General features: G+C 32.5%; 10 protein-coding genes and 1 pseudogene across 15 annotated transcripts; 5 read left to right on the top strand and 6 right to left on the bottom strand.

Annotated features, from left to right (window-relative positions):
• Positions 1–12,213: 12,213 nt before the first annotated feature.
• On the bottom strand, positions 12,214–15,109 carry LOC126654593 (protein terminal ear1 homolog). The gene is made up of 5 exons (XM_050348508.2): positions 14,326–15,109; positions 13,607–14,183; positions 13,400–13,531; positions 12,999–13,140; positions 12,214–12,914 (listed from the first exon to the last, which is right to left on the bottom strand). The coding sequence occupies exons 1-5, from the start codon at positions 14,987–14,989 to the stop codon at positions 12,621–12,623; spliced, it is 1,809 nt and encodes a 602-aa protein (XP_050204465.1). The 5' UTR covers positions 14,990–15,109; the 3' UTR covers positions 12,214–12,620.
• An 8,444-nt stretch (positions 15,110–23,553) lies between these two features.
• On the bottom strand, positions 23,554–28,063 carry LOC126655230 (D-cysteine desulfhydrase 2, mitochondrial-like; annotated as a pseudogene).
• Positions 28,064–28,822: 759 nt separating this feature from the next.
• LOC126655227 (uncharacterized) lies at positions 28,823–33,959 on the top strand. The gene is made up of 15 exons (XM_050349296.1): positions 28,823–29,298; positions 29,602–29,778; positions 29,863–29,987; positions 30,073–30,208; positions 30,486–30,635; positions 30,725–30,778; positions 31,047–31,142; positions 31,259–31,318; positions 31,456–31,530; positions 31,616–31,669; positions 31,874–31,975; positions 32,087–32,719; positions 32,927–33,025; positions 33,166–33,273; positions 33,572–33,959. The coding sequence occupies exons 1-15, from the start codon at positions 28,891–28,893 to the stop codon at positions 33,719–33,721; spliced, it is 2,427 nt and encodes an 808-aa protein (XP_050205253.1). The 5' UTR covers positions 28,823–28,890; the 3' UTR covers positions 33,722–33,959.
• Positions 33,960–44,309: 10,350 nt separating this feature from the next.
• On the bottom strand, positions 44,310–50,142 carry LOC126655229 (D-cysteine desulfhydrase 2, mitochondrial-like). 4 transcript variants are annotated; one of them, XM_050349299.2, is made up of 8 exons: positions 49,917–50,142; positions 47,877–47,965; positions 46,998–47,324; positions 46,548–46,590; positions 46,069–46,416; positions 45,459–45,588; positions 45,169–45,333; positions 44,310–44,640 (listed from the first exon to the last, which is right to left on the bottom strand). In XM_050349299.2, exons 2-8 carry the CDS (start codon positions 47,958–47,960, stop codon positions 44,412–44,414), a joined length of 1,326 nt encoding a protein of 441 aa, XP_050205256.1. In that variant the 5' UTR covers positions 47,961–47,965; positions 49,917–50,142; the 3' UTR covers positions 44,310–44,411. The 4 variants fall into 4 exon arrangements, with proteins under 4 accessions (XP_050205256.1, XP_055959584.1, XP_055959583.1 ...); XM_056103609.1 differs by having other exon boundaries at positions 47,877–47,953; XM_056103608.1 differs by having other exon boundaries at positions 47,877–47,950.
• An 8,229-nt stretch (positions 50,143–58,371) lies between these two features.
• On the top strand, positions 58,372–63,655 carry LOC126655228 (uncharacterized). The gene is made up of 15 exons (XM_050349298.2): positions 58,372–58,849; positions 59,410–59,586; positions 59,671–59,795; positions 59,881–60,016; positions 60,294–60,443; positions 60,533–60,586; positions 60,855–60,950; positions 61,067–61,126; positions 61,180–61,254; positions 61,340–61,393; positions 61,598–61,699; positions 61,811–62,443; positions 62,637–62,735; positions 62,875–62,982; positions 63,280–63,655. Exons 1-15 carry the CDS (start codon positions 58,442–58,444, stop codon positions 63,427–63,429), a joined length of 2,427 nt encoding a protein of 808 aa, XP_050205255.1. The 5' UTR covers positions 58,372–58,441; the 3' UTR covers positions 63,430–63,655.
• A 297-nt stretch (positions 63,656–63,952) lies between these two features.
• LOC126655226 (oxysterol-binding protein-related protein 1D) lies at positions 63,953–70,876 on the bottom strand. Its single transcript, XM_050349294.2, has 8 exons — positions 69,957–70,876; positions 68,462–68,818; positions 67,693–67,777; positions 66,681–67,153; positions 66,356–66,511; positions 65,899–66,207; positions 64,490–64,834; positions 63,953–64,259 (listed from the first exon to the last, which is right to left on the bottom strand). The coding sequence occupies exons 1-8, from the start codon at positions 70,530–70,532 to the stop codon at positions 64,092–64,094; spliced, it is 2,469 nt and encodes an 822-aa protein (XP_050205251.1). The 5' UTR covers positions 70,533–70,876; the 3' UTR covers positions 63,953–64,091.
• Positions 70,877–77,115: 6,239 nt separating this feature from the next.
• On the top strand, positions 77,116–82,575 carry LOC126655857 (actin-related protein 3). Its single transcript, XM_050350195.1, has 9 exons — positions 77,116–77,605; positions 77,739–78,198; positions 79,048–79,194; positions 79,586–79,678; positions 79,793–79,912; positions 80,558–80,668; positions 81,024–81,149; positions 81,253–81,351; positions 82,056–82,575. Exons 1-9 carry the CDS (start codon positions 77,559–77,561, stop codon positions 82,134–82,136), a joined length of 1,284 nt encoding a protein of 427 aa, XP_050206152.1. The 5' UTR covers positions 77,116–77,558; the 3' UTR covers positions 82,137–82,575.
• Positions 82,576–85,983: 3,408 nt separating this feature from the next.
• On the top strand, positions 85,984–90,978 carry LOC126655140 (uncharacterized). 3 transcript variants are annotated; one of them, XR_007632945.2, is made up of 3 exons: positions 85,984–86,165; positions 86,531–88,625; positions 90,416–90,978. XR_007632945.2 is itself a non-coding variant. In XM_050349147.1 (2 exons), the coding sequence occupies exon 2, from the start codon at positions 86,536–86,538 to the stop codon at positions 88,468–88,470; it is 1,935 nt and encodes a 644-aa protein (XP_050205104.1). In that variant the 5' UTR covers positions 85,986–86,165; positions 86,522–86,535; the 3' UTR covers positions 88,471–88,916. The 3 variants fall into 3 exon arrangements, 1 of the variants encoding a protein (XP_050205104.1); XR_007632944.1 differs by having other exon boundaries at positions 85,986–86,165; positions 86,522–88,625; XM_050349147.1 differs by lacking the exon at positions 90,416–90,978 and having other exon boundaries at positions 85,986–86,165; positions 86,522–88,916.
• A 10,546-nt stretch (positions 90,979–101,524) lies between these two features.
• On the bottom strand, positions 101,525–102,092 carry LOC126656174 (classical arabinogalactan protein 11-like). Its single transcript, XM_050350678.2, has one exon. The coding sequence runs from the start codon at positions 101,976–101,978 to the stop codon at positions 101,667–101,669; it is 312 nt and encodes a 103-aa protein (XP_050206635.1). The 5' UTR covers positions 101,979–102,092; the 3' UTR covers positions 101,525–101,666.
• Positions 102,093–103,371: 1,279 nt separating this feature from the next.
• On the top strand, positions 103,372–107,878 carry LOC126655851 (T-complex protein 1 subunit epsilon). The gene is made up of 9 exons (XM_050350186.1): positions 103,372–103,744; positions 104,135–104,453; positions 105,131–105,479; positions 105,718–105,850; positions 105,979–106,031; positions 106,358–106,460; positions 106,662–106,828; positions 106,902–107,015; positions 107,516–107,878. Exons 1-9 carry the CDS (start codon positions 103,546–103,548, stop codon positions 107,684–107,686), a joined length of 1,608 nt encoding a protein of 535 aa, XP_050206143.1. The 5' UTR covers positions 103,372–103,545; the 3' UTR covers positions 107,687–107,878.
• A 994-nt stretch (positions 107,879–108,872) lies between these two features.
• Positions 108,873–111,317, bottom strand: LOC126657558 (probable pectate lyase 5). The gene is made up of 4 exons (XM_050352263.2): positions 111,138–111,317; positions 110,157–110,897; positions 109,728–109,866; positions 108,873–109,406 (listed from the first exon to the last, which is right to left on the bottom strand). Exons 1-4 carry the CDS (start codon positions 111,248–111,250, stop codon positions 109,185–109,187), a joined length of 1,215 nt encoding a protein of 404 aa, XP_050208220.1. The 5' UTR covers positions 111,251–111,317; the 3' UTR covers positions 108,873–109,184.
• Positions 111,318–123,540: the final 12,223 nt, after the last annotated feature.

Here is a 123,540-nt window from a genome sequence, read left to right as displayed (position 1 = left end):
ATACTATTATCATAACATTATCATAACACTATCATTATAAACTTTATCATAAGAATATCATAAAATATTATCATAACATTATCATAACGTACTTTATCATAACTATATCATAATCTTATCATACTATTATCATAAACCTTATCATACTATTATCATAATCGTATAATATTATGATATTGATATGATAACGTTATGATACAAACATGCTAACGTTAATGATACCGATATGATAATCAAATACTTTTCTTGACAGAAAATCATTTTTCTCTACAGTGTTATGATAATGATATGATAACGTCATAGTGATAACTATATGATAATCCGGCGCTATTTTCTGCAAAAAAAATGTTTTTCCTGCAGAAAAACGTTTTTTTATCAGAAAATCGTTTTTAATGCAGATTTTCAGATCTCAAACTGAAAAAATTAAAGAACAATTTTTTTAGATCTGAGAGTTAAAATAAATCGTAATAATCACCACGAGTTAAGAAAAAAATCGCTAAAATATGGAAGAACAATGAATCAACGGCGGAGCAAAGATGAAGCGAAGGCGGAGCAACGGCGGAGTGATGACGGATCGTTGAAGGAACGACGACACCGTGATAAAGAAAGAAAAAAAATAAAAAAGAAGAAGAAAATGAAGAAGAAGAAAAAATGGAGAAGAAGAAGAAGAAACAGAGAGAGAGGGAGAGAGAGAGAAAAAAAAGTAAATCTGAGAAAAAAAAGAGATATATATGTTAGAGTAAAAATAAAATATTTAGAGTAAAAAATAATAAGAAATAAGTATTATTATAATAAAAAAAGACTATAGAGTAAAAAAATAAAAGTGCTATAAAGGTGAGGTATTTTTTCTATGTTTTCTTTATTAAGATATAATTTATTATTATTTTAAAAAATAGAGTGTTTTACCTAATTTTCTCAAAACTTAATTTACAAGTCTAACCTACAAGAAAAGTGAAAAAAATAAAAACAAGCGACATTCAAAAAAAGAGTTCATTGTAATCTGCACAAATAAATCTAGAATGTCCAAATTTATAATTTTAAACAAAAAAAAAAGTAAAAACTTGATGTTAAATTAGAATATAAATTGACTTAAAATTAATAAACTATAAAATTAAAAAAAAATATCTTTTGTATTAAGTCGGAGGGATGCAATAATCATCTACTATGTTATAATTGTGTCATAATTATAAGCTATGTTAGATGGTTCTCATATCAAATAAATATTTTTAAAAAATTTAAACAAAATCAAAATGTGTATTTTGAAGTGTAAATCCAACAAAATGAATTGTTGAAAATTAAAAATACATAATTTTAATCTATAAAGATATTTGATTCAGTTTAATTGATTTACAAAAGTAAATGCAATTTGGCTCAACTGACTCTAACTCTTTTGTATATAAATCGAAACTCAAATTAAACTACATTTTATTTAATTTTTACTAGTATTTAGCTTCGGTCAAAAATGAATTTATATGGACTTGAATTGAATTCAAATTTAACAGTAAAGTCCGACCAAAATAAAGGGATATAAACGAGTTGAACGGCAATACTAAAATCATTAAAAATATACACAAATGACATATCTCACCATTTAAACTATACAATATATTTATTATTTTATTCGTCATGATTTCAGAGGTCACTTTAATATTTTTGATGTTTTAAATTATAGGTCATCACCTTTATTTAATAAATAATTTAAAGATTAAAAATTCTATTTAATATATACTTATTCTTCTAATGAATCAATTGCTTCATATCTTAATATAAAATACATCAATAAAAAAACTAATCATTAATATTTTGTTATAATATTTATATACTTAAAAAATTAAAAATCTATAAATGAAATTAATTTTAATTTATTTATTTAATTACATTTTTGTAATTATGTGTTTGTACAATCGATTTATATTTTAAATGAAGAAATTAATTCACATGCATATCAAGAAGTGAAGATAACAAAATGGTAGCTAAAAAGTTATTTTTAAAAAGGCTTAATTACCAATAAAACCCACCTTTCAGTCCCTTTTCAGTTGCACCCTGACGTTACAATTTGTCAGCTGCACTCTAATTTACACTTTTGGATTTCAATTCCACCCTCAAAATAAAATCGGACTCTTTTTTACTGGAAAAAAATTCATAAAAACTCTTATAAAATACTTGTTGAACTCTTACATAAAAAAAGTTAAAAATAGATGACTTATTTTAAATTTTTTTAAATGAAGAAAAGATCAATTTACTACTTGAGGATGGAATGAAAATTAAAGGTCCGAATTAGGATGCGGCTGACAAAATTGATACGTCAGGGTGCATTTGAAAAGGAAAAATTATTGCATGCAACCGTTGCGCCATGTCATTCGTGCAATAAACCAATGGTGCGTTAGGCATGTGGAAAAATTCATAATAAAAAAATTAAGTAATAAATGAAAGATTTCCTATCGCAAATCCCCATTGGCTTGTTGTAATTATGACATGATACAACCAATGAATGGGATAAACACTTTTTAAAAAGAGGCTAAAAGGTGGATTTTTTTTTTGTGGTTAAGCATTTTTAAAAGAAGAAACAATCAGCCGTACAAGTGGTTATTTCAAAGTTTTAATTTATAAATCAAGTGATGAATCAATGAAGAAATAATAATTAGTGATTAATTTATTGAAATAAGAATACTCGAATTTTTAATCAAAAAAAAAAAAAGAATACTCGAATTGGCCAACCGTGTGATATTGATTATTTCAAAACGCAACACTTAACCACGCATGCCACCACACTCTTTCCCTCGCATAAAGCCTTTGACCGTTAACACCTACGTACACCTCCGCTTACAACAAATGATAAACCATTTGAATAAATATAAAAATAAAATTAATTTGGTTAAAATTAATATCTTTCTAATTTTGTTATTTTAATTTTTTTTAATATATAAGTAGTATATATTAATGACTAATTTTTCGTTGGTGTATGCTGTATTGGAACATGAAGCGATTAATTCATTTGAGGATAATTTTATATATTAGGGACAAATAAAACTTTTTAATCTTTAAATTTATCAAATTTAAAAAAAAAATTAAAACGTCAAAAATAATGAGGTGGTCTATTAATTCGGAATGAAAGATGCATATAATAAATTTTTTAGTTACTTCAAAATTCTTACTATTTCTAACATAAATAATCTATTTCTTGTTCTGTATGAGATTAAATTTGTAGTAATAAACTAATTTATGTCTGTTGTATTTGTATATATAATTTTGTGTCAGTATGGGTCTAGTCTAATTGGTTAAAACATTTTTAAATACATCTGGAAATTATGAGTTCTACTCCCATCTCCGTAATTAATTTCTAATATCTCCGTAATTAATTTCTAATAATTAAATGAGACTTCTGCAGTTGAATGCTCCTTGTGTTAAAAAAAAAGTATATACTATAACCATGATGAAACACAAATATAAGAAAAAATTGAAAAGAAAAACATGAATTTTTAACTTTTCTGTTTTTAGCCTATAGAGATGATAAATTTACCCTTTTCCTATGACATTGGTAAAAAAACAAGTCTCTGGTTAAAAAAAGATTGAGAGAAGAAATAAATATACAGTAACTGACAGCACAGCAAATTGACAGCAACTATACGAGGTTGAGAGATTGTGAGACATGATCACAAGAAGCTGTTAGAGACCTGGAATGGATGAGATGAGGTGGCAAGAATCAGATGGTTCCACGTGTCAAAACCCCAAAAAATCAAACAAAAATATAGAAAGATGATGACCAAGAAGATGCACAGAGTGAGTGCCAGATAGAAAGGAACTCATCAAAACTTGAACGGACAAAACTTGTATGGTAAAAAAAAAATTACCAACAATAATAAAATCACAAAGTTACTCGATTTAATCATTTTTAAATAACGTTAAAATAAAGTTAAAGTATAAACTAAACGTCTGGTCTAACATGAAGGTCAAAATTATACTTTGGTCTAATTATTTTAAATATAATAAATAATTAATTATTTTAAAAATTAGTTGCAGACAATATTTAAAATAGAATTTGAGTGACTAATTTGACCAACTTACTTGATAAACTGATGTTTAATTTTAAGTATAATTAGATAAATATTCTCCATGCTAAAAAGTAATTCAAATATTTTTAAAATTATAATTAGTATGACACAAACAAAGTAAATTTTAAAATTAAATTTAATTAGAGTTCAAGATATTGTAAATACCTTTTAAAAATATGTCCAAATCATAAGAATTAATAAAATAATGAGATGTGTAGTTGCATTAAGTAATAAAATCAACATATATTTAAAATAATTAATGACAAATAATATGTCAACAATACATAAATCTATTTTAATTTTTCATTAGATGTCTAAAAGATGTAAGCATACTCTTAAATAAACAATGCAAATACACTCTTAAACTTTCGTTGACAAATCTTATTTTAATTTTAATTGAGTGTAATCGATCATTAAAATAATATAATTAATGCAAATCAACCCTTAAAATTATTTTTAATAATTATTTTCATTTAAAAATTAATTTATTTATGCTAATTTTGTAAGTTTAAGATCCGAACTAAATAGAGTTGGAGATCAAAAAAAGTATAAATATTTTGTCTCTCAAAATTTATATGTCTATATTTATTTTTCTACAAAGAAGAGCAAAGCAAAAAAAAAAAAAGCATCCAATGACGTGGCACGAAGGGAGAGGTTGAAAAGGACAGGGGCTTTTTAGGGTATAGGCTATGTGTGGCAGCACCTGGAGCCATAGGGAAAAAGCATATTTCCGCAATAAACCAACACCATGTATGATCCACGGAGTTGTACATATTACTAATTACTTAAAGTACAATTTTTTTATTTTTGTAAAAAATATAAATTAATTAAATATGAATGAAATTAAATTCATAACTATATTAAAGGATGTATCATATAAATTTCCTAAAATATATCCAATAGTTATATATATTAGAATATACATAATAAAAAATACTAAAATTTTAAAAGAAATAAATTAAGTTATAGATATTCATCAAAAAAAATTTAAATTATCGGTCTCATAAATGTGTCATACACAATTATATTAAAATATAGTTCTATTGATAGAAAAACTAAAAAAATTGATTAATAATCTCCAACAAAACATCGGTTGATTTGAACGTTGTAGAATTTACATTTTATCTTTATATTTATATGAAATTCATCTTTAATAAATAAAAAAAGGTAAATAATTTAAGAACATCAATTTATATATTTAAAATGTATTTTTATCCTTCATTAAGATATAGAATTTTGATTAATTTAAGAATTTGCAATATGTAAGCTAAAAAGGCTTTACAAAAAATGATCAGATCGATAATCTTTCTCATACAGTCTCAAAGACTTTGATCAAATAAAAAGGAAAGTCTTCAACATGAAATTAATTAAAGAACTCTATCATTAAGAGTTTTTATTAATAAAAAAGATAGTTTGAAGAACTATATAAATATATTATATTATTTATTTAAAGGATAGAATAAGTGATTTTCTAAAAAAAAAATATTCCCTCTAACTATGTAAAAAATCTGTGTGATGGTTCTATTACTATAGAGAAGACAGATTTTTAGGAAAAGAGTTTTCTTTAAACAGAAAAGTATAATAAACAACTATTATTTTAGGTGAAAAAAATTACGTGACATTTTAATTTCAAAAGAAAATAAAATGGGATATAATTAAAAAAAATGTAATCTTTTTAAATTCTTTTATGTATGAAGAGTTAGAGAAATTTATAAAAGAGAAACTAAAACGATTATTTTTTTAGTTTTTCTTAACCTATAGCATATTCAGATATAATTTTATCTTTTTCTTGTATGAATTTTTTATGATTGTATGTTATTTTGTGTTTTGTTTTCTTAGATCATTCAAGAATTTCTAGTGTTGTTCGGACTTTAAAGTCAATTTTTTGTAAATCTAATATTTGAAGTGTTATCGATTCAACTTCTAAAAATTTCATTGACAAAAATGATTGGAATTACTAAAATTAAACGGATCAAACGGGTCGTGTGTGTGGCCGGTCTATCGAAAAAAGGGCAAATCCAAATACTTGCTCTAATAGAATTCTTGCTTCTCGTTTGGTCAAAATATGCGGAATTTAAGTTTAGATTCATCGTTCCTTCGATTTATTTATTGCTTTTATCTTGAATTGTTCCTTAGTATTTTTTATATCAAAAATAAAAAAATCGTATATTATTTTTGTTATATGATTGTTCATTTGTAATTTAATCTTCATCGATAGATTCTATTTTTGAAAAAAAAAACTTTAATTTTCTAGTTTTTCCTACCAATAGTATGTGCGCTTTTTCAGATCAAAAATTTAATTATTTTTATAAGCGTCGAAAGTTTCATCTCTTTTATAATTAAAACAAAAACTATTTTTTACTAATACCTTCACATATAAGAAGTATAAAATAAACCGAATTTTGTTCTAGTTGAAGCCTTGACACTGATGGCAATCCTTTTAGCTATCAGATTGCGGATTGTGAATCCTACTTTTGAAGGTGATGCGATAAGTGTTGATGATGCCATGTCGACTGGCTCAACCATATGTGGTTTTACAGGACTGTCATGTTTTATGCCGTAGTTTTGATTCGCATTGCTTTAATTTTGTCGGAAAACCGGTAATCGGGTGGCACATAAAGTTGTCAAAAAATGACGTTTTTGTTGTAATCTTCTTGCCCAAATGGTTTGGTTAGATTTGAGACTATTGTAGTCGTTTTTCCATCAACAAAGATACAACTTCTGATAAAAAAAAACATAACAAACTGATCAAAATGAGAGAATTCAAACGGAATGATAAGAGAATAAAATTTATCACAAGACATTTGAATATTTTTTCAGTTATCTTATCAAAGGGACAATTTTAGAAGGAACGAAGTGTTTGATATAGAAGGTGAAACAAAAAGAACAAGTACCCAATAAATTTTGGTAGAGACAAGAAGCATAAACTTTGGTTAAAGAAAAAATTTCATGTTCACTAGTTATGTATATTTTTTAACATTGAGATAATTAGGCTAAGGACACACATCCACTCTATCAAGGCCTCAACTAATTGATGCTTTGGCTTTTTTTTTTATCAAAAATATAAATCAATATTTTCGAACACAGAAAATATGAAACATAACTATTTATCGTCCTGTAAAAATTCTTTTATCTTTATAAAACAAAGAAAATATTTTTTATTCAACTAATTATTGAATCAATAGTTAAATCGATTGGACCGATGACTATGAGAGTTTAGATTTTGAACAAATCTTAAGATATAATTGGTAAACTAAATCAACTCTCATAAAAAAAATAAAAGACTCTCAACTTCATCTCATCGTCACTTTATTCTTATTGGTGGAGGACGGTGATCTTCGACTTTTAATAAAAAAATATTTTTTCTTACTATTTACATGTTTTCTGCAATAAATACTTTATTATAGTGTTTGTTTGTTTTAGTATATTATAAGAATATTTTAGTGTTTGTATAATGATAGTTTGATGCTTTTCAGAATTCGAGTAAAATCATATTGTTATGGACGATCATCTACCCCAATTCTTGATGAATTTAATTGCTTTGGAGTTTTATTAATTCAATCAAGTTTTGTATGATGGTTTTAAATTTATTCACAATGGACTCATGTTGGTCATTGCGATAATTTAAATTTTAAGTTGTAGATTTCTTTAAAAATCAAAGTTATCTTAATCGCGTAGCTATAATAATTTTTCATGAGCATAAATCGTTCGGTTTTAATAAATCTGTATTTTTTAACATATGCGCTTATTCTCTGTCTAATTAGGGAAAATATTATACTTTTTTATAGTTATTACTACTACAATATTAAAATAATAAAACATGAATGTCATATCAAAAAAATATCATCAATAACTAGATAATATAGCCAATAAGCTATACCTCAAATGATAGAAGCGTTAAAGTAGCAATTTGTTGAATTGTAGGTTCGATTCTTCTCACAAACGCTTTTTTTTTTAATTATAGAAAAAAGACTAGATATTATAATAATTGAAAGCATTGAAGCAATAAACATACTGGAATAAAGATAAATACATTCTAAAAAAAGAAGAAAAAAATCATTAGTTTATTACTTTAAAAGAAAACAGAGATGAAAAAACTAAAGAAATTGAAAAAACTAAAGAAAGAATTGAGAATGCTGAATAAGAGGAGCTTTTGTGATATCTCTGGGCAGGTAGTGAAAGCCAGAGACAGGTTAAAGGAGATTCAGGAGAATTTGCAGAGAGATCCTTTGAATAACATTCTTCTGGAGGAAGAACAAGCCCTAGTTATACATTTCAGGAGTCTGCTGAGGTTAGAGGAGAATTTCTATAGACAGAAATCCAGAGTCCAGTGGATAGAGTTGGGAGATCTTAATACAAAGTTCTTCCACAAATCATTAATGCAGAGGCAGGCTAGCAATAGAATCACTCATCTGAAAATTGATGGAGTGGTAATTGAAGACCAAGAGAAGCTAACTGAAAGCATTGTTGAATATTATAAGAATTTAATTGGGAGATATAAGCATAGAAGTAGTAGTGTAAACTATGCTATCATGGAGGATGGAAGTTCTGTTTCTGAAGCAGATAAGAGCATGCTATGTGCTGAGATTACTGACTCTGAGATCAAAGAAGCCATGTTTGGTATTGGTTCAGAGAAGGCACCAGGAGCAGATGGGTATAGTAGCTTGTTTTTTAAGAAAAGCTGGAATGTGGTGGGAAGAGATGTCTGTGATGCTGTCAAGGATTTTTTTCAATCTGGAAAGCTCCTTAAACAGGTCAATGTTACTATCATAACTATTATACCTAAAATAGTCAATGCTGAACTTTTAAATGACTATAGGCCAATTTCCTGTTGTAATGTAATCTATAAATGCATTACCAAAATCTTGGCTAAGAGACTTAGTGGTTGTCTAGGGTATATTGTTAGCAAATCACAATCTGCTTTTGTCCCTGGGAGGAAAATTAGTGATAATATACTCCTAGCTCATGAATTGGTTCATAATTACCATAAGATTAAGGGGAGAGGGGACTGTGCAATGAAAATAGATTTGAGGAAAGCCTATGACTCAATAAACTGGGATAGTATAGAAGAAGTACTCCTAGGACTGAAGTTTCCTGATAGATTTATAAAATGGGTGATGGTTTGTGTGAGAACTCCTAGCTTCTCAATAATGATTAATGGCAAACCTGAGGGATATTTTTCTGGTGCTTGTGGAGTGAGACAGGGAGACCCTATGTCCCCATTACTTTTTGTTTTAGTGATGGAATACTTATCCAGGGCATTAAAGAGTATGTGTGATGAGAATTTTGGGTACCATTATGGGTGTAAAGACTTGAGGATAAAGCACTTATGTTTTGCAGATGATTTGTTTATTTTCTGTAAATGTACCATGGGAAGTGTGGAGCAAATATCAAAAATTCTGGAGCATTTTCATGATGTTACAGGGTTAGAAATGAATGTTAATAAAAGCTGTATATACTTCAATGGAGTAGAAAAGGGGATCAAGTCCAATGTATTGCAGAAAATTGGCTTTCAGGAGGGTACTCTTCCTATAAAGTATTTGGGAGTCCCTTTGATTAGTAAAAGATTAACAAAAGAAGACTGTAGTGGGTTAGTGGAGAAAATAACAAGAAGAGTATCATCATGGACTGTCAAACATTTGACTTATGCTGGAAGAGTACAATTGGTGAATTCTGTGCTATTCAGTCTGCAGGTTTACTGGAGTTCTATTTTTCTGTTACCCATATCAGTAACTAGAGAAGTTGAGAAGATATGTAGAAACTTTTTATGGAAAGGGTCAACTGAATTTAAAAATGGAAACCTGGTAGCTTGGGAAGAAGTATGTAAAAAGAAATGTGAGGGAGGTCTGGGCATCAAGAGCATGATATTATGGAACAGAGTGGCTATAATGAGACATGTGTGGGAATTAATAGCTGAGAGGAAATCATTATGGGCTATGTGGGTTATCAGAAACAAATTGAAGCTTCTTAGCTTCTGGGGCATTACAAAGCCCCTAGTAGCTAGTTGGAGCTGGAGAAGTATGTTTAAGGTTAGAGATGGAATGAAAGAGTGCTTTGAGTATAATTTGGGGAGAGGAGAAATATCTTTTTGGTTTGACCCTTGGATTAAAGGTAAAGCTTTAAATGATTTGTATCCTAATATTTCAATTATGGACTCTGATATAGCAAAACAAACCCAAGTGAAGGATCTGTGGAGAAGGGGTATGTGGAGAATTCCTGATCCTATTGATGAGCAGTGTGATGAAGCTTGGAATATGATTAAAAGAGAGTATGTTGTGCAGGAAGGAAAAGAAGATTGTATCAGGTGGAGACTTAATAGCTCTGGTAAATTTTCAATTAAGTCAGCTTGGGAGCATTTTAATATGAAGCATGATGATGTTAGCTGGTGGAAAATTTTATGGAGTCCAGGAAATATCCCAAGGCACAGCTTCATTTCCTGGTTGGCAATCAGGCAGAAACTGAGAACAAGATATAAATTGAAGAGATGGGGATGTGTAGACTCTGATGTGTGTGTCCTGTGCAATTGTGAGGTGGAAAACATTGAACACTTATTTTTTGATTGTCATGTATCAAAAAGGGTGTTTGGGAAAGCAATCCAGAACTGTCTGATAAATAGAGAAGTTTACTCTTGGAGGAGGGAATGCTCCTGGTTCAGCAAGAAAACAAAGGGAAAGAGTATGTTGGCAAAGATCAGAAGAGTGGTATTCTGTTGTACTGTATACAACATCTGGAAAGCCAGAAATAGAGTAATTTTTCAGAATGAAAGAGTGAATGCTGAGATGATTTATTACTGGATTAGGCAGGAAGTCATGCTGAAATTGTTTTCCTTTAGATGCAACTCTATTAGTTTTTTGAGATTGTACCAGAAATGGCAAATTTGTAGCCTTTCTGATTGAGTGAGTCTGAGTCAGACTCTTGTTGTTGTTTTGCTGTTTTGAGCTTAATATTAATCTCGGTTTATACCAAAAAAAAAAAACAGAGATGAAAACTCAAAGTAAATGAGAATATGAGAAGAGCAGTAGCTAAACAAAGCAAGCAAGCTGGCTGCATCATAATAAAGTCTGCTGTGGCAGAGAGTAGCAGCAGAAACCAAAGAAGAGCCCTTGAGCTAACACTGAGTCAAACGCCAACACAAGAATAAAAACACAATAATACAACAGCTATGTGACGTATATAATTATATTTAATACTATTTAATATAAATTTAATATACTCTCTACTTATTAGATGGCAGCCATTTACCTGGAGGTGCAAGGTGGCTTCTTTTTTATCCATTGGTTAATATCCATTACCACCAATGTTCTCCAATTATTCGGACCGAATCGGATAGAACCCGTTCCGCTAGGGCGGTAATATCTTATTAAAAGGAATTATATATAACAGTTAATTCCGTCAATTTTATAATTTATAATAAATATATTCAATTCTTATTTTAAACTTATTAAGTCATTTTAATTGAATCAATAATAATTTAATACAGTTAGTTTTTTATTTTAGATAAGAAAGGATTATATGAATTTAAATTGGAAATTGAAAATATTTATCATAAAATTGAAAAAAATCAAATTGTCATAAATTATTTTTAAAAGTATAATTTATCATTTTGATCGATTAAAGATTTTGCCTATTTAAAACTCAAATTGGACTCACATGTCTATATAAAAGTTTAATATATTCGATTATCACAAGCTGTATAAAAATGTTTATAAATATTTAAAAAATCAAGCTTTGCCCATATAAATAATTAATTAAAATTTAAATAAGCTCTCAATTTTATTGGTCCGAGTAATTTTAAAATACGAACTCAACTCAATAATTCACTCAGGTGGCTCGAACTCGAGCTCAACGATCGATAATTAACTCGATAGCTCAAATTCAAACTCAATATTAATCAAGACAATTTCGAATCAATTTTGAATGGCTCGCGAGTTACCTCGATTCAATTACACACCTAGGTCCGAACCGGGGACATCCGATTAAGAGGTAAAAAGATTTAAAAACCACACTATTTCAGCCCCGCTGGACCCATCTCTCTTCAAAATAAGACAGAGACATACATGCAAGTATTTATATATCTGCAGAAACTCATAATTTAAAGACAAAGATTCTTGTTTTCTTTCAAAGAAAAGGAAAAAAAAAACAAACAAAAAAACAGAAAATATTACTAAACTTACATACATTCTGATCATGAAAAGATACCACATTAGGATTTCATGTTATAAACATTTCATGACCATCTAAAAAAGAAGAAAAAAAAACAGCAACTTACAAATTTCTTTGACTAACATAAAGGAAGAGGAGTTAATGGAAGTGATGGTGGTCAAGGTCAGGGTCAGGTCAGTTTCAGGTAGCTGTAGTGAGGTGGTGGGGCTAGGCTCGGAGCTCAACAACAGCCTCATTGGGTGGATATATGTTCATATCAGAGAGCCAGTGTGATTGATTTCTTGGTTTGCACTTAATATTTTTATATCTAAACCCTACTACTATTACTATATTCATTCATTTTCTTCCCCCAGTTCCAAGATAATCAGAAAAACTCAGACCACTTTCTCTAGCTCTTTTAGACCATTAGACCAAGCTGCCACTGCTACTGTCTTTTTCATCATCGCCGCCGTTTTGGCTGCTGCTGCTGTAATTACTGCTGCTGTGTTCTTGATCTTCTTGGTCTGTGTCACCACTGCTTACAGTTGCTGTGATGAAGGAGTGTTGTTTTTGTTGCTGCTTCTGGGCATGGCCGATGACGGGTTGCGGATCGGTGAGTTGCTTTCCGTCACGAGGAGGCGCGAATATTACGGGTAAATAATGATCCATCTCGCATGGGAACTTTGAGTTCTTGAAATGTTCTTTTAATGCTTCCAATCCCTTCATTTTCATGTACTTTAAACTCAGAATCAAATAATGAATACTAACATAAAATGTGTGTTGATAATGCTTAATTTTAAGTACCTGAACTCTAGCGTAAGTGACTTCACATATTTTCCTGGAATTGAAAACTTCCCAATGTTGATGATGAAACGCCTTGTAAAGCCTCAATGTTGCTTCCGGTGAAGTCATGTTCACGAACCCATATCCCACATTGCACTTGTTACTTCAAAAATAAATTGCAAACGAAAAACAAATCAATTTGAAGGCCACGATATAAGAGCAGCACGAACACTTCATCCAATCTAACGTTTCCCGTTTCAAAAACGTGCTAGACACTTGAGTTTCAGACACGAAACTTCACTTTTAACATAAAAAATCTTAAAATAACATTGTTTCGTCATGTGTCCCGTTTTCCTATGTCCGTGCTAACTATAGCATATAAACAAAGATAAGAAAAATGAAAAATAGATTGAGAGAATCACTTGAAGTCAATAGGAAGATAGACAAAATCATAGCAAGACAGCGGCTGATCCTCCTCCCCTCCGCCGCCCGCGATAATCTGCTCGTTGCAGTGAATGCAGTGGTTGTCCAACATGTTCAACAGCAACTTCTGACTGCAAATAACAAAACAAATCCAAATTTTTACAGAAGAAATCAACAGAGATTAACACTTAACTTAACCAAATTACCTATACTTATTGGGTATGTTCTTGATCATAACAGTAGTTCTAGAATCACTGCAATTTGAATCCACCATAGCTTCTTCATTAATAAGAAACCGAGTATCAAATTTTTTCACCGGTCTACTCTTCCACGGCCTACTCCTACTCTGCTGCTTTGATGCTACAGTATTCGAACCAGCGATCGAACCAGCTGTAGACTCAATATTTTGCGTTTTCTTTGAATTACAACTCCTCTTCGTAGAACCATGCACATCTCCGATCAACGCTTCAACTGAACACACCTCCTTATTGCTCTCATTATTAGGGTTTCCCTTAATAAGATTAGAAGGTGGCTGCGACGGAGACGGCGGTGGTGCATATTTTGAGAGCTTAAACGTATTATTAACAGTATTAATTGATGTATGCGCATTGAAAAACTTTCGACCGTAGCCACCCGGCCGACTAAACTCGATCACAATCTGCTTCCCGTTGATTTCTTTACCGTTCATTTCTTTAAGAGCTTTAGCTGCGTCTCTGATATCATAAAACTCCACAAATTTTTGCTGCTTCTTTAATGGAGTCTCTCTCAGTTCTTTAACTTCACCTGCAAAAAACAAAAAAAATCAAGAACTTGTTTTATTTTTACTTAAAAAGACATATAAAAGTTAAAGAAAAGGACCCATCAGAGTATATTAAGCATAAACTGACAAGATAAAAAAACATAAAAAAATTTAATGAAAATTTACCAAAAGCTTGGAAAATTTCTTTGAGGTAAGAAATGGAAACATTAGGGTCTAAATTGAAAATAACAATAGTTCCATGGTTGTAACCATCTGGTACAGCTTTATAAGAAGGAATAACAAACTGAGCCCAGATGGCACAGCCGGTTATGAGCCCACGCGCCGCTTGGTACGGTGGTTGCTGTGGAGGTGGTGGAGAATGAAGAGTTGTTAACCTAGTTTGATGTAAGATATGTTTGTCTCTTATTTCTTTCAATGCAATCTCTGCATGTCGAAGATCGTAAAAATGAACGGTCACGATTCCATCGTAAATTCTTTCCATTTGTACCCCTCTGACTGCTCCAAACACTTCTAACTCTCTTCTAATGATTGACTCGCTAACTTCCCTCGGTACTGAGGTTAGAATCAGCGTTCTCGTCGGCGCTGCTGATAGCGGTGGTTGTACTAGCGTTGCTGTCGGTATATTAACATAAGGCTGTGGTGGTGGTGGTGGCGCTGGTGTAAGAAAACCAAGCGTGTGAGGAGGAGTGTAGGGATAGTAAAGTTGTGGTGGCGGCGGTAGAGAGAAGATTTGTAGTTGTTGGTGGTGGAGGTGGTGAGATGTTGGTCGGAACTCTTGAGCTCTTGGGTCTAGACTGCCGGGAAACCGGGAATAACCGGCTTCTGCCATGGACGGTGGTCGGAAAAAGGACAGTATGTTTGGTTTTTTTCTTGAACTTTGTTATTTGTGTTCGCTCTGTGTGTTGTTGTTATTGCTGCTGAGAATGGAAAAAGTTGGAAACAGATTTTCTTTTTATTTTGTAAACTTTCTTATCAAGCCAAAGTTGCCAAAAATGTCCTTTATTTGCTTTTTTTTTTTTACTTTCCGAGGGAAAAGACTATAATGCCCTTCAAGTGAGTGTCTTGAAAAACTACAACTTCCAAGTTGTTTTGTTGTGGTGAAGAAGGGCTTTTGAACTTTTAATTTAAATCTTCCACGTTCAGACTAATCTCCACTCAAATCGGATATTTCTTTTATGAAAAATAAAACACTTATCTCAAGTTTTAAACAGCTGCATATATGAGTACGATTCGAACTCGCGATCTCACTTAAAGTAGGAAAGCGTCTTACCAACTCACATGCTCCTTAAAATTAAAATGGATGATAATATTTATTAAACGAATTTGACATATAAAATTCAAATTCGACATTTTTATGTTATAGATTATAAAACATGATATATCTAATTTATTATTGAAAAGATTAAATAGATTATTATTATATATTTTGCATTAAAAGGATTAAACATGTTTCATATAAACTATAACCGGTAAAAGGCTCACTTTAGTCTCTGAGGTCGGATCAAAAAAATAAATAAGCCTTAAGGTCGAGGTTGGCTCACTTCACACCCCGTAGTTGTCCGAAACGGCTCACATGGCACCAAAAATTTAACTCCATTAATTTTTTCTGTCAAATGATGACGTGGAATATAGGCAAAATGTTCAAAAAAGTCCTTAATGTTTAAAATACTTAACAATTTTATACTTACAAGTTTTTTTACCAATTTTCACCCTCTTTTTCATTTAAATATTAATAATTAAAAAATATTTAAAATTAAAATATTTATTAAAACAATCAAGACACAATTAAACATTTAAAAACAAAACTAAATGCTTCGAAATTCAATTAAACGCTTCAAAATCCAACTAATTAAATCTAATTCATCCACTAACTCCCAAACACCCGCCGTACACCGACAAAAAAATAATCCAACTAAAAATTAAAAAAATAAAAAATAAAATATTCACCAGAGAAGATCCTTCTCCGGGCTGTTCTTCCAAAAGGAAGAACAACCAGGTCGGCTGTTCTTCCCCGATCAGCTATGGCTATTCTTCAATGGGGAAAAACAGTCGGAGAAGACGAACGGGAATGAGACGTTTTTCCCGTTCGTCTTCTCCGGTGAATTTATTTTTAATTTTTTAATTTTTTTTAATTTTTTTGGTTTAATTAGTTATAAACTTTTAATTTTTAATTTAATTAGGTTTAAATTTTGATTTATTTAATTGGATTTTAAGCGTTTAATTAGGATTCGAAGAATTTAATTGTGTTTTAACAAATAGTTTAACTTTAAGTATTTTTTAATTATTGATATTTAAATGAAGAAGAGGTGAAAACGGTTAAAAAAAATTATAAATATAAAATTGGTTAGTATTTTAAATAATAAAGATGTTTTTGAAATTTTTCCTTACCTGCCACGTCATCATTTGACTGAAGAAATTAACGGCGGTGTAATGTGAGCCATTTTGGACAACTACGGGGTGTGAAGTGAGCCAACCTCGACCTTAAGGGTTAATTTATTCTTTTGATCTGATCTCAGGAGCTAAAGTGAGCCTTTTGCCAAATATAACCTATATGACATGTTTGATAGTATGGGTTAAACAATATGGGTGATGTTAAATTTTTGTGTTTGGATTTGAAATTTTAAGATAATTATTTAAATAGGTCGTATTCGGTTCTATAACAGATCGGGTCCAACTATCCCAAATCAACTTCAGGCTCCATCCAATGGCCAAAAATAATAAATTTAAATTAATTTGATAGCTATATTTATTATAAATCGCTCAAACCATTCTCGTATTTTAGATATGGGATTGTTACATTCACTCGGCTTATATTCGTGACGTCCTCGTCGCGATTGCCTTTAGTCTCGTTCTAGACTGTACTCGAATATTGTGGTTCATCAACACTCTTTTTTCCTTCGTATCCGGCACACCATAAAAGCACCTGAATAGGTTATGATACAACTTTAAATCCATCTGACCAAAATCAACTTTCAAGCTTAATCTACTGGGTCAAAATAGTTAATCCAAGTTAAGTTGGTAGTTGAATTTTAAACTTTATAAGCCACCCGAATCATCCTTGCATTTTTAATATGATATGATATTATAGTCATTAAGCATATGGTAAATTTAAATAGATATATGATCTATTTATGATATGTTTTTCAGTTCTGCTCGAAAATAATTTTTTAAAAGTTGATTAGCTTTTGAAATAAAATAAATTTTGAATTGAATTTCAAGGACATAATTTAGTTAGATTTGATTTTTTTATTTTGGCTTTGAATTTATCAATTATAAAATAATTTTTTTTTCAAATTTTATAAAATTAAAAAGGGTTAATATTATAAAAATTTGTCAATTTTACAAATTTTGTCATTTTAATCATGCCGTTTAAAAATTTTCATTTTCATATACTAGTTACCATTTTTTTTTCAAATCGATACACCGAGTGAAAATCGTTGACTTGGCATGTCAGAACAAATCAGATAGTGACACGTCAGCGATTTTCACCGGATTTTGAAACATCGATTTAAAAAAATTGGTAGTTGATGTATGAAAATTATAATTTTTAAACTGCGTGATTAAAATGACAAAACGTGTAAAATTGGTGATTTTTCATGACTTTACCCTAATTAAAAATATTAATTTTAAGTTAAGGTTAAAAATTTAAAACAAATAACAGTGTGTTATACATTTTTATATTTTAATAATAAAATTTAATTTTGTTTATAAAAAGATTCTCTTATATATTAGTAATAGATTAACCTTTTTTATTTTCTTAATTTGCACTGAATAGATTTTAAAAGAATTATATAAATGATTCAAACAAATTATTTTCAGTTCGCAATGGTTCAATTTTTAGTTAGATCGATTTCATATGCGCCTCTAATGAATACAATATCTGATATTATAAATTTTGTAAAGCGAAAAGTATTATAACCAGAAGGAATATATATTTTCAATATGAATTGTATTTTGAAATTAAAAATATATTTTTTAAATAATTATTAATTTTTATGTTGAAGAAAGGAGTATGAAATAATTTTAAAAGGAATGAATAACACATAAAGCCAAAATGTTAGCCAAAGACTGGAGGGTGTAATAATGAGTTAGTATTCATGTTAGCCAAATCCATTTTTTTGTTCTTTAAATCATTTTTAAGTAGGTTTAATTTATTTTACATATTATACTGAATATGACCAATTTTTCTTTATTTAGGTTTATTTAATGTAATAGTATATTTACTTTGAAGAATAACAAATTAAATTAAAATATTTTTATCAATTAAAGTAATTTTGTAAATATAACTTTTACTTATGTCAATATAAATTATAAAAAACATCAACACCATATGTTATACTATGATTTTTACAAAATATTTATATGAATATGAATATTTGTAGGTCTATTTTAATTTTGTGTTATCTAGCTAAAATTTGGTGGCAGTGGATAATATGAAAATCACATTTAAGAAAGAAACAGCTATAATTCAAATAAGGGTGGAGAGTATGAGGGAGAAAGAAAGAACATTGTAAAGTTCAAAATTCAATACAATAAGGTTGGGAATTACTAGAATAAGATTAGTACAGTGAATTTAAACTTATCTAATTTAGCATCACCTTAATATGAAATTTTTAGGGTTAATTGCAAAATAAATCACGAACTTTAACCTAATTTGTAATACAACACCAATTTTAAAATTTGACAATATCAGTAATCAACTTTTAAATTAAATCACGAACTTTAACCTGATTTGTAATTAAAACACGAATTTTAAAATTTGACAATATCAGTAAGCAACTTTAATTTTTTGGCAAATTGATAAACCGACCAATCATGCAACGACACGTGGCGGTACATTAAAATTGCCTTATCAGTATTTTTTAGACCGGTGTACCAATTTTTCATGGGTGAATAAACTATCAATAAAACCGAGTTAATGGATTAATGGATCTATCTGAGCTAAGTCCGATTAATTGTTTTGATCAATTTTATTAGCTTGATTTGTTCAATTTGATTTTTCGCTTACTCGAATTAACCAAATATTTATATATTTTTAATTGATTTAACTGAATAATTGATTACTTAAACTGATGTTCAATTTTATATTTTAAAATTTTAATTATTCCGTTAAATTAATATCAATTTAAACTATTAATTCTGCCGATTCGGTTGAGGAAATAAAATAGTCTAAGTATTTTATTTTCACAGATCTTATGGAAATTCAAATCAATTAAATTGATAAAATTAAGTTTCTTTTCTGAAAATAGGAAAATAATAGTTCTAGTAAATGAATATTGAACCAATCTAAGCAATTGGACCGAACTGGGGTCCTCTATGGTTAAGTCATGGGTTCACAATGTACAAAACAAAAGCATGTAGTCCAACATGAGATTTCCAAGGTCACTACAGAAGTTCACTAACCTTAATCCAAGTAAATAATTACTAACCCATGTTCTTGTTTGTCTCCCACTCCATGTCCTTTATTGTCCAAAACATGATCTCATGCTATGTTTTTTTTTGGTATTATCTTAAATTAGTAATACTAATTTCACCATTTTACCCTCCATATCCCATCTTGAATGTAAAATAATTTTTATCAAGAATAGAAATTAATTAAATAATTGATTACCCTTTTGTCTTTGATGGTATCCAATTATTGATTGCAAGTGTAACTCCAAATTCTCAATGCTATGAGGTTCCACCATTATGAGTCTAAAAAAGTTGAAGCTGGTGTTGCATTCAATTATTCAATAAAAAATCATTTTGCCCCTTCAATTTAAGCATAAAATATCAATTAAAAATAAATTTATTATTTGGATAAAATATTCACAAGTTAATTAACTTGACTCATTTATCCCTATAGCTGAAATGAAAAAAAAAAAGCAGCTGGAGCAATTGAGGTGGCAACAAACAATTAGACTATTTGAATATAAAGAGATAAAACGAGTCAAAAAGTATATTTTAATAATACTTTTATCTAAAACGCATATTTTGATGATATTTTTATTCAAAGTCACGACATAATATTATTTGATTTTTTGCTCAAGTTGAAGGGGCAAAATGTCCTTTCATCGTTCAATTACTTAATATTTTTAATTTCTTAATTTTTTTTTGAACAAACTATGAGCGTGCATGCGAGAGACCGAATTACATGTCCGTCTAAGTCGACACGTTGGAGGAATAGGCAACATCATTAAACTTGGAGCGGGGCCAAATTAATAAAAATATATAAATACATGGACCAGATGAATAATAAAATTTGAAGAAATAAAGAAAATTTAAAAGTATTGGACTTTTGTCATTTTTCGACATGGAAACTATAGACCACTTAATGGCGACTGAGTTACATGCTCACAATTTTCGCCCATTATTCTATAACATTAACGGAGTCTAGAAAGCAATAAAACGATGTTAAACTAAGGGCCTGACAGTTCGTTTTTTTAGATTTTGATGGCTCATTAGACGCAAATCTTAAGGGTATAAATGATCATTTTTCCTTCATCATGAAGGATCACAATGACGGAATCTTAAAAGCAATGAGACATTGTCAAACGAAGGGATTTGACTGTTTATTTTTTAAAACATTAGGGGCACAGGTGAACCTTTTCGGACTTTAAGGACTCACTTGATCCCGACTCCAACATTTAGGGGCATCAATGGCCCTTTTCTCTAAAATTTGTTTATACTTATCAAAAATAAGTTTAAGGGTTAAACTATAGTTTACCTTTTTAGCTAAGATTTTTGACTTAGTTGAATAACATTAAAAATAAACGGAAAGACTAAAACGTTAAAGACAATAAAAATGTAGAAGTGCATTGTTTAATTTTCAAATAAAAAGGATAAAAGTGTGAACTATAACATACAAAATTTGGGAGTAATTTTTTATTTTTATCATGGAAAATTATACGATGTAACCGTTACGTCATGTCATTCGTATAACAAACTAATAATGTGTTAGCTATGTAAATTTTTTAACGATTAAGAAAATTAATAATAGTTAAAAAATTTCCTACCATAAATGCTCATTAATTTATTTTAAACATGATACAGTACAATTAATATATGGGATAAACACTTTATTTTGATTTAACCGGTTGAGATGGTAGATATGCCCGTTTGGTTGCTAGCTTGTGCTGTTTTGTTCCCCATTTCCTCCACAAGAATTCATAAAAAGCAATTGAAAGGGATGTTTGTTTTTCTTTTCATTAAAGGATCTTACTAATTTAACTTATCTTCCCATAACACATTCCATTTGTTTGTTTCTCAATTATGCCCACTTGCTAATATTTGCCATAGCTTCATTTTAAATAACCCATAAAAAACAATTGAATTTGGTCATTTTACTAATTATCTTTTAAAGAATTGTTACATTTATTAAATTTTGAAAGGAATGAGAGTAAAAATGAGATATTTTCTTATCATTTATATTTAGTTGAAAAATTAGAGGAAAAAAATAACTCGAGTATGACGAATGGTTTATCTGCCTAATAATTAAATCTATCCAAAAAATTAACTAATTATCATATTATTTTTAACACACTTGTGAATATCTATTGAATTTAAAGTGTAAACAAATATAAATTTATTTTATCGTATGTATTTAATTATAGATAAGTCAAACTATTTAGTGAAGCTTCAAAAATATTATTATTTCTAGACAATGAAAATTGTTAATCTTTAAAGTGGAAATGATATATTCAAAAGAAATAGTTTGCATGTAGTATGAAGGCAAACATGATCACAAAATGATTGGATATATAAATATTGGGTAATATAATGCATAGTTTAATTGGATGTTAATACAAAGTTGACATATTAAAAAATAAACCTAGGCAATAGCATGCACAGACAAAAGATCCATAGAACCATACTCATTTGCTCCCCTTGTTACAAGGAACTTTGCTCCATGTTTTTTTATATTTAGACCAAAAAGTGGCTGAACCACTATTAATTTAGTCAAATTTTTTAAAATCGTTTTTCTGTTTTTCAGTTTCAAGTTTCAGTTGTAATAATTTATTTAAATTGAAATAAAAAAGTTCAAATTTACCCTCTATATTTGAAATTATTAATGCTAAAAAGGTAAATTGAAACAATATAAAAGGTATACTTGATTTTTTTTTTACTTGAATTTGAATAAATGACTGATTAAAATTATAAATTGAAAATTTAATGACTTTAAAAATTTGAACTATAAACAAGAAAAATTAAAAATATGAGATTTTTTGGATGATTGGACCCATTGTAACATGCGGTCATTTCTTTACAACTAACGAGTTATAGTTCAAATGGTATAAACGCTGGCAGAGATATGTTAAATTGTTGGTTTAACTTTGTCATTTTCCTGCCTAATTATTAAAAAAAATGTCTATTTTATTATGAAACCCATTTCAGAAAATAAATAATTGCCACTATATATATTGAACTGCGGACTCATGTCATGTTCTGTCACTGTGGCGAATCGTTTTTGGTTTTAGATTGGGGACAGAATGATATAGTATTATATATTTAATGTGTAAATTTGGGTTTTGTTTATTATGGGTCTTTTTGATTCTTGAAATATTATTTTGTATCTACTAAAAAGTATAGTGTTCTTTTTTAGATTGACATGAACACTGCCATCAAAAATGTTCAAATATTTTAAAAATCATTTGGTGTGGTGAGAAATTAATTGGGTTCTCTACTTCCCAAAATTTACAGTCAGAGATAGAGGTGTTCACCATCCCTAAAACACAACTGGACTTGTCTCTGCATTCTAACAATTTATTTATTCTACCCATAAAAAATGGGTTACGAATGAAATAGTTATAGTAGTTAAATTCGGTGATTTAAAAATCAAACCGATAGAAAAACTGGTAACGCCACAGGAAACCAGTTCAATCACTAAGTCGCCGGTTCAAAATGAAACAACCGGATTCTGAATCAACCAATTCAATCCGGTCCAATCTCGTTCAACCAGATTTTCGGCTTTTAAGGACAATTGGACCGAGTAGTTGGTCGGTTCCCAATTCAACCAGCCAGTCCGGTGGAACTTTTTTAACTCTGGTTATAATCTTTGTCTTAACTTCGATGGATGTCAAGTAAGTAACCAAACTAAACCATGTAATCAAACGAAACCAATAAATTTAGTTTGATTTAATTTATTTATTTTTTAAAAAAAATATTTTGTTGGGTGGAAGTAAAACATTTCAGTTCACTTTGGATACAAACCAAATAAAAAAAACAAGTTCAATATGATCCTGTTTGAAATATTTAGGATTCTTATGATATCCGTTGGATTCAATTATTTTTTTTAAAAATGGTTCTAACCGGTTTGTTTTGAACCAAATGCAAATCCTTACATGAATTAACTCGGCTTGGTTAGGCTATAATGGCCAAGCATATGTAGATAGCCTAACAAGTGTACATAGACAGTAGCTAAGTTCATTATCTTTCAACAATGATGACCTGAAGTTTCAAATGTACAACAAAAATAATCATCTGAATTTGTTAATTTACAGACAGAAAACTCAATGTTTGAGACCATGGAAATAAGATTTATACCTTTGTGCTAAACCAAACATACCAAGAGTTCCTCCAGTATGAAGCATTACTACTTATGCATCATCTTCTTTATCATTACTCAACTGAACTGCCAGTTCCCAAGCAGCTAAAGTATAGACAGGATCCACTAGAATCCCGGTTTGTCGTGCTATTTGTTGGCATGCCTCTATTTCTCCTTCCAAAACATTGCCAAACCTGAAAACGTTAAAGACCCGGAGACGTTTTGATTGCTTACTGAAAAAGAAATGCAGCAGAAACCAAATAATTCACTCTATCAACTTCTAGTTTCAAGCAGAAACTAAAGCCAAAAAATTTAATCATATTTATTCAACATATCATGATTTTAGGAGTGTGCAAGAATTAAACCAAACTGAACAACCGACGGAACCAACAAATTTGATCCCGTGTGGTTTGAAATTATTAAAATGGGTTTTCCGTTCAGTTCTATTCGGATTTGGAAGTAAAAGAATTTATGTTCACTTTTGGTGCAAATTGAACAAAAAAATAAACCAAATCAAAAATGAATCAAACTGACAGGTTCACTTCAATTTGAAAAATTAGAATTCTTTTAGAATTTATTCGGTTGGGTTTGAAAGTACACAAATCTAAGTTCACTTTTAATGCAAATGAACCGAAACATAAAACAAACTAAAAATAAATAAAAAAACTAACCAAACCGACTATTTCACTTGGGTTATGAAAATTAAACTTCTTGTATGGTTAAAAAAAAAATCAAAATTTCAGTTCGGTTTGAATTGAATGCACACCCCTAATCATGGTTGTAACTTGTAACACTAGCCTTAGAAATTTTAAAAGGAAAGGTAAGGTCAAGTGATCTAAGTTTGAAGGAAAGAGCCTTGATGTTCATGAAAGGTAACAACTACTTACTTCCTCTTACGGTTGCGCTCCACCCAATGAACAACTCCATTATCTATGTTATTTAAGCAATGATCTCCAAATCTTGTTCTGAAATCAGAGATTAAACATTTCTCTCGTTCTCGAAATGCATCGATTGTTTCGACTAGCATGACAGCAGTTACCTCCCATGGAACCATGTTAAGCACAAGCAGCAGCCAGTGTTGCATAAAGGGTGATTTAAAATCAATGGCTAAGGTAGTTGACTAATCATTAAAAATTAGAATCTTCAACTGAAAGGATGCAACGCTAAATGGAATCACCCTAAGCACAAGGCTCCAAGTCCCAAACCAATAGTTGTTGTACCAGTTCCAGCATCCACAACCAATCTTATGCGTCTTTCGCTTCCAAGCAAATGACTTTGGCATAAGTACTTCACCAGGTGGATGGCGCCTGTTTCAAAGAAACCACGTATGTTACATGACAACGGAAAAAATACTGAAATGGAAAACATTGAAATAGAAAATAGAGAAACAATGTTTTTTTACTAGAATAGGTTATAAATATAAAGTTTTGGAGTTTCAGAATTGTTTCTGTAAATGAAACGAATATTGAAATGTAAAACTCGACAAGTTCCCGTGCAATATAGGAAACCATACATCAGAAGCCATTGTAAGCCATGGAAGTAGTAAAACCAACATATAGCTGCATGATAAGAGATTTATATGGAGATACCACTCTCAAAAAAATACATAAGTTCTGAATCAAACAACATTTTTAAACATTGACAAGGGACCTTGATGGCACGACTCTTACAAGAACCAACAGTAATGATAAAGTTTGATTCCAACTAAGACATTATTTTACCAGATGTGCATGCATAAATGAAAACACCTGGATGCTGCTGAAAAGCAAAGCCAGTTTTATACTTACCTAGTAACGCGACAACATCCCTTGCTCCTTCGTTGATAATTAATACCTTCCTTGGGTAGTCCTCGATGCTTGTACAAGAATTCATTTTTCCCATGTTGGAAGCACCAGATGTCTCACTTGTGGAAAAAGTCTCAAGTATATCATTGCAGCACAAAACTTCACCAGCATTTCCTGCCACCAAGTTAGCATGGGTCTTCAGCATTGTCTCTCTTTGGGCATAAAGATGTCTTGGAACATAAGTTACATTCCCGTATAATGTTGAAATCAGGTTATAGCCAGTCAGAACTTCAGGCTGCTCCCCTCTCAGAAGCAAATGTGACTTGATCCCTATCTTTGCACATGAAACAACTGCAAAAACACATCTCAGTAGTCCAGGCGTGGTTTCACTTGGATTGGATGTCTGAGCAAAACCGGTAAAGCTTATAGTATATGAAACTCAGAGGACTGTCGTACTGTACTGACAGAAAAAAATGACCTACCGACAGCTGCTGCATGTGCACTTTGACAGCCTCCACATGTGACCTAGAAAAGTCCCTATTGCATGTTACTTTGTTTTGGTTGCTCCTAAAATTAAAAAGTTTTCTTACTTATGAAAATGGACAAAAAAGGAAGCAAGTCTATAAATAGCATCAATGCGGATCATCAAGACGATTTATAATTCCATAACATGAGTCAAGCACGCAACCATATGATTCGTAAAAACTGTACTAAAACAGATGGAAGAAAGAACCACAAATATTTCGGCTTTCCATAGCAAGGTAGAGTAAATATTCCCTATAACAGTACTAATTAACCCTTAGTGATATCACTGATATGTCATGAAAAATAGAAGAAGATTCACATTTACAAAAGCCAACACATAGAACATGATGGACAGCCTAAATAAACATGAATTTGTAACATGAATTAAGAAATCAAATTTAAAGGATGTAAATCTTACCACATCAGTCACTAAATGATCCACAAGGAGTGGAAGCAATCCATCTAATTTTCTAGCTTTATTGCCATTTACTAAAGGATGCAACAAATCATCCCTCACAACATAGAAAGACAGACGTTGACTGTCTCTCCCCATAATTTGATCACCTAAACATGGGTGAGAATTGTTTACAAAGTTCATGTTGCTAGTGGTCCATTTTTATTTATTCCTCCTACTGGAGAAAGCCTTATTTGATGAATATTGGTATCGGGAAGATGCAGCCTCCATTTTCTGTTAAGTATGTTCGACATTTACTCTTCATTGCTCGATTTGACCCTGGAAAGACCCTGCCAATGAGTAAAAAGACAATCTTTATCATTCTAAATCAAATATTATTGCTTTTTTTGCAATGGAGAGAGAGCTTATATTTTAGCATTATCATATTCAACTTACTGTCTCACAATTAGTTAAGCTCATTACACATCCTCCATAATTCCAAAATTTGGAGATAGAAACAAAAGAATCACAGAAGATAAAGATCATTAACTAGAGTCGGCGGCTATACTACTGAGGAAATGAACAAAATAAAAGTACAGCGAAGATGGAAAGCTCAGGCTTCTAAGATGTCATATGTTGTGTTTTGTGAAGGAATAAACCTGGAAATGACCTAAATAATTCTTTTCTTGTCTTCTAATTATAAGTAACTATTCAAGGGACACTAAAAGTATCATAAGCACAGTTAGTTGAGATTTAAAAGACCGTTCCTTGCATGAATATCTAATATGAGCAACTTATTACCCTCGAAAGTTAGAAAAGAAAAAAAAAATTATAGAATTGTCTTTAACTGTCCTACTCAATTTTTTCTCGTCTGCCCTGCTAAAGGAGTGTACGTAAAGCATCAGAGTTGAACATACATCAAAGATGTTTAAATCCGTAATTACAAAAAACGAAAGAGTTACATTAATTGACACCACTGACCCACCCATCTATAATCACTAGTTTGAAGTGATAGCTGCTAATTAAATGAATAACTCAATTCAACTCAACTAAGCTATCATTTAAGAGATGCCAAGATAACTGAACTCGAAGGGAATTGAGCAAAGGGTCATCACGGTCCTAAACTTATGAGTCGTAGTCAATCAATTCACACTTAGTCATTTTAATAAATTAGGAACAATACTCTCTAATTTTAGGTCGATTAACCCCCAAATTTAATCACCGCGTCCCGTGAAAACGCACATTTTGTACAATTTGAGGGTTTATTGACCTAAAATAAGCTAATTGATTACACTTGCCAAGTGTGAGTTAAGTTTAAAGTCCGCGATGACCCTTTGCTCGAAGGGAAATGTAAGGAAATACTTGCACAAGGACAAGAACCACCGTAGCTAGTAGATTTCTACATTTTATTTTACCAATAGCAAGTTCATCTTTTCTCAACTAATGTTTATAAACTTTCTAACCAGGCAATAAAATTCAAAGGTAAAAACAGCAATTAATGGAAATCGGATAAGAAAAAAAATAAAAAAGTTGACAGACAAAAGGGTACCTGAGAATTAGTGCGGAAGCTCATTTTCATGGCTGTGAATCGTTGCATTTTCATTGCAGAGCAGCTCACAAGAATTGCTGCCATTCATGCTATATGAAATGAGATTGTGATAGTCTCTGTTTTAATGGGCTCCCACCAAGCTTAAGATTATATAGATGTAAATTTGATGGACTAAAACAGTAATTCGCCTTTACATGCAGTCTGGTTCCTTTAGATTTAACATGAAGACTTTTTAGTCCTTATATTATTATTAACTAAAATGCATCATTGTTTATTCTTGTTCTGATTTTACAGTTTTTTTTTTCTTTTTTTACAAAGGTAGAATTTAGTAGTTAGATTTTTTATTTTTTAAAATCGGCTTAAAACTATTAGTCCTATTAAGATTTGAAGCTGAAATTTTAGGAATGCACTGGAACGCCTTAGCCACATGGGCTAGGCCTCGCTGGCAATTTTTAGAGTAATTTTGTGTTTGGTATAAGTGAATTTTACAATTTTATGAAAGTGATTTTATTCATTTAGTTATTGGATATATTTATAATTTTTTTATGAATTTTGCAAATATTTTTTTATATGAATTTTGTATTCTTTTTTACTTCTAATTATAATTTCAACCGTTGCAAAAACCTTTTAAATTTTTAAAAAGGACTCTAATTTTTTTTTAGTTTATTTTTTTGGACAATTAACTCTTCATCATTTTTGTTATTTCTGTGATTTTTTAAGCGTTGGAGTTCATTTGCACCATTTAAAACTATTGAGGGTCTAAACGGCCAAGAAAAAACTAAAATGAGTTTATATACTCTATGAATAACTAGAAGGGTTATCTTGTACCTTCTACCTAAAGAAAATTAAAAATGCGTTATCTATTAATAGTCACCTTCTAGTGTTTAATTAGGGTTTTCTGCAACTAAGCAAAAAACCCTAAAATCCCCTGAACGAAAAATAAAAATTCGTTTCAATGTCAACCCCCGGCCGTTCACCGGAGTCACTCCTCGCCTCCGGCAAGAATTCCGACAAACTAAGCTTAGCAACACTACAATCAAAAATGAAAATAGACCCCGAAGGTTACGAAACGGAGCTAAATCTGTTATACAGCCAATTCAATTCAGCAGTTGAGCTGTTTGGACAACAATCAACGCTCAGTTTTACATCGTTATCCTCATCGGGAATATGTGCTGATCTAACTATAGCTAAAGAGCTCGGTGATAAGGCAATGTTTTTAGCTCATATGACGCCGTTTTATCCTAAGCAACTCGCTGAGTTCCCGCGTCAACTCGCTGAGTTTCTTAAATCATCTTCTAAATCACTTCCTTCTGGCCTTAGGTGTCATGTTTCTCAAGCTCTTATTCTTTTAATTAATCGGAAGGTACAATCTAAGAGCTTTTATTTCATGCAATGGTCGTTGTAGGAGTCTTTAATTATTACTTATTATTATAATTATTAAATATTCTAATATGTCAAACGCCTTATCACGAATGACATGACGCAACAGTTGTGTTGTTTAATTTTGCTTTGTTGCACCAATGACATGGCAAAACAGGTTGCATTGTATAATTTTTCTTTGTTGCACGAATGACATGGCAGAATAGTTATGTTGTATAATTTTCAGTTGTTAAAATATGAAATGTTGATGCGAGTTTTTTATATATATTTATTCTTTTTTTTGTAGATGGTTAATATTAATGAAACTCTTGCATTGTTCATCGAGCTACAAACATTGGGAGATAGAAATCTGAAAAAATTGGCATTTTCACATGTTATTCATAGCATTAGACGCATGAATAAGCAGCATAAAAATGATGCGAAGAATCGAGTTCTACAAAATATCTTGTTTGAAATCCTACAGGTTTGTGTTTCTTTTCGAACTTCCTTTGGTATGAACTTATAGAATTATTTTACTGATGGTTTGGAGGTTGTATTGTTATTCTAGCAAGAGGATGAAGGGAGAGCTAAGAGATGTTTAATCACATTATGTGAGCTTCATCGGAGAAAGGTTTGGTTTGATGATAGAACAGCAAATGCAATTTGCATGGCTTGTTTTCATTCATCGCCTAGGTATGCATTTTAGGTTTCATATAACTGTTGTGTGCTTTTCTGTTTCTTAGTTTACGAAAAATTTCTTGTTAAATGATATCTTCAGGATCATGATTGCTGCCATGTCGTTTCTTTTGGATTACGAGAAGGTTGAGGATGGTGATAGTGATGATAGTGATGGTGCAAGCAGTGAAGATGAATCAAAATCTCAAGTTCTTATCAGTAAAGAGGCTATTTATAAGGTCAGTACTCAATCGCATCCTCTAACCTGGCAATCATCCTCTGAAGTCAATGATTTAGTTGGTAACGGCATACCTATCCTTCTACTTATGTGGATGCTTGTATAAGTCAGATTTAATTTCCATTTTATATAATTATTGGAACAGTGTTCTGTAAATTATGTACTCCCCTACATTTTTGTCTTTTAGATTTAGATGTTTTATACTCCCTTTTTCATACAGGAAAGACTTGGGGCGTGTTTATATGTTGTAGATTTATTTGTTTCATTTTATATTTCAGGCAAATAATAAAGGCACTGTATGCAGTAAAAAGAAAAAGAAAGCAAAATTGCAGCGTGCTATGCGCAGTTTGAAAAGGCAGCAACGTCTTTCATCAGAAAAAAGCAGTTCAACTTATTATTCACCACTAAGCCATCTCAAAGATGCTCAGGTTTCTCATTATTGCAGTATAAATCTACATGTCTAATTATTATATATTATAACAAATCTGTCTGACTGGATGTGTAATTTTGCTTTTAGGGCTTTGCTGAGAAGCTATTTTCTCGACTTCAGACTTGCAATGAACGTTTTGAGGTAATTGCTTTTTGATAGTGTCTTGGCCTTAACCAAATCCTTATACATCGTGGACACGTTACTTGCATTCAGCGATAGATTTTTGTTACCTTTTATAGCGGATTAAATTTATTAGATCATTAGAATTTTAGTTTCACGACCAAATTACTTGATGAAATGAATGTGGAAAACAAGAACCATTTTAACCTGTTTTTCTTAAGGTGATGCATTAGAACTTAGAAGTAACATGTAAATGCTATGCTGATTGTTAAACTTGATCTAACTTCAGGTTAAGATGATGATGTTGAAATTAATTGCTCGAACTGTTGGTCTTCATCAATTGATTTTGTTGAACTACTATCCTTACCTTCAGAAATATGTTCAGGTATGTCATGTAACTGAATTTTTTAAGTTATTAAACTCTTGATTGATAGAAATACAACTATAATGCTATTGTTTACCCGTTTCTTTCCTGGCCTAAATGTGCACTGGTCTTTGCAGCCTCATCAACGTGATATCACAAATTTACTTGCAGCAACTGTTCAGGCTTGTCATGATATGGTAAATTTTTGCTTTCTGATAGATTATTTATACTGTCATTAATGCTTTTTTTCCCTTGTTAGTTGTTTTTCTCCCTTGCACTGTTTTAATTTTTAGGATTTCCTTTTTACTAATTTAATCAGCATTGTGGTTTCTAGGTGCCTCCAGATGCCGTTGAACCATTATTCAAACAAATAGTAAATCAATTTGTACATGATCGTTCACGACCAGAGGTATTTATTTGTAGCTACTTTGTTATTCCTGCTATTTTCATTAATAGATGATGGTTTTGTCATTATCTTTACTTGCTTTTCGCAGGCCATTGCTGTTGGACTGAATGTGATAAGAGAAATTTGCTTGAGAATGCCTTTGGTAATATACCTATCATGTCATTTGTCTTCTGGACACTTTTTTCTTGAACCTTAACAACTCAACAGCTCATTGTCATTACTGACATTTTCAAGTCTGATTGATGCATCTCTGTTAAGTTTAATAAGTGGTTAGATTCACTAATTACAACAATTTATGCCTCTTAATATATTGTATGTGGGATTCATTTTTCTTTCCGGTTTCTAGTTGATGACAGAAGATTTACTGCAAGATCTTGTATTATATAAAAAATCACACGAGAAGGCAATTTCAGCTGCAGCTAGGTCACTTGTGGTTTTATTTAGACAGGTATATAAACAACTGCCTTATTATTGTCCATCTGTCTATACGTCTCCTTTGTGTATTTTTTTCATGCAGGAATAAACAATTTTTGATGATTGATTTACTCTTTTCTTGCAGCTTTGTCCTTCACTATTAGTTAAGAAGGATCGGGGTCGTCCCATTGATCCGAAGGCAAAGCCAAAAGCATATGGAGAAGTTAATGTATCCAGCGATATACCTGGGCTTGAGTTGTTACAAAATGATGATGAGGATGAAGACGATAATAACCATGATGAAATTAATGAGGATGTGGATGACGATGACTTGGCTGTCTCGAGTGATGAAGAAAATCAAATTTACAGTGACTGTACTGGAACTGAGGATGGTGATTTAGAAAATGACTCATTGGATGAAGATGACGAGGACAATCTTGATGAAAATGACAGTGACAATAATGATAAAAGTATTAATGAAAATGACAGTGATGATGATATTACTATTAACGAAAATGATAGCGATGCCAGCGATGGTAGCATTAGTGACAATAACAGCGAAATGAGCGATGATGATGCAAAAGAACATGAAAATGCTAAGGGTTCTCATAGAACGGGCAAAAGGAAGTTCTCTGATTTTGATGGAAACCTTATTGCTGCTGATACGAGTCTTCGAGCTCTTAAGAAATTGACAGAAGAAAGGTTGAATCATAACTTATCTGATCCAACAGACGGCTTTCTTTCTAACGAGGACTTCAAAAAAATCAAGGAGTTGAAGGTAAAATTATTAGTCAGTGAATGTGGAAAAGAATGCAGACATTAGAATAAGGTGTAATCTGTTTGCTACATAGGAAGCACCATTACATAATTTTTTTTTTTTGAGAATCATTACATAGTTATTTTATCTTATTTTTCCGGTAATCTTTAAGCGTCTATTAGATTTATTAACTTTATATGCTGATTTTTGGATCTTTTGTATTATCAGGCGAAGAAGGATGCTAAAATTGCTTTAGTTCGGCAAGGAGTCAAAGTTCCAAACTCTGATCAATTAAGTCTTAAGCGAGTGGATCCTTCGAAGCTAGAAGTAAGTTCTCTATTTTTAATCTAGCGTTCTTGCTGATTGTAATATACACGACTTTCCATAAATAAAATTAGTTTATTCTACTTGAAAGTTTCCTGTCATAAATGCTACACTGTATGGTGATTCGTACTTGCATTATATAGGCTCATTTGCGGCATAAGCTAAGCAAGGAAGAAAGATTGGCACTAGTGAAAGCTGGGAGGGAGGAAACAGGGAAATATCAGGCTCGAGCTGCCGTTAAAAAGAAGAAGGTATGTCCAGTTTTTATTTTTATTTTCTTTTCATTTTACATTTTTGTATCTTTGCTTCAATTTGACGCTACTAGATTTTAATTGCATTTGATATTTTCACGTAAAAATTCGACTTCTTCTGAACTCAATTTCCATTCCAATTTTGTAAAACCTGAGAAGGTTGGCATCTGATATTTTTTTTCATGAAATCATTCCGAACATCTCTGCATCATATGATGCATGCTTGTAAGCATTTCAGAATTTGACTAAACATTTGAGATTTGCATTTTGTTAACAAAATACATTGGTGGGTGAACAGACGGGTGGTAAAAGTAACCAGCAGAAGCAACACGAGAAGGTTATGCCCTCTGCGGCCAGAAAGGCCAGGGCTCAAAGAACTCGGACTGACAAAAAAAGAAAACAGGATCGCTCAGGCAAGCAGTTCCGGGGAAAGAAAGCTTGGAAATGATCGTGTCGACAGATTTTCTTGTCGGCTTTTTATTTTCTTCTTTCATGTTTTTAATTTACTAGATTTATGCATAACATTTTTTTCTTAAACAAAAGAAAAGAGATTATAATTGCCTAAAATTAGCCTGTGACGGACGTTCAAATCATGAAAGCTACAAACCAAGATGATGGATAAATTTTGAGGTATTATTTATGTATAACATTTGGAAAAAATTAATAAATGAAAAATAATTTATTCATATATTCTCATTATCTTTTTGTTGACTATTAATTGAAAAGTAGAAAAAAATAACGATAATTTATAAATAAAAATTGCCAATTAAATTATCAAATTGTTTTAATCAGCATTCTTGCAAGCCAAAAATCTACTTCATCTGTTTCAAGCAACAATTGAAGAACTTCCACTCCTCTCTATACGTACCAGAAAATATAATTGCCCTTGTTCATCTTTCCGGAACCATCTCGGCTGCCAACCTCTTTCCTGCAACTTTCTTGCCTGCACCACAAAAAGAAGCAGCATTTCATCATTCTACAGAATTCAGACTATAATATCATCAATGCTTCAACTAAAATCGGGTTTGACGGAAATGTGGGAATCGAAATCCTTTACATATGTCGATTTGTGGTCAATTGTTAACGCTTAAGGTGCAAGTTAAATTATGTACATTTTGTTCTGCTCATAATAGCAGCTCGTTACCAGCAAAAAGTAGATATGCCAATGTATACCTGTCTTTGTAACTGCTCAAGTCTTAACTTTTCCGAATTAGCCAACTCGTATTCCCCATTCTCTAGGTGTCTTCGGTCTGGTCTCAGTCTAGAGTCGATGGGAGGCAATTTCTCGAACAAGCCAGGAGTGAGTTCGTTCAATGTTAATGCAAAAGGGGTGAGATTGTATCTTGTCTTGTTAACAGCTTTGTCTCTTTCCCAGAGCAAGACGGCTTCCATTTTCATATACCAGTTACCAATTTTTTCCAAATCGATACACCGAGTGAAAATCGCTGACTTGGCATGTCAGAATAAACCAGATAGTGACACGTCAGCGATTTTCACCGAAACATCGATTTTAAAAAAATTGGTAGTTGATGTATGAAAATAATAATTTTTAAACGGCGTGATTAAAATGACAAAACGTGTAAAGTTGGTGATTTTTCATGACCTTGCCCTAATTAAAAAATATTAATTTTAAATTAAGGTTAAAAATTTAAAACAAATAACAGTGTACTATACATTTTTATATTTTAATAATAAAATTTAATTTTGTTTATAAAAAAATTCTCTTATATATTAGTAATAGGTTAACCTTTTTTATTTTCTTAATTTGCAATGAATAGATTTTAAAAGAATTGTAATAAATGATTCAAACAAATTATTTTCAGTTCGCAATGGTTCAATTTTTAGTTAGATCGATTTGATATGCGCCTCTAATAAATACAATATCTGATATTATAAATTTTGCAAAGCGAAAAGTATTATAACCGGAAGGAATATATATTTTCAATATGAATTATATTTTGAAATTAAAAATATATTTTTTAAATAATTATTAATTTTTATGTTGAAGAAAGGAGTATGAAATAATTTTATAAGGAATGAATAACACATAAAGCCAAAATGTTAGCCAAAGGCTGGAGGGTGTAATATTGAGTTAGTATTCATGTTAGCCAAATCCATTTTTTTGTTCTTTAAATCATTTTAAGTAGGTTTAATTTTTTTTACATATTATACTGAATATGACCAATTTTTCTTTATTTAGGTTTATTTAATGTAATAGTATATTTACTTTGAAGAACAACAAATTAAATTAAACTATTTTTATCAATTAAAGTAATTTTGTAAATATAACTTTTACTTATGTCAATATAAATTATAAAAAACATCACCACCAAAATATTTATATGAATATTAAAATTTGTAGGTCTATTTTAATTTTGTGTTATCTAAAATTTGGAGGCAGTGGATAATGTGAAAATCACGTTTAAAAAAGAAACAGCTATAATCCAAATAAGGGTGGAGAGTATGCAGGGAGAAAGAAAGAACAGTGTAGAGTTCAAAATTCAATACAATAAAGTTGGGAATTACTAGAATAAGGTTAGCACAGTGAATTTAAACTTACCTAATTTAGCATCACCTTAATATGGAAATTTTAAAATTAATTGTAAATTAAATCACGAATTTTAACCTAATTTGTATTTAAAATACAAATTTCAAAACTTGATAATGTCAGTAACCAACTTTCATTTTTTTGCAAATTGATATACAGACCAATCATACAACATCACGTGGCGGTACATCAAGGCCTTGGTTTAAAAGTATACAATTCCCGACAAAAATACTTTCCGGAAAGTTAATTACAGAGAAAATTAATGTGAAGAAAGTTAATATTTGCATTACTTGGTTCACTTAATAACTTCCTGGGAAGTTACATTTTATTTTTAATTAATTAAAATTGGCTAATTAAATATAAAAATATAAAAATATTTTAATTAATTTAATTAGGGAAGATGAACTTATCTAAATTTTGCTAGGGAAGTCATCTCCCTAGTTAAAGGAAAGTTAACCCCTTAACTTCCCGGGAAGTAGATTGACAAAAGTGAACCAAGTCAGAAAAAAATGTTATTTTCCGGAAGTTAAACTTCCTTAGTGAACTTACCCCCAACCAAATGAGGCCTAAAATTTCCTTGTCAGTATTTTTTTAGATCGGTGTATCAATTTTCGATGGGTGAATAAACTATCAATTAAATTGAGTTAATGGATTAATTGGATCTATCTGAGTTAAGTCCGATTAATTATTTTTATCAATTTTATTAGCTTGATTTGTTCAATTTGATTTTTCGCTTAATCGAATTAACCAAATATTTATATATTTTTAATTGAATTAATTAAATAATTATTTTCTGAAGAAAAGGAAAATAAGAATTCTAGAAAATGAATATTGAACCAATCTAATCAATTGGACCGAACTGGGGTCCTCTATGGTTAAGTCATGGGTTCACAATGTACAAAACAAAAGCATGTAGTCCAACATGAGATTTCCAAGGTCACTACAGAGGTTCACTAACCTTAATCCAAGTAAAGAGAAAATGACAAAACTATACAAAAAAAGAAAGCAAATAACAACATTACTTAATCAGCCAAATAATTACATCAGCACATACAAAATTTGAAAAATTACATCAAATATATACTCCACAAGAAGCTGACACGTTGCAAGGAGAGAAGGGTAGAAAAAAGTCAAAAACGCGTCAGAATAGGTCAACAACGCGTCAGAAACGCGTCTGACATGCGTCTGACACGCGCGTCATAACCGTCCGTCAGTAACGCGTCAGTTCGTCAAACTATTCAAACATGTATCATTTATGTATCTGTTATGTATCAGTTATGAATCAAGGACATACCTGATTATTACTTTTTCATATTTCTAAAACAAACATAAATTTATAAATAAATAAATAAATATATTATTAATATGTATTATTTATATGTCTCTAAGGTGTATTTATAATATATTTTAAATTAAAAGATATATGTATCACGTGCTTTAATTAAAATTCACGCATCAAATAATATAAATAACATTTTGATATGTTATTATTCACTATAAATTGAAGTATAAAAATAATAAGTTATGAGGTGTATATATAATATCAAAATGTTATTGATGTTATTTGATATATTATTGTCTTTGAGGTGTATATATAATATATTTTAAATTAAAGATACATGTATTACATACTTTAATTGAAATTCACGCATCAATAACATCTTTATATGTTACTCGATATAATTTTTTTTAATATACATGTTATATACACAAAAAAAAGAACTAATAACAATATTATCCACGTTATTAGCATTAAAATATATTTTTCTCTTTATTATTTGCAACAATTTCTCATTATGCGTCTAAACTATTTCTGATATGTGTAAGAAATGTATCGTATATGTATAGTATTTGTATTTAAGTTGTATATTTAACGCATTGAATATATAATTTACAGGTAGTTGAAATGTATCTATAACATATATTAAAATAAAAATATGCCACATGCTTTTTAAATTATATAAAATATTTATCAATGATACATATTAAGGATATATTTATCATGTTTTAATTGTATATGAAAGATGTATCTAACAAATACATCTAAGAATGTATATATCATGTATAAATTATATATCAACGATGTATCTGTTTAATATATTTTAAAAATATATCTATCATATATATAAATTATTTATTAGAGATATATCAAATATGTATACAAGATATATATGTAATACATGTAATAAAATTTTCGATAAGTCTTTGAGATGTATAAAAATATTAGTAATACAACTTAAAAAAAGACAATAAGAAAAAGATTCTGAACAACAAATATGTATCAAATATGTATTGCAAATGTATTGGATATGTATTTGAGGTGTATCGTATATGTATCGTAGATGTATCAATTATTTTTTTCAAATATCTTTTGTATGTATCAAATATTCATCGGTTGATTCAATTAAATCGATAAAAATAAAAAATAACAAATTAAAAGTTTAATTAATTCAATTAACTAAACTTCAATTTAATACATCTAGTTCACTTTTCGATCCAAGATTAAAAAAAAAGATTAATTCATCTATGTATTGATTAACTATTTTTTTAAATAATAAATTTATAATTATCTAATATATCTGAGATGTGTCGAAAATGTATTAGAGATGTATTGGAAATGTATCAACGATGTATACGTTATATAAAATTTAACAATATTTATTTAAATTTATATTTCAAGTGGCTTTTTGTATGTTTGATTATTTTTTAATTTTTTTATATTAATTAAATTCACCACATTATAATTTTTTTTTTTAATATAAATTAAATTTTTTTGTTCAATCTATTTTATTATTTGCATACTTGTGTAAAATTGTTCTTGGGAATTAGTGTCTTTGGATTTTTTATAGACTAAATTTAGTAAATAATAATATGATTATTACCAAAGCCATTTAGGGTATAACAACGACATGACACCTAACATATTATACAGTACAATGTGATAGCAGTAACCATTTAATTTAAGCATCAATCAAACCCAGGACACTACTTGTTTTTAGGCCTAATTACATCAAATATCAGTCAACTTGGATCAAACTCTTAACTTTTATTACATTAAGGGTTAATTTTGAAAAAAATTAAAAAATTTGGGACTCATCTGAACTAGAAAGCATCCAATGTTGTGCTGTGTTTTGTTAGGTACAATAAAAAGCATAACCTAATTGGGTGGCAGCATCTAAAGTGAAGCAAAAATGTAGTATAAGTCCAAATCTCAGATTCATACATAAATTTCTTTCGTTGAATTAATAAGTCTCAGCTATCAGCACAGTTATATAGTAATTAAAGGTATAGGAGCAGAGATGTGGTATATGAAGAAAATAAAAAAGACAAAATAATTTTAAATGGGTGAGAGGAAAAAGAGAGAAAAAACGATTAACCATGGCCATTAACGGAGGAAGTAAGAAAATAGAAAGAAGAAAAGCAATATGTGTTAGGTTTATAATTTTAAATGGGTGAGAGGAAGAAGAAAAAAAAAGGTTAACCATGGCCATTAATGGAGGAAATAAGAAAATAGAAAAAATAAAAAGAAAGAAGACAAAAAATATGTGTTAGATCTATGAAAAAATGAAGCAAATATGACAAGTAGAAGGCTGAGATCATTTATGTATAGAGTGTAATTTTTTCCCATTAGCTTAACAAAGTAAAGAAAAAGTTAGCATAGGTGTAAGATTTGAGGAGCCTTAGCATTTTTGTAAAAAAGGCCCTTATTTAGCCCATTTGTGTAATTTTCTCCCAAGTAAATTATTAGTAACCCATGTACTTCTTTGTCTCCCACTCCATGTCCTTTATTGTCCAAAACATGATCTTATGCTATGTTTTTTTTGGTATTATCTTAAATTAGTAATACTAATTTGACCGTTTTACCCTCCATATCCCCATCTTGAATGTAAAATGTTATTTTTTAATCAAGAATAGAAATTAATTAAATAAATAATGACTCTTTTGTCTTTCATGGTATCCAATTATTGACTGCAAGTGTAACTCCAAATTCTCAATGCTATGAGGTTATTATGAGTCTAAAAAAGTTGAAGCTGGTGTTCCATTCAATTATTCAATAAAAATTCATTTTGCCCCTTCAATTTAAGCATAAAATATCAATCAAAAAATGAAAAAAATGGTCGTTTATGCCTTTAACATTTGTCTATAGAATCAATTGAGTTTTTAATGTCCGGAAAGTTTCGAATATGCCCATAACGTCTTAAAAAGTTAACAATTAGGTCTTAATTTTGACTCATAAATGAGACGTTGGATGCCTGGTTGTCAAAATTGGGGATTCTGGTTGTTCACTTTTTAAAATGTTAGAGGCATATTTAAACTTTATCGGACGTTGGAGCTTACTTGTTATTCGAGTTAAACTTTAGTGTCATAAATGACCTTTTTTTCAAAATAAATTTATTATTTGGATAAAATATTCACAAGTTAATTGATTTGGCTCATTTTATTCCTATAGCTGAAATGGAAAAAAAATAACTGGAACAATTAAATCTGAGGTAGCAACAAACTATTAGACCATTTGGATATAAAGAGATAAAACGAGTCAAACAGTATATTTAAAAATATTTCTATTTAAAACACATATTTTGATGATATTTTATTCAAAGTCACGACCTTGATGTTATTTGATTTTTTTATTCAAGTTGAAGGGGCAAAATACATTGTTCACTTATTAATTCACGAAACGTATTTTTTAGACTCTATACTTTCAGTTTTTTTATTGATTAGTTTAAATATGCGTTTTTATTTACTATGTATTTAATATATTATTTAATTTTTAATTTCTTTTAACAAATAATATGCGTACATGCGAGAGAGTGAATTTACATGTCCGTGTAAGTCGACACGTTGGAAAAATAGGCAACATCATTAAGCCAGATAAATAAAAATATATAAGAACATGGACCCGATGAATAATAAAATTTGAAGAATGGACCAAATAAACAAAATTTAAAAGTATTGGCTTTTTGTCATTTTCGATGTGGCAACTATAAAATCACTTAATGGCGACTGAGTCGCATGCTCACAGTTTCCGCCCATTATTATATAATATTAACAGAGTATGGGAAGCAATAAGGCGGTGTTAAACTGAGGGGTCAACTGTTCATTTTTTCAGATGCTGGTGACACAAAAGAATCTTTTCAAACTTTTATGGCTCATTCGATCTTGAGCGCAAACCTTAGAGGTATAAATGATCCTTTTTTTTCACCATGTAGGATCACAATAACGGAGTTTTGAAAGCAACGAGACAGTGTCAAACTGAGGATTTGACTGTTTATTTTTTTTCAAAAGTTAGAGGTATAGGTCAACTTTTCCGGACGTTAAGGACTTACTTGATCACGGCTCCAAAACTTAGGCACATGAATGACCTTTTTTCTAAAATTTGTTTATACTTGTCAAAAATAAGTTTATGGGTTAAACTAAAATTTCCCTTTTTAACTACGATATTTGACTTAGTTAACTAACATAAAAAATAAACGGAAATACTAAAACTTAAAGACAATAAAAATATAGACCCGTATTGTTTAATTTTCAAATAAAAAAAATAAAATGTGAATTATAACATTTGAAAGATGGAAATAATTTGTTCTTTTTTTTTATAGAAAATTATACTTCGTTGTGCCGTGTCATTCGTATAACAAACAATAATGTGTTGGCCTTATTTTATTTATATTTTTGTCTTTTTTCATTATATCCTATATATACGTGAAATAAATACAGTAATCAAGTTTAAAACTTTCATTTTTTTATCCTAATAAAAAAAACTTTACCATGTGAAATTTTTAACGATTAAAAAAGTTAATAGTAGTTAAAAAACTCCCTTTTACAAATGCTTATTAATTTATTTTAAATTTAATATGACATAATTAATATATGGGATAAACACACTATTTTTATTCAACCGGTTGAGTGTGTAGATATGCCGTTTGGATGCTAGCTTGTGCTGTTTTGTTTCCCATTTCCTCCACAAGAATTCATGGGATTTCTCTCTATATTGAGTGCATAAAAAGCAATTGGAAGGGATGTTTGTTTTTCTTTTCATTAAAGGATCTTACTATTTTAATTTATCTTGCCATAACACATTCCATTTGTTTGTTTCTCAATTATTCCCACTTTAATATTTGACATAGTTTCATAATGAAATCCCCCATAAAAAACAATTGAATTTGGTCATTTTACTAATCATTTTTTTATAAATTTATTAAAATTTTGGAAGGAATGAGACTAAAAATGAGATATTTTCTTATTACTTACTATATTTGTTGAAAAATTAGAGAGAGGAAAAACTTGAATATGATGAATGGTTTATCCGTCTAATAATTAATTTATCCAAATATTTAAATTGATAAATGAACCTTTATTATCGTATTATTTCTAACACACATGTGAATATCTATTGATTTGGAGGTGTAAATAAATATAAATGCATTTTATGGTATGCATTTAATTGTAGACAAGTCAAACTATTTACTGAAGCTCCAACTATAGTACCATTTCTAGCATTATATTTTAGGGAAAAGGATCAATTATGCCTTTAAAGTTTAACTTTAGAATCAAGTAAACACTCAACGTCCAGAAAGGTTCAAATATGCTCTTAACATTTTAAAAAATGAACAATCAAACCCCCGATTTGAACAACCAGCCTCCTAACGTTTTATTTATGTGTCAAAATTAGGGGTCTGGTTGTCAATATTTTAAGATGTTAGAAGTATATTTGAATCTTTACGAACGTTGAGTGCTTACTTGATTTTGAAATCAAACTATAAAGGCATAAATGACCTTTTACTCTATATTTTAAAATGGAGAATGAAATTTGTTCATTTTTAAAGTGAACATGATAAATACAAAATAATAGTTTGCATGCAGTATGAAGGCAAACATGATCACAAAATGATTGGATATATAAATTTGGGTAATATAATGCATAGTTTAATTGGATTTTAATACAAAGTGGACATATTAAAAAATAAACCTAGGCAATGGCATGCACAGACAGAAGATCCATAGAACCATACTCATTTGCTTCCCTTGTTACAAGGAACTTTGCTCCATGCTTTTTTATATTTAGACCTAAAAGTGGCTAAACCACTACTAATTGCTGCTGCTGCTTGCTTCACTATACAAATTATAACGGCTAATTATTAAAAAATGTTTTACCTTTTCAACTTATTAAATTTATAGTTGAAATTTTTAAAATTGTTAATTTTAGTTTATTTTTAAAAAAATTCATTTTCAGTTGTAATAATTTATTTAAATTGGAATAATTTTTTTTAAAAATTACCCTTTATGTTTAAATTTTTTGATAATAAAAAAAAAAAGTTGAAACAATATGAAGAATAATACATTTGAATTTTTTTCGCTATAATTTGAATAAATGACTACAATTTAAAATAAAAATTGAAAAATTGACGATTTTAAAAATTTAAACTATAAACAAAAAAAGTTAAAAATGTGGGATTATTTTAGATGATTCTATTGTAACATGCATTTATCTCTTTTCAACTATTTTAATACAAACCTCATTTCAGAAAATAAATAATGGCCACTATATATATTGAACTGCGGACTCATGTCATGTTCTGTCACTGTGGCGAATCGTTTTTGATTTTAAGTTGGGGACAGAATGATATATTATATATTTAATGTGTAAATTTGGGTTTTGTTTATTATGGATCTTTTTGATTCTTGAAATATTATGTTGTATCCACTAAAAAGTACAGTGTTCTTTTTTAGATTGACATGAACACTGCCATCAAGAATGTTCAAATATTTTAAAAATCATTTACAGTCAGAGATAAAGGTGTTCACCATCCCTAAAACACAACTGGACTTGTCTCTGCATTCTAATAATTTATTAATTCTACCCATTAAAAAATGGATTACGAATGAAATAGTTATAGTAGTTAAAATCCGTGTTTTAAAAATCAAACCGATAGAAGAACTGGTAAGGCCACTGGACCAGTTCAATCACTAAGTCGCCGGTTCAATATGAAACAACCGGATTCTGAATCAACCAATTCAATCCGGTCCAATATCGTTCAACCAGATTTTCGGCTTTTAAGGACAATTGGACCGGACAGTTGGTCAGTTCCCAATTCAACCAGCCAGTCCGGTGGAACTTTTTTAACTCTGGTTATAATCTTTGTCTTAACTTCTATGGATGGCAAGTAAGTAACCAAACTAAACCATGTAATCAAACAAAACCGATAAATTTAGTTCGATTCAATTTAAAATTATTAAAAAAAATGAATTTGTTGGGTGGAAGTAAAACATTTCAGTTCACTTTGGATACAAACCGAATAAAAAAAACAAGTTCAATATGATCCTGTTTGAAATATTTACGTTTCTTACGATACCCGTTGGATTCAATTATTTAAAAAAAAAATGGTTCTAACCGGTTTATTTTGAACCAAATGCAAATTCTTACATGAATTAACTCGGCTTGGTTAGGCTATAATGGCCAAGCATATGTACATAGCCTAACAAGTGTACATAGACAGTAGCAAAGTTCATTATCTTTCAACAATGATGGCCTGAAGTTTCAAATGTACAACAAAAATAATCATCTGAACTTGTTAATTTACAGACAGAAAACTCAATGTTTGAGTCCATGGAAATAAGATTTATACCTTTGTGCTAAACCAAACATACCAAGAGTTCCTCCAGTATGAAGCATAACTACTTGTGCATCATCTTCTTTATCATTACTCAACTGAACTGCCAGTTCCCAAGCAGCTAAAGTATAGACAGGATCCGCTAGAATCCCGGTTTGTCGTGCTATTTGTTGGCATGCCTCTATTTCTCCTTCCAAAACATTCCCAAACCTGAAAAGATTATAGACAGCATAAACCAAATAATTCACTCTATCGACTTTTAATTTTAAGCACGGACTAATAAATAAAGCCAACAAATTGTAATTCCCACAGTAGCTAATATCACATTTCTTCAGCAAATCATGAATGTCGGGGTGTGCAAAAATCAGACCAAGCCAAATCACCGGTCGGAACCGACAAATTTGGTCTGGTTTAGTTTGAAAGTATAAAAAAATGGGTTTTCAATTTGGTTTGGTTCAATTTTGGACATAAATTTTTTTAGTTCGCTTTAGTGCAAACCGAACTGAAAAATAAACCAAACCCACTAGTTCAGTTTGGTTGAAAAAATTAAAATTCTTATAAAATAAGTTCCATTTGAAAAAAAAAAAAAACAAACTTTCAGTTAAATTTGAACTGAATGCACATCCCTAATCATGATCATAAATGCTAGCTTTAGAAGATTTTAAGAGGAAAGGTTGGGGCAAGTGTAAGTTTGAAGGGAAAAGCCTTTATGTTCATAAAAATGTAACAACTACTTACTTCCTCTTACGGTTGCGCTCCACCCAATGAACAACTCCATTATCTATGTTAGTTAAGCAATGATCTCCAAATTTTGTTCTGAAATCAGAGATTAAACATTTCTCTCGTTGTTGAAATGCATCGATTGTTTCGACTAGCATGACAGCAGTTACCTCCCATGGAACCCTGTTAAGCACAAGCAGCAGCTAGTGTTGCATAAAGGGTGATTTAAAATCAATGGCTAAGGTAGTTGACTAATCATTAAAAATTAGAATCTTCAACTGAAAGGATGCAACGCTAAATGGAATCACCCTAAGCACAAGGCTCCAAGTCCCAAACCAATAGCTGTTGTACCAGTTCCAGCATCCACAACCAATCTTACGCGTCTTTCTCTTCCAAGCAAATGACTTTGGCATAAGTACTTCACCAGGCGGATGGCGCCTATTTCAAAGAAACCACATATGTTACATGACAACGGAAAAAATACTGAAATGGAAAACATTGAAATAGAAAATAGAGAAACAATGTTTTTTTACTAAAATAGGTTATAAATATAAAGTTTTGGAGTTTCAGAATCGTTTCTGTAAATGAAACGAATATCGAAATGTAAAACTCGACAAGTTCCCGTGCAATATAGGAAACCATACATCAGAAGCCATTGTAAGCCATGGAAGTAGTAAAACCAACATATAGCTGCATGATAAGAGATTTATATGGAGATACCACTCTTTAAAAAATACATAAGTTGTAAATCAAACAGCATTTTTAAACATTGACAAGGGACCTTAATGGCACGACTCTTACAAGAACCAGCGGTAATGATAAAGTTTGATTCCAACTAAGACTTTATTTTACCAGATGTGCATGCAGAAATGAAAACACCTGGATGATGTTGAAAAGCAAAGCCAATTTTATGCTTACCTAGTAACGCGACAACATCCCCTGCTCCTTCGTTGATAATTAATACCTTCCTTGGGTAGTCCTCGATGCTTGTACAAGAATTCATTTTTCCCATGTTGGAAGCACCAGATGTTTCACTTGTGGAAAAAGTCTCAAGTATATCATTGCAGCACAAAACTTCACCAGCATTTCCTGCCACCAAGTTAGCATGGGTCTTCAACATTGTCTCTCTTTGGGCATAAAGATGTCTTGGAACATAAGTTACATTCCCGTATAATGTTGAAATCAGGTTATAGCCAGTCAGAACTTCAGGCTGCTCCCCTCTCAGAAGCAAATGTGACTTGATCCCTATCTCTGCACATGAAACAGCTGCAAAAACACATCTCAGTAGTCCAGGCATGGTTTCACTTGGATTAGATATCTGAGCAAAACCGGTAAAGCTTATAGTATATGAAACTCAGAGGACTGTCGTACTGTACTGACAGAAAAAAATGACCTACCGACAGCTGCTCCATGTGCACTTTGACAGCCTCCACATGTGACCTAGAAAAGTCCCTATTGTATGTTACTTTGTCTTGGTTGCTCCTAAAATTAAAAAGTTTTCTTACTTATGAAAATGGACAAATAAGGAAGCAAGTCTATAAATAGCATCAATGCGGATCATCAAGACGATTTATAATTCCATAACATGAGTCAAGCACGCGACCATATGATTCGTAAGAATTGTACTAAAACATATGGAAGAAAGAATCACAAATATTTTGGCTTTCCATAGCAAGGTAGAGTACTAATTAACCCTTACTGATATCACTGATATGTCATGAAAAATAGAAGAGAGATTCACATCTACAAAAGCCAACACATAGAAGCAATAAAATGATGAACAGCCAATATAAACATGTATATGTAACATGACTTGTCATATCAAATCTTAAAGTATGTAATCTTACCACATCAGTCACTAAATGATCCATAAGGAGTGGAAGCAATCCATCCAATTTTCTCGCTTTATTGCCATTTACTAAGGGATGCAACAAATCATCCCTTACAACATAGAAGGACGGGTTCTGACTGTCTTTTTCCATAAGTTGATCACCCAAACATGGGTGAGAATTGTTTATAAAGTTCATGTTGCTAAGTGGTCCATTTTTATTTTCTCCTCCCACTGGAGAAAGCCTTATTTGATGAATATTGGTATCAGGAAGATGCAACCTCCATTTTCTGTTAAGTATGTTTGACATTAACTCTTCACTGCTCGGTTTGACTTTGGAAAGACCCTGCCGATGAGTAAAAAGACAATCTTTATCAGTCTGAATCGAGTACTATTGCTTTTCATTGCAATGGAGAGAAAGCTTATATTTTAGCTCTATCATATTCAGCTTATGGTCTCTCATTCAATTAAGCTCACTATTCATTCATAACCATAATTCCGAAATTTGGATATAGAAACCAAAAGAATTACCGAAGACCAGGATCATAATTCCGAACGTGTTCATTTTGTACAATTTAAGGGTTTATTGACCTAAAGTTAGAGAGTATAATCCCTAAATATTAAAATTCCTAAGTGTGAGTTAATCGACCATGACGCACAAGTTCCAAGTCCGCGATGACCCTTTGCTCAAGAGAAAATGTAAGGAAATACTTGCACAAGAACAGGAACCACCATAGCTAGTAGCTTTCTACATTTTATTTTACCATTAGCAAGTTCATCTTTTATCAACTAATGTTTATAAACTTCCTAACCAGGCAATAAAATTCAAAGGTAAAAACAGCAATCAATGGAAATTGGATAAGAAAAGAAGTAAAAAAGTTGACAGACAGAAGGGTACCTGAGAATTAGTGTGGAAGCTCATTTTCATGGTTGTGAATCGTTGCATTTTCATTGTAGAACCGCTCATAAGAACTGCTGCCATTCATGCTAATATGAAATGAGATTATGATAGTGTAAGTGTTCAATTTTGAACTTATTTATAAAATTAATTATTATATTAAATTGTGATAAACTTTAGGAACTAACTTGATATATTTATAATTTTATTTATTTTTAGATAAATTGAATAAACTTGAAAGAAAATATAATTGATTAAACGAATTAAATTGCAAGTAAACAAATAAAATAAATAAAAGTGAACAAACTATTTTATTAACCAACATCTATATTTTCCATGAAAAAAATAATACACAAAATACTACAAAACTAAGATACAAAGGCCAATTTGGCAATTTTTAATACTTCAAGGATCAAACTAAATTTTTTTTAAAAGGGCAATACTGCAATTTGTACACTCGAACTGAATTGGAACAACATAGTCATAATTGTCCATTTTAAAATTTCAAGGGGCCAATTGTACATCTCCCAAATTCTGAGAGTCAAAATATAATTTAACCAATTTTATCTTTTGTGGCACTATTTGCTACAGTATTTTAGAATAGTAAAATTACTGTAGCAAAAGTACATTTAGGTGATTGTAATACATGTTTAATCCAATTTATATCTAATTAAACACAATTAGACAGAATTAATCACAATTGCACATAATAAATTATGTATTCTTTATTTACATAAATGCCATTGCTCTAGCCTATAAAAGAGAGGTCCCAATGCCTTTAAGGGGGGGGGGGCAGAAAAAATATCGCTGTCACAGTATATAAAATAAAAAGGGTTAATTCCATATAAAATCACCACCTTTACACGTTTTTTCATTTTAATCACGTCCTTTAAAAACTGTCGAATAAAATCACCACCTTTCATTTTTTTGCAAATTTATCAACGATGAGTAAAATTTGATATCTTTTTCCTTCCAAATAAATATTTTAATTTGACTAATGCTCTATTAATACTCAAAATACATTCCTCTTACTCTTTTTTTGTTGATTCCGGTTGTCAAATTAATAAAGATACACCGAATTTTCACATTCGTGATAGATTTACATAAAAATAAAAATGAAAGGTGGTGATTTCATTTGACACTTTTTAAAGGACGTGACTAAAATGAAAAAACGTATAAAGATGATGATTTTATATGGAATTAAATCAAATAAAAATAAGTTTCTTTATTTTTAAAGAAGGTGCAATCAACAATTACAAGAAAAATAGCAAAGGTATAAACATACAACTTTTACTTTTAATTAAGCATTTATAAGATCTATTATTTTATTAATTTTTCTCTATATATATTTTAATTTATGAAAGACCGACCGGAATAATTTTGGAGTTAAAAATTATTCTGAACAGTTCAATTTCAAGGTTTATGAGGCTAATAAACATTGGAAACAAAAATTGACATGTATAAAAATAATTAAATGTGATATAAGCTTTGCTTTAACTCTTTCATAAATTGAGTATAACATAGTATTTAATCAGATTGTTAATAATTTGTACAAAAAAAAAAAGATTAAGTTTTAAAAATGATTTTGCTTTAGAAAAATAGATAAAAAAAACTATGTATGAAGTTTAAATTTCTTGTCTTGATTTTGGCCGATATACTATCTATAAAAAGTCATTAAAAATCAAAAATAAATAAATATGTAAAACTGTCAATGCATTTGTTTTAACCGAATTCCCTTATTTTTAAAACCTTCAAGGCCATAGGATTTTATTTTTTCTGCACAAAAAAAAAAGACAATTTGAAAAATGAGAATTTAATTTATAATAAAACAGAAAATAACACAATGATAGATCAAACTTTCTTCTTCTGTGAATAGTCTGAATCGAGACTAGTTTTGTTCATTAATTCATCCGGATCCAAGCAACCACCACAAAAATAAAAATTAAAACAAATTTAAATCTAGCAAAAATAATAACAAAATAAAAGATAGTAAAAAAAAATTAAAAAAAAATCGTTTCGAAATGTAATCCAAACACTTACCTCAAACACATGAAAATATCGCATTAAAAATTAAGGTCCGGTTCGAAAGTCTCCTCCAACACTAAATTAAGAAAATTCGAATTTTAAAGTTTTTTTTTTGTGTGTAGAGATTTTAATCTCTATGAAAAGATAAATTAAAATAAAAAGTTAAAATTTAGGCTTAGATTTTAAATTTAATTTGATACAGTGGTGGAGTGTAGAACAAAAGGAAGTATAAAAAAAAAGTGAGGTGCGGCTAGGTTTGATCAAAGTGAAAAATCTTCAGTTTTCTTTGTGAAGTGCTAGGGTTAAATGTTTTTATTAGGTCATTTTTGCCCTTGACCCTGTGCTTGGGCATCCAGCTTGTGGCTTGCATTCCAGCCCATTTCAAAGGAGCTGGACTCACTTGCCTCAGACCCAATCTGAGGCTCGGGTCTCTGCTCCCGATTTGTTTTTTTTTTTTTTTTTTTAATATTTAATTTTGTTGTTGAAAGATAATAAATTCATTTTTTTTTGTCAAGAGATAGATATATAGATAGAAGGCAAAAAATACAAAGAGTAGCAATATTACAATAATAGAGCAGCTCTTTTCACATTTTGAGCCAGATTATGAGCTAAAACATTACATGTTCTAGGAATATAACAGAAGCTACAATCAAGAAATAAGCCTTGAAGATGCCAAATATCACAGCAAACACCCCAAGCTGCCGCAAGATAGGAGTCTGAAGAATTGACAGATTGAATTACCTGCAGTGCATCTCCCTCAATAATAACCTTCTGCCATTTCTGAGAGCTGGCCCAGTTTAAAGCTTCTCTAACAGCCAAAAATTCGAGAATACCAGGATCCCAAATAGAGCGAAAAAGAGCTGAAAATTGACTTACTACCACTCTCAAATGATTCTTAGCTATAGCAGCAATGGTTCCAAGTTTAGCATGTTGGTCTGTTGCTGCATCTACGTTAATTTTAATATAATCTGATGGAGGCAAAGATGAGGATGTTTGATGACGCTGGGGGAATGAAATCTGTGGGACTGATTGAGTAGATTGTACATGGGTAAATTCCTGACATGCCTGTGTTGCAAGAGAAACAGTTTCAATTTCAGAAATTACCTCATGGCGGAATATTGCAGCATTGCGAGACTTCCAAATATGCCACAGAAGGAAACAAAACATGGTAAAAGAACTTAAAGAATAATCCATGACCAGAAGCTCTGCACTAACTCGTTTCCATAGCAAAGGAAAGGATGCCAGATGCAACCATTCTGTCCTTAAAGAAAGTGAAGACAGAAACCATACTTTTTGTGCAAATGGACAATAAAACAGCAAATGACAGAGACTTTCAGTCTGAAAGCAATGAGGGCATGAGGAGGACACTTGGAACCGTTGCAATAACAGCTCCCCAGTAGGTAATGCATTATGTAAACAGCGCCATATAAACAATCTCAACTTTGGTGGTATAGGGCTGTGCCATAGAAACTGCCAGTCTTGTTTAGAAAAATCAGGAATATAAGAGATATCCAATCTATGTAGTTCATTAAAGAGAACATGATACCCTGATTTTACAGTATAAAGACCCTTGGAATGGTAATGCCAAATCATTCTATCTGGGTGTGGAAATATAGACAAAGGAATGGATAATATAATCTGCACATCAGCATCTGTAAATAATTGGCGAAGTAGGGACTCATTCCAAGTAGCAGCATTATGATTAAATAAACCAGAAACCAAAGGAGGAACTGAAGCAGTGTTTATCCCAGGCTTAAGGTGGGGTAAAAAAGGAAACTGGGATGGTAACCAAGGATCAGAAAGGCTATGAATAGAGTTTCCATCATTACATTGCCATCTAATCCCTTGGAAAAGAAATTTAGATCCATATTTCAAGCTACGCCATCCCCAAGAAGGTTGATTACCAATAGAGGCAGAGAAAAAATTTGAATTGGGGAAATATTTGGCTTTATATACCTAAAAGATCAAAGAGGAAGGGTTATGTATAATCCTCCAAACCTGTTTGGCTAGTAAAGCCTGATTAAAAGCAGATAGATCCTTAAAACCCAATCCCCCAATTGATTTGCTGAAGCACATTTTCTTCCAGGAAATCCAATGGTAACGATGCTCTTCCTGCAATTGACCCCACCAGAATTGAGAAGTCATACTATTAACCCGATGACATAAAGAAGTAGGTAATTTGAAACACATCATCGAATAAACTGGTATAGCCTCAATAATTGCTTTGATTAAAACCTCCTTGCCACCTGATGATAAAAATTGTTCCTTCCAACTAGTTAATTTGGTAGATATCTTGGTAAGTAAAGGAGCAAAAGTAGCTCTTTTGGATGGAAGGATACAAGCAGGAAGTCCTAAATAAAGAGCTTCAAACCCACTATTACAGACACCCAATCGCATAGCTAGATGGGATTTATGATAGGCAGATATATTATTACTAAAAAAACACTGCTGATTTTTCATAATTAACCAGCTGCCCACTAAATTTACCATAAGTGCTCAACACCTCTAAAATATGATCAATTTGTAACTCAGAAGCTTCTGTAAACAGAATGGAATCATCAGCAAACAATAAATGTGTTAACACAGGACTTTGAGAAGTGAGTTTAAGACCTGTAATGGCTCCAGAGGAATAAGCTTGATTTATCAGAAAAGAGAAGCCTTCTACACAGAGCACAAATAGAAGTGGAGATAAGGGATCACCTTGTCTTATACCTCGTGTTGGATGAAAATAACCATGCAGATTACCATTAAGTTGGATAGAATAGCTGACTGTTGTAACACATTCAAGGATCCAATTAATAAAAGTAGGATGAAAACCCCATGCGCCAAGAATAGCCTGTAAATAACTCCACTCTAGACGATCATATGCCTTGCTAACATCAAGTTTAAGTGCCATAAACGCTTTTTTACCCTGGTGTTTATGTTTAAGATAATGAAGCACTTCATGAACAATCAGAACATTGTCAGAAATAGAACGGCCTTTGACAAAAGCATTCTGATAATCACTCACAATAACAGGAAGGATAGACTGAAGCCTATTAGTCAATACCTTGGAAATAATTTTATAAAAAATGGTGCAAAGGCTAATAGGGCGAAGGTCTTTGACAGATTGTGGATGAGCAGTTTTAGGAATGAGGGATAAAATAGTATGATTGAAGTTTTTGAGTAGTTTACCTCCTTGGAAGAAATAGATAATGGATTGTGTAACATCATGCTCCAAAATATCCCAATAGTGCTGGAAGAAGAAAGCAGTAAGACCATCATCTCCTGGGGCTTTAGAAGGATTTATGGACCAAAGAGCTGTTTTAACTTCCAAAGGAGTCACTGGTCGAATCAATTTGGCATTCATAATAGAAGTCACCTTGCCTGGAAATGACTGTAATAATTCAACTGGAGAAGGAGGATTAGAAGTGGTAAAAATATGTTTAAAAGCTTCCACAATATGGTCAGCTATAGCTGTTGGCGAAGATAGCCATATTTGATCATCATTCTGAAGGTGAGAAATCAAATTAGATGCTCTGCGCTGCTTGGTTTTAGCATGAAAATACTGAGTATTACGGTCACCACTCTTCAACCAATTTTGACGAGATTTCTGTGCCCAAAACAATTCCTCCTCCTTATGAGCTTTAAGCAACTGAGATTCCAGATCATGTACATAATGCCAATCAACCAAAGGAGTAGATTGTGCAGTATAATTGAAGATTGTAGTTGTTAAGTCAGTAATGACTTTGGACGCGTTGCGTTGATGGGTTTTTCTCCATTGTATCAACTGATGTCTAATAAGCTTGAGCCTTGAAAATATACTGAACATGGGAGAGCCCATAATGTGAGAAGCCCAGCAATTAGATATAAGATCATAAACCATTGATTCCTGCCCCCAGCGCTGATCAAAGATAAATTTAGGGGATGAAATAATATGATGAGAAGGAGTCTGAATCAGAATGGGCAAGTGATCCGATGCTAAAGCTGGAAGATGATAACACACTGTTCCTGGAAAATGATCATTCCAATGCTGAGAAACAAAACATCTGTCAAGCAATTCTTGAATATGAAATGGCCATTGGCGATGATTGGACCAAGTGAAAGGATAGCCTAAGAAGTTCAATTCCAAAACTTGTAGATCATTAATAAAAGAAGAAAAAGGAATATGAACACTATAATCATATGGAAGTCCACCTTCCTTTTCTGAAGGGGATAATATGTCATTAAAGTCCCCTAAAAATACATAATTAACTGAAAGACAACTTCTAAGCTGCAACAAAGTACTAAATTGTTTTAGTCTTAACAGTCTAATAGCACTAAGATGGCACAAAATGATATCAAACATAAAGCCATCAGGCATAGTAACTGAACAGACTACAAAAAAACACCTATCTGTTGAATATTTACAATCAAAGAGTCCTTCCATAAGAGCAAAAAACCACCAGATATTCCAACAGGAGCAAGGAACAACTGATGGGGAAACTTGAGGGAAGCAATCCATTTCTGGGTCTTCACCTTGTCATTTTTAGTTTCCATCAAAAAAAGCATATCAGGAGAATGTTTTCTACACAAAAAGTGCAAATGTCGAACTGTTAGGGGATTCCCCAACCCCTGACAATTCCAACTGATAATCTTCATGGAACTGCTGGAGACCACTGTTGGCTGGTCTCAGGGCCCTTCAAAAATTCCTCAGCATCAGAAGCGAATAAATCTGAAGGTAAATAGGACAACATCTCAGCAGTGTGTAATATAGCATCTGAGGAGCAGATTGGATACAATGAAGCAGTGGAAGGCGGTATCAGTAAGTCTTGTATTTCAGTTATAAACACCTTGGACTTGGGGATAACTGAATCAAACGAAGGAGTGACTAAAAACTGATCCCATTTACGCTTCCCTTCCAAATTCCCAGATGAAGAAGAACTACTATCAGTATAAGGTGAATCAGTGACTCCCAGACGAGCCAGTTTCTTCCATGTACGTACATTCAAACGGCTTTGAGATGGACAGGGAGGCCAAGGAAGAGAATGTTGCAAGTCTTCAACAGGTGTAGGCATAGAGAATTCAGCCATAACGATTTCCTTCAAAAGGATCACCATATCATCCTTATCTTTCTCACTGAAAGAAGCCATAAGGGATGCCGTAAAACGAGCATTTGGATACATAAGATCAAAAGCAACCTCAACTTGCTGATCCTTAGAAATGCCCCTACATTGATAAGCATAGTATTTGTCCTGAAGTGCAGGTGTGAGCAATTTATAGATATGAGGGGGAAGGATCATGAGGCTAGTCAAAGTACAAGTTGTAGAAGTTGATGGATGAACAGTAGGCGGAGGAGATGGTGTGGGTGTACCCAAGGTAGTAACAGTTATGGCCTCAGTAAAAATAGGAGATGCATGAGAAATGAGAGGATAATGCAGTACAGGACAAAAATGTGAAGAAAGCATGGTGGACCCTACAGGAATCATTTCCTTTAGGCTAGCAATAGCAGTAGCATTACCTGTAGTGAGAGTATCATGCAATATAGATTCCAGTGGTTCCTTACCATGTCTCCTAGGTGCATTACTAGAAGATCCTGTTTCCCATTGTGGATGAGTCATTGCCGAAGGAGGAGCTGGAGAAGAGTAATCAAACAGCTCAGCTCGCAAAAATAGGCCATAAGGAAGTCTGCCTTCATAGGTGGCATCAATAAGAGGAGCTGGGTAGGGTGACTCACATTCCCTATTCACATGGCCAATAATACCACAGAAAAAACAAAATTCCGGCAATTTTTCAAACCGAAATGAAACCCAATACTCAGTATTATCATCAGATACATTAGTAAACCCACGAGGAAGGGGTTGATAAACATCCACCTCAACCTGAATACGTAACACCTGTTGACGCCATAGGGGAGCTGTAAGATCAAAATCCACCGCCAAAAAAGCTGGAAAAAGACTCCCAATTTCACGAGCTGCCGTTGCATTAAGCTGATCCGGTGCTAAACCACGAACTTGCACCCAGAACATCGATGTGTTGAAAACCATTTGCTTAAGTGGAACATGCAGAGGCCATTCTTTAAGAATAATAAGCTGATTTAAAATACACCATGGCCTTTCATTAAGAACATATTGATAGTCTTCCAGATGATCAAACTTGAAAGTGAATAAACCACCCGCTGCACGATCTATTGTAACAGGGTGTTTAAGATGCCAGTGAGTATCAACCTGTGAACGAACAGTTGTAGCTGTAAATCGCTGATTCTTCATAATAAGTTTCCCAACTAACACATGCTTTTGAGGTTAAAATAATATTCCATCTATTTTTATTTTATGAACTCTAAGGTATACATTGCTTTTATTTATTTTTGGATCCGAATTGAATAATATTTGAAGTTAAACTATTATTCACTCTATTTTAATTTACAAATTTTAGATTTTAAATATTTTATTTATTTATTTCAGGGTTAGAATATTATTTATTCTATCTCAAATCTACAACTTTTTTTATTTGGTACCTCGACATTCGCACCGAAATCCAAATCTAATTCATTTTTATTCGGCATCTCGGCATTCAAACCGAGATCCCAATGTACACTTTTTATTCGGCGTCTCGGCTTTCAAACCGAGATCCAATTTTATATTTTCATTTCGTGTCTCGGCATTCAAATCGAGATCCAAATTTATACTTTTTTTTATTCGGCGTCTCGGCTTTCAAACCGAGATCCAAATTTATACTTTTTTTTATTCGGCGTCTCGGCTTTCAAACCGAGATCCAAATCTACTTCTTACTCGACGTCTCGACCTTCAAACCGGGCCCCAAATTCAATTTTCACAAATTGAATGTTTTCTTTATAGTTTTAGTTCTTTTACGAACTACGTGGGTTTTGATTCCGGTTTGACGGATACGTAGGCATTTCGGCACACAAACCGAGACTCAAATTCAAATCTTTTAAAATTTAATTTTTCAATTATGGTATTAGTTTAAGCGAACTACGTGGGTTTTGATTCCGGCCTGACGGATACGTAGGCGTCTCGGCACACAAACTGAGATTCAAATTCATTTTCTTTTCAAACTTTTTTTTAATTATTGTTTAAAATATTTCAACTCAAACTACGTGGACTTTGATTCCGGCATATGACGGATACGTAGGCATCTGTGGATCCAGCTACAAATCCAGTCTTTAATTTTTTTATTTCACATTAATAAATCAATAATGATATGCTATAGATTAATTTACTTTATGCTATTATTTAACTTGCTTATTTATTTATATTTTATATACTAAATACACACACTCACAAATGGATTGGTGTTCAATCCATAAACCTTTTTTCTTAGCTTAGAACGAAAATGAGTACCGTCAACTTCTTGGGAAACCGGAAGCTCTGCGTGAAAATTCTTACTCATAACTAACTCATGTTATATTTGGGTTCGATAAACAGCGAGGGTATATTGGTTTTGGGACCCTTTTTCCTTATAGTTAGAAGTCAAAAGTTTACACGTAACTATCAAAAAGCAAATGATGGATTAAATAGGATATTATTTTCGAACCTGAATCTCTGAAGAGGTGAAGATGATTATAATGCTTTAATTATCTTTTCCTTCCCGGTTAACCCCGGGTGGCGGCTCCATAAAATAATTTTAAAATAAATAAATTATGTTCTCCCACTCTTAAAAAACAGACTCCGCCAAAACCGTGTGGGTCCTCGAGCGAAATCTCGCGGGATCTCCACATATATTTTCTGTTTTAATGGGCTCCCATCAGGCTTAAGATTATATGCATGTAAACTTGATGGACTAAAACAGTAATTCGCCTTTACATGCAGTCTGGATCCTTTAGATTTAACACGCAGATTTTTTAGTCATTATATTATTACTAACTAAAATGTATCATTGTTTATTCTTGTTCTGATTTTAGAGTTTGTTTTTCTTTTTTTTACAAAGGTAGAATTTAGTAGTTAGATTTTTTATTTTTTTAAATCGGCTTAAAACTATTGGTTCTATTAAGACTCGAAGCTGAAATTTCAGAGATGTACTGGAGCGCTTTAGTCACATGGGCGAGGCCTCGCTGGCAATTTTTAGAGTATTTTTGTGTTTTGTATAAGTGAATTTTACAATTTTATGAAATTGATTTTATTCGGTTAGTTATTGGATATATTTATAATATTTTTTATGAATTTTGGAATTTTTTTTATATAAATTTTGTATTCTTTTTTTTACTTCTAATTATTATTTCAACCGTTGCAAAAACCTTTTAAATTTTTAAAAAGGACTCTAATTTTTTTTAGTTTATTTTTTTTTGACACTTAACTCTTCATCATTTTTGTCTGTGATTTTTTAAGCATTGGAGTTCATTTGCACCATTTAAAACTATTGAGGGTCTAAACGGCCAAGAAAAAACTAAAATGAGTTTATATACTCTTTATGAATAACTAGAAGGGTTATCTTGTACCTTCTACCTAAAGAAAATAAAAAATGCGTTATCTATTAATAGTCACCTTCTAGGGTTTAATTAGGGTTTTCTGCAACTAAGCAAAAAACCCTGTAATCCCCTGAACGAAAAATAAAAATTCGTTTCGATGTCAACCCGCGGCCGGTCACCGGAGTCACTCCTCGCCTCCGGCAAGAATTCCGACAAACTAAGCTTAGCAACACTACAATCAAAAATGAAAATAGACCCCGAAGGTTACGAAACGGAGCTAAATCTGTTGTACAGCCAATTCAATTCAGCAGTTGAGCTGTTTGGACAACAATCAACGCTCAGTTTTACATCGTTATCCTCATCGGGAAAATGTGCTGATCTAACTATAGCTAAAGAGCTCGCTGATAAGGCAATGTTTTTAGCTCAAATGACGCCGTTTTATCCTAAGCAACTCGCTGAGTTCCCGCGTCAACTCGCTGAATTTCTTAAATCATCTTCTAAATCACTTCCTTCTGGCCTTAGGTGTCATGTTTCTCAAGCTCTTATTCTTTTAATTAATCGGAAGGTACAATCCAAGAGCGTTAATTTCATGCAATGGTCGTTGTAGGAGTCTTTAATTATTACTTATTATTATAATTATTAAATATTCTAATATGTCAAACGCCTCATCACGAATGACATGACGCAACAATTGTGTTATCTAAGAGCGTTTATTTCATGCAATGGTCGTTGTAGGAGTCTTTAATTATTACTTATTATTATAATTATTAAATATTCTAATATGTCAAACGCCTCATCACGAATGACATGACGCAACAATTGTGTTATCTAAGAGCGTTTATTTCATGCAATGGTCATTGTAGGAGTCTTTAATTATTACTTATTATTATAATTATTAAATATTCTAATATGTCAAACGCCTTATCACGAATGACATGACGCAACAATTGTGTTGTATAATTTTGCTTTGTCGCACCAATGACATTGCAAAACAGGTTGCATTGTATAATTTTTCTTTGTTGCACGAATGACATGGCAGAATAGTTATGTTGTATAATTTTCAGTTGTTATAATATGAAATGTTGATGCGAGTTTTTTTATATATATTTATTCTTTTTTTTGTAGATGGTTAATATTAATGAAACTCTTGCATTGTTCATCGAGCTACAAACATTGGGAGATAGAAATCTGAAAAAATTGGCATTTTCGCATGTTATTCATAGCATTAGACGCATGAATAAGCAGCATAAAAATGATGCGAAGAATCGAGTTCTACAAAATATATTGTTTGAAATCCTACAGGTTTGTGTTTCTTTTCGAACTTCCTTTGGTATGAACTTATAGAATTATTTTTCTGATGGTTTGGAGGTTGTATTGTTATTCTAGCAAGAGGATGAAGGGAGAGCTAAGAGATGTTTAATCACATTATGTGAGCTTCATCGGAGAAAGGTTTGGTTTGATGATAGAACAGCAAATGCAATTTGCATGGCTTGTTTTCATTCATCGCCTAGGTATGCATTTTAGGTTTCATATAACTGTTGTGTGCTTTTCTGTTTCTTAGTTTACGGAAAATTTCTTCGTAAATGATATCTTCAGGATCATGATTGCTGCCATGTCGTTTCTTTTGGATTACGAGAAGGTTGAGGATGGTGATAGTGATGATAGTGATGGTGCAAGCAGTGAAGATGAATCAAAATCTCAGGTTCTTATCAGTAAAGAGGCTATTTATAAGGTCAGTACTCAATCGCATCCTCTAACCTGGCAATCATCCTCTGAAGTCAATGATTTAGTTGGTAACGGCATACCTATCCTTCTACTTATGTGGATGCTTGTAAAAGTCAGATTTAATTTCCATTTTATATAATTATTGGAACAGTGTTCTGTAAATTATGTACTCCCCTACATTTTTGTCCTTTAGATTTAGATGTTTTATACTCCCTTTTTCATACATGAAAGACTTGGGGCGTGTTTATACGTTGTGGATTTATTTGTTTCATTTTATATTTCAGGCAAATAATAAAGGCACTGTATGCAGTAAAAAGAAAAAGAAAGCAAAATTGCAGCGTGCTATGCGCAGTTTGAAAAGGCAGCAACGTCTTTCATCAGAAAAAAGCAGTTCAACTTATTATTCACCACTAAGCCATCTCAAAGATGCTCAGGTTTCTCATTATTGCAGTATAAATCTACATGTCTAATTATTATATATTATTACAAATCTGTCTGACTGGATGTGTAATTTTGCTTTTAGGGCTTTGCTGAGAAGCTATTTTCTCGACTTCAGACTTGCAATGAACGTTTTGAGGTAATTGCTTTTTGATAGTGTCTTGGCCTTAACCAAATCCTTATACATCGTGGACACATTACTTGCATTCAGCGATAGATTTTTGTTACCTTTTATAGCGGATTAATTTTATTAGATCATTATAATATTAGTTTCATGACCAAATTACTTGATGAAATGAATGTGGAAAACGAGAACCATTTTAACCTGTTTTTCTTAAGGTGATGCATTAGAACTTAGAAGTAACATGTAAATGCTATGCTGATTGTTAAACTTGATCTAACTTCAGGTTAAGATGATGATGTTGAAATTAATTGCTCGAACTGTTGGTCTTCATCAATTGATTTTGTTGAACTACTATCCTTACCTTCAGAAATATGTTCAGGTATGTCATGTAACTGAATTTTTTAAGTTATTAAACTCTTGATTGATAGAAATACAACTATAATGCTATTGTTTACCCGTTTCTTTCCTGGCCTAAATGTGCACTGGTCTTTGCAGCCTCATCAACGTCATATCACAAATTTACTTGCAGCAGCTGTTCAGGCTTGTCATGATATGGTAAATTTTTGCTTTCTCATAGATTATTTATACTGTCATTAACCATTATTCAGGTGCCTCCAGATGCCGTTGAACCATTATTCAAACAAATAGTAAATCAATTTGTACATGATCGTTCACGACCAGAGGTATTTATTTGAAGCTACTTTGTTATTCCTGCTATTTTCATTAATAGATGATGGTTTTGTCATTATCTTTACTTGCTTTTCGCAGGCCATTGCTGTTGGACTGAATGTGATAAGAGAAATTTGCTTGAGAATGCCTTTGGTAATATACCTATCATGTCATTTGTCTTCTGGACACTTTTTTCTTGAACCTTAACAACTCAACAGCTCATTGTCATTACTGACATTTTCAAGTCTGATTGATGCATCTCTGTTAAGTTTAATATGTGGTTAGATTCACTAATTACAACAATTTATGCCTCTTAATATATTGTATGTGGGACTCATTTTTCTTTCCGGTTTCTAGTTGATGACAGAAGATTTACTGCAAGATCTTGTATTATATAAAAAATCACACGAGAAGGCAATTCCAGCTGCAGCTAGGTCACTTGTGGTTTTATTTAGACAGGTATATAAACAACTGCCTTATTATTGTCCATCCGTCTATACGTCTCCGTTGTGTATTTTTTTCATGCAGGAATAAACAATTTTTGATGATTGATTTACTCTTTTCTTGCAGCTTTGTCCTTCACTATTAGTTAAGAAGGATCGGGGTCGTCCCATTGATCCGAAGGCAAAGCCAAAAGCATATGGAGAAGTTAATGTCTCCAGCGATATACCTGGGCTTGAGTTGTTACAAAATGATGATGAGGATAAAGACGATGATAACCATGATGAAATTAATGAGGATGTGGATGACGATGACTTGGCTGCCTCGGGTGATGAAGAAAATCAAATTTACAGTGACTGTACTGGAACTGAGGATGGTGATTTAGAAAATGACTCATTGGATGAAGATGAAGAGGACAATCTTGATGAAAATGACAGTGACAATAATGATAAATGTATTAATGAAAATGACAGTGATGATGATATTACTATTAACGAAAATGATCGCGATGCCAGCGATGGTAGCTTTAGTTACAATAACAGCGAAATGAGCGATGATGATGCAAAAGAACATGAAAATGCTAAGGGTTCTCATAGAACGGGCAAAAGGAAGTTCTCTGATTTTGATGGAAACCTTATTGCTGCTGATACGAGTCTTCGAGCGCTTAAGAATTTGACAGAAGAAAGGTTGAACCATAACTTATCTGATCCAACGGACGGCTTTCTTTCTAACGAGGACTTCAAAAAAATCAAGGAGTTGAAGGTAATATTATTAATCAGTGAATGTGGAAAAGAATGGTGTAATCTGCTTGCTACATAGGAAGCACCGTTACGTATTTTTTTTTTTTTGAGAATCATTACATAGTTATTTTATCTTATTTTTCTGGTAATCTTTGAGCATCTATTAGATTTATTAACTTTTATATGCTGATTTTTTAGATCTTTTGTATTATCAGGCGAAGAAGGATGCTAAAATTGCTTTAGTTCGGCAAGGAGTCAAAGTTCCAAACTCTGATCAATTAAGTCTTAAGCGAGTGGATCCTTCGAAGCTAGAAGTAAGTTCTTTATTTTTAATCTAGCGTTCTTGCTGATTGTACTATGCAGGACTTTCCATAAATAAAATTACTTATTCTACTTGAAAGTTTCCTGTCATAAATGCTACACTGTATTGTGATTTGTACTTGCATTATATAGGCTCATTTGCGGCATAAGCTAAGCAAGAAAGAAAGATTGGCACTAGTGAAAGCTGGGAGGGAGGAAACAGGGAAATATCAGGCTCGAGCTGTCGTTAAAAAGCAGAAGGTATTTCCAGTTTTTATTGTTTTTTCTTTTCATTCTACATTTTCGTATCTTTGCTTCAATTTGACGCTACTAGATTTCAATTGCATTTGATATTTTTACGTAAAAATTCGACTGCTTCTGAACTCAATGTCCGTTCCAATTTTGTAAAACCTGAGAATGTTGGCATCTGATATTTTTTTTCATGAAATCATTCTGAATATCTCTGAATCATATAATGCATGCTTGTAAGCATTTCAGAATTTGACTAAACATTTGAGATTTGCATTTTGTTAACAAAATACATTGGTGGATGAACAGACGGGTGGTAAAAGTAACCAGCAGAAGCAACACGAGAAGTTTATGCCCTCTGCGGCCAGAAAGGCCAGGGCTCAAAGAACTCGGACTGACAAAAAGAGAAAACAAGATCGCTCTGGCAAACAGTTTCGAGGGAAGAAAGCTTGGAAATGATCGCGTCCACAGATTTTCTTGTCAGCTTTTTTCTTTCTTTTTTATGTACTAGATTTATGCATAACATTTTTTCTTAAACAAAAGAAAAGAAATTATATTGCCTAAAATTAGCCTGTAACGGACGTCCAAATCATGAAAGCTACAACCCAAAATTTTGGATAAATTTTGAGCTATTATTTATGTATGACATTTGAAAAAAATTAATAAATGAAAAATAATTTATTTATATATTCTCATATTATATTTAAATGTTATTATATTTTTAAAATCTTTTTGTTATCTATTAATTGAAAAGGGAAAAAAAATAATAAGATAATGATAGTTTTAAATAAAAATTGCCAATTAAATTATCAAATTGTTTTAAATAGATACTAGTTATTCAATCAACATTCTTGCAAGCCAAAAATCTAAATATTTCTCGGCAGACAGTATAAAAATCAATTTTGGGTGGTTCATCTGTTTCAAGCATCATTTGAATAACTTTCCACTCCTTTCTATACGTTTCAGAAAAAATAATTGCCCATCATAAAAATGCATATTAATTTAATGATAATAATAATATTATTAATATACAACCGCAACCCGATTTTCAAAACACTACATCAGAAACCAGATTTTGAACTAAAATATATATATGGGACCTAACCAAAACAGGTTATTCTTCAAACTAAGCTTGAAGGTAAATCAGTTTTTTGGCCAAAAATATCAGGAATCATATCCCATTTCTTCTTCTCTCTTGCTTCCCAGTAACCTTCTATATATCGATAACACCCTTCTTCATCTTTCCGGAACCATCTCGGCTGCCAACCTCTTTCCTGCAACTTTCTTGCCTGCACCACAAAAAGAAGCAGCATTTCATCATTCTACAGAATTCAGACTATAATATCATCAATGCTTCAACTAAAACCGGGTTTGACGGAAATGTGGGAATCGAAATCCTTTACATATGTCGATTTGTGGTCAATTGTTAACGCTTAAGGTGCAAGTTAAATTATGTACATTTTGTTCTGCTCATAATAGCAGCTCATTACCAGCAAAAAGTAGATATGCCAATGTATACCTGTCTTTGTAACTGCTCAAGTCTTAACTTTTCCGAATTAGCCAACTCGTATTCCCCATTCTCTAGGTGTCTTTGGTCTGGTCTCAGTCTAGAGTCGGTGGGAGGCAATTTCTCGAACAAGCCAGGAGTGAGTTCGTTCAATGTTAATGCAAAAGGGGTGAGATTGTATCTTGTCTTGTTAACAGCTTTGTCTCTTTCCCAGAGCAAGACGGCTTCTGTCATTGGATCATACCCCTTCGGCTTTGTAGTTGGATCTCCTAGTACATAGTACATTGCTTCATCCCACTTACCAACCAACATTGCTACCTTCTCTCCAGTACTATTATCTTGCACAAATCCATGAACCTACAAGAAGAGCAATACTTGTCATGATGCCGTTGCAGCTAGAAGCAGTCTATTTTACACAAATGTAAACATTTACAGCTCTACTGAACCACCAAATAGATAAACACTCCATCCATAGATTGCGCCTTGCTTCTATCATTTTTGATTGAATCTTTATATTTTTTTCATATACATAGAGGTACTTGAACTATTTCAATGCAGCGAGAAACACAGGATGCATTTTGTTCAAAGTTGGGGATAGGAATGAAAGGAGATGGCAAGGAAATGGTTATTTTTAACATCATGTTTGGCTCAGTCACAGTGAGTTAGCGTAGTGTAGGAATTAAAATAGAATCAACATAATTTTTTTAAATTTTTTATTAATATATAATATCAAATTCATTATTTTTAAGCAAAACAGAATTGAATAGATAGTTATATGATAGATTAAATTTTTAATTGTTTAAAATCATAATTTTAAAAAAATTATGATGTAGTAATTACTAAATTTTGATTCGATTACCATATCATTAAAAAATTATTCCAAAGAGTAAGGGAAAAAATGAGTGATTTCCATTGAAAGGGTAACCATTCTCATTTCTAAATATTTTTTAATAAAACAAACATAAAAAGGGGAATTATTTATTAACCTTCCTTATTTTTTAATGAATCAAGCCCGTCCTTAGACTAGAATAAGTGGATTCAATTTACAGAAAAAAGAAAAACTTTCGCTCTAGTCACTCTCCAATATCAGCGCAAATGCAGATCCCGAATTTTATTTTTTTGATTATTGATGGACAGTCCAAAAAGTGGCCAGTTGTGCACAGTGCACCAAGCAGATATTCTCAAGCATGAGCATGTGAGGAAAATGTTAAAACAGCAACTTATTACTCATGATAATTTTTTATGAATTCATTTAACTTCATCACACGGATGTGAAAACTGTGTAACAGACTATTGTTTGAGCAGTTCAGAAAGTTTTAGGGCATAAGACACACCATTAGAAGAAAAAGAACCGTTAGTTGGGAAAACGTATGAGTTTGGGACAGAGAGACCTATAATATATTTGCATGAATTAAAATTACCTGATGAGGATTTCGGTCTATGATGGACTGCTCCTTGAACTTGAGCTTGCAAGAATACCTGCCACCCCCTTTGATGCGCATGGTACCATAGTGGTCACAGTAAAGTTTTCCAAGTATAATGTTGTAAATAGAAGTTGTGACCTTGCTCCACTGATAGGTATCACCATCCTCAAACTGTAGGGTAAGGATACCAACAGGATCAAGCTGAATAGATCGCCCCCAGAACTTCCCTTTGATATTGGAGTCAGCCCAAAATTTCCAGCCTCTTCCCTCACAATGACAAGCAACTATCATTGGATGGTGACTTACCTGTAAGCAAAACTGATGCATCAACAAAAACCTAAAGGACTATCTACTAACCAGTTACCACACAATAAACAGCGAAGGACAACAGTAAATTCATTTTCAATCCAACGTTGTTACAGATATTATTGCTCAGGAAGACCAAAACAAGCACCTTTTCTGAGAAGAAACGAAGTCCTTTATCTGGATAGTCAGCTTCATATGTCTCCCCAAGAAGCGGATTAAACGGTTTGCACTGTCGACCTTCTGTTGAGGCATAACCAGATACGGCAAAAGCTGCAATGTTCAGAATTCTCATCAAGTCATTTCCCTGCAATGTAAGAAAAAAGCCTCCCTAGTTATGCAAAATTAGAATGTTAAACCTTATACAATAGAAATACTGCCATAATTTTAACAAGCATAACACAATATCTGGTAGAGATAAAGCACACAGTCTTTTAAGATTAAAGTGACAAAAAGAGACTAGCTGAGGACTTAACCTGCTTTCCCCAAGCCAGTGCTCGATCAACCAAGTGTGAATATTCTAAATCCTCAAAGCATTTCTGCAGTGAAGATAGGGGTTCATTGAAATAAACAGGTAGACAAACTCCAGACAAGTCCTTTCCAATATTTTCTTTGATAATTGACCATAGCCCAACAGGCTTCTCTTTTTCCTTTGGTTCTGGCAAATTATCTCTTCTTTTGACATAAGGATATTTGATTGTCCTGATTTCCTTCTCCAACGCCCCATGCAAACGATCAGAAAAGAATGGGTCTTTATCATATATACAACCATTTCCCGTAGCTTCTCTGCTTCTGTAGGAAGCACTTCTTAAAGCGTCTGAAGACAAAAAATCATTCGTATCAAAAAATGCCCCATCATCCTCGTCTGTCTCAACATCTGCTCCATCTTGACTTTCATTATCAGCTTCAGAATCACTAAGACTGCCATCTGACATAACAGAATAGAAATCTGTTCCACAGAGAGAATATTTGTAATTCAGTAAGATACGAACATGGAAACAAACCACAACATTTTGCTGAAGAAGAAAGAAATTTTATGAGCATTTTGGCGAACTTTTTTTCTCGAGTAACTGACAACTTTCTTTCAGTTACAAAAGGCATTGTGCAAGCACTGATGAGAAAATAGCCAAATGAAGATAGACACAAAACTACATTAAATGAGTGAAATGCCATGTCCACCAGGCACTAAACACTAATTAAAAGAACATATATCTGTTAGACTTAGACTCCATAAAGTGCGCTTGGGTTCTAAGAGCAATATAATTATCGAACTACTTTTCTGATGTATAATACTCAAATTTTAAAGAATAATAAGCTGCCTCATGGACGTGCTTTTAATGAGAGCATTCTAACAAATACTCATATCTTTCCACATCATATGATATATTTTCGGACAAGTAGAATTGACCTATTACTTATAACTTATAAGCAACCAAAAGAGACATGTATGATGATGTTGAGATGAAATAATCCTAGAAGCATACTGACCACTTCTTCTGTTTGCTTGTCCACAATATGATTCCCGCTCTTTTGTTTCATCAACAACAGTAGTCTCCAGCTCTATTTTTTCCGCCTGCAGAACATGTTAAAAAGAATAAGTACTCTTTCAGCAATTTTCATCACCTGATCCCACAGAACATGCACAAAAGAATGTTTTTCTAATTATAGAAATTTCAACATAGCGCAAAAAATACCAGAATACAAATAAAATATAGATTGATTAATTATAGAAACTCAAAAAGGCACTACAATCAGCACTAATATTTTTAAGCAAAGATTACAGAAATTCTTATGAATCACAACAAAACAAAGTACCCCTTGGCACTTCAAGAACATAGCAAAACCCAGTATTTGAAGTAATGACACTGAGATTTCTTAGTCATAGGACAATTCAGTATTCACACAATTGCTTTGTTACGGGCCTATGGCTCATATGAATAAAAGCAATCAGAAAGAAACATATAAATATGACAGATAAAAGACAGAAATAAACCTTGGCAAGATAGAATTATATAACAGATTTTCATATCAAACACATGCTTCACTGATTGATGTGTGGAATCCAACATTCAAACAAACATTAATATTCTTGAATCAAAGATAATAAAAACAAAGCATAACAGATATAAAATGAAACACAAGCTCCCTACTTGATGTTGACTGCATTACAATTATAAGACATGAGTATCATGCTTGCCGATGCTCAAAATTAATTCTCAAATTGCATTCTAATGGAAAATAAAAGAATGGGGAATACCTCTAATTGCCTCAGTGTGTCTAGCAAAATAATGTGTTTACGTTGGAGTGCCTTCAGCTGATTTTGTAACTCGGAGACTTCTGAGAGCATTATTGACTCACAATTTTTGATTACTGGCTCGCCAATGCCTTCCTGTAACAGCCGTAATCTCAACTTTTCAGTGGAAACAACAACATCTTCATAAGGTGAAAAATCATTGCTTGACAATAATCTAGGAAAAAGATCTTTAGCAGCCTGCAGGGACTCAAGCCATGCTGCTCTATCCTCTCTTGATATACATCGTAAGTGAAGAGTTTTTGTTCCTGTGAAAATTGTAAGCCTTTTATCATCTGATTTGCTTGCACGAACAGAAGAAACCTGCAAACAAGTAACCCACATTTTATTCACAGTTGACCATGCAAACCATGGAACTGGATCTCATGGATAATGGACAATTACGGGGAGACAATTATGCTATGCAAACCATGAAATTGGAGCTCATGGATAATGGACATTACGGGGAGACAATTATGCTATGCAAACCATGAAACTATAACTCATGGATAATGGAGATTACGGGGAGATAATTATGCTATGCAAACCATGAAACTGGAACTCATGGATAATGGAGCTTACGAGGAAACAATTACGCCCATATCATACAGTAGACAAACAGCACCACATACAAATTGTGAGTCCTAAGGGAACGTGAAAGATTGGAATATTAAATCAAGCAGCAAACAAGTTATTTAATGCTCGAGGTACATACTATGAGCATAAGAAAAAATCAAGTTAAGCACCAAAAATAAATTTTGCAGCACTTGAATAACAGTATAGCATGAAAGAAAAAAGAATCATCAGACACTGATTTAAGCAAGCAATAACTACCAGCACATGGAGATGCACGATCCTAATTCACTAGTGTTCTACAGACAATTGCAATAGCAAGCAGCAAATACGTTTAGATGTTCCAGAACATCTCTTTAGTAGTTTTGACCTTTTCAATCATACAATCAACTCTCATAAGTTAAATTCCAGTTATTATCATCACTTCTCTTTCAATAAACATAGATGCCAGAGTCAATCTGGCATCGCTGAACATCAAAAGGGGTCACTTGCCAGCTAGGTACCAAGGACACTTCACTAAACTTTCCCACTTTGGAAACGAGTCGAACACTTAGCGTTTCAGACACAAAACTTCAATTTTAATGTAGGAAACCTTAAAATAACGCCATTTCACCGTGAGCATGTCCAAGTGTCCAAATGTCCCATATATAGTCCCGTACCACCTAGCTAGCCAGCAAAATAATCATGCTAATTTTATATTATTTTATTTTTAAACGATGAATGTAAATCATCATAATAAGACTTTTAGCTTAACAAATCACTAATAATAGACTCCAAATCAACAATAAACAAATCAAAAAACAATTTAAAAAAACAATCACATAAGAAAAAACAAGACTAGTCAACAAAATAAACCCTGCATTTAGAATTAAAAAACTGAAACTATTACCTTCAAATGAATTTCTCCGAATGGCTTACACTGTTTAGCTTCAAATCTATTACTATTACCACTACTATTACTATTCCAATTAGCCTTCCTCAAATACCTAACAGATTCATCACCAATAACCCCAACATCCTTCTCCCTAGCCGGACTGGTTAAAATCTTATACGGTCCATGAATTTTATAATACGACAACACTCCATCCTCCAGTAAAAACCACCGCGGCCGCCATCCTTTCCCGTAATTCACCCATTTATACAAAATTCCGGCCACGGAACCGCCGCTTCCGCCTCCACCGCCGACGCCGCAGCTGCTCAGACTGTAATCTCTAGCTCCGTCAGTAATTAGCTCATCAGAAGCGAAATCGTGATGATTTCCGAAACCTGATAGTCTATCTAAATCTGTACTAACTGACGACACCTGCGCTGAAAAACTAGGCTTAGATGCGTGATAAACTGATCGGCTAGTACTAAAATTCTCATGACCTAATTGATTCTGGCTGACGGATTTTGCTACTACTGGATTCGGATTTGCTCGATCTTTATCTATGGAAACCGGAGCAATGCAGCAGAGCGGATTCATTTAGATCCGAAACGGAGTGTAGTAGGATCCGATCGGAGCTGGAAATGCCTTAAAAAACAAGCAGTAGTGCTTAAACGGTGCCGTTTTTGTTAATGCGGTATCGGAGGTGACAACGGTTAGGAGTGGGAAAAGAAACGTTTCGGAGATGAGAGAAACGGCACGCGGATCTAGAGAGAGTGAATGCGGAGAGTAGAGGAGGCAGTAGGGGAGTAGTAGTGGACAGTGGGGGGTGTAGGTTAAGCGTAAAGAAGCGCATGATATGTATTAATGCATGAAAGAAGGTAATGATTATTGTTGTTGACAGACATGGCTAACGTGCGCTTTCTATTTCCATTAATGGAGTACAAAGAAGGAAGAAGTTAAACTGTATTTATTTATGGGCCTGATGGCCCATGGATTTCCTGAAAAGGTTGTTTGAAATGACTTGTTGGTTGCCTACAATATATAATTCTCTTTGTGATGCTTTTATTATTATTATTATTATTATTATTATTTTTGAAAATTATTATCACTTTCTAAAAGATCAAATCATTTTGTAAATTTAATATTGTGCTTTTATCAATTACAATAAAATATAATTTTATAATTATATAAGAACATCTTCACTTCTGTGTCAAATACTCTCACAATGCTATAATTTAATATTTAAAATAAAAAATACATCTTCGTTGCTATGCTATCTCATGTGCTAAATGTGATATATGTTAAAACTTGTGCTAAATTTGTTAAAAAGTTTAACATATGCCATATTCTAATGCATATCTAAATTATTACAAATTTGTCATAAAAAATTATAATCACGTGTGAAATTTATTTATTTATATTTTTTTTTAGAATTTGGCTGTTATTTTTCCTATTTTCTCTCTATTATTTTTTCACAGGCTTCGTGCCCTTCTTCTTCTACCTATCGTTTTTTTTTTCTTTTAATTAATATTTTTATAAATTAACAATAATGGAAGAAATACTATAAAATAATAAAGAATATGAATTCAACAAGATGGGTACTGCTGTTCTTCTTGTGATGTTCTTTTTTGTGATTTGCAAAAAGAGAATAAAATAATTTAAATGATAGATTATCACTAAAGGAGGACAATTAGGTTTTGATGAAAAATTAAGATTACACGGCGAAACATCTAATTAACTTTTAAGGTCCATATATTTAAAAATGGTTGAATATTTATGATTATTGAAAATTTAAAATGAAATTAGTTGTAGAAATATAGATTTAGCATTCCATTTAGCATTTTGCAATGGAGTAAAATTTAATGATGTAAGATATATGTCGAATTATGGGCTAATAATCACCCATGGCACCTCAACTTTAGGGGTACGGGCGCTAAACCCCCTGAAGTTTAAAAACGGGCGCTAAACCCCCTAAACTTTGTGTCGGCGCTCACTAAACCCCTTTTGGACGAAAATACCCCCGGCGCCGTCTTTTGTTTGACGGCTGTCTTTTAAAACAGAAAAAAAAAAATTGACAGCACCAAGTGTCAGTTGACACGTCATCAAAAGACAAAAAAAAATAAAAATACCCAAAACACCCCTAAATATAATATCTGATAAAATAAAAAAACCCAACCACTCATTCAAAACCCAACCACCCATTCAAAACCAACCCATCACTGATTTAACCATCGCCGCCACCCGACCACCACCGGAAAATTTTCCGGTTATCTTCTCCGAGTGAATGATGACCGGAAAATTTTCCGGTCACCAAAATAAACGGATCTGCAGATCTGTTCTTGAGGAACAGATCGCACGATCTGTTCCTCAAGAACAGATCCGACGCGGGTCTGTTCTTGAGGAACAGATCCGCGACGGATCTGTTCTTGAGGAACAGATTCGGAAGATGGCCGGAAAAATTTTCCGGTCATCTTCAATAGAGAAGATGACCGGAAAATTTTCCGGGGGTGGTCGGGTGGTCGGGTGGTCGGGTGGGTGTGGTCCGGTCGGGTGGGGATGGTCCGGTCGGGTGTTGGGTTCATCTTTTAATTTAGATTGGGTTGATTTATTTATTTTGTCTTTTTCTAAATTAAATTGAGGGTATTTTAGGTGTCTGAAATTTTTAAGGTATAATTCTGACGTGTCAGATGATATGACAGTGTCAGAATTTTTTTTTTAAAATGTCAGTTGACTGAAAAAACGGCGCCAGGGGTATTTTGGTCATATTTCGTCCAAAAGGGGTTTAGTGAGCGCCGACACAAAGTTTAGGGGGTTTAGCGCCCGTTTTTAAACTTCAGGGGGTTTAGCGCCCGTACCCCTAAAGTTGAGGTGCCATGGGTGATTATTAGCCCGAATTATGCTATTTTTTGTGTTAAAAATAGCACAAATAATACAACATGCAATGAAAATGCTTCAGCAGTTTAATATTTATTTGTAGTAGTATTGATCTATTAATACTTTTCTAAGCTAAATATTTGCATTCTTTATCTATTAATACTTTTATAATGTGACTTTTTAATCATATTTATACTTATTGATGTGAAGATTTAAATTTAATTTTATATTTAAAATTACATGTGTATTTAAAAATTAGTCCGAGTCTTTATAAACATCATTTATGAATTGAGTTTGAATAATAAATATTATACTGACCTTTGACCGAACTAAAAATTGTATGTACAATTTTCAAGCCCAATTAAATCCATCGCGATTTCGACCAAATCTGACACATGGTCATATATATCTGTAACACAAACTTTTGTGTAGATAATAAAATTTATTTTTATATTATTTTTATATTTATTTATCATTTGACAAATGATACAAATGACATTTGTATTCATTTTAACTTTATGACAACCATGAGTTATAAGTCAAGTAGTATAAGTATTGGATAAAAACTCTGATAGGTCGTGAATTTGATTATTCTCATAAATACTTTCTCCTCCTCAATTAATAAATAAAAAATATCTTATGTAGAAAATAAACTTTATTTTTTCTCCTCCTGGACACTTGGTATAGTGTGCCAAATATAAAATCAATTGCATGCACATAATTAAAGACAAAAGTAAATTATATTGTAAGAACCAATGTCAGTTATATTTGATGTAACAAGTTCTTTTGGAGCTTATGAATCCACGAAAATCCATATATTTGGAAGATTGTCGAACCTTAATATATAGAAATAATTTTAATTTTTTATTAGTTGAAAATAATTCCAAAATTCGAAATCATTCTAAGTAACTAATTTTGAACACTGTTATGAAATGAAAACTGAAATAAGAAAAAAAAACAAAATTTAATTGAATGTGATGAACATGTAAAATTACATTTATATAATTAATCAAATTTTCATATATATATATATATATATATATATATATTTAAAAATATTCAATTTAAATATGAATAAATTTATATATGTAAATTAAACAAAATATATTAGAGGAAATTACACCATTTACCAAAAAAAAAAAAAAATTACAAAACTACATGTTAACTTTTTTCATTTACAAAAATCTTAATAATATTTACGAAAGTACAAAAAAATAAAAAATAATATCAAACATGCAGTGTATATTGTGGTTATAATGTCAGTATACTAATAAACTAACATTATATCAACATTATATCAATATTATACCAAAATTGTACCAACATTATACATACTGAGATATTATTAATATTAAATAAAAATTTACCAAAATTACATCAAATAGTATACTAAAAATTAAATTAATAATATACCAAAATTATACCAACAGTATACCAAGAGTGTACACATCAAAATATACTGAAATTTTATTATTACATCAACATTACACCACATCGCATACTAAATATTAACCTAACAATATACAAACTCTCTAGTTCATTACCAACTATAGTGAAAAATACATTTAAAAAAATATACATGTTATCAACTAGAAAATATATACTCCCTCCGTCCCGTTTAAAAAGTCCCATATTCCATTTTGGGATGTCCCATTTAAAAAGTCCCATTACTATTTTTAGAATATTTTTTCATTGAATACCCTATTTTACCCTTATTTTAGTCATTTTAAAAGAGTTCTATGGAAAATTCCACTATCATTAATAGGGGCAAAACATGAAAAAACAGGAAAAAACAAGAATAATTAATGTTTTCTTAATTTGTGTGTAAAGTCAAATGGGGCTTCTAAAGTGGGACGAAGGAAGTATAAAAAATTTATAATCGATATACCGAAAATATACTGAAATTATACCAATAATAAACCAAATATTATTTTTAAATTATCTGATTTATAGTTTTAATATTCCAAAATTATACCATAGTTATACGACATTATATAAATTGTACTTTTATAATTAATTTTCATTTTTTGGTACTTTTATTATTAATTTTAAATCAGTCATATTTTTATAAATAAAAAAAATTTACAGGTACTTTTATAAATATTTTTAATATTTTAAGTATTTTTAACATCGTCCCAATATATTAATCTAAGCTGAACTTGCATTTACAAAATTAAGCTCAGCTGGTAGGCCCAAAATTTATAGAGCCCAATCCATAAATAGGAACAAGAGCAACCCACCACCGACCTGCAAGGATTGGTGCACCAACTCCATGTGTTAGCCATTTACCTAGCAAGACACTTGTCACGTGCCTTGATTGATTCAAATTTAACGTCATTGCACCAATAGGTAGCCAAAAAAAACTTATTAAAAGGACGAACTACAAAGATAAAAAAATTGCGTTATTCACTTAAAAATACTAATTGCGTTATTCACTTAAAAATACTAAACATTTATAATTTGTGTCAGTTATAGTTAAATCTTTTTAATTTAACAGATTTAGTTATTTTAGACATATTTTGCTTTTTCTGTAGCAAAAAATGAACCAAATCAGTTATTGCCATCTTGACATCCTCATCAGTCTTTATTTGATAAAACGTCGTCAAATTGAAAATGACAATTAAAGATGACACGACACAATCTAATGAGTTGAAAAAAGTTGATTGTAACTAATACAAATTGCAAATATTTGATATATTTAGATGAATAAATTAAAAATATTTACTCGATGATTCTTTTCCTATTAGTTAAATTAGTGTCTAGAATTAATAATTTTATATCTCTAATCATTGTCAACAAAAAATCTGTCACTATTGGATGCTAATAAACATTTACCTTGGCTAACTAAATTCTTTTAGAGAAGTATTTGTAAATAAAAATAACATAATAAATTTTAGAAATTTTCAATTTGTTGTTTTTTTTGTAAAACCCATCATGAAAGTTTTAAACTGATAAACTATAACTCATATGATATTAGCGCATAATAATATTTTATCAAGATCATGGGTTTAATTTCTCACTCAAACGCTACAAATTCTCTTATTTAATGAAAAAAATATTTATATAGACCAAATCAATCACGCCAATTCATATATTAAACCAAGGATATTTCAATAAAATGATAATAAAATTATAACAAACTTATGATAAATTTGTTTATATTTCTACGGTCTATTATAATTTTACCATCATTGCATGGAGTAGCAAAATGTGACTGTTTTAATATACAGATAAAAATAATAAAGGCAAAAGATATAAAAAAACTTTAATTTTTTTTCTTTCAAAAGTATAGATAAGTCTTTTTACTTTTTTAGGGCATAATTAAGTTCTAGTATTTTTAAAATTGAACAATTAAACCCTCATTGATTTTAAAATTGAACAAATAAACCCTTATAGTTTATTTTTGGAACACTTACCTACTCAAATTTTCGGTAAATATTTTAAACATTAAAATTATTTTTAAACTTTTTTCCTATATAATTATAAGACATATGTCAGTTATTAACGAGTGTAATAATGATGTTGGACAAAAAGAGTTATTTGTTCTCTTTAAAAACTAGTTTTGCATTACGTGCTATGCACGTGGCTCGTAACGTAACTCGTCAATGAACATATTAGTAAATTTATTATAATTATATCAATTTTTTATTTATATACTGAATTTATTTTTCTTTTTGGTTTTATAGTAATTATAATTAAATAATTAACTTAATTTTATAAATAATATTTAAAAATAATAAGATAAAAATTTAAATAATAATATATTGATCAAATACAGTATTTTAATTTTGTAGTTCAATTAAACTAAAAGATAGGTATTCCTACTAATTTGGAGACAATTTAGTTAATTTTTACATACTAAAAACTAAATTGGAGATAATTTAGCTATCTATTCTAATTAGGACTTTAATTGGAATAGCGATTAATTAAATAACTAATTAGTTAATGACTATAAAATTTTTATTTAGTAGTAAACTGAAAAGGATTATTCAATAAATTTGCCTGTTCCCCTCATCCGTGCTTTTATATAGTATAGATAAAGAGAATTTAATTATATCAAAAAAAAATAAATTATTTTTTTATAAAAACTACGAGTGTTTTTTTTTAACCTTTTGCGGACAATAAAAAATTTGAAATGTTTAATTTTCTAAAAGGAAACAAAATCCAGAAAAAGTTAAACCATTGGCAATATTACTACCGTCACGAAGATAAAAACAATCGTCGGTCCCACACAACTTGTACGAAAATCAAACGGTCGATAATTACATACTATACCGTCAAATCCAATCTGACCCACCCATCGCATTAAAATCAGAAAGCAATCCCACGAAACCAAATAAAAAAACAAGTCAGCCAGTCTTTTTTATTTCCGATTTGAGTTTCGATTCACACGAAAAGTATCCAACCCAAAATTTCATTCGGTTCATAAATCGTTCGTCTATAATTATTTACGCTCATGATAATGATAATGAACAGACCTTGTTTCATTATACGTCGCCGTTCGTCGAAATGAAATGGGTAGATTGTCGTTATTATTAACCACCACCTCCACCTCCACCGCCGCCACCAACACCGCCGCCGCCATCAACAACAACTTGAAGCTGACGTTTCAATTACCGGTGAGCGGTGGCTGTCACTTGCGATCCAAGTTTATTATTTTCCTCGCCAATTCACTTCTTTTTTAGACCATGATAAACCCTCTCTTTTTTTATACATCACAACCCCGCTTCTGTTTTTTACGCCGTTTCCATGGACCCCACCTCCCGACCTGCCGTCGTTATTGATAATGGAACTGGGTAATTTAATTTCTGCTGTTTTGTTTCTTAACTCACAGAAATTTTAGTTGCACTCTAGGTGTTCGACGAAATTCCCCACCGAATAATTTTGTTTATTCTTTGGTTTTTGATTGGGTTTATTGTTGTTTTGCAGGTATACTAAAATGGGGTTTGCTGGAAATGTAGAGCCGTGTTTTATTTTACCGACTGTAGTAGCTGTAAATGAATCTTTTCTAAATCAATCGAGAACGACTTCGAAAGCGAATTGGTTATCGCAGCATAATGCGGGGGTTATGGCTGATCTCGATTTCTTTATCGGAGATGATGCGATTTCTAAATCGAGGTCTAGTAATACTTATAATCTTAGCTATCCGATTAAACATGGTCAGGTTGATAATTGGGATGCAATGGAAAGGTATTGGCAACAGTGTATATTTAATTATTTGAGATGTGATCCGGAGGATCATTACTTTCTTTTGACGGAGAGCCCGCTTACTGCACCTGAAAGTCGCGAATATACCGGTGAGATTATGTTTGAGACCTTTAATGTTCCTGGGCTTTATATTGCCGTGAATTCCGTGCTTGCTTTGGCTGCTGGGTACACAACTTCCAAGGTTTGTTTTTAAGGATATTGCGGATTCCTTGATTTTAATCATGTATTTCCTACTAGAGTGTGGAATTGAATATTGTGTTATTGTGTATTCGACTGGCTTCCCCACAAGTTTTGGGAATTATGTTACTTGTTGAATATAAAGCTTTATAACTCAATTTGGACGTAGAAGTTAGAACTGATGATTGCATCTGTTTATGTTAGACATTTGGTATTTAAAGTAGTTGTAAAGAGTTGCTCTACTCCCTAGAGTGTTTTCACTAACAGTTTGTGGACAACTCTTCGCTTCTTTATAAGCTGACCTAAGTTAATTAATACCAAAGGTCATGTTTATATTTTTTAAAATCTAGCATTTAAGCATGCTGATCGGACAGATAAAAATGTGCAATTGCATCAACTTATTTTCTGGCATTTTTAGTTTAAAGGGCTGATGCCTGAGTATTTAGCCTGTTGAACATTATGGTTCAGGAGTATGACAGGATTGCATGAAGGTCTGTGATTATGTCTGTTTTGAAGACGTAGATATTTATTATGCCATGGGATTCATAGTAGAGTTATTATGCCAAGACAAGAACATGATTAAGCTTAATTCTAATTTAACTATAATGATCCTTGACTCTTAGACTTAGACTTAGTCCATGAAGGCAGTGGATACAGTATTATTGGCTTAATAGCACTATGATTTTATGAAGGATGCTGATTTGTTGAATATTGGTTTAATAAAAAGTTATCCTTGGTTCCTTTTTCATTTTTATGGTGTTACTGTTTAACTCAAATACAAGTACATATATCATGTTTGTAGTAATCAGCAGAATTATCCATTCTTTTGAGATTAACATTTAAGTATCTTCAGTGTGAGATGACAGGGGTTGTGGTGGATGTTGGAGATGGGTCTACTCATGTTGTACCTGTTGCTGATGGTTATGTTATTGGGAGCAGCATTAAGTCGATTCCTATAGCTGGAAAAGATGTGACTCTCTTTATTCAGCAGCTCATGCGGGTATATTGTCCAATTTTGCTCACTTTAGACTCATTTTCTTATCAGCTCATTGTCGGGTTTCATATCTTTTATGCGTGATGGTATGGAGACCACAACTTAGTTATTGACTTGAATTTTTATTGAGAAACATTTACATATGCAAATTGCAAAGTTATAAGTTCTTAGCTTGGAACTTGTCTTTTACCAATTGAAAAGACCATATAGTCGATGTCGGGAGGCACTGATTGTGTGCTGGAATTGGTTATTTTGCTTTTAAAAGCTTAAAAAAATACCCTTACGGAAGTTAATAAGCATCTTCCAAAATAACGCTTATAACTGTGTAAACTTGTAGTGTAGAATAGTTGCAGCTTGTATAATAATATCTAGTTCCTGTTGAAATTGTTTCTTCTAGGAAAGAGGAGAGAATGTACCACCAGAAGATTCATTTGATGTAGCACGAAAAGTGAAGGAAATGCATTGCTACACTTGTTCTGACATTGTTAAGGTGATTTTTGCCTCCCTTTTTATTTTGAGAATCATAGTTTTGTGATACACTATTTTTGCAGATTATTTTAATGATTAAGGTGAAAAATATAACTGTGAATTCCAACTGCTCCAGGAGTTCAACAAGCATGATAAAGAACCAGCCAAGTACATTAAGCATTGGAGAGGTATTAAACCTAAAACAGGGGCTCCATACTCCTGTGATATCGGCTATGAACGTTTTCTTGGTCCTGAGGTTTGTTCTATCAGTTTTTTTTCAGACCTTTTCTTATTGTAGTGGCCTTAAATTTTATTAAATGACTTCGCGTATTTATCTTGTAATTTTGTTGATTAGTAATAGATGGCCGGCCGATGCCAATACAATGTTGTTTGTTTCCTTGAGCAATGCCTGGTATGTTTTGTGAACTAACTATATCAACTAATGGCTTTATGAGAAGTTTCCACATGAAGCTGTACATTTAATTCCTGGACAGAAAACGAACCTATAGTTTTTTCCTGTCCACCATTATTTTTCCTAGTAATGTCCATTTTGCCAGTTACTTTTTATACTGTAGTTCTACTTCTAATAGCTTTCTCTTAAGCTTGAAATCATTGTTTTAGTAGGATCAAAATTTCCTTTACCGAATAACATGGTAATGCATGTAAAATCAAATGTTACTTTACATATATCTTTTCTACTAGTTAAATTTTGGACCTTATTCTCTTTTACAACTTACAACTACAAATAGAGGAAGGCGATTGACAGTAGTGTTGCATGTGAAGACACCTCTATAGTGTAAATCAAACATTGATTAAAAACCAGTGAACTTTGCTGGTTGCTTTCTTCTTTGTCTAAATTGTTCTGTAGAATGTTCTGATGTTTTGTTAACTTGCTTTCCAGGTTTTCTTTAATCCTGAGATTTATAGTAACGATTTCACCACTCCTTTACCATCTGTGATAGACAAGTGCATTCAGTCTGCACCAATTGATACAAGGAGGGCTTTATATAAGGTGAAGTTCATATATGTTAAGAAGCAAATGGTGTCCCTGAAACGAAATATATTATATGAGCAGTGAATTTGTATCCCAAACATCTGAAACACTCTGAAAATTCCTTAATGAAAACATATATCTTTTCAAAATTCTGGATGTTATGGATCTGTCTCCTTTTCCCAGTTCTTTCCGTACTTCTGTTTGGCTGATGTTCTGACCACTTTAAATACTTAGGACCAGAGTCTTTAATTTTCTTTTTCCACAGACTACCACTTATTGATCAGTTGACACTTGACACCCATTCAGATGTTGCTATATTCGGTTTTCTCGTCTTCTTTTTTAATTGCTGTTAATTTTATATTTTCTTCTTCAGAATATTGTGTTATCTGGGGGTTCAACCATGTTCAAGGACTTTGGTAGAAGGTTGCAACGTGATCTAAAGAAAATTGTGGATGCTCGAGTTCTTGCTTCTGAAGCTAGACTAAATGGCGAGATAAAAGTAAGCATTTCGAATTTTATACAATTTTTTTCATTTTCATTTCTGACTAGCTGGTTTTAAACAATGCAAGGAGTCTGATCATTTCTATTTTCTGAGTTTCCAGGCACAACCCGTGGAAGTAAATGTAGTCAGCCATCCTATTCAAAGATATGCTGTTTGGTTCGGAGGTTCAGTACTTGCATCAACACCTGAATTTTTTGCGGTAAGAATTTCTATGCCCTATTGGACATATTAATTTCTACTGCATATATTCCATAAGATTCTGCAAGAACATGAGCCACTCGATTCCCTCGTTTTGCTTTGTTGATTATTTTGTCATCTATTTATCTACTGAGTATCTTTCGGATAGGGCTCTTTGATGTATGCCTAGGAGTAGAAGAAACTTTTGTGGTTTGAATTTTGCATTTGAAAATTAACTCTTTATTTTTTTATAGGAGCATTTCTTGATTTTATTTTGCAAGAAAAGATAAATTGACCAATTGTAGGTGCTTTTGCTGCTGGACTAGTTGAGAATGAAAAAGAACATCAGTTGCGTGCTGCTTTAGATGGGCCTATTTAGTACTTATAGTGCTGTGGTCATCTTTCTTGGCTGTATTCTTTCTTATTCCAGAAAGGCATAATATTTTGCATTTTCTTGATTAAGGTTCTTTGGTTTTAGAACCTAATGGCTTCTAAAGCTGCTATGTCGGGATGGATTTGGAATTCATATTTGCTGTTGAATTAAGTATTAAATTATGTGATTTTGATAGTGAAGATAACAGAGCTGGTGAAACATGTTTTATTTCCTCGTTTTCGTGGTTGGTTTGCTTTGTTCTGTTTTTATTGTTGCCGTAAACGATTTAAGCTTCCATCCTGTTTAAATAGTCAGGCAGTAGAATTGAAATTATTGTATGCTTCCATGTTCAGGCTTGCCATACAAAAGCAGAATACGAGGAATACGGAGCCAGCATTTGTCGTACAAATCCTGTTTTCAAGGGAATGTATTAGATCGAAATTTGGAGATGATTGAGCAGGCATTTTCAGTTAGCACAGCTCAATGACAATCATTTTTGCATCAATTCTTCGCGTTCCTTGAGCCATCTTTACGCGCTCATCCGTATTCATCGGTTGCAAGAGGCTGTGTCGGATATGTAATGTTGACCAAGAGTGGAACAGAGAAGATGCATTCCCTGGTATTGATTCATTCATTGATTACCTGCAGTCTCTTAAACTCTATATGTGCAGATGATCATGTCACTATTAGGAACTGTGATTTAGGCAAAACTCAGTTTGAGCTGGTTTTTAGGTTTCAGCTCAGTTAGATTATGACTACATTTTTCTTTATCTTTCTCTTTGTGGATAGCACCAAATATATTCATTCGTTTGTATAATTAGTAAAATTATATGGTACCACTAATTGGAATTATAAATTTTGTTTACTTTTTCACTCTGTTTTTTTCTTCTGGGTATTATATGGAATATGGATTGCCTGTTTTATCATTTCCCTTTATTTACTAATGTCCTTAACATAGACGGAAAATTTATAACATCTGTGCATTTTCTTTTCGGAGTTTTTTCTAGATTTTATAATTATATCTAGTGTTTTAATTTTTAATTTTTTAGTTATTAATGTGCTAAGACTATCTCAACCCATATCTATAATACGAGAAATACACTTTTCCTCATTCCAACTCGCATGTATTACACGACCTATTTTAGTTTTTTTTTTTTTTTGAGAGAACCTATTTTAGTTTTTATCAAGAATAAGTTTACACAATTCACACAAATCAATATTTTAGATAATCTTTTTTTAATTATATTAATTTATACTATTAATTTTTAACATATCCAATTTAGCCTAAATTTGCATTGTATAGCCATCATATTTTTAACAATTTAATCTAAAATATATATTTTATTTAAAATATTTTTATTAGTAAATGTAATTTAAATATTAAAACTACAATACATTAAAAAAAATTAAATAAATATTACACCTAAATGGAAGGACCAATACTATATATTGAAATGATAACAGATGATAATGTGGTTATGCATTCAAATTAAATTGAACTCCCTAAGGAGACTCAAATAATTTCGCACTGGTAATGTAATGATTATTATCGGAAAAAAAGAGAGGCTCTTTTGTCAACAAAATTAACTATATTAACTAATAGTTTGAGTTTTGGGAATGATAAGATTTGGGGTAAAGTTTGGCGTTTGAAAGTTCCGCGTCACATTAGAAATTTCTTGTGGAGAGCTACGTCGGGTTACTTGCCAACGGCGGATGCACTTGCTAGAAGGAAAGTCTTCGTCTATGATAACTGTAGAAGTTGTGCAGCTGCTCCTGAATGTGCCCTCCATGTTCTGAGGGACTGCAGTTTTGCGACAGAGGTATGGCAGGCCTCGTTGCTTCGGGTTCAGCTGGGAGTAGGTGATAGTGTGTTTGAATGGGTTCTTAGATGGCTTGAGGTGTTATCAGAGGAAGAAGCTTGCATGGCGTGGATGCTTTGTTGGGGTCTTTGGAGGAATAGGAATGAGTTGGTCTGGGCGAATAAATCGCTGACTGTTGCTGCGGTCTTAAATAATGCTGGGCATCAGCTAGCGGCATGGAATCTGGCTAACTTCGGGCGGGGCGATTTGCGTGAAGTAAGTCTGCTGAAGGAGGATGGCTCGGCCAAATGGTGTGCTCCGGCGGATGGTAACTTGAAACTTAACGTTGATGCTGCGTGTTTTAGTGAGAGTAGGTCGATGGGTGCTGGTTTGATCATGAGAGATAGTTCGGGCAGATTTATTCAATTTCGATCCATTAATCTTCGAGGTGTTGTTTCTTCTCGGTTAGCCGAAGCTTTGGCAATTTGAGAAGCGCTGAGTTGGGTAAAAGGGTGGCAGCATGTTGTTGTAGAGTCCGATGCTCTTGAAGTCATTTTGGACATTAAGAATCCAAAACGCATTTTGTCAGATATTATTATAGAGGATTGTATCGAACTAGAGAAATAGTGTAGTAATTTATCTATTTTTTTCGTAAGGCGATCTGCGAATCAAACTGCGCATTTGTTAGCGCGTTATGCCAGCTTCTTGTCAGGCCATCAGGATTGGTTTTCCAGTTATCCTGAATTTCTTACAAATGTCATTGCTTTTGATTTAATATAATGAGATTTTTTAGCTTAAAAAAAAACTAATAGTTTCAGTTGCTATTTAGAAAACCATAGTAATTAAGTGATTTTAATGTTTGATAATTTTAAAATCAAAAATAAATTTATATATATTTCAACTATCAGTTGCCTACTTTAATAAAACATGTTAAATAATTAATTAGTCACATATTTAATAAAATATTACTATTCTTTTAACTAAACAATAAATTTTTTAAATATATAATTAAAATAATTTTTTAATGCGGAAAAAAGGGAATAACATTACCTACAAACTAACCATTATTATTTATGTAAATAATCCTGTAAATTGTTCCAAGATAATAACAGTTAATAATAATAATGTGCGGTAATTTCCTAAAATACATGTTTCGGTAACTTATTTACACTTTTACATCTCAGTTTTTGACTTTTCTTTCCTGACTTTTTTTATTTACGAAAAATACATTTTTTTTAATTTCACAAATACCTTTTTTCGGTTTTCACCCAATTTCGGTTTTTGGTTTTTATGGTTCACTCGACCGAACCGACCGATGCACAACCCTTCAATTTTTAATAATTTATTCTTTTTTTATAGATTTCTTTCCTGAATTTTTTTTATTTTTTACTGTATTTTTATAGTTTATACATATAGTGTTTTTATAGTGTATATATAGTGTATTTATGACATTTTTGTAATATTTTTGTGGTCTATACCATAAAAATACTGCAAATACACCATAGATATACTAAAAAAAGGGGCAAAAATACATAAAAAACATAGATATCTCGAAAAACACCAGAAATACACTATAAATACACAAGCGTAAATATATTATAAAATCACTACAAATACACCATAAATCAATTTGTTTTTTTTTTTACAAAATCAGTAGCAATAAACAAATCTATGAATAAGAGAAAGACAAAATAATCATATGGATAATAGAACAATTTTATAAACAAAAGAATTATAGATCTATAATAATTTATTTTACAAAATGTTTAAAACATCACAAAAAACATAAAAAATTACACAAATCTAAAAACGATGTCGAGAAATCCATAGCGCGAACGGAAGAGACGAACGGACTAGCGCGAACGGAACAGACGAACGGAAAAACAACCGGAATTCATCGGAAGTAGACGAACGGAAAAGACGAACGGAAAAATAACCGAAAAAGAAATACTGGAAATTAAAAGAAAAAGAAGAAAAAAAGAAGATTAAAAGAAAAGAGAACTTTTTGAGAGAGAGAGAGAGAGAAAAGTATTTATGTAGAAATTTAACATAAAATGAAATAAATCTACTATATATAGTAAATACTTTTATAAATAAATTATAAAAATAGATAGCGTAGAAAATAAGAAAAAAATGGTGAAAAATAATGTAAATACTTTTTAAAAATAGGTATTTCGCAAATAATCCCTCATAATATTAGTAATAATTTTTAAATTTAACTTCTATAAAATACTAGTAAATAAGACTAGTATCAAATTTGTAAAGGCCAATCGCTCAAAACATTATTTAGATTTGTTTAATTTAAATTATAAAAAAAAATACAACATAGCAAAAGAATTTTTTTGTCACATAAGAATAATGATTAGAGATCATGAAATTTATTCTAAAAAAAAAATCATGAAAATTAAGTGGCCATATACTAAACATATCACACGCTGCACTATTTTTATTTCTCAATTCTTCAATAAACTTTATACTATCTCCGTTCAAAATACACCTTCGATAAACTTTTTTCAAAGAAAAAAAACACCCAAATAAGATAAAAAAAAACAAGTGTAAAAAAAAGAGAGCTTTAAAAATAAAAAATTAAACGTTTATCTGCTCGGTCTTTCCCCGGCGGCTGAGAAGAACAAGAACAGCAACAAGACCGATAAGAAGAGAAGAGTAAGCGGACGCCTCTGTTTCTATCTTCCTTATCAAATCTGTAATTGTAATTTTTTGAGCTTTTTCTAAGCTCCAGATTTTGTATTTTTTTTATCTTTTTTTTGTATGATTTTTTTTTGTTTGATAATTTAATTTTGTATGATTGGTTGTACTCAATGTTTAATTTATAGATTCCCCTAATTGGGTTTTTAATGTTATCTTATTTTAATGCGAATATTGACTGATTTTTTGCTGTTGTAATTTTATGATTTTTACTTTTTTTTCTAAGCTTTTGTGGATCTAGGGTTTGGTGATTGTTTAGATCAATTTTGTTATTGATTGGAGATTGAGAATTTGTTTTGGTATGTAATTGTCAGCTTCAACAGATCCAATGGCTGAGGAGCAAATAGATTTTGAAGATGAGGAGTATGGAGGATCTCAGAAGCTGCAATATCAGGGAAGTGGGGCCATACCTGCACTTGCAGAGGAAGAGATGGGCGAAGACGACGAGTATGATGATCTTTATAATGATGTTAATGTTGGGGAGAATTTTCTTCAGATGCAGCGGACCGAGGTTCCGCCGGCTCGCGCTAGTGCGAGTAATGGAGGATTTCAGGCTCAGAATGTTAATGAGTCGAGAGGCGAACCTGGTGGCTCGCAAGGATTGAACATTCCTGGTGTTGCAGTTGAACCGAGTTATCCGACCGGGACGCATTTTCCGGACCAGAAGGTGGTTCCTGTTGGTGTTAAGGGGCAGGAACTGGGATCTGTTGGATACCCGGATGGGTCTTCTGTTGCGCAAAAAGCGAGAGTTATGGACGTGGTTAATGATTCTCAAACTAGAAACATGGGGTTGCAAGGATCGACGTCAGCACCAGATGGTTCTGATATGAATAGAAGAATTGCTAATGAGCCCACGCCTGTGCCTAATACCGGTGGTCCTCGAGCCATGCAACAATTGCCGGCTAATCAGTTGAATATGAATATGGATGCCAATCGATTGGTAGCAAATGAAAATCAGATTAGGCCTGCTGTAGAGAATGGTTCAACTACGGTGTTTGTTGGAGAACTACATTGGTGGACAACTGATGCAGAGCTTGAGAATGTTTTATCTCAATATGGAAGGGTTAAAGAGATAAAGTTCTTTGATGAAAAAGCTAGTGGTAAATCTAAAGGCTATTGCCAAGTTGAATTTTATGATGCAGCTGCTGGTGCTGCATGTAAAGAGGGAATGAATGGGCATCTTTTTAATGGTCGGCCTTGCCTTGTTGCCTTTGCTTCTCCACAGACATTAAAGCAGATGAGTAATTCTTACATGAACAAAAATCAGGGTCAGCAGCAGTCACATAATCAGGGAAGAAGGCCTATGAACGATGGTGCAGGAAGAGGTGGTAATGTAAATTATCAAGGTGGAGATGGAGGACGGAACTTTGGACGAGGTGGGTGGGGACGAGGTGGCCAGGGTATCCTTAATAGAGGTCCTGGGGGTGGAGGACGGACTGGTGGAAGAGGAGCTATGGGTGCTATGAACATTGTTGGTGGTGCTGGTGGAGTGGGAGGTGGTGCTAATGGTGGTGGCTATGGACAAGGTCTTGCAGGTCCTCATTTTGGTGGGCCTGCTGGTGCTATGATGCCTCCACAGGGTATGATGGCAGCTGGATTTGATCCATCATTTATGGGTAGAGGAGCTGGTTATGGAGGATTTGCAGGCCCTGGTTTTCCTGGCATGATTCCGTCATTTCCAGGTGTTAATACCATGGGTCTTCACGGTGTTGCTCCTCATGTAAACCCAGCTTTCTTTGGCCGTGGGATGGCGCCTAATGGCATGGGAATGATGGGTCCTTCTGGAATGGAGGGGCCTAATGCTGGAATGTGGTCTGACACAAGCATGGGTGGATGGGCAGAAGAGCCTGGGCGAAGAACAAGGGAGTCAAGTTACGGTGGTGATGATGGGGCTTCTGAGCATGGCTATGGAGAGGTAAATCATGAAAAAGGACCTAGATTAAGTGCTGCCTCAAGGGATAAGGAGCGGGTTTCTGAGCGTGACTGGGCAGGGAGCTCTGATAATAGGAGGCAGCGTGATGACAGGGAACAGGACTGGGACAGGCCGGAGAGGGAACACAGGGAGCACAGGTACCGGGAAGATAAAGAGCGAAGTAGAGACCATCGACAAAGAGAGCGTGACTCTGGCTATGAGGATGACCGCGATAGAGGGCAATCTTCTTCAAGATCTCGTAGCAGGTCCCGAGCAGTGATTGAAGAAGATTACAGGCCTCGATCAAGGGATGCAGACTATGGAAAAAGAAGACGCCTACCATCAGAGTGACGCAATTGATCTATTCATTGATATGGCTGTGAGACTTCAGTGTTTTATATTACAACTCTTCGCCTTTTTCTCTTGGACTGTTGCAACGCATGTGATATTATCTGAACTGGCTTCCATTGACCTGAAGTGCAGAGGGTGATATCTTGAGGGAAGAAGTAAGTTCTACTTGTATGGAAAGTTTAAAATAGACTATCTGATGCTTTCTTTCTGCATTCTAAAAACATAACTTGATTAAACTTATTATCCTTGTGCTTGAGAATATTAGCATCTCCTAGTCGCATACCAATGTGGATAGTCTTTATGGGGTTGGACTTAAATACCCTGGATCTGAGTATCCCATTGGATTTAAGTTATCCTTAATGTGATGTTTGAGGGCTTGAGACTTGATATGTTGAAAACTTTCTTGTTTAATATGATTGCCTTAAATGATGGCTAGTGTTTTTGTCTGCATGTGTCCATTTCCTTTTTCTTTTATTTTCAAATACTTGTTTGAAAACTTCAATCCGAGTAGACGACTAAATGACGTGATTATAGAGTTATCTTGATTGTTTGTCTGCTCTATATTTTTTGAGTGATTGCTTTACCTTATTATTTGAGGTAAATTTGGAATTTAGAAGAACAATTATCTGGTGTTCTTATCTTTTCTATCGGGGATGCTTCAGGTGGGATTAGTGATCTAGATTAATAATTTCCATCTCAAAACAAATTGGCAATAAGTGGAGAGGCCCTATAAGTATATAATCACTTTTAGATCCTTGCCCACATGATAACACTTCACTTAGATAAGCTCAATGTAAAATCAAACTCTCTTCTGTTAATGTGTTAACTGTGCTCGATATGTTGGTTCTGAAATTATAAAAAAAAAATAGAATGTTCATTTTTTGGAGATTGTTGGCATTTTGATATACCGGAGGATGTTTTGGGTGGCTTTTTATTGTGTATATGTTTTAGAGGTAAAAAGGAAAAATCTATAGATTTGTTTGGGGTAGTGCAGCAACTATTGGTGGTTATAGTTATGGTTACTGTAATAGCAAAATGGATTCAGTTAGTTTCAATCTACATGGCATTCTGTCCTATAAAGACCTGGCTGTGATCGTTGATGTGCGCCTTTTAATTTCCTCTTATCTATAGTTTTTGGTTGAGATAAAATGTGATGGTGACTTGGAGTATTTTATGTTGGTCTCAATAATTTGTGTGTTAATATGGGCTATTTATATTGATCTTTAATTCCATGTTGAATTTGTGGGAGTTATTTTTTTAACTAATTATCGGTTACATACCTAGATTAGTACTTTTTTGTTTAGTTGCAACTTGCAAGCTTGTAGGTAGTCCTTGTGCTCTAGCGAAATAATTTTTAACTATGTGGGGCATTTCTTCTCTAACTCTTTCTGCTGTTTTTTGCGTCTACAATTCTATATTGATGTTTTATTTTTTAAAATTATGGGTGGAACTTGTGTATGTTACTTGTAAGGTCTTTTTTAGTGTATTAAGTTGCGATGGAGACGCTACAAGTCATTAGAGAGTCGCATTAGTTATCTTTTTAATCTTTATTTGGTAATAATTTAGTTAGTTGTGAGCTTTTAACTAACATTCCTGTTTGCTATCCTTTGTAAAAATATGATTGCATCTTTTTCATTCTGTTTGTGTTCTTTTCTTTCTTCTAATTACATGTTTTCTTATTTTTGTATGATGTTCCACAATTAGTATTTACCTGCATTGTTTTTTCCTTGAAGTTTCATTTGATCATTACATGTCTCTTAGAAGTCTAATGCCCATTGGAGAACTAGGGAGTTTGCTTTTCTAGCCGAGTATGTTGCTATGCTCTTTCGAACATATCGAGGGACTGAGCTTGACTGTGGGGTGGGGTGATGTGATTTTTGAATTAATCTTTTGAATGTCTATTGACATGGAAGTTCTTTTTTTCCATTTTTTATCATCAATCCAGGGTGTGGCATGGGGAACTCTTTGTTTTCATGATTAATATTGTTAGTTGCATGGAGCAAGATATGTTAGATGAGCTGCCGTCACCGAATTACATCCATAATGGTTTTGATCTGCCAAGTTTGGAAAAGAAGCTTTGGCTATTTTGGCTTTCACATTTTATTTTTCTTCACAATTACAAGCTAGGAATCTGTAAATAATGCTCCTACAAGAATATTTTTAGAGAAGTCTTGTATTTGTGGAGCTGTAAATTGAATAAGAGATGGTAATATTTTTGGTGTATAACCTTTTTTTGTATGTAATATAGGCATATGTATTAGGTTTACTTCATGTAATGGCCTCATTCATTTTTTTTCCGACTGTTTTCCGGTTCTTCAGTGAACTTGTAAAATCGATGTACCCGTTGTGAGGCTCATATTTGTACGTATATGATGTCTTGTAAATCTTGTTATGTATATGCATTAGGTAGAAGGGTCAGCAATGACTTAATAACACTCTGTAATGAAGGGTAGATGTTCCCTCTGTATTTAATCAATGTAATACTTACAAACTCGTCCTTCAGCTGAATCACCCCCTGTTGTGTATATGTGAGCTATCCTCAGAATATGAGTTTGCTGCAATGTTGTGGATGCGCTCAAGCAGCGGAATTTTAGTTGTTTTAGTTTGGTGCGACCCTCCCTGATGGCATGATGTAGTGCAGCCTGTGTAATTTTTTTAAGAGATTTTACTGTATAAGTAATCTGTTATGGTTTTCAGCGTGGGATATAGTTTTTTTTTCCCTTTTGTTTTGTTTGTTATTATATGTATACAAATGTTTTCCAATGTATGTAAGATTTTAGTCTACAATCTTCTTGTGTTTGTGTTCATGAAGATGAAGAGCCGAATTTTCTTCTTGAAGGTGCAGTCGATGGTCATATGGGTACCGGTCAATGTTGAAAACAGCAACAGTTGTATGGCTATGTACTCTGCTTTGAGATTTGTTAAGTAGTTCCGCTGTATCTGTTTTCTCATCTCGTGTAATTTGTTCTTGCTGTTGGCACTTATGATGTAGGTAGTCTGCGTTTCTGTGTACCTTGTTTTTGCTGTTTGTAGCTCATGTCGATAGCTGTAATTTGTTGTATAATATAATATACCAGTTTGTGCAATTGGGTTGCTGTGTTTAGGTTGATCTTTGTGACTTGAGCTGTGTAATGGGTGTTTGATTCGATGTATTAATGTAATATACCCGTTTGTAGCAATTGGGTTGCTGTGTTTAGGCTGGTGTATTTTTGGCTCGAACCGTGTAGTAGGTATTTGAGTGAATGAGTTGCTCGTTAATCAAGTGAGTTTTCGACCCAATGCAGCAGAGTATCAGAAAGTTAAATGAGAAATGAACGGGGTTTGAAGTTACTACGTTGCTAGTTTATCTATTATTCGGAAAACTTCATTTTCACGTTTATAGCTGGGTATTAAGAGATTGCTGGTGTTTGTTTTCTTTGAATCCGTGATTTAACATCGTCATGTTTGATCAATCGGGCAAAAGTTCAGTTCGATTTTGGAGGAGCTGACTTCCCTTTTCTTCATTCATTGTAGTATTAATTCTTTGAAACTCCAGGAAGCAACTTTATATGTATTGCTGTTTGTGTTGTCACTAGTAATTATTGGTTTTCTGTGATGGAATGCTGAATATGCATTTACTTTACATGTTTAGTGAATATTGTCTTACGGTTTATTTGGTTCCAATGAATTTTACATTTTTAATGGAATTTAATTGAATTTTTACAAGATATGTGTTTGGTAATTTAAATTTTAATTTACATTTACATTCAAAATACAATATTTAAGTTATTTTATTGCATTTAAAATTAATTTCATATTTAAAATTTAAAAATGAAATGAAATGAATTCTACATTAGAATTGATCCAAAGATGCCTTAATCAAGGGTTTACATGTTCCTATTTCTAGTCCCTCTCGATTTGGCAATCTCCTTCGATGAGAAATCCTAAGTTCAATCAAACCATATTAACCAACAATCAATGCACTTTTAATCTCAGTTAGGTTTGATTCGGTATTTGCTCACCTCTAATTCAGTCGATATTAAATGGAGTAAAAACAAGAATTTTAAAAAAGTTATTTGATTGGTAAATTATTTAAACGAAATTTTAATAATAGAGATATAGAAAGTTGAAATTTGATATAAATTAGCAGAAAAATACATAAATGGCCCTAATTTTGCCACTAAGATGCAAAAAGAACCCTAAAGATTTGAAAGATGCAAAAATGACCCTCAATTTAACGGTGAAATTTAACACTGTCTAATAGAGGGGTCTAAATTTTAATTTTCAAAACGTTATGATCATTTTTATATCTCAGTGGCAACGTGAGGGTTCTAATTGAGATCCGAAAAAACATTAAGAGATCAAGAAAGATTTTGAATAAACATAAGGATCATTTTTATACCTTATCTCTTTAATCTATTTTCATACATGCTACTTTCATTTTAACCCTCATAACTCTTTTTAAATTGAAATAAGAAATTAATTATTAATGAAAATAAAAATAAAAATAAATTACCAGTCATAAAAATAAAGACAAACAACTAGAGTTATGCTATAGAGCTTATACATTTGTCGATGCTCTTTCCGTTCTATAAAGATAACAAAAATAGACACATGTTTTGTCAAATAAAAATAGAAAAAATAATCATATTTATTGATAATTTAGAATACAGTTATTAAACTACCCTCATAATTTTATTGCATGAGCATTAAATGCAGTAATTTCATAATGTTTCACTCTTAAAAATTTAAAGGGCATTGTAGGAATATTTGAATATATTAACCATAATTAATGAGTTTTCTAATTCTTGCAAAGCCACTATTTTAACTATTTTTATAGGGCGAAGGGAGTATATAAGTGCTTTGTTGTAAATCTGATATGAAACATCAAATAACTTAATTTCTCTTTGCGTATTTTTTCGGCAATTCTATAGGTTGTTTCACCCATATTCAAAATAGTAATGGTAAAAAAAATCACTGAATTTTTCATTTCGATGATTTTAGTGTAATTTAAAGTTAAGATTAATTTTTAGTAATTTCAAAATTTTTATTGAACTTTTTAATTTTAATTTCATATTTATTTTTAGGAAAAAGGGTCATTTATGCCCCTATGGTTTATCTCCAGGATCAATTAAGCCTTCAACGTCCGGAAAGGTTCAAATATGCCCCTAACAGCTTAAAATATTGACAACCAGGCCCCTAATTTTGACACATAAATGAAACGTTAGGGGCCTAGTTGTCCAAATCGAGGGCCTGATTGTTCATTTTTTAAGATATTAGGGGCATATTTGAACCTTTTTGTACGTTGAGGGCTTATTTGATCTTAATGACAAACCTTAAAGGCATAAATGACCCTTTTTCCTTATTTTTAGTACTTTTAATGAAGTGAGAATACGTGTGCGCGCCCGAGCATTTACTTGGAAAAACAACTTCTAAATAAGGGTCTGCGTTGGCAAATAAACTTTGGGGACAATATTCAAGTTTATGAGGATCCATGGCTCTCTCTTACCAGATTATCCTTTTATTCCGAGTAGACGAGTTGACAGGGTAGGAGGGGCAGGTTAAGAATTTGTTGAATTCCCATTAAAAAAACTTGGAACGTACGTTTAATCAACAACTTGTTTTATCGGGAGGATGCTCGGGTAGGAAATAATTAGTTCGCTTCAAATCTTTTTTTTTCTTTCTACTCGGGTAGGAAATAATTAGTTTGCAGGTCGATCCCTCCTCCAAATGCCTAGTTACTTTTTCTTTTCTTTGTGGGCTATTTGGAAGGCGACAAATTCGACTATTTTCAAGGACGGTACTTGGTCGGAGAGTCATACTCTTCAAGTAGTTAAAAGATTTGTATTTTTTTCACCCATTGGAGTAGAGATGCGAGTTTTGCGATCAAGGAAGTTGGATCTCTATAATTAACGATACCATCCTCGTCAGAGATCATTACAATCAGTTGAGTTTCGGTGAATCGCCGGTTTTTCTACCCCTCATTGGATCCTTGTTTGGACCTCACAACGAGCATGATTCATTTGATACCTCTCAATTGTTTGTTAACCTGGGTTGGAAAATTTCAGTATTTGTTCTTCATGTGGAATCTTCCCCTGTATTTTCTTCCATTTGGGAGTGTATTATACGTTTTGCCTAGTATTAATGAAGTCCTCATTATGTTCAAAAAAAGAAAAAAAGGGTCAAATTGAGAAAATTCTTCATACCATCTCCAACCCATACTCATTTTTGAGTATAAGTCTTGTTTTTCAACTCCAATCCATACCCACTTCTCACCCCATTTCTTTGTTTATGAATAGTACAACCCATTTATTAGTATGCACTATTCACACAAATCCATTTTTTTGGTTAATTGAATATTTACTTTTTAATTACAATTTATATAGTTAACTTTGTAAATGTTCATTTTTGTCCAACTTTTCATTAAAATACTAATTAATTTTTTAATAATTTAATTCAAATTATTTTTATTGGTAAAAATAAAACAAATAAATTAAATTATTTAAATTAAATACATAAAATTTAAACAATTTTTTTTAAACATAAAAATTATATTACATTGATATTTGATTGTAATGTGTTATTTTATAATTTTAATTTTATTGTTTCAATTTTAATTTTTTTAATAATTGAAAATTAAATAATAATTTATAAAAAATTAATATTTAATTTAATATTAATTAAGCATTACTAAAAAAATAAATAGATGAGGATGTAAGTGTTTAAAATATAAATATTGATGTGAAATGGTAAATGATTAAATGTAGGAGTATTTAATATAAAAGAGAATATTTTGGTGTGAAAAATGGGGTGATGAGTTGGAGTAAAAACACTGTAAAAAATTTAAAAGTGTGTAAATTGAAACTTAAAAATGAATTTTAGGTTAGAGATGCCCTTATACACCAATCATCTGATTAGAGGAATTTCTAACAGAGAAAGCGTGACAAATGATACAATTATTATCAAATATGATGTAGGCACAAATAAAGACAAAAATTCTGATTCAATAGCTGGTGTAGCCTGCTTAGACTTCGGGGTGTATATTGAAAAATTTTCTACCATTTTCTAATTCATTTGCATATGAATTGGATGAATGTTCTTTTTGAAAGAGATATCATCCATGTATCTCAATTAATTAATTCTAGCTTATGCCAGAAAGCATCTTGTTGGAATATTTGTCAAGATATTTGGTGGCTTAAAACTATTTTGCAACGTTTTAATTGTCAGTTTATCAAAAATATATATGGCGAATAGATTAGCTCAACAGAAAAAAGCATTTTTTTTTTTTTGAAGACAGAAGGCTGGCTAAGGCCAGAAGAACAAAAGAACTAAGCTAATTGCTTCTATACGTGCGGGGAAAAGAGACACCGGCAAGATCATCCGAGATAAAGCTGTGAATATCTGTTGGTATGCGCCCGTAGTGCTGTAGACCAATGTCATGGGAAAAGCCGAGGTTGGCCATACGATCCGCGCACCTATTACCTTCCCTATGAATATGTTGAAGGGAGACATTCCAATCTCTGCTCATCATGTTCCGAATTGCATAAAGTAAGTTGGCGTTAGCATTGGCTCTGAAATTTCTTTTGTTCAGAATGTCCACAGCGAGTTTACTATCCATTTCAAGAATAATGTGGCGAAATCCGTAGTTCCATGCAGTTTCCATTCCATCGAGAGCACCCCAAAGTTCAGCTTGAAGTACCGAACACCTTCCAATATGTCTGCTAAACCCGAAGACCCATTCTCCATTGCTATTACGCGCCAGACCTCCGGATGAAGCATTATTGGTCGGAGTACGTACAGCCCCATCGGTGTTGATTTTCAGCAAACCATGAATAGGCGGATCCCAACCGATGAGATGTTCCGTTTTGGCCTTCAAACCGAGAGTAGACAGGTTGACAAAGTGCTTGGCAGTGATAGTGTAGTTAACAAGCTGGATAATGGACTGCACTATCATATCCGAGCTGCGCCTGTCGTCATTAAAGATGAAATTATTGCGGTAGTTCCACAAAGACCAACAGGTGATACCAAAGGTAATCGGCCATCGTTCACCATCCCTTGAATTTTTGCTCTGCAAATTATGAAAAAACCAGTTATCAAAATTCACACTAAAAAAATTATGATCAGGTTTAGAGGAGAGAATTTTCAGCCACACTTCCCTAGCCAAAACACAGAAACGTAAAACATGGTCTCTATCTTCAGTAACGCTGCCGCAGATTGCGCAGGATTCATCGTCGGTCATGTGTCTCCTGCTCCGTTCTTTATTCGTCATAAGTTTATTCTTTGCTGTAATCCACAACATAGTACGAATACGTTGTGCTCCTGGCCATTGCCAAATGCTCTTCCATTTTCCATTCTCTTCTTCCCAATGGGTGTTGCCCTGTAAACTATAAGCTGTGCTTACACTGAAGGAACCCGAGCTGGTGAGGCCCCAATACATTTGGTCCATGAAATCCAACGGAGCAGGGGGTTTAATAGCTGCGATATGGAGGAGAACAGTGCAAGGCAACAGACCTGAAATATAATTCCAGTTCCAAATACCATTCACCACCACATCCTTAACCTTTTTAGAGAGCTCAATATCATTAAGCGGAGAAGAGGCTAGAAACTTTAGGGGACCCAGATCACCAATCCAGTTATCGCTCCAAAAATTAATTCTTTCGCCATTTCCGAGAGCCCAATGAGTTCCAGAAGAGATGTTATCCCAGAGATTCGCTAGACTTCTCCAAACAATAGAACAAGGACCCTTAGTTCTAATTGGAGTATCAGTGTCTCGCCATTTATATTTGCTTCGAATAACACGCACCCAAAGGAGGTCAGGATTGGTTATCAAAGTAAAACCGAGCTTCATAAGAAACGCATTATTCTGTTTCTTCAAATCCCTAATACCACTCCCACCGTTAAGGCACGGGGTACACATATCCTTCCAATTAATGGTACTAGGCTTTTTAGTATCAGTTTTAGTATCCCAAATGAAATTTCGGACAACACGATCAATTTTATCACACAACCCTTTAGGGAGGGAGGTAGTTTGCATCGTATAACCCGGAATGGACATCAAGACTGATTTAGCCAAGGTGAGTCTACCGGCCATGGAGAGGAGGTTGGCATTCCACCCGGAAAGCTTGTTTTGAATTTTATCTAAAATATACGAATAGGTGTCTTTGGATACACGAGAATGAAGGAGAGGGACTCCCAAATAATTGCCCAAGTTCTGCGACCGTTTGAAACCCAAAGAATTGCTAATGTCATCAGCTTCCTTAGAGACCACATTTAGCGAGAAGAAAATATGAGTTTTCTGCAGGTTAACGTTGAGGCCAGAGCTAGTAGAGAACTCCTCAAGAATGGACTTTATGACATTCCCTTGATTGATTGTGGCTTTACCGAAAAGGACCAGATCATCTGCAAAAAAAAGATGAGAGAGATTAGGACCAAATTTATCTAATTTAATAGGCAGCCACTCTTTATTATGAATAGCCAAGCAGATTCGTTGAGAGAGGCGTTCCATGCAAAGGATGAATAAGTAAGGGGAGAGGGGATCCCCCTGACGGATACCCCTCGAAGGCTTAAATTCTTGACACTTTGATCCATTCCAAAGTAGGTTCATATGGGATGAAGAGACACAATGCATGATGACCCGTCTCAGGTTAGGCGGAATGCCTACATCCGTAAGCGTATCCTCAATGAAGTTCCAGTTTAAACGGTCGTAAGCTTTCTCGAGGTCCACTTTGATAGCAAACCATCCTTCCTTTCCTTTTTTAGCCCGCATAGAATGGATCACCTCTTGCGCGATGATAATGTTGTCCGTAATGTTGCGGCCTGCTACAAAACTGACTTGAGTTTGGCTAACAATGTGAGGCATGATTTGCTTGAAGCGATTAGTGATAATCTTGGTCACCAACTTGTACATGACAGTACAAAGGCTAATCGGCCTAAAATCCTTGATATTCACAGGTTTAGTCAATTTAGGGATGAGGGATATAAGAGTTTTATTTGTATCATTGTCCATCACCCCATCGTTGAAAACTTGCTGAACCATATTGCAAACAGAATTCCCCACAACTGTCCACTGATTTTGAAAGAAAGCAGCAGGGATCCCGTCAATACCAGGAGCTTTCCAAGGGTCCATTTGAAAAAGAGCATGACGGATTTCGTCGTTCTTGATTGTGTTACCCAGCCGGTTCACCATCTCAGAGTCAAGCGTTGGAAAAAGCCCCCTGTGCGGGTAAGCAGGCCTGTTATTATTATCCTCAGTGTAAAGATTGGTGAAGAAGGAGATAGCCATATTGCGCAAACCATCGTTATCCTCACACCAATTACCCTCGGCATCTTTCAAACAGAAGATGTGATTTTTCCTTCTACGAGAGATGGTTTTGGCGTGGAAAAAAGCAGTGTTCCTGTCGCCAAACATGATCCAATTGCATTTCGATTTCTGCAACCAAATGGCTTCTTCACGGAGAAGAACTTCATCAAGCTCTTTTCTAAGCTGAGTTTCCAAAACATTGAGAGATGAAGAGAAACGAGTCTCAAGAGCTTTTTGAATACCACTTATCCTGGCCATGAGAATTTTTTTCTGTTTGAAAACATTGCCGAAAACATTGTAATTCCAATCTCTAGCTTTGTTGGAGAAGAGCAGCAAATTGTCCTTAAAAGAGTTGTTGTTGTTCCAGCAATTCTTGACTAAAGGAGGAAACCCATGGTGAGTAAGCCACGGGGCGAGAAATCGAAAGGGTCTTTGGCCAGTATCAATGTTGGTATTGGTATTGGTCTTGATAAGGATGGGTCTGTGGTCAGAATCAATTCTGGACAAGTGATGGGTAATGGCATCTGGATAAGTTAGCATCCAATTGTTGTTGCAAATGCCTCTGTCGAGACGCTGAAAAAGATTCCCTCGCCTCCAAATGAAACCTGGACCAACAAAATCAAGTTGAGTGAGAGCATTATTATTCAAAAAATGATTAAATAGAGGACAACCAAAATTTTTGAGGCTGGATCCCCTCTTCGATCACTGGCATTGAGAATCGCATTAAAATCTCCGGCCAACAGCCACGGAGTAGAGATGTTTTCGCCCAAAGCAGAAAGGTCCCTCCATAGGGCCTGACGATAAGAAGCTTGAGGGCTACCATACACAGCAGTGAATAAGAAAGTGGATTTATTATTTCTGTTAGCATGGTCGATCGAAATATGGATAAATTGGCGATGGTTTAGTAACACAGTCACATGAATATTGGAATTCCAAAGCAACCAAATTCCTCCAGAGAAGCCTTGGGCTTCTACACGGTGAGAAAACTCAAAACCAGTCCGGTTAATAACTCTATCCGCTTTAGTGCCTGCAATTCTAGGTTCGACTAAGACAACAAGCGAGGGGTTATAACAGTCACGGAAAGATAACAAGGTACGAAGAAAGCTATTACTCGCTGCCCCTTGGCAGTTCCAAATAAAGAGGTTTAAAATCATTAAAAATAAATAAATAAGTGAGAACCAAGACCAAACCAGCATTAAGTGGAAGCAGCAAGGTCGGCATCAATGGAGTCCCTTTCACGCTGGAGAACAGCAGGAGGCTCTATCGTTGAAAGGTTACTGTTGCCCGATGGGCTTTCCATATCCATGAGGAAATCCTTGATGAGGGAGTTAGGAAGAGTAGAGGCATCTTTCTTCTTCCTGACCTTTGCGTGCCCTTTCGAATTTTTGTTAATTTTGACACGCCATTGGCTAGCGGGTTTATCCGGACCTTTAGGAATGAACTTGTCTCTTAAAGAAAGCTTTTTGAGTTGTGAAACTTGGTCGAAAGCTTCTAGGGGTATCGGAACAGCGACAGCGGAATGTCGTTTAGGGTCCAAAGATATGTTAACAGTGGCAAGATCTTGACCAGCAGAGGTTGAAGCATTGTCAGTCATTTGAGCATCAGATTTAGTCGTGTTTAGGCCTGATGGTGAAGCATAAAGAGTCACGTGTTTTGCATGGGAAGCTTGGTTTGCATGGGTTTGCATGACCATTGAAGGTTTAGTGCTGACTGGGATAGCCTTACTATTTTGGACAATATTTTTGCCTTTACCGTTAGGAATCTTTGTGGTATCCTTCTTGCCAAAATAATTTTGTTTGTCAAAATTGGTTAAGGAAACCATTGATGCAGGAAAATCTCCTTCTAAAGAAGGATGGTCCAGATTATCTTCCCCCAAATTAGCAATGGAATCAAACCTTGAGCCAGAGGAAAAATTACCATTGGTAACAGTTTTATTACCATTATTATCCTGTTTCCTTCTACGGTTTTATACTGTGCCTTGTAATATTTTTCTTATCTTCTGCCTTTGAAAAAAAATATGGCCATTGTGGTATGAAAGTATATATTAAAACTGAAAGAGTATCCAAATGAAAGACATGGAATCAAAATTGGTCTCAATATATAACATGCATTTGCTACATTCAAAATATTTGCAAATTTACTTAAACCCATTTCTTTTGATTTAATGTTGATAAATAGTTAAATCTTTACAATTTGTTGTAATTTAAACTAAACTTTTTAATTTTTATTAGAGCTAATTTTGTTGTAATACCAAATTTTTACGGGTTTTGTCAGTTTTAACCAAATATTTCAAAATCGTCAGGATTAGTCTATTTTGAAATACTCAGAACTTTTTCTAACCGTTATGTCTAATCCTGCATGTAATTTTGACGATTTTGAAAAGTTTGGCTATAACTGACAAAACCAACAAAAGTTTGGTATTAAAACAAGATTGGCCCTTTTTAGAATAATAGTCAAATTGTATTTTTTGTTGTTGTAATAATAGCCAAATTTGATTTTTTTTTTGCTGGTGCAAGTTTGGCTATTATTGCTAAAAAAAAATACAATTTGGCTATTATTATAAAATTAAAAAGTTTAGTTTAAATTGTAACAAATCGTAAAGGTTTGACTGTTTTTTCACTATTAGGCCTTTTCTTTTTTTATTAGAAATGTCTGAAACACTAGAAGAAGATCACAAAAAATATGATTTCAAAAATGTAAAATTTGGATTAATATTTTCATTAATCAATTACTTCATAATTTATTCAGCTAGATAAATTTAATTATAATCTCAACTTAATCAATATGATCTTTTAACATTATAATCTTTCAGAAAACCTCAAAGAAAAACATTCTTGTACATAGACAACTAAACAACAATTACATATAATATATCGAAAATATGAAAACAAAAACATATAAAAAAGAAGAAGAAAACTTAGAAAAAGTAGCCAGCAACAGCTGCAACACCAGCAATGGCAGAGAATTCAAGAGCAGAGGCGCCAGCTTTAGGTGACTCCGCCGGAGAAGAAGACCCATCAGTGTCAGAGCCACTGCCCAACGGCCCCGGAACAACTTCACCGGACACAACACCGGGTGCTTCAGCCGTTACACCATCATCACTAGTACCAATGGAGTCATCGTCTCCTCCGGCCGGTGCGGCAGCGGTTGTGGCAGGCTCAGTGGCGGAGGCTAGGCCAACAATGGCGATGAGAAGAAGTGCAAGGATAATAACCTTGTTGCTGGCCATTTTATTGTTTGTTTATGGAGTTTTATTTTATTTGTTTATTTGTTTTGCAGTTGTTCTCTAAGATGTTACGAAGAGAAAAACTGCAGGGGTGAGTTTAGAAATAGGGGAAGTTGGAGGGGTTAAATAGAGGAATTGAATGGAGGATAGAAAAAGAGGCGGGGAGTAAGGAGAGCCATGAGACTTTTGGTGGAAATTAGTGAATTTTAGGGAATGTTTGTTAATTATTGAAGGTTGTGATTTTATTGTAAGTTAAACTCATTTAATTTTTGACTAAAATAGCTATCTAATTATGTTTAGTGATAAATTTAGTAATGGTTTTAATACAATTTGAAAAGGATTTTAATGTGGTTAAACTTAAACTTCAAGTAGATTTATTATGGTTTTGTATTATTAGGCAAAACCACTTTTTAGGTGTAATATTAATACGAATGAGCTATAGCTCAAATGATATAAGCGCTAGACAGTAAACTGCTAGGTCGTTGGTTCGATTCCTCCCACAAGCGCTCCCCCCTCCCCAATTATCAAAAAAAAAAGGTGTAATATTAATAATTTAATATTGAACCTTTTAAAGTTTACGACTCAAGTAAATCGATTTTGAACACTTTTATATGTCTTTGTAAAGAGCTCTTCAAATATTTTCATCCAAAAAGTATTAACTACTGATCGGACCGGGCCAACTAATTTAACTGGAACTTGGTTAGCTATTTAGTCCAATTAATTCAAAGAATTAAAATTTTCGTTCAATCAGATTACACTAAAAAAGCTGGACTAATTTGATTGTTGAGTTGGTAGTTGAATTGGAGATTGAACCGATTGAATCGGTGATTGGCTGTAAACAATACAAGCTAGGTCTACCTTTTTACACTTTACTCAATTGGTTCAACCGACTATTAAACCGAAAATCAGTGGCCATACCGTTTCAACTATTAGTTTGGTTACTAACATTCTTTAGAGAAGATATGACGGTAAATGTTTATTTTTTCTTCCCGAACTTGACATAAATGAACAATTAAGATTAAATTTATAGTTTTCAAAAAAATATTTAAACTAGGCACTTTGACTCGCTTTATTAGCTTCAAATTGTCTAGTAATTTTTTGCCATGTCATCTTCAATTTATAATGCAACAATTATTTTTGACAACTCATATGAGAAAGTAAAACGATCCAAAATGTCAAATTTAGGGTGTATTTCTTTCTACAGGCATAAGTTTGAACCTAATTATTCTTTTGTGCCAAATTCACGGGGCAAACTGAACCTTTGTTTGGAAGATAGGAAGAGAAAAAGTTGGGCCTACAGCTTGGCACAGAATCCCTTCTCTCTTAGAGCCCAACCCATAAACACAAATTAAAAAAAAAAACACCGAGTTAGGGCTTAGTAAACTCAGAAACCGGGTTAAACAAACGATCCCGCCACTATAACACTACTCCCACTGCTAAAAACTTCCACACTCTTCCGCCATTTCACCTTCTCCATTCAAAAATCAAAATCCAAAACAAAATACAAAATCAAAGTAACAAAGAATCAACAGATCTCTCAAACTGTAGTTAGAACAAAGAACGAGCAGAAATGGCGTTAGCCTTCGATGAGTACGGCCGGCCATTTATTATACTCAAAGAGCAAGAATCCAAGACTCGGTTGCGCGGTCTCGACGCTCATAAAGCTAACATTTCCGCCGGTAGATCCGTCGCTCGTATCCTCCGTACTTCGCTCGGACCTAAAGGCATGGATAAAATGCTTCAAAGTCCCGACGGCGATGTTACTATCAGTAAGTACCGCTCGTACTCATATTTATTGAATTAAATCGTTGCTTAATACGTGTTTTATTCATTTTGATCTGAGATTATTTGTTTATTGCTGTTGTTTTGTTTGTTTATATTAGGTAGGGTTTAAGTTAGGGTTTGTATTTTTTAGTTAATAGATCCGTTTATTATAATGTAGTTTTAAGTAATTAAATATTTGAGCTATTGAACTTCAGTTCAGATGGTTAGTTTATGTTATTGCTAATTAATTCAATTGAAATAATCAACTATCACATTTGTAAAGATTACGTTCGCTAGGATCTAATTCTTGCGAATTACATGAAATTATGTCAGGAGTGACGGAAAGAAAATGGCGCAATGTGTAAAATTGATTGATTTATTTCTGTTTTTGATAGCGAATGATGGAGCTACGATATTGGAGATGATGGATGTGGATAATCAGATTGCTAAGCTAATGGTTGAGCTTTCACAGAGTCAGGATTATGAAATCGGTGATGGAACGACCGGTGTTGTTGTTATGGCTGGGTCGCTCCTCGAGCAGGCTGAGAAGCTGCTAGAACGTGGAATTCACCCTATTCGTATAGCTGAAGGATATGAGATGGCTTCTAGAATAGCTGTTAAGCATTTGGAGCGTATTTCTCAGAAGTTTGATTTTGGAGTCGATAATATTGAGCCTTTGGTTCAAACTTGCATGACCACTCTTTCCTCAAAGATGTAAGTTTTTCTTCTTTTCTCTTTCTCACTGCACTGACAGCAACTTGCTGTTTGCTTATGAGTACTGTATCATGTAATAGATCGGTATTTTGCACATTGCCTATACATTACATCACTCCGGGATGTGCTACATTCATGGTGTTTTTGAGCTAATAATATGATGTAGAATTCCTCACTATGTATATAAAATTTAGCCCTTCCGAGCTGGCCTTAGGCAACATTCTCTGACCTAATTAAGATGACTCACTTATATTGCTTGGAAATGTCACCAAATATACAATAACAGTATTTTGATGCTTACCTAAATATAACTAATTTAATACTGTTATGTTGTATATCTTGATTCTAAATATTTAGTCTAATATGCCAAGTTTGTTCTGGTTTTTGTTAACACACTGTCCTTAACAACTGCATCTCTATGGAAGCTCTTCACATATTTGAAAGGGACACTGCTAGCTCATATGTAACTGTGTAGTGTTTTAAAGAAGTACTATTTTCTATCTTTCATTGAGGTTTATTTTTTCTGAAATACCATTGAGGTCTTTTTGTGTTGTTTGTTTAAGGATCCTTACTTTAGTTTTAAAGGTGATAACATGTGTTTGTGAAATAGAAAACGACATATAAATGTGTGACCATCTTTCATGTCATGAGTTTAAAGAGACTTGTTTATTTTGCAGTGTGAATCGGTGCAAGCGCAGCTTGGCTGAGATTTCGGTTAAGGCTGTTATCGCTGTTGCAGATTTAGAGAGAAAGGATGTTAACTTGGATTTGATTAAAGTTGAAGGAAAGGTTGGAGGAAAGTTGGAAGATACTGAACTGATATATGGAATACTGGTTGACAAGGATATGAGCCATCCACAGATGCCGAAACAAATTCAGGATGCAAATATTGCTATCTTGACGTGTCCCTTTGAACCACCAAAGCCAAAGACCAAACATAAGGTGGACATTGATACTGTTGAAAAGTTTGAGACTCTTCGCAAGCAAGAGCAACAGTATTTTGATGACATGGTTCAGAAATGCAAGGTTTGTTTTCCACTACTGCATTACCATAAAACCTGCTGTTTTTATTTCAACATTAGCACCTATTACTTATTCTTAATGTTGAACTCCTGTGTTGACCACTCTGGCTGTTTAATATGAACACCCACTTTTATGTTTTTTAATGCCCTTAGTTTCGAAGAGGGTTAGGAACTACTAGGTCCTTCATTTGTAATCCATTCTCTTGTTTATATCTCTTCCTTTCTTCGAAATTTGACTTCAGGATGTTGGTGCTACCTTGGTTATCTGTCAATGGGGGTTTGATGATGAGGCAAATCATTTATTGATGCACAGGAACTTGCCTGCAGTCAGATGGGTTGGTGGTGTAGAGTTAGAGCTGATTGCAATAGCTACAGGTCTGTCCTATCAGCTTCTTAGCTTTTGTACATCATCTGCTTACATATTTTTGATGGTGGCATGGTGCTTTAGCATATTCCAGCTCTTACTATACGTTGGGCTAAATGTTGGTATTTTACCTTTATAGGTGGAAGAATAGTGCCTCGATTCCAGGAGTTGACACCTGAAAAGCTTGGAAAGGTATTTTGCTTATTGCTTCCCTCCAGCTCCCTCCCTCTGTACTCTGCTTTCTACATGTTATCGCATTGATGTGTTATGGATTCAGGGTATCGAGTCAATCAAGTCATAATTGTTGTATAACTAACATAATTTATTGACTGAGATTTCAAAACATGGTCTTTAATAACTATTTATTTATTTATTCCCGGTGGTTTTGTTTTGGAAACTAAGTTGAAACTTCGAATGCCATAATTTGGTTCAATTTCCATGTTAAACTCTCTACTTATTTCATTTTTTTGGATTTTTAGTATGTTGTTGACCTTTCTTTTCTTTCTTAAATGTCGAAGGCTGGTATTGTTCGAGAAAAGTCTTTTGGGACAACAAAAGATCGAATGCTTTACATTGAACACTGCGCAAATTCAAAGGCTGTTACAATATTTATTCGTGGAGGTACGTTTGTGTTATATTTCCAATTCTTATTGTAATTGACTTGATTAGCGATAGATTATGGTCGAAAAGGTTGAAGATGTTTTTTTGTTTTTCCTCGAATTATGCTGTGTTTTCACTAGATATCTTCATTTATGTTAGATTCAGGATGTTATGTGTTACAAATCACGTTCCTTCACATTAATTTTCCCGTTGATGTACCAGGTAACAAAATGATGATAGAGGAGACAAAACGTAGTATCCATGATTCACTATGTGTGGCCAGAAATATCATCCGCAACAATTCAATTGTATATGGTGGTGGATCAGCTGAGATTTCTTGCTCAATTGCTGTAGAGGCTGCTGCCGACAAATATCCCGGAGTGGAGCAGGTACGATGATTCCTATTTTGTTAGTATTTCTTTTCTTGTTTCAAGACTAATACCGCTTATGTCTCTTCTGCAGTATGCCATAAGGGCATTTGCTGATGCTCTGGATGCCATCCCGATGGCGCTTGCAGAAAATAGCGGGCTCCAACCCATTGAGACTCTATCCGCTGTGAAATCTCAGCAAATTAAGGTAACTGGGACATGCTAACCAATTTTTGGGTAATTTCAATTAATAGTCCTTAACCTTTCAACTCTCTCCCACTATAGACTCTAAACTTTAATTCGTAACTATATTCACCCTCAACTTCTATTTTGTATCAGCATTGTTCCTAATGTTACTTTAGTTCCACTTTTGTCAAAATTTAATGTTGTAGCCAGTTCGAGTCATTTAAGTCATATTAAATGACTTTATTTGAAAATTTGCTGGTCCAAATAGGATTCTAATTGGTCTGCATATCATTAAGTTCTGGTGGAAGTGGAGTTGGAGTGACATCAGGATAATACTGATATAGTTACGAATTAAACTTTTGGGAGTATAGTGGGAAAAACACGACAGTTGAGGGACTGTCGATGTATATTACCCCTAGTTTCTCATTTGCTGGTTAATTATTGCCTCTTTCTTGTCTTCATTTTGAGCCGTTGCCCTCTGGTTCTTACTAGGCATGTTAATTTTGAAAAATGAATATGCAGGAAAACAATCCGTACTGCGGAATAGATTGTAATGATGTCGGCACAAATGATATGCGTCAGCAAGACGTCTTCGAGACTCTGATTGGAAAGAAACAGCAGATCCTGCTCGCAACACAAGTTGTCAAAATGATTTTGAAAATCGATGATGTTATCTCTCCTTCCGAGTATTGATGCGTGGTATTTCTTCTAGTGCTGCTTAAACAACGATGAAACTCGAAAAACATTATTGCCTAATTATCTGATATTGGCATGACGAGTCTGTTTAAGATATTTGTATTATGAGCTTTGTTTAGCTTTCAAATTTTGCATTGTCCTACTGAATTAGATATATTATTATTGATTTGTAGGGTTTAAACTGTTCAATATTATTCATGTGCATTTGCGTGGTCTACAAGTTTTTGATAATTAAATCTAGGGATGTTATGGTAACTTCCAGCGATCTGATCCTATTCTAGATAGGACTAATGGTGTCATTTATATCAACTGGAAATGTCGGAGACAGAAGCTTTAATAATGGAAATATTTCGTTTTTTTATTTAATGGTCGGACAGAAAAACTAGCCATTCTTGACAAACAAGACATTTGTAATAGATGCCATTAGGGCATTGGCAACTTTTGTCAAACAGACAAGAACATGTAGTTGCAGTCACTTCCACAAAATTAATTGGTCCCATTTTCTGCAGCTACCTTAGGAACTTACTTTCAGTCCCACTTATTGTACTCTCCATGTGTCTATGTTTTTAAAACTTTTAATTTGAATACATACACCAGCTTTTAATTAGCAAATGAATTAAAAATTTAGTAAATACTCTAACTAGTAAACACAAGGTGTAAGTAATGGTGTCAGAATACCAAACTTTTTCGATTGTTTTTAAATCTTTCAAAAGTTATAAATTTATCTCAATTTGATCAATTTATTAAAAATCTATCTAATTTGATAAAATTGATTTAATTGTATCTACTTTGTTTTTTAAAATATCGAAGAAGAAAAAAAGAGTTACCAATGGGATGCCACATATCAAATTTAAAAATATTAAATCGATTTAGAAAAATTAGATAGATTTCTAAGGAATTGAAAAATTAGAATAGATTTACAAGGTTTATATAGATTTTCAAAAAGTTAAAAAGGTTTGTCTTTTTTGACACCATTAAGTCTTAAAATAAACAATAAAATGTTGTTTTCTTGTTCAAAGAGATTGAATTGTATTTTTTTATTTTTTCAGGAAGAATCAAATTGCACTAACCTCTACTTTTCAGTTGAGCTAATTAAACCGATCAATTTGGGCCGGCTTTTAAAACATTGGTCTAAAGAGAAAACTCGCATTTGAAAAGACAGAGAAGCTTAATAATTTGTGCATAATCTGAACATTTTCTTGATTCTATATAAAAAGCTTGTAATAAAAGTACAATGAGTTACAATAATGATTTTCTCCATTAGCTTCTATCTCATATATATCTAATTTAGATGCACATGATGGTCATTCTTCAATATAATCACACTTTACAATTTTAACCACCAATGTCAATAGTATATAGAACATAAATAGTATAATACTAATCCTAATAATACCCTTGTAATTACTTACAATTGACATTATTTTTTATTATTATTCTTAACCATATATAATTGCTAATCAAACTTGGGCTTCTAAGCAAAACCACTAATTAATCAGCAACGTGAACCCTTCTTGCAAAAAAGTGAACCGGCTCCTGATGTAATCGAACCAACCAGAGAAGATGGTCTAGCACCTAAGCTTGATGCTCTTGCATAACTTGAAGAAGCTCCAAAACCAGATGCTGTAAAAAATGCACCATTTAAATATAAATCTCCTTCTGATCTCCAATTCCAGTTTTTCCACTGACTCTGTGGTGCATCCTCATGTTTCGTCACCTGAAATTAGAAAAAAACGCGATGAATACGACTTAAGTTTTTCGACTTTTTATAAATTTAACCAACTTTTTTTGGTAATTTTAGTTAAATTTAAAGATTGATAGATTTTTAGTCCAATTTTGAGAAGTATTTAATTGATATGCGACACGATGTACTAAAAATTGAATAAAAATACGAAAATAAAGTGAAGTAATTATTAATAATAGTGAGTTAATATAACTCTTATTCTTTTAAATTAGGTTAAAATAGTAAAAATAATTAGAATTTTAGTTAGTTTTCTAAAAATATGATTTTTGTTGAATGATTTAGCAGTGACCTCACCTCTTTGTTAAATCTGTCATTGGGAGCAAGAAATCTGTTGCCTTGACTATTTATTGTGGGATTAGCACTGCCACCAATTGCATACATTTCCCAATGTGTGTAGTCATTGTTCACCACATGGAAATATCCATGTCTACATCTGCAAAATTTCATCAAAAAAACATACTATTAATTTTAACTAAATTATAGTTTTTTAAAAAAAATTTAATATTAATTTAAAAATCCGATAAAATTTAATCGAAATCCGTCTACGAATGACGTGAGAAACGCTAAGAGTGTGCATGCAGTTTAAACCAAACCAAATCAAACTAATTTTTTTCGGAAACCTAACTGAATCAGAATTTAAAAAAATGAAATATTCTAAAACAAATCGAAAACGAAATTTTATAACAATAAATTGAATTTGTCGGTTCGGTTTTGCATAATTACCTTGGCATTCTCTGAACAAGCCCTTCTCCAAAATGGTTAAAAGCAATAGTAACCTGCATATTCTTATCTTGAGTAAAACTATCACTATGACCCAAAAGCATAACCTTATTATGATGAGTCATATAATTATTAGATATAGTAATCCCGGTCGAACCATGAATCGCATCAATCAAACCGTCATTGCAATTGGATAAAGAACAATGATCAACCCAAACATGACTGCCTCCAAAGATGGATACACCATCACCGTCCGATATAGTTCTCCACCCATAATGCCCTGGAGAGTCCCTCACATAAGCATTTCCCCCTCTCTTACAGTCATGAACATTAATACCATGTATTATAATATTTGTCACATATTGTATTGTAATACATGGACCGCCTGCAATATGTACACTAGCCCCTCTTCCATCAATTGTTTTAAATGAATTCATAATCAACTCTTCTTTTAACCTAATCACCATGTCACGGCTGAATATTATCCATAATGGCTCTTCTTGAATAACCGCGTGTCGTAAAGTTCCCGGTTTAGGGTTTACGGGATCATCGTTGCCTGACTGTGTAACGACGTATATTTTACCGTCTCTTCCACCAATGGCGTGTTTACCAAATCCAATCGCGCAATCTGCTAGTCTTTGCCTGTTCTTTTCCCAATTTTTGTCGCACCGCCAACAATCGTCGATCGGATTGCCTGTTCCGCAAGAAAGATACCCTAATTTTCTCCTTGATGCATTAATGCTCCTGAAACAAAACAAAATCATGAATTACTACATTTTTACTTTCGAAACTACGCATTGAAATGAGAACATTAATTATAACTTTCGAGAGCTCAAAACTTTCATTTAAATTTCGTTTTGATCACGGAACTTTACTTTGTTTCAATTTAGTCGTTGAACTTTGATATTCCTTTTTGTGACCAAAATGAAGTTTAACAAAAGTTCAGTGCTCTCGGGAGTTTAATATCGTGACATATATGCGTACCTATGTACTTCTTCAACTACCAATTCGGGATCTTGAACCGGAGAAGACGAAATGTAGCTCGGAGCTGCAGAAAGTAGGAAGAAAAAGATTGAAAGTGAGAGTGGAATTGCCATTGTTATTGCTTTTTTGCTTTAGATATAGAAAGCAGAGATAATAAAGAGAGTTTGTTATATGGAAAATGAAGATAGAATGAAAAGGGTTTTATAAAGAAGATTTGACAGTTGAAAAATAATGAGTTAGTTTTATTATGTAATAAATGTAGCTTTATATTGTTACACTTTAACTTGCTATCCTTTCAGATTTGTTTTGGTTTAAATAACGGTTTTAATTAGTTAATTTAGGCAGTTAAGAATATCTCCCTCTGCTCTACCCTTCTTTAATTAGTTTTTTTTTTTTGGAGAAACAATGGAACTTCTTCGATAATTAGAAGCACTTATAATTGTGAGAAATTCAGAAAAGTGACAGAACCATGACCACTTCTGATGATCTGAAATGGAACATACGTTTACGTTAAAACATGCGTTGCAGGATTCGCAAATAGCCCCACAAAAATAAAAATAACGTTACTAAATTGTTTCGCTAAATACACACGATCACCAACAACAATACCCGAATTATTAGCAATATATATTTTTCCAGATCTTCTGTATATATTATTGCTCTAATATCTGTTTCTTTCCATATTCAGTGTTTAGCATATATGTATAGTCAGCTGTAATTAAGGTTGCTTGATATTTTGTTCTAGGTTTTCTATATTGAGACCTCTCTTTGTGTTGTATATATACTGCTGTAATTATATCAATAAGAGACAGACTTCTTTCCTCTCTGAAACATATAATTTACATGGTATCAAAGCCTGGTTTAATGGAAAAGACGGCAACAAACAGTGATGGAAAGAAGCTCGTTTCACCTTATGTTCTCACCTCCAATGATAATCCTGGAAATGTGATTACTCAGGTGCAACTGAAGGGTGAAAATTATGATGAATGGGCTCGGGCGATACGAACTTCGTTGAGAGCCAAGAAAAAATTTGGCTTCATCGATGGAACGGTGAAGAAACCTGATGATGACTTATCTGAGTTAGAAGACTGGTGGACAGTGAACTCCATGTTGGTATCATGGATACTGAACACAATCGAGCCGACTTTACGATCTACTATAACGCATAAGGAGATTGCAAAGGATTTGTGGCTAGATATTCAAGAACGTTTTTCTGTTGCTAATGGACCTCGGGTTCAACAAATCAAGGCAGAACTTGCTAATTGCAAGCAGCGAGGACTGCCAATTGTGAGCTATTATGGAAAGTTGAAGCAATTGTGGGAAGAGCTCGCCAATTATGACCAAGTTCCAACATGCATATGTGAAGGATGCAAATGCAACATCACGGCTGAGCTTGACAAGAAACGAGAAGAAGAAAGAGTTCATCAATTCTTGATGGGTTTAGATGATGCAGTTTATGGAACAGTCCGTTCCAATATTTTGAGTACCGAACCATTGCCCAACATGAACAGGGCATATTCTTTGGTGTGCCAGGAGGAACGAGTTCGTACTATTTCACGAGGAAAAGAAGAACGCGGCGAACACATGAGCTTTGCTGTGCAAGCTGGTATAGGCGGGCGTAAACCAGGAAATGAGGCTAAGGACAAATCTATTATTTGCTCTCACTGCAAACGTGAAGGACATGAACCTGAAGGTTGTTTTTAGCTCATTGGTTTTCCAGATTGGTGGGGTGATCGTTCTAAATCAGCTGGACGAGGTTCATTTCGTGGACGTGGAGCACACAATGTAGGCCGTGGACGTGGTAACTTTGTGCGGGCCAACACTGCACATGTGGTTGGACAGCCTTCGTCATCTACAGCTATGGCAGAAGAAAAAATAGTATCCAGCTCATTGACTAACGAGCAATGGACAACTATTGTGAACCTTTTGAATTCTTGCAAACCAGGTATCAGCGAGAAGATGACTGGTAAGGAAAATATGAATTGGATAATTGATTCTGGAGCCTCGCGACATATGACCGCTGATTTAACATGTTTAACTGATTTGAACAAAATTGTTGCTTGTCCAATTGGTTTGCCCAACGGAGAAGCTGTCATGGCTTTACAAGAAGGAACAGTTTACTTGGGAAACAATATCACATTACAAAATGTTCTCTATGTTCCAAGCTTATATTGTAACCTGATTTTTGTGTCGCAATTGATTTATGACTTAAAGTGTCATGTGCAATTCACTGATGATGCTTGTGTTATACAGGACCGCACTACGAGGATGGAGATTGGAACGGGTGAACAATGCAAGGGGCTTTATTATCTCAAGTCTATAACATCAGCTAAAGCGTGTAAGGCGAGTCAGGGCGATATTCTTGAACTGTGGCATAAAAGAATGGGTCATCCATCTGAAAGAATAGTTGAGTTGATTTCAAATGTTAAATTGAATAGTGGTCATTCCATCAAAAGTAGAGCTTGTGATGTCTGCTTTCGAGCAAAGCAAACTAAAGAAGTGTTTTTGTCAAGTAATAATAAAGCGAGTGAAATTTTTGAATTAATTCATTGTGATTTATGGGGGCCTTATAGAACTCCTTCTTCATGTGGTGCCTCTTATTTTTTGACCATCGTAGATGATTTTTCTAGAAGTGTATGGATTTATTTGTTGGTTGATAAAACTGAAGTCGAACAGATGATGCGCAATTTTTTTGCCATGGTTAAACGTCAATGGCACAAAGAAGTGAAAATTGTTCGCACTGACAATGGCACCGAGTTTACTCGCCTGCATAATTATTTTATTGAAAATGGAATAATTCATCAAACTTCATGTGTAGAAACGCCACAACAAAATGGACGTGTTGAAAGGAAACACCGCCATATTCTGAATGTGGCTAGAGCTCTCCGTTTTCAGGCGAACCTTCCGATTAAGTTTTGGGGTGAATGTGTTCTAACGGCTGCACATTTGATTAATAGAACTCCCACCAAACTACTTGAGGACAAAACTCCTTATGAGGTTCTGTTTCAAAAATCTCCTAATTATAATCATATTCGTATTTTTGGATGTTTATGTTATGCAAGAAACTTAAATCGAGAGAAGGATAAATTTGCAAGTCGAAGTCGACGTTGCGTGTTTCTTGGGTATCCATTTGGAAAGAAAGGCTGGAGCTTATATGATCTCGAAACAGGTCAGTATTTAGTCTCAAGGGATGTGGTTTTTTCTGAAGGTATTTTTCCATATGCTCAAATGGGTGTGAAAATACCAAATCGCGATGTTCCAAATTTTGAGTTTTCGGATACGATATACTCTGTTGAAGATGGTGTATTTGAAGATGAAAGTCCAGGAAGTGTTGCAACTATAGAACAAATTGAGGAACAAGGTGATGTGAATAACGAAGCCAATGGGGGTAGAGAAGATGAAAACGAAGTAAATGGAACCGAGCAAGAGGAACTTGGGCGTGGTCATAGGACAAAGCAGCTCTCCACACGCTTACATGATTATGTAACTTACACTGCTCAATGTATAAGCCCCTCTACAAGTTCACCCAAACCGCCTCCTTCCTCAGGTACGCCATATCCTATAACCAAATATGTGAATTGCAATAAATTTTCTCCGCAACATCGTGTTTTTCTAGCAGCCTTGACAGCGAATAAGGAACCAAATACTTATGCTCAAGCAATGCGAGATGCTCGGTGGAGAGAAGCTATGAGGAAGGAAATAGACGCTCTTGAGAATAATGGAACATGGGCGGTGGAAGATCTACCACCGGGAAAGAAAGCGATTGGTAGCAAGTGGGTCTTCAAGATCAAGTATAATTCTGATGGATCAATTGAACGGTACAAAGCACGATTGGTGATCCTTGGAAACAATCAAATTGAAGGAGTCGACTACAATGAGACTTTTGCTCCAGTTGTGAAAATGGTGACTGTTCGTACTTTTTTATCAGTTGCAGCAGCAAAGGGGTGGGAACTTCACCAAATGGATGTGCATAATGCGTTTTTACATGGTGATTTGGATGAAGAGGTGTATATGAAGATGCCTCCCGGATTTGTGACTACGCGATCAGAACAAGTATGCAGGTTGCGTAAGTCTCTTTATGGACTACGTCAAGCACCTCGTTGCTGGTTTGCTAAGTTGTTGACTGCTTTGCAACGGTATGGTTTTTCTCAGTCTTATTCAGATTACTCATTATTTACCTTGAATCGAGACAAGATGCAATTGAGTGTTTTGGTGTATGTTGACGATCTCGTCGTTGCCGGGAATAATGGTGTCGCAATTCAGAGGTTCAAGGAATATTTGTGTTCTTGTTTTCATATGAAAGACTTGGGCACACTCAAATATTTTTTAGGAATGGAAGTAGCTAGAAATAAAGATGGTATTTTTCTTTGTCAACGCAAGTATGCCTTGGACATTATTAGTGAAGCTGGACTATTGGGTGCCAAGCCAGCGGGCATTCCAGTAGAGCAGAATCATCGTTTAGCACTGGCTGAAAGTAATCTTTTGGTGGATCCTGAAAAATATCGACGTATAGTAGGTAGATTAATCTACTTGACTCTTACGAGACCTGAGTTATCATATGGTGTTCATGTTCTTGCTCAGTTTATGCAATATCCAAAAGAAGAACATTGGGAAGCGGCTTTACGGGTGGTTCGATATTTGAAAAATGCTCCAGGACAAGGAATTTTTCTTCAAGCTGATTGTGACATGCAGTTATCTGGATATTGTGATTCGGATTGGGCGAGTTGTCCTTTAACTCGACGATCTCATACTGGCTATTTTATTTTCTTGGGCAATTCACCAATTTCTTGGAAGACTAAGAAACAACATACGGTTTCAAGATCGTCCGCCGAGGCAGAATACAGATCAATGGCTACAACAGTGTGTGAATTAAAATGGTTGAAAGGTTTGCTGTCATCTCTTGGTGTTGTTCAGTCTAAACCTGTGAAATTGTTTTGTGATAGTCAAGCAGCCTTGCATATTGCTGCGAATCCGGTCTTTCATGAGCGTACCAAACATATCGAAGTTGATTGCCATTTCATTCGTGATGAAATTCAGTGTAACAATATTGTGACTGCTTATGTTCGTAGTTCTGAGCAGCTTGCTGACATCTTTACAAAAGCTTTGGGTAAACAATCGTTTGATTACATTCTTAGCAAGTTGGGCGTTCGAGATCTTCACGCACCCACTTGAGGGGGGGTATTAGCAATATATATTTTTCCAGATCTTCTGTATATATTATTGCTCTAATATCTGTTTCTTTCCATATTCAGTGTTTAGCATATATGTATAGTCAGCTGTAATTAAGGTTGCTTGATATTTTGTTCTAGGTTTTCTATATTGAGACCTCTCTTTGTGTTGTATATATACTGCTGTAATTATATCAATAAGAGACAGACTTCTTTCCTCTCTGAAACATATAATTTACACGAATCCACAAGACTCGGATTCCTAATCTCTAAGACCACGTCCATTACGTCAGATTCTATTATCAGATTTGGACAACTCTTAAGCAAACTCAACATTTCTCGGATACCTATAGCCTCTGCCATTCTTGGAGACACACCCTCCTCGCCAATCTCTCACAATTATACCGACGCAAAGCTTGGTATCATGCCTCCTCCGGCTCTGTTTCTGGTTCGAATATAAAACTATCGTATTTGAACGTAATATTTTAAAAGCCTATGGAAAATGTAATTATGAAAGATATATATTTTAGAGTATAAAAGTAATTTTATTTTATTTCCAAGAGTTATCATTTTTACTAAATTTAAAGTGTCTTCTTTACATTAAGTCTTATGTAATCTAACAGAATTTGTTAAAATTTTAATTTCTATTAGACTGAAATCCTAAAAATGATAGAATAACTAAGCGCGTACATAAAATGTACATATAAGTACAATAATTGGTTATGATTAATTAATCTTAAGTATATAATTAAGAATAATTAATCATAATCAAACAAATTAACTGTGCGCCGACACTTTATAATTCATGTTCCTGTCGGTTGCATTGAAAAATGAAGTCAGAATTCTCTCTTATTTTTCGTAGTGAATTACTTTAGTTTTTTTGTCTCCACAAAATTTTCTTCGCATTTAATCAAGGTCCCTGTAGTTTTTCTAGTTTTTTTAAAGATCGAACTGGTAGCCGAACCATAAGCAGAGACATGGGTGGGGTACGGGCCCCCGATCCATTATCGAGTATCTCTATTTAATGGCGGGATCATGATTTTTTTTGATAATTGGAATCATGATTTTTTTCAGTTCGAGATTAATTTTTGGTCTATCCTTATAAGATTAATTTTTGTCTAACAAATTTTGGTACCTCTAATTTCGTCCACTCGGCGTCAAACTCATTGAAAAGTTCAAAAATCACATCTTGCCCTTCACTCTGATGAACATTTTTCAAAGACTTTTAATAGCGAATGATGATTTCTTACAAAGTTTCAAGATTGTTGATCCCATTTCTAAAGTTATTTTGACAAAAGAAATTATATGAAAATAGTTGAATCTTATTGTCTTTTTAGTAATTCGAATTTTGTTAGTAAATCCACCAATTTACTGTTATAATAAATAAAATAAAATTTAAAAATAAGATCTCTCGATGATTTTATGAAATAAAATTTACTTTATTTACTTATCACGGTAAGATGAATTTTCATCACATCCATCCAATAGTCAAATGGACAAAATAAGCTAAAAACAAAATTACTGTACACTGTCCCTTAGAAACATGTTTGCAAGTGCTGATGAAGTTTTTAGAAAATTTAAGTAGGTGACTTTGTTGAGTTTTAATAGGGGGAGAATTTTTTGTTACTATTTACAGTTTAAAGACCAATGTGAATAAGATGATAGAATGCAGGGTGCAAAAGAAACTATTCTAATTATGACGGACTCACAACGTCATTATTGTAAAAAAGTGGCCTTACGGTTATCAAAGTATTTGTCAATATAACTTCAAGACGCAGATAAATTGATAAAACGCTCTCTTTATTTAAATGAGATCGTGGATTTGAACCATACTCATATATGCAGTCTTTAAAATTTGGGGTCAAAATTTTCTCTCCCACAAGAAATTTATCAGGTTCAAGTAAGGATTAATCTGAATGTAGAAGGTTTAAAGATGCCGTTTATAGTTGAAATCCGTTCAGAACACCTTATGAAATTACCAAAAAAACGTATTCTTCAATATATATTTATTTATTACACTTGTAAATTTAATTATCAAAATAAATTTATATTTTAAATAAATTAAAATTATTCTAAAATCATACAAATACTATACCGATAATTTATTAGGCGCTATGTTTTTCATTTGACAAATAACTATTCTCTATGTTGATTAATATTTTACAATAGAATTAGCATATCATATTTAGACCAATTCAAGTTTTTTTTTTCAAAAGCTAAAACTTTCATTGATAAAATTATATAATGAAATAGTTTCTCAACAAATTGAAAAAACTAATCTAAAATAATGATGAGAGCTGTTTGATACAGTCATCGAATAGAGCTTTTTCAACCATCAAAAGGTTACCCAGATATATAAATATTAAGACTACGATCTTGAAACCGCTTGAATCTTCAAATTTCAAACTTTTCAAATCACATCTTCAATAGGTAGATCTTTTGAAGATTCATGTTTTCCGATCTTCGTCTTCAAAAAAATTTTAAAAAAATAAATTTCCATCTCACAACACCTTTCGTTATCAAGATCATTTAACAAAAACTATAATAAATTTTAATAAAATTCTAGATCTACAAAGATTTATAGATCTAAAAACACAAAAGTATAAAAAAAAAGTCGATAATTTGGGGGGAGAGAAGATGATTTTCCAATTACCTAACATGCAATATTTTCTATCGATACATAAATAAATTAAAATGTATTGGACTTTTGTACCCTAATGATTAAAACTTAACACTTTCCAAACCTAAAAAATTGTTAAATCATTATAAATCATTTGAATCTCAAATTAATTACTACTTTAATCACATGATTCATAGCATGTGCAAATATTCAATCCAATACCCTAAAAATAATAAGTTCCAAATTAGACTACACATAATATATTAATTAATTTTTTGCTATTTATTATCCTGAAATTGCAGAGTAAAGAGAAGAAGAATTTTGATGCATATAATAAATTTAGGGTGTAAGTAGGTTGGCCTATGAGCAACCCACATGGCATAGTTATTATACTAAGAGCAGCAGCAATATTATCACACACATTCACACTGCCTTCTTGATTTGCAGATGTTAAAATGAGTGATATGGATTATGGGCATTTAATTTTCACATCCCAATTAATTTTATCATATTAATCTTCTACATATAATAAAGATTGAGACAGAAATTGTGGCCAACAAATTGAATATTCTTTATATATATTAAATTGATAGTAGTTTTTAAAAATAAAGATATTAAGTTTATTATTTTAAAATTTTAAAATAAATATTTATTTATGATAAATTATAACTCTCGAATATTACATAGTAAAAACAAACGCAAAATGCATATTTCGATTCATGCATTTATCTATTTTTGAGTATTAAATCATTATATTTTTATTTGTTAACAACTGAATCTCTATATTTTTAACTTTATAGACGTAAGGTCCATCCGTCATGTACAAGGGTGAACCAAGATTGAATTTTATGGGAGCCCAAATATGCAAAAAAAAATTATTAGTAACTATATATTTTAAAAGTTTAGAATTTTATTTTGGAAAAGCATAAAATTGAGGGGCCAATTACACAAAAAACCAAACCTAATAAATAATGGTTTTGTATTAAAAAAATAAAGGATGTTTTCGTAGGCAAACAGGTTTTGAGGGAGGGATTGGGCTCCTTTTTGGCAATTCCGGCTCTGTCTCTGGTCACGTAAATAAAATTCATGTACTCTACACGTTATTAATTTGACTAAATAATTTTTTTTTATTTGTTTTCATGCTTTAACTTAATTTAAATTTAGTACTACATTCTCATTTTTGTTGACATATTAAATTTCTAGATTATACTTTTTATGTCTGAATTGCTACCATTATCATATTCTATGGGTATACTATCTATAAAAGTTAAAAATAGAAAACTTTAATATTGATAAATAAAAATAGAAAAATCTAATACCAAAACAGCATAAGTGTATGAATTTAAATAGACTTAATTAAAAAAATCACATGATAGCCAATAATCGAACTAATTTTTTTGATATCACTAGTGTTTGAGATTATTATTTTATCAAACGCATGAATAACTATCTAAAGTTAAAAAAATTATTTTTTCTATAGAGATAGAATTTAATTACGTTAAGAATTAATGATTAATAGTTAATCTTAAATTTTTAAATCAGATTTAAATTACTGGTTTTACTGAAACTCAAACCGAATGCACTTAGAGAGCTTTATTCACTTAAAATAGACCATACTAGCTAAAAGAAATCATATTTAACCATCAAGTATTACTGTATTAGAATCAAACACCCACCTAAAAATATATATTTGCAGTCCAATTATTGATACTAAATTTAATTTTACTACACAGTTTTTATATATATAAAGTGTTTTTTTTTCATTTTTTCAGAAAGTATTACTTTTTTGTCTATCTGATTTACAGGGCTTAGTCCTAACTAATTCGGATTCAATTCGCATCGCACATCTGCCAGCGGAAATTTTTAGCATTCACAAGATTCGAACACGAAACCTTATTCAAATGATACCAATCCGCTTAACACTTGAACCACCCCGTTGGTTCAGTGTTTTGAATCCACAGTTTTTATGGACTATGAATTAATAATAATATATACTAGCATATTATTTTGTTTATCTGATTTCCAGGATTTAGCCCTGACTAATCGGAATCTGACCTGCGCCTCGCACTTGGTATGGTAGATGAGTATGTCAGGGGGAATTTTCTGTATTCACAAAACGCGAATACAATGCCTTATTTAAGTGATATTAAACCGCTTACCATTTAGACTAATTTTTTAGTTCAGTGTTTTGAATCCACAGTTTTTGTGGACTAGAATTAATAATAATATATACTAGCATATTATTTTGTCAAATTTTGATTAAAAAAATGTACGAGTGGCTGAACAGAAAAAAGGGGAGTTTAGAACTAAATGCCCACATGGTCGGTCCGTACTACCCGTTCATTGCTGACATGGCTAATCACGTTCTACCATGTGACCGCTCTTTACATTTGCTATTCAAGTGGGGCACTGCACACTTTATGTCGAAATATCAACCCTTGGTTTTTTCCCTAGTGTATTGGCAGCCATTCGATCAGCATACTAAACGTTGACTTTCACTTTGTGGAGGACCCTTTCTTGTTGTAGGACCTAGAAATTGCAAAGTCTCTGATTTTCCATATACCCATAATATATACAATGATTATAATAAATTTATTTTTAATTATATATATAGAGAGAGTATAAAACTTCTATTCCACATACTACATAATATACAAAAATATAAAATATAGTAATAACTAAATTAAAATATATCATATAAAAATAAATAAATATTATTATATCTATACTATATAGGGTTATTTGCGTATAACATTTCAACCTCTCATGTTTAAAACCTAATAAAAATAATGTTCGACTTTTTCGTATTTTGGCATTTTTTTAGTATCAATGCATTTTTTTAAAACCATGTTGTTTTGACGGTTTTTAATGGCTGAAATGACATCAGATAATGACTTTAAAGTGCCAAAATAATAATAAAAAATTAAACTTTTTTATGACAAGTTTTAACCATTGTATTTAAATCGCTATAAATACAAAAATAGTAATTTTTTATATGTAAATAGCCTATTTTAAATGAAAACTATGCATCATTACAATATTTTTGAGATATATAGTATAATTTATTTATATTTAGACATGAACAGATAATATAAAAATATGTTTTATGCAGATTTATCCTTTTTTTATTATTTTAAATTGATTTTAAATTTTAGTTGATTTGATATTGTTATTAGTTTTTTATTTTAATAAAAACTAATTTCAAAAATATATAAAATCAAAGATCAAAATAATTATTGTCAAAATATAATATTTTACACATTAATATATTTAAAATTTATGAGCATATTTTTTTAATACAGAAGGGGGGAAATAACTTTTTATTTTGCCAATAATAAGTTAGTTTAGTGGTCTCTACTATTAAGCAACATTCTCATCCACTTTGACACATGGCTTTGATGACATATTGCCATTCATTCATTTTTGTGAATCTAATTCATCATGGTCATGCAAGCAAATGATCACTCCATTTCATTTTAGAAGTTACATATTCAATTTAAAAAATCTAACTTTTACTTTTGGAAATTTTTTATACTATGAACTTTTCCTTTTATATTTTTTTCATCTCACTTTAAAAGAACTTATATAAAAAAATTCTACTATTATTAATAAAAACAAAACAAAAAAATATAGTAGTTAATACTTTTTTAATTTATATATAAAATAAAATAAAACTTTTAAAATAAATCAGAGGGAGTAATCAATTTATTTTGAGTGATTTTATGGTTTTTATGACCCCTCCCTTGAAATATTGCAAAATATTCAATCAAAAATATTGCTCCAATTGGTTTTTGCAGACTAATCAAAGCTAAATATTGGTAATAAACATAAAACAATCTCATATTCCTCAACTGATTGAATTTAATTTTGTTGGCTTAATTGTTTTAAAAATCACAAATTTATAATTTTATAATATTGGACATCAATTTTTATAATTTTACAATTTGATACAGGGATCAATTTTCCATAATAAAAAAAATGCGGGTATGAACGCCGGAATAATGTATATTCCGGTGTCGACATCAATAATTTTTTGACGAAAAATTGATTGATATTTTAAATTGCAAAAAATTAATAGTTCATATATCAGATTGCCAAAGTTTAAAATTCATTATAAAATTATAAAACAAGCTAAAATTCATAATTTTTAAAACAATAAAATCATTTTTTAACTAATTAAAGCACCAATGGAACGTAGACATAGAGGGATATATAGCTTAAGGTTACAAGGTGATATATATGTATGGTATTATGGGGTAGACAAATATTATAAATCAATCAGAAAATCAATTAGAACATATAGGTGAAGTCTCTAATCAAAACAAATTATATTTGTAGTTTTAGCCTAGTTGGTGCCTTCCACATCTTACCATAAATACTGATCACTTTTTGGAGGGTTTCATTAATTCTTTTAGGCAGAATAAATTATTAAATTATTATAAAATTGATAAACATATTTTGAATAAATAATTGTGTTAGTTTGATCCAATAATTTTATGTTTTATATCAATTATAATATTCAAACAACAGAGAAAAAAGATAAAAAAAAGTCTTATTGATAAAAAAATGACAATTATCTTAAATTATTTCTGTAATAAAATAATACTACATATTT

The sequence above is a fragment of the Mercurialis annua genome, linkage group LG7 (assembly GCF_937616625.2).
Source record: "Mercurialis annua linkage group LG7, ddMerAnnu1.2, whole genome shotgun sequence".
In the NCBI taxonomy this organism is placed as follows: Eukaryota; Viridiplantae; Streptophyta; class Magnoliopsida; order Malpighiales; family Euphorbiaceae; genus Mercurialis; species Mercurialis annua.
This window is presented reverse-complemented; position numbering and strand designations above follow the sequence as displayed.

What these genes read in the sequence shown, in the direction of transcription:
- LOC126655857 (XM_050350195.1), top strand. Translation starts at nt 77,559, where the DNA reads ATGGACCCCACCTCCCGACCTGCCGTCGTTATTGATAATGGAACTGG. An exon ending in CTGGGTACACAACTTCCAAG is followed by an intron (nt 78,199 to 79,047) that starts GTTTGTTTTTAA and finishes AAGTATCTTCAG; the next exon opens with TGTGAGATGACAGGGGTTGT. An exon ending in AACGTTTTCTTGGTCCTGAG is followed by an intron (nt 79,913 to 80,557) that starts GTTTGTTCTATC and finishes CTTGCTTTCCAG; the next exon opens with GTTTTCTTTAATCCTGAGAT.
- LOC126655229 (XM_050349299.2), bottom strand. Translation starts at nt 47,960, where the DNA reads ATGGCAGCAGTTCTTATGAGCGGTTCTACAATGAAAATGCAACGATTC. An exon ending in GCTTCCACACTAATTCTCAG is followed by an intron (nt 47,325 to 47,876) that starts GTACCCTTCTGT and finishes ACTCATCGGCAG; the next exon opens with GGTCTTTCCAAAGTCAAACC. An exon ending in GGATGTTGTCGCGTTACTAG is followed by an intron (nt 45,589 to 46,068) that starts GTAAGCATAAAA and finishes TCTTTGAAATAG; the next exon opens with GCGCCATCCGCCTGGTGAAG.
- LOC126655851 (XM_050350186.1), top strand. Translation starts at nt 103,546, where the DNA reads ATGGCGTTAGCCTTCGATGAGTACGGCCGGCCATTTATTATACTCAAA. An exon ending in CACCTGAAAAGCTTGGAAAG is followed by an intron (nt 106,032 to 106,357) that starts GTATTTTGCTTA and finishes TAAATGTCGAAG; the next exon opens with GCTGGTATTGTTCGAGAAAA. An exon ending in AATATCCCGGAGTGGAGCAG is followed by an intron (nt 106,829 to 106,901) that starts GTACGATGATTC and finishes TCTCTTCTGCAG; the next exon opens with TATGCCATAAGGGCATTTGC.
- LOC126655227 (XM_050349296.1), top strand. Translation starts at nt 28,891, where the DNA reads ATGTCAACCCCCGGCCGTTCACCGGAGTCACTCCTCGCCTCCGGCAAG. An exon ending in TTCTTTTAATTAATCGGAAG is followed by an intron (nt 29,299 to 29,601) that starts GTACAATCTAAG and finishes TTTTTTTTGTAG; the next exon opens with ATGGTTAATATTAATGAAAC. An exon ending in ATGATCGTTCACGACCAGAG is followed by an intron (nt 31,531 to 31,615) that starts GTATTTATTTGT and finishes TGCTTTTCGCAG; the next exon opens with GCCATTGCTGTTGGACTGAA.
- LOC126655226 (XM_050349294.2), bottom strand. Translation starts at nt 70,532, where the DNA reads ATGAATCCGCTCTGCTGCATTGCTCCGGTTTCCATAGATAAAGATCGA. An exon ending in TAGACCGAAATCCTCATCAG is followed by an intron (nt 64,835 to 65,898) that starts GTAATTTTAATT and finishes CTCTTCTTGTAG; the next exon opens with GTTCATGGATTTGTGCAAGA. An exon ending in TTGAGCAGTTACAAAGACAG is followed by an intron (nt 64,260 to 64,489) that starts GTATACATTGGC and finishes TTTGTGGTGCAG; the next exon opens with GCAAGAAAGTTGCAGGAAAG.
- LOC126657558 (XM_050352263.2), bottom strand. Translation starts at nt 111,250, where the DNA reads ATGGCAATTCCACTCTCACTTTCAATCTTTTTCTTCCTACTTTCTGCA. An exon ending in CTTGTTCAGAGAATGCCAAG is followed by an intron (nt 109,867 to 110,156) that starts GTAATTATGCAA and finishes GAAATTTTGCAG; the next exon opens with ATGTAGACATGGATATTTCC. An exon ending in ATGACAGATTTAACAAAGAG is followed by an intron (nt 109,407 to 109,727) that starts GTGAGGTCACTG and finishes TTCTAATTTCAG; the next exon opens with GTGACGAAACATGAGGATGC.
- LOC126654593 (XM_050348508.2), bottom strand. Translation starts at nt 14,989, where the DNA reads ATGGCAGAAGCCGGTTATTCCCGGTTTCCCGGCAGTCTAGACCCAAGA. An exon ending in AGAAATTTTCCAAGCTTTTG is followed by an intron (nt 14,184 to 14,325) that starts GTAAATTTTCAT and finishes TGTTTTTTGCAG; the next exon opens with GTGAAGTTAAAGAACTGAGA. An exon ending in AACATACCCAATAAGTATAG is followed by an intron (nt 13,532 to 13,606) that starts GTAATTTGGTTA and finishes TGTTATTTGCAG; the next exon opens with TCAGAAGTTGCTGTTGAACA.
- LOC126655140 (XM_050349147.1), top strand. Translation starts at nt 86,536, where the DNA reads ATGGCTGAGGAGCAAATAGATTTTGAAGATGAGGAGTATGGAGGATCT.
- LOC126655228 (XM_050349298.2), top strand. Translation starts at nt 58,442, where the DNA reads ATGTCAACCCGCGGCCGGTCACCGGAGTCACTCCTCGCCTCCGGCAAG. An exon ending in ATGATCGTTCACGACCAGAG is followed by an intron (nt 61,255 to 61,339) that starts GTATTTATTTGA and finishes TGCTTTTCGCAG; the next exon opens with GCCATTGCTGTTGGACTGAA. An exon ending in TGGATCCTTCGAAGCTAGAA is followed by an intron (nt 62,736 to 62,874) that starts GTAAGTTCTTTA and finishes TGCATTATATAG; the next exon opens with GCTCATTTGCGGCATAAGCT.
- LOC126656174 (XM_050350678.2), bottom strand. Translation starts at nt 101,978, where the DNA reads ATGGCCAGCAACAAGGTTATTATCCTTGCACTTCTTCTCATCGCCATT.